A 139891-nucleotide genomic window follows, 5' to 3' on the forward strand; every position below is an offset into this window, starting at 1 on the left:
TGTTCAAACGAACCAGAGGTGTGTGTCCAATTTTCCCCAGGATGTTGGGGAGGATGCTGGGAGGTTTGATGCTGTGAAGCAAAGAAGAGAAAAAATCACCATCAGTAATCTAAGAACACAGTTTTGTTTACATGGTCAGTGATATCTTATGATAGATAAATCAAGCTGGGAGAAAATATGTTATATCTAAGCTGGTTATGATAGCAGAATCATGATAAACAGAGGCCCACACCCATAATTTAAAGCATTCACTCAAAGAGAATGCACATACATGGAAAGTATACCATTTTTTTGGACTCTGCTCTAGTTGTTTGGTTCCTATTATAGCTAAGAGTGAATCTGATGAAGGTGTTAGGATGAGTTTTACTGCATGCTTTCTGTACACTCTACTCCTGCTTTTACTACCCTCTGATTTATTTCCACACATTTCTATTTCTCATTAGTGCATCTCTTACTGTGCTGGGTGGCTGTGAGGTGACTCTGAAACCGCTGCTCCCAGCCTCCAGGTACATCTGCTGGGCAAATCAGGGCGGATCCAGTCCCTCTGATCTGAAGCTCCTTCTGTGTCCTCCAGCTCACTCCCACTTCCAGATAACCTGTGATCACTGGTCACAGTTACAGCATCTCCATCCGCACTGGAAGACTTTTCAACGCGAGTTACATCTGTGGAAACATCTTCCAAGCATGCACTTCCACAACCAGAGGGCATGGCTCACCTGCAGCAAGAAGGGACAGATGCTTCAATCAAACACGTGCTTAAAACCTTCAGACATTAATTATTGAACACCAATATTGTCCTTTGTAATATGAGTTTACTCTGATTATACCAGTATCTTCTAAACATGTAAGGAGATCAGTATATCATGGTGACAATGGTCTAAACCCTCATTTGCAGGCACCAAATAATATTCTCTCCTTGTCTGAAAAAAAATCAGTAAAAAAAAACCCAAATTTCTGAAAATTTGCAAAACCTTCAGGAAGAAAATTACAATAATTCCTTGCAAGTTTCCCTTAAAAGCTTTATTTTCAAAAAATACCCTGTCAAGTAGGGCCTAGTTATTTGAGATCCCAGGAGCAACCACTCCCTAAATAAAAGCTTTAAGCAGACCAATGAAAAGCTAAAATGAGAAACTATATAAGTTAACCACATGATTGTGCTTATGCTTGATGCAACAATGATTTTCATAGGCTGATATATATTCTGAAATGATGATTGCTATAGAATAGAATGATTTAAAATGAGTTATTTGATCATGCTAAGAAAAATGATTTAAAGAAGTGATTCAGCGTAACTAAATGAGTTTTGAATGGAAGTAATCTGTGCTGTTCTGAGCTGTATGCAGGCAGGAAAGAGAAAAGCAGAAGTTGGGGACTGCTACTGTGTGCCTGGCAGAACCCAGGCCTATGGCCAAATATGGTTATAGGAAGCGCATGAAGAATGACTTCACCATTGTGCCTTGAATATGCCTTGAATGTGCCTTGACCAGGCCTTGACAATGTGTGTAGTTGTTGTGAGCCTGATAGTTAAGCAACTGAGCATACAGATAATGTGTGTGTATTAGAGGATGAGACTATAAAAGAGAGAGTCAAAGACACTGAATTCGGAGTTCTCCTCCGGAGGGGGAGATGCTGCTCGCCGGAGCTGCTGGAGAGCATTGCCAAAGTTCTGAAGAGTCGACATCGGACCTTTTGCCCAAGAGACGTGGAGACAACGCAGGACTTAGGCTGCAGAGTTCTTTGAGGACGTCGTTGGAAGCAAAGTTGTTCTAACTTTGTTCAAAAGAAGAAGACCACACTCTGCCAGACGGAGAGTCCTGAGAGGTCTGCAGTTATCCAAAGAGATGAAGAGAAGACAGCACCTATGACATCCAGAGAGGCGAAGGAGGAGGCAGCAGAGGGCTGCTCCTCTCCCTGGGGCTGGAGGACCCAGCGACCCACCGCAGCCTGGTGAGACGGGGGTTTTCCATCACCACCACCCAAGTGAGAAGACAGCTGAGACGCCAGCACTTGTGTTGCAGTTGCTGCTAAAGATAATTGCCAGGCCAACGATTGGCTTTCGGGATCTCTCCACTCCCCCTGCCTAGGAAGAACACCCTCCGCCCACAAAGAAGACTTCGTACCGAGTCTGCTGGTCCACGGAGGAGTTCAACTAGATGCAGGTCAAGACCGGGTGTGACAGCTAGGCCAGGCTGTCCGTCCTCTCTCTCCTAAATTACTAATTAGAGAAGATTCTTAGGTACGCTCAGCTTAGTTTAGTTTAGTTAGAAATAATCTGAAATAATTAAATTGTTAATCATGAATTAATGCTGTGCCCCTGCTAATAACTGCTTAATAAAATGCTATATTGCATTTAAAGAGAAGCCTAATGAAATTATTATGAACCACTGATTCTGCATAGCGGTAAAAAGTTAAGTTGATTGTGTGCATTAAATCTAATGGTTCTTAAAGGTTACTTTAATCCAACTACTTATTTCAACATTACCCCTGAGGTTAGTTTTCCAAACCTCTAAAACGAACCTAGGAATATCACCAAGTGCAACAGTTATAAGAGGAAAGCTGTCGTTAACAAACACGATCGATAAATCAATTCTACTACTTAGGAGGGCTGCTTAGTAAGAGAGTATTTATTGAAATAAGAGGGGTAAGACGTTTGGAGAAGACAGTTAAGACCTAGGCGAGTATTCCTCGACACCAGCTTAATTATTCTACTGAATCCTGTTAGGTAAATTCTAATAGGCAGATAGAATCTGACCCTTTAAACGGAGAGCTGGTCCTGAATTAACCTGAGGAAAGGGTTAAGGAAGGCTCGACTGACTGACAACCCCAAATTTCACAAGAAAATTATTTTAAATAATTTCCAAAAATGAGTTTAAAAAATCCTAAAAAATATCTAAAGTGGTTCCATATATTTCAGTTAAACTTCTAACTTCTCGGTCACTCCAGCGGAAAACGAGCTAAATCACTGAGAACTACCTTAAATCCTTTGAGCTCCAGTTTAAGAACAGCAGACTCACCTGTCCGGATAAGACACGGATAGATCTGTTATTTCACGTTTTCTTCCTCCAGCCAGCACTCACAAACTGATCTGCTTTTGTCCCGCAGTCTGCAGTATGAACACCTCATTAAATGAAATGTCCAGGAATCAGTAAAATCAGTGTGTGGGAAGTTTTCTCTGCTGTAGAAGAATCCACCAATCAGGCCCACACCTGCACAGTCTAATTAGCATAAAGAACAGAACAGACATTCATACCTGCAGCACAACAAGGAAAGAAAAAAAAAACAGGTGGAGTACACAGAACAAAACCTCTGTTGTGAAATGAGTCAGAATGATTAAATGTTTCATCACAGGGCAACAGGTCCAAACAAAACACCAGTGGTTACATTTTTAGGGCGTTTCTAATGTTGAATTCTGTGGTTAAATTAATACAAAAGGAGCAACCGTAACATGAGTCTTGTGATCAGCGGACTGGTTGTGATTTTGATGCAGTGTAAACTTCTAAATTCTGCAGCAAAAGCAATAACAATTCATCTGAACTGAACATCAGCTTTAAACTTAAAGGGGCGCAAAATGTTTGGTGCAGAGAGGATTAGTTCACCTCACAGCAAAACCTTAGCAGACTCAAAGGTGTAGACTAGATATAGAAAATGGATATAGAAACATGGATGCCCACTCATTGGTTTTGGTACTACTGTTTTGAAGCTTAGACTTTTAAATGACCATTTCCAGTTCTCTCCTTTGAAACCAGATGTACCAAGCAAGCCCTGGATCTGACGGAGACACTCATACAGTTTAGCTACCTCAATCAGGCCCGGACTGGCAATCGGGAGAGGCCGGTTTTTTTCCCGACTTTTTCCTTATTGGCCTGCCTGGACAGGCCAGCCACGACTGGCAGGCCAATGAAAAAAAGTTGATCGGCTTTTTGGCAGACAGGCCCATAGATTGAACAAACGCTAGATGTCTCGAGACGGAGTCGGCGGCGGCGTCACTTGGCGGCCATCTTAGGACAGGGGACTGCTCTGGCGCACTGTACTGTAGTCAATGGTAAGGTGGATGATTTCCTCACTTTAACACTCATAACTCGCTCAATTCTTGATTGATTTACAAACGGTTTAGTTTATTACAAACCTTATTAACATGGCTATGACTCAGGCTCAATTCCGAAATCGCAGCTTTTCGTTTTGAAAAATGCGGCATAGTTGTGTGTCTTTTCTGCCTGGCTACTCACATTGAAGATGGTGTTACTCACAATCTGATTTTCAATTATTAGGTTTTCCAGAGACCAACGTTTTTTGAGAACCGAATCTTTAGGTGAAATTACATTCTTTGTGGCTGTGGTTGTATTTATTTGCTTGTTAAGAGACTTTGATTGAGACCTTACACTTATTGTTTGTATACATCTATGCCTGGATTAGTTAGCCTGCAGCCGAAATGCATTGTGGGTAATGTAGGCACCAGGTTCATGAAAAGAAAAGACATCATCTCTTTTTGTTGTGCATTGATTTTGGTTGAGCTTTGCTTTTATCTGTGCATTAGAAAGCTGATAGTAATAAAAAAGTGCAATGCTAAATAATAAAATTACATTTACATCCATTTATGCTGAAAAAAGATGATATCTGTGTTAATTATTATATGAATTCAATGGTTTTAATTATTCTTATGTAAGCAGTAAAACAAGTACATCTCTGACGTTTATAACAAACCAAGCTGTTGTAAAATCGGTTGAAAATTTAGCAATCTACAGTGATTTTAAAATCCATGCTCCATTGACTTCAATGTTTGTTTTTTTTATTGAAAGCGTCAATACAAACATTTTAGGCATATTCTACAAATTAACTATAAAAGGTGTTGAAACAGCTTTAAAAATAGGGAAAAAGAAAGGAACAAAACAACAACAACAACAACAACAAAAAACATAAACCAGTGAGGGATTTTACTCGTGGAGTGAGTAAAGTTCAAGTAGCGAGTAAAGTCTTAGGGCATTATTATTCGACATGAGAAATAAGGATTTCTTGTATAAATACAGTTCATTCTTCCATCCGTTGATGTGGGGTTTGACCTTGAGAAACTTGCATCTGTGAATATAATATTTACCAAGTATAATTAAATTGTTCACCAAGAAGTCCAAGTTTTTTTTCTTTTAGCTGTACTCCGACCTTAATTGACATCCAGTTCAGTTGTTGCAAGGAGATTTGTTTGGTTGACATCCAGTTTCGAAAAGCTATCCAGAATTCCAAAGTACAATCACACTCAAAGAAAACATGTTCAACAGTTTCAATGTCTCCTTCACAAAATCCACATGTATTATTTGACTTTAATGTTATGAGTGATCGAGCAGCACTGTCCCAAGATGGCCGCCATGTGGCGACGTTGCTCCCCATAGGCTGACAGCGCTCATGAGACATCTAGTGTTTGTATCTATGGACAGGCCAAAGACAGCAGCGCTAGAAGCCTTACAGAGTACACGCCCACCCTCCTGTCACTCACACAAAGCAAGTGCTCTGAGCTCTAAATCAGAAGGATAGGGATTGGTCAAAGTGACATTTTTTTTTAGAAGAAACGTGTCATGATTGGTTAGTTGCTTTATGGCCCGCCCCTTCATAGCGACAACGGGGAAGCATGCACTGCAGAGCGGTGATATGAGTGAGGCGAGAGTGGAAGGAGCGAAGATTATGGAGCACCCTTACTTCAAGTAAGTTTACAAACGGTCGGTTCTTCTCACAAATGCATCATCAGACTTCAAAGGCCAAAATATAATAAAAAATGTCTGGCCCAAATAAGCTCCACAGGTGTCAGGTGGGTTGCAGGAAGCCTGAAAACGTTTGAGACCCCCTCTTCAGGTAGGATAGGCAGTTGACTTACAATTTTCAGTTATAAAATGAACATTGGTGTTTGCATATACTATTAGCTATGACCAGCTGACATCTAAATGATTTGCTGACAAAATAATATATATATTTTTTAATTCCACATGTTATATAAATAATAGGAAAAGGAAAACAAAAATCGGTGAGGGTAGTGAAGAGATTACAGAAGAGAAAAGTACTGGCTGTTATGGAGCTGTCGTTATGGTTGTGTTTAATAGACTTACTGTCTGTTTAGTAGTGTTGTAATTGCTATAACATACGGTAACTGTAAAAGGCATATTTTTGGAAGGAAAAAAAACTAAATTTTGGTGCATTATCCCACGACACAACCCTTGCGGTGGCGGAAGTGGCCTGACTGATTGGAAATCTCTCGGCCTGAATTTCTTTCCCAGTCTGGCCCTGACCTCAATCCAAAGGTAGCCCTGGCCAAAAACACATCATGCCTCCATTTTTCTATAAAATGGACCATAATTTACAAAATGAACACCATTCAGCATGGAAAAAGTCTTGAAATTCGCAATTGAGAATGTAAATTCATCAGGAAAATGTTTACAAATGATCATGTTCTCATAGATGTCTATACGACCTGACTGCTTTTATTACAATAAGAGGAGTTTATAGATTGAAGGAAGAATAAATTCATCAAATTAGGAAAGCATGAGCAAAGTTCTAACCTTAAAATGGATAGAAATGAATAAGAACTGTGTCAGAAGTCTCTGTTAGATATCTTTGTAGTAGTTTTGGCACAAACACTGATAATTACAGCAATTATAAATCCAGAAGAGCTGCTTTATAAAGCCGCAAAGTTACTCCTGACTAACAGTAACAGTTTCCAAACACAAGAACATCCTGAAAGAAAAAACTTTATTAACAGTATCAAGTTTTTTTAAATCACAATTAGAAGTGATTTTATGACTGAATCTGATTCATGCCGCCATACATGCTGTTAAGATGATCAATCCTTCATAATCTTTTGTGTTTACCATATTAGTTATTACAGGCTAGCTTAGCACTTCAAAAAAAAAAAGTCTTTCAGCTCTTATACTTATTTGTATTTAATCAGAGCAGAAATCCCTCTTTTCAGCTCTAGGAGATGTAAAGTTTTGCATCACGAGGCGATTTAGATACAAAAGTAAAACAAGCTCTGTCCCTTCAGGGAATGTATTAAAGAAAGTGAGGGCTGGCTGCTCACTATCCATGTTTGATCAATGTAGCTTAACAGTTACAGTAGTCTTATGTATGTTCTGTCTGAAAGCATTGACAGAAATTACTCTGAATCTCATTTGTGTTCTGAAAAGAGCTGAATAACTCAGTATGTGTTTAGGATAAGAGGAATAACCAGTCAGTGTGTGTACATTTTTCAGGTAAAAAGTAAAAAAATAAAGACTCACAAAATCAGTCTCGTTAAGTAAAAAGTTTAAATTTAATGAGGTGAAAGTCATTTCCACAAATCAAGAAAAAACAAGCTGTCACAGCGTCAGAACTGGGTTCCTTTCAGTTAGTCCTAGAACAGATCTTGAATGGTACAAACTTAAAAAAAAAAGATGGTCGTGGATACAGGGAGGAAGGGTAAAGTAGTCATGGCTTGTGGTTCAGAATCGTCCCGAACGCTCTCTGTCTCTGGAGCGGCGTCTCTCGTGGTCACGGCCGCCGCCGCCTCCTCGTCCTCTGTCCCTCGAGCGAGATCGCCTCTCTCTCGACCGAGACCGAGACCTGTGGCGGCTGTGGATGTGAGGGAGGAGTTGTTATGAATTGCTACAAAACCACTACACATTTAGGTGCATCCAAGATCCTGAAAGTGTTGTTTGTACCTCTTCCTACGACGTCCGTAGAGCTCTCTCCTCAGTTCACGTGAAATGGGTTTCAGATGCATGAAGTTGCAGAAGCCACCACGAGTGCACTCCCTGTGGAGACAGCGACTCAAATAAGTCAGAAAAATAGGGCAGCATGGAAGAAGATTCACATCTGAAATGTTATCCTGTCAGGAGCCAACTCTAGTTTCACTGAGGAGCTACAACAATAAAGCTTAAGAAGAGGGAACTGTTGATGCCACTGACTTTGAATAAAAAGCTTTTGGGTAAACTCTAAATCACTGAAGAGATGATAAGAGTCAATCTATAATTGAGGGACTTTTGAAGCCCATGGGATATATCTTGCATACATTTTTATTAAAAGTAAAAAAAAAATTCTTTTTTATGTTCATTATGATCATGTCTTTACAAATTCCATAATTATTTATTATGGAAACAATTACTTAATAAAAAAATGATTGAATATCACTAAAATGTCAACTAAATAACCATCCCAATTTAATAACACCCACCTTCTAATTAGCTAAACAATAATAAAATGAGCTTATTTAAAAATAGTTTTGATTGTGTTCTTTTTATTAAGTTGAGATAATCATGATAGATATTTCTTTTTTTGCAATATATCACATTTTATATGAAAAATAAATAATTAAATCACTTTCAACTAAATTCCCCATTACAAAAACACCTCTCAAGGAAGTGTGTTAATTCCAGATCACATGACCTGCTCCACATGATGTCATTTCCTCCTGAAGAAAAGACTGAAAGACTACAAGGCTTTCTGACTTATTTAATATAAAGTAATCAATGGGTTTACTACAATATCTTTATAAATAACTTTCAATTTTACACAATTATATATGATATTTTAGAAGAATCTTTTTGTAAAAATGCCATGTGGTGTTTGGTTTTAGGCGGTCATGTTGATTTTAGGCTTCAAAACAGCAAAAATGTCAAGGATGTCCCGCAGTTATATATTGACCCACAAAATGTTTCTGAACCAGAGTTTAAACTGGGATTATCTGGGTCGATATACAGATCAAATGGTCTTATTGTGCTTTTCTATGAAGTATGTTCAAAGGGGATACAAAAAGAATACTGTACAAGTGATACAATCTAAGACTATATATCAGAAAAAAAAATACCTTCAGTGCCACCACAGAAATGCCATTTTTTAAGGAAACATCAAATTCGTTACATGAAAAACAGGATGAATAGTTGTATTCTGTCACAGCACTCACCCCATCTCATACTGACGACAGCAGGCTTCTCTAAAGTCTGTGACAGGAGAGAGCTCGGCATGGATGGGCTGTCCATTAAACCACCGGTTATTCAGGTCTATCACGGCCTTCTCAGCATCCTCTTCGTAACGGAACTACGAGAGACAGACGACGTTTAGTTGAACAGAAAATTCTTGGCTGTTAATTCAAATCTAAAAACCAGGGCATTACAGTAAAAGTGACAAATGTGATGCTTAGACCAAACTCTCACCTTCACATACACATTTCCTACTAGGTGGTCCCCGAGGTTGTCACATACGTTCATTTCCTCCACTTCTCCGTACTTTTCTTCCATCTCTGTGAAGACCTCCTGTGAAGAAGGTGGAGAAAATAAGGCATTTTGCTGCGAGTGTTCACTACAACAGGTGTGACACAAAGACTGGAAACCATTCAGAACTCTGCAGAAGAACCATTAATACTTCTCCTTACTGTAAGTGTATGTAAAAGAATGTATTAAACTTCCCAACTATCATGTCCTGTTGTAACTGAATACATCGCAGGAATCTTAAGTTTGTTTTCTTAAAAAGGTACCAGAGGAAAAATGTTGTGGTCACGGTTTGAGTGCTGGGCTGTACTACATTAGATAACGTCCAGAAGGGCAGAAGAAGGACATAAGTTACCTCAAAAAACTCATCATAGTGCTCCTGCATCTCCATGTCACTGATGGCACCTAGTGGTTGAGAGAGAGAATGATTAGCAAAATGTGATATAACCGGTAATTTCTGGAAAAAAAAACATCAGTGTCACACAAACAGACCAACAAACTGGCAGCAATTTAACTGTCAACTGAAATGATATTTAGTGGAGAGACTGAGTCAGATGTGGCTCCTTCTAAGTTACAGTTATTTTGCCTCCCAGTTGTTCAGTTGGATGGATGGATGGATGGATGGATGGATGGATCTAAATCAAATAATTTTCAGCCTGAGCATTTTCACACTGATGAGCAATCCTGATGTTCAACTACTGCCAATTTACAGCAGGACTGATGCAGACAGAGAACAAACGGCGAAAGTGTGATCAGAGAAGTCGACATTTCTCTATCACAGATCGCCATCATTGCTTTATCACTCACAGGTCAGACCGTCAGCAGACTGGGCATTGTTCTGCGGGTTCCGGTAAATGTTCAGGAGGGCAATAGTCTGAAACACAAAAATGTCATTTTTGATCGAGCAGTTCTGATTAGCGGCAACAAAACCAAAATGCGTACTTAGCACACCATTCAGGTATCAAAATTCTTCTACAAAACCATTTAGAGACACTGAAAACATCCTTTGCTATTCTCTGCTGAAGGACCAAAGGACTACTTTAATAATTTCTTAATTACTGATAATATAGTTCTGTCAAGGAGCAATCTTCTAATTTAATCACTACTGTGCTGTAACCGTCTTTGGGATTAAATTCTGTCAATTTGTCCCATTTGAATATAAATCTATCTAAAACTCACCTACAGATATTACTTATTAATTTGCATGCTTCTATTCACAAGCAGCTAACCAAACGCATAAATTAATTACACCCCCACAACATTGTGTGCAGTTTATTAGCTCATTAAAACACAAACCCAGCAAAAGATTTTTGGTGATTTTATCAACATCAAAAGGTGATTCTAAATGCTTGTGCGAACATGCTCTCTTTCTCACTCACGATATGGCAGTTTTACACTGAAAGCTGACTACTTTTGTTAAAGAAAGGATTTGAATAAAAACTGCAGGTATTGGAAAACAAACAGTAGCTCAGTTTAATTAGTCTTGCATATTAACTTAAGCAAGTGCAGAGACATGACGAAATGTGGATAAATTTAACCCTTAGATGCACGAGTGACTGGACCCTACACTCTTCTATAAGTGGGTCAAAAATGATCTATGTCTATAATACAAAATATATCAAGGAAAGGTAAACAGTTCAAACTGGATGTATTGTCAGCATGTCAGCAATTTCCAAGCCGTATGTCCAGACATTAAAATCTATACTGATGACATGTTTCATATACTTAAACTAGAATGTTCAATGATAAATTTGTAAAGCTTGTGTCAAGTACAAGGTTAACAATAATATATGCAATTGCAATCGTAGGACAGTGAGCTTACCTGGCTAAATGTTGGCTTATTGTGTAATCTGGAGCAGCGGTCGCCATGTCGGCAAGCACCGATTTTAAAATAAAAAGAACAGTTGACCCTAGAAAAAAAAAGACAACAATTAAGATGAGGAGAAACAAACGTAGAAATGCTCAGGACTTTTGAAAACACCAAGACCCTTGATGCTTGAGAAACTTGCATGACTTGCACACCCATTTCTCATGCCTATTAATTGCCCAGAGAAACAAAATTTCTCCCATCAATAATTATAAAAAAACTGTGAGCTCCACTGTAATTGAATTGGAGTTTGGAGACTTGGTACTTCAGGCTGTGAACTTTGAAGGGGTAACAACATCCCTGCTTACACGGTTTCCTATTTTGATGTACACTTCTTGATAAATATGAAGCATTTATTAACTATTATTCAATCATAAAACCTCCATTTCCTGTATGTGGATCAATGGATAATCTTTCCAGCAAGGTAAGACCTTAATCCAAGGACATCAAGAAATGTGCAAATATTGTTTACCTCTATGTACATTTATCAGCTTATCAGATTACATACAGATCTAATTTAACTAAACTTGTCAATCGTAAATGTGATTTCACTTCCATGGGATAATCTAAACTTATACTTAGTGTAACATACCCATAAGTTTGTAATTGGAGTTACTTATTCTTAGATTACAATACTCTTGATTTATATAAACCTTAGCAGCCTTACACTTTACTTCAAGACTACATTAATAAAAAAGCATTTGTTTGGTGTCTGGGTTCTCTGGTCAGAAGTCGCAGCTCCACACTTAACCCAAGAAGACAGACTACGACAAGCAGAAGAAGGAATAAAATAACTTTATACAAAAAAGTATGAGAGCAGCTCTCAGTAATGGGTTTAGTTTTCAAAATAGCGACACTAAAGGCCAATCTACCTGCTTACTAAAGGAATGAAGCGGATGCCTGCTGGAGGTCTTTCCGTGTGTTTCCCATTGAAACAAAGACATGTGGGTTTCCGCAAGTAAAGCGTTTGCTACAGCTAGCTCAAAAGCAGGTGTTAGTAGCTCTTATACGCAAGTTTAATTACTAAAGGCGTGATATTTTAATTCAGAAAAACATAATTAGACGTGACTGGTTTCTTCTATCCATCCCAGCTCAGGTGGGCGCCCCGGTGTTACAGAAGCTAACGTAGACTTAGCAGCCGCGGCGCGGTATTTTAGCTAGCATGCTAACGCTAGCAGCTAAAGCCAGTGCAAAGCTAGCAGCTAAATGCTGTAAACACCGCGGTATATGGTGCTGCTAGTCAACGCTAGCTTTCAAAGAAACGCGTGAAAACTGCTTAACTATGAACTAAGTTAACGAAAAGTACTTACTTATCTTTCTCTGTTCCAAAAATGGATGCCAGGTACTCTGCCATCTTAGCTCGACGCTTCAACCGACAGCAGCATCAACGACAGCACTCACCTCCTTCACAATAAAAGCGCCTCAAATATTTGCTGGAAAGAATGTTTTTTGCACAAAACCTGCCAGGGGCGCCCACACACATTTTTCACAGAAGTGAAAAGATGGGTCCACTGAAAATGCTGAGCACACCAACACCCAAAGCCATAACTGAAATTCAGAAATTCTATTATGCTTTGGTAGCAGAAATGCAGGTTGAAAACTATGTCAATATAAAAGATAAGAAATCACATACTGTAATATTTATCTTCCTTTTTTACAGTTAATATTGCTCATCACTTGTGGTTTATTTAGAATTCTAACCGAAAATTGTGTGTGATTAAAATTCATTCAACTATATTCATTTATTGTACAATAAAATGTGTTTTTATCACAGTTTAACGGTTAATTGAATGATTACAGAGGTTTCTTTATTGCATCTATACCCATCAATGTCACTATTTTTGCTTGATATGACTGAAAAAATGTATTACTTCAGTAAACATTTTAGATTTGCACAGCAAAATAGCATTATCCAGCTGTGTAAATAATGAATAAATATATGTAATACACTGTGACTGTGTGTAATGACTCACCTGTCTGGAGTGAAGATAAACAGTGTTGTTAAGTGTTACATCCTGATATATCCTTTCTCCATGTTGGAGATCAGCTATAGTTACAAGTAATTAATGAAGTTACACCCATGTTGTGTTTTGTGGTGTGCATAAATGCATGTGTCTCTCTGGCTTTAGACAAACTCATGAATTCGGCTGCTGTCTGAAGCTGCAAGTATTTCATAAACTCAGAGGAAAGACCCCTGCAAACAGCCGGAGGCAACAAACTGTGTCTTTATCCCTCTCTGTGACATCATGTATGAACCGCACAATCGACCAGCTACTACCAAACCCATAGCTAATGTATACGTGTTAAATTTCCCCAGCATGGGATCAGTAAAATTTATCTTATTTTACAGCTGTCAGTCATTCATGATGCTTTCACTTGCACTGTAGATGCATGTACTGAAAGCCGGACATCAAACATGACCTATTAGATCTGGGGTGGCCACAGGGGAGGCCAATGAAATGTCAGAATCAGAATCAGAAAAGCCTTTATTGCCAAGTGAGTACACACAAGAAATTTGACTTGGTGTCTCGAGAGCAGTACCTAGCAGCAACAACAGTGAGTAAAAGAATTCACACAAAAATTTAAATCGGAAGTATCAGAAGTAATATCTAAAAGTAAGTGTAAACAAAGTACTAAAGACACAAATTTGCTTAAACCATTCACGGTAATAAATTAGTATATTATTTAAATAACAATATTGCACATAAAGGAACTGCACGAGGTTGAATACTGTATAAACCAGGAGTGTGCTATTACCGTCTTATGTCTCTGCTGTTGAGGAAAGACAATAGAACATATTCCTTGTGTATGTACAAACATTTGGGCCAAAAAAATTGGAATTTAATCGATTTAAAATCAGAATCCCAAATTGAAACATGGCGATTAGCAAACTGCAGTTTAGGATATAAATTATTCCATGTTTTACCCATGGTTATTTTATTTATTTTTAAATCAATATTTATGTATTTAACTTGATTGCAGAATGTGCAATACTTTGAAGCTGATCCACCTGTTTTAATGTCAGAGATTACTTACAGAAGGTTCTTATAATATAATTAGATTTTTTAAATCATTATTGCTTCATCTATTGCTTAGACATGCCATTTAAAAATGTGAAGAATACATGTCTGAAACTATTTATATACAGCAGTTCATATTATAATGGTAATTTGTGTGTGTCAACCCATCACATTTTCTACACAATAAATATTGAAATGAACATTTAAGAAATTACAGTATCTGTTTTTTTTTTTTTAAATGCACTTATTTCACCCAAATTCTTCAGGCCCACTGTACAGGCTTATCAATGTATGGCTTGTCAAATACACCTATTAGCATTTGATACCCTCACATTATTACTTAAACTGCAACCTGATATTTTAATAACTATGAAATGCATGCTAATGTATAATATTGACTTTATCAAATTAAACTGTTCACTGTTCAGTTAATCTACAAATTATTCTTTCATGTAAAGACTAGTTCAGCTTTCATTCACCTTTATTTTGAAGGCGAGGCGTTTAAACTGGAAATATTGAACAACATGCTTCATTTATGTGTCGAGCATGATTTTCGAAACAAGAGCTGCTTTCACATTGCACACAGACCAGAAACAGTCTTCATTTGTTGCAGAAGTATATATGTGAACAAAGGCCTATTTGCTTCACTTGAACAGACAATAATGCAACTATTTCAGGATCTAAAAATGCCTTCAAATACACAGCATCTCTGAAACAGCAGATTAAGCCATGCAGGAAATCACTAGTTATCAGTTTGCCTTAACACAAAGAACTATATAAATTGTAGATTGCATAAAAAATATATCTATAGAAAGGTCCTTTTATTCTCACTAGATGAGGAGGTATACTGTCCAAGAGAGTTTACATTGCTAGTTACACCGAATAGTTGAGAAATTCTACTGTTTCCAAGCCATGTCATTTGTCGAATGAGTCCATTTTTTGATTAATCAACATGAATTTATTTTTTTAAACATGAAAATCAAAATCATACTAGAGTTACAAACATGACTGCAAATGATAACAAAACATACAGTTATTTGTCAATAAGATGTTTATTTCCACATTAAACAGAAATGTAACATAACAAATCTACAGATGATTCAATAAGGTGAGACATCAGTAATGCTGTATATTAAGAGAAATTTGGAGCTTTGAGGTTAGCATAAAACGCCTTATCTTTGTAAAGAACACATCACCGAACAGATATTCTTTGCAGGTATCTCTGGCTGTGAAGCTGCACATCTGACTTCCCAAGTGTTCTTCGGTTTTCTATCGGTTATCATTTTCTTTCTTCCCTTCACCCTCACCTCCACTGTGCAAAGCAGATGGCCACCTTTCCTGTGATTGGGTTTACCAGAGGTTTCTTGGCCATAAAGGTGATAGTTTTTTTTTATTCCACTATTGCCAAGTGTCTGCTCACTTACTGGTACGTAAAGAAAATGAATCCCTTTATATAATTCAGCTACGCCTTCACCTTACTACATGAAGTGCCTTGAGATGTCATATGTTATGAATTGGCAATAAACAAACAAAACTGAATCAAATATTGTCTTGTCTCTTCATTGCAAGTCTACAAGAACAAAGTGACCAGCAATATTAATAATAATAATAATGATGATGACACTTATAAAGCCAACCACATAGATGTTATCCAACATATTTAGACACAAAACTCTCAACAAGACCCCACTGATACCCTTTAGAGGCCTAAAGACTTTGTCAAAAGTTAGTTTTAACTCATATAATATGTTACACTGATATGAGGCATATTGCCAAAAGGGAAAAACTGAGTGAGGCTTAATATGTACACACAGCTCATTCTTGCCCCTGGGACTCTTATTAAAATATGCAAAACATCCAAACAGTTACAAATATCCGAACTGGGTCACTTCAAATTGTTGACCCAGTTATACAGATCGTCCTCATATTCACTCATTCACTTTTTAGCAAACATGAGCAATTTCCAAATAAACACAACCTAAGAGAGTGCAAGATGGCACAAAGCATGTTAGTGAATTGGTGGAACATGTGGGAATATTATGCTGAAGTTTAAACAGATGGCCACCGTGACATTTAAGGTTGACAGGTAAACGTGCAGGGCAACTTTATCAATGTGGTGAATGAACATTTGTACACATTTTAAGGTAACTTCAGTTTTGCCAGTTAGTCTCCGCCCCTCCTCACTGAGAGTGTAGTTGGCCAAAAAACTTGCATGATACGATTCGACTGTGTGAATTTTGGCTGCTTATCTACCACAGTTTGACATACTTCAAGATCTCTCAAGGCCTGAGTTTTAAAAGGTACGGATATTTCGGAGATAACTATGTCAACTAAAGGAAAGCGTGCTACATTTGTGGTCCTGTAAAAGCAGCCCGTCCTTCGTGCTCGGAGTGTTCCCGCTATTTTGTAGCTCAGCTAGCACAGCTAACCTAGCTAGCTGTTGTTTACTCCTAGTCAGCTTGCTGGGAAGAGGCCGCCCACCTCAGAGCCACACTGACGGCATTAGCTAGTTTCCATAAACGCTAGGCTGCCACAGAAGGATGTTTCTGGAGTTTTCTTGTTAGCTGGAAAACAGAAATATCGTTACTTGTTGTACCGCTGGAGTGTTAGCCGAGTTGCTAACAGTAAAGCTGTTGAGCGGAGAGGCTGCCGCACTGCTCACCGCTGTCCAAGCCACAAACATACGGTGGGTATCCATTCTGAGGCGATAAAACTGCATTTTGTCAGTCCGTACTTCTCCCTATAGGTGTAGATTGTATTCAGACGAGCGTTATTTCGTTTTTTGGCCAGATTGCTGCCGCTTTGCGCTGCTAGTTTTGCTCTAAAAGTCGTTGTATTGATCAGGGCTGCTCTCGGAAGTCTTGCATCGCTGTAAACCTTAGCCAGGATTTCCGGCTCCTTTCCATTTGCCCTATGCTGTTTTGTTTCCGTTTATTCTATTTCCGTTTTAAAAGTTTTCTACACGCTCGGTTAAAGTGTGATTTGGCGGAGATTTGTTAAAGTTACGACGTGGAAGGCGTTTTTAGGATATTTTCAGCGTTGTTTAGCAGGCGGGGACCGATGGTTGTGTAATGGGCTGCCTCGCCCCGCGCTGCTATATTCTAGCTAACTTGGTCCACTGCAGGCCCGCTTCACTGCAGCCACACGTGTAGCCTGCTGCGTAAATAATAGTTTTGTGTGCTTTTACAACATGCGTTTCAAACGTTTAGTAATGTTTGGCCGCCGTTTTCTGTCACTAATGGCCTACCAGTTGGCCTTTAGACGCCACAGCCTCGCCCTCGAGTTGGCTAACGTTAGCAGTCAGTGAACTGTCCCAGACGGCCAATGAGGAGTCGAGGCTCAGAGGCCTTTATAGTAGAAAACCCCTCACTGCTCTGTCTATTTACATCATGGATACTTGGGACAGTTTAAAATCTATCAAAATATATTCTACTTATTGTAGTTTGTTTGTGGCAGCAGTTTTTATGGACTTTAAAAAAATGTTTTTGTGCTACTAACCCTTCTACTTGTGGAATAATAAATCAAAAAGTCAATGTTGTTTTGAAATTATGCTTTTGAACTCTATTTTTTCTAAAATTCATTTTATTTTTACAGCTACTCTAAAAAGAATAGCCTTCCCACTGTCTCATTTAATTAATTAGATGTTTAACAAAAAAGTATTAAAATATTTTTTCAAGCAAAAATGTCATGTTTACAGGGTGTTGTGTCAGTTTGCTACTTGAATGTATTCTGTTTGAACAAAACAAGAAACAGCATTTAATGATGTCACTTTTGGTTAAAAAAATAAGATCATTTAAATTAAATATTTGTGAAAATTTACACTTGTGCTATTCACCATTGTACTTATAGATAGATACTTTATTAATCCAGAGGGAAATTCAAATCAAAAATTCAAATTAAAAAAAAATCGTTGTTTTGAAATGATGCAGTTAAACTATTTTTTTTAACTTTACTTCATTTTTATGGCCACTTAAAAAAAACAGCCTTCCTGCTGTCTCATTTAATTAATTAGATGTTTTCCAAAAATCTTAAAGTAAAAAAAAAAAAAACGTGAACAGTGAAGTTGATATTTCTTGCTATTTGAGGCAATTAAATATAAAATCAAAGCACCATAATTGAAAAAAGGAAGAGCTTCTGTCAACCATAACGTGGAATTTCATTCAGTTATTGACATACTTTTGCATATATAAATAGATCCTATGTCTGTCTGTGTCACTGTTTTGTTGTCAAATATAAATAAATGAAGTATTATACATACATTTCTTTCTACTTTAACCATATCTTTGGAGGACCCTGTACCTTTACAGTTTAGGGTCACAACCAACAGTTTTAGGTGGAATAATGATCAGTTAATCTGTTGTATTAATGGGTGTTCTTTCTAAACATTTGGGCTCTGAAATTCCAGAAAATAATAAAAACAAAACACCAACCACACATTCCTAGACCCTGAGGTGACTTTATTTTCATTAAGTTTTTCACTAATTTAAATGCTGAAAATTAGTTTGTCTTAGGATGTCTATTTATTATTTGCTTTAGCATTTAAGTCTGCCTTTGGAAAATATATTGTAAAAATGTTTTTATGCGTGTATTATGGCTTTGGGTGCTAACAAAGATATTACCCATAACATTTAATTTTTTGCTTTCTTCTATTCTGTTGATCCCGTTTTTTTGTCTAATATGTAAAATAAAACATCTCTTTCACTACTTTCCTAAAGCTTGGCTGTCAGAACACAGAATGGCTAAAAGTGAGCCAGAAGACATGATCGAGATTGAGATTGATGAACGGGAGAAACAGGCATGCCTGGAGGAAAGGTGAGCATGATGATTACATGAATTAATCCCTCATTTAAACTGCAGACCCATGCATTAGCAACAACTGCAATTCTGCCTCGCATCTTTTTCGACATGCAGTGTGGAGGAGCAGACCATCACTGCATCAGATTTGATTCAACAAGACATCGACATCAATGAGCCAATCGGCAATCTGAAGAAGCTGTTGGAGCCTCGCATTCAAATCCCTTTAGATGCATATGAGATCTGCTTGCAGGACATTCAGGTGACACTTCAGAAATAAATCCTGTCCAGATCTTTTAGTGATTAGATAAATGTGGCTCTCATAGTAATTGCTTAAACTGCAAAGTGTCATCACTGCTAATCCATCTTATCTGTTGTGTTCTTCTTTTTAGCTCCATCCTGATCACAGCCTTTTCGATCAGGGAGTGAAGACAGATGGAACAGTGCAGCTTAGCCTGCAGATCATAGCCAAACCAGGTATCAGTCCACTCAGAAATCATCTGAAGATCTCCACATATCAGTACATAAACAGTAACGTATCACTGTGTGCTTTTAAAAGCCTGCTTTGTTTGCAGACTATTCAAATCTGGATGTCTGACAACTGCCTTCAATTAAATACAAGTAAAGCTGAAGCTCTTATTCTTGCTGCTGATAAATGGATGCCATCCATTAAGCAGCATATTGGGCCATTAAGAGACTGAGTTAAACCGTGCATTAGAAATCTAGCTGTGATTTTTGATCAGTCTCTATCACTTGACAACCATTTCCGCCAGCTTACAGGTTCCTGTTTTTTCCATCTGTGAAAAATAGTTAAGCTAAAATCCATGGTGTCCAAAATGGAAGTGGAGATGATTTTACATGCTTTTATTTCATCCCGTTTAGATTATTGTAATTAGGGCTGCAACAACGAATCGATAATAATCGATTATTAAAATAATTGTTAGTTGCAGCCCTAATTGTAATGCCCTTTTTACCCGTTTCAATCAATCTTCTCCTAACTGTCTTCAAACAGTCCAAAATGCAGCTGCTCGTCTTTTAACAGGAACTATCCGAAGATCCCACTCCGGTCATTTCCTCTCTTCACTGCTCCCCATCAATTCTTGTGTACATTTTAAAATACTGGTGCTAACTTTTAAGGCTTTACGGTATATCTCCGACCTCCTTCACCCGCACGCCCTGAATAGAGCTCTCAGGTCAGACCAACAGAAATTCCTTGCTGTCCCTCGTTCCAGGTATAAAACCTGTGGTGACTGCGCTTTGCAAGCTCTCGCACCAAAACTACGGATTGTTCTTCCTCAGCAGCTGAGATCGGTCGACTCCTGTGAAGCTTTCATGAGGCAGCTGAAAACGTTTTTGTTCCAGCAGGCTTTTGGTTGACCTGTAGCTGCTTTATTTCATTCATTGTTTTGATGCACTTTGTTTTAGCTGCTGCACTCCTGCTTTTATCAATTTATTTCCTGTATCCTTAGTTTAGTTTAATTGTTTTTGTTTCTGTTGTTTTATTGTATCTGTGAAAGGTGCTACATGAATACATTTTACTTACTACTTACTTACTAACCATGTGTTTTGTTCGTTTTCTGTCCAGGAGAGGAGAAGCTGAACATTTTGGAAATTGTGAAGCCGGTAGAAACAGTAGAAGTGGTGATAGACCCAGATGCAGCAGGAGAGGAGGGAGCTCTGGTGGAGGAGGGACAGCTCATTGCCGTAGAACGATCCGCTCTGTCTGATGAAACCTCAGAGCAGGTCACACGATGGGCTGCAGCGCTGGAAGGCTACCGCAAAGAGCAGGTCCGCCTGGGAATACCATACGGTAAGGAGTATTTTCATTAAACACCGACAGTTAAAATGGTGAAAAATAAATGTTCTTGTCAGTAAATGAGGCGACTCTCCTTCTCTTTCTTCAGACCCTATGCAGTGGTCAGCTGATCAGGTGATCCACTGGGCTGTGTGGGTCATGAAGGAGTTTAGCATCGATGAAATGGAAATAGGCAGCATCCACATCCCAGGTCAAGAGCTCTGCGCTTTCAGCCAAGAGGAGTTCCTTCAGAAAGTACACAATGGAGAGATTCTCTGGAGTCACTTGGAACTGCTGCGCAAATGTAAATCACACAGAGGGGTTGTGGGTTTCAGTATGAGCACGCTGTTGATGAATCGCTGCACTTCTAGAAGTCAACAGAAGGAAAAATTAGCACTCAGGTTGCTTGCTGTTTGTCAAACATGACCTTTATACAGAATGTAACTTATTCTTTGTGCTTATTTCAGATGTGTTGGCCAGCCAAGACCAGTCTGGAGGGGATGCTACTGTCACTATTGATCAACGTAAGTGTTTTTGTGAAAACGGCACTCAGAGCTGCAAACCGGATTTGACCAGTCACGAGTTGCTGAGGTTATCTTGTCGGCTGAGACACAACATGATAAACTTACCCGCATGGCAGTGAACAAAGTTACAAATAGCTACGGCGTTGTCCTTTTCTTGCACATGAAAATATCTCTACTTGCAAAACAGTGAACAATGCCCATGCATTTACCAGAAAATTAATGATTATACAATTAAGTAACTGACACCAATGCCCTTGTGGAAAAGGCACAGCAGTGTCTGTACTTTTTAAAGTCACTGAAGAAGCTCAACTGTCCCAAGAGCTGCTGTTGTCCTTGTACAGATGCTCTGTAGAAAACATCCTCACCAACAACATCTTAGTGTGGTACAGGAGCAGCTCTCAGGCCGACAAGAAGGCTCTGAAAAGAGCCAGGAAGTCAGAACAAAACATCATAGGAGCACAGCTGTCCTCTCTGTCAGACATATATAACACCAGATGTCTGCACAGGGCCAGAAACTTTGGATGGTCCACACCCAGGACATGGCCTGTTCTCACTGTTGCCCTCAGGAAAGAGATGTAGATCCATCCAGGCCCACACCTTCAGATCCACCACCACGTTTTACCCAAATGCAATACGAGAACTGAACTCCTCATAGCTGTTACACACCGCCAGAGTTGTCAACAGTTTTGTTAAACATCGCGTGTGTATAAAGACAAAGTATTCTATTCTAAGCCACATCCAAGATACCTGCAGTTTCTCTGTTTGATGTCTAACTTTTGCTTCCGTCTCTTCAGCCGTGCAGATAATACCGGCTCAGGTGAGCTCATCCACAGCTATAAAGGTGTTGAAGCAGAGCCGCGGCCCCAGAATGCCTCGTATTTCAGGAGAAGAACGCAGCTCACCTGGCAACCGCACAGGTAGCACACAGAAAACGTATGAAGTCTGTAAGCCTCTCACATGTGTCTTCAGATGCAGTGTTCAGAGAGCCTCGAAAGCATCAAGGAAGGAGATTTTTGCAATGGATTTTTACGTTTAACGTCTCACTGTAATGTTGATTTTCACACCAGTTAGTCAGGTGTGAAAATAGACAGCACTCCAAGCTGTAAGTTACTTCAATAATCAATTGACAAATGTATAGAAAATTAGTTTTTGTAGTAATTTTTTCTGTCTAAAGCAAATCAAATGTGAGATTTTATTGAAAAAACCACTTGTAATATTTTTTTTTTTTAGAATTTTCTGGTATTTTAGAGACTTCTGGAAATTGTTTGAATATTTGGGTGCATTAATTAAACCTTATTTAGTAATAAAAATAATTGTTTGTGATAGTCTCACTCCTAAAATACACATTCCTCGTCTTATCATCCACTCTGCTCAGACAGCACATTAGTTGTGTGGTGTTTGTTAAACATGAACAACAGCTTAGGAGTTGTCGCTGCTCTGTTTCCTTGGTGCCAGGTAACAACGGTCAGATCCAGTTGTGGCAGTTCCTGCTAGAGCTGCTGACAGACAAGGATGCAAGAGACTGTATATCCTGGGTGGGTGAAGAGGGAGAGTTCAAACTCAACCAGCCTGAGCTGGTGGCACAGAAGTGGGGCCTGCGTAAGAACAAGCCGACGATGAACTACGAGAAGCTCAGTCGAGCCCTCAGGTTTGTCTCTTCTCTTTGTGTTTTTTAAATAGGTACTTAAAAACTGGCTTCTTATTGCACTCCCAAAGTGTCTGAACACTTGAATGAGAGAGATTTTAAAAGGAAGGGTAGAAATCAATGCAGAAGAGGCCATTATATTAAGATATTTAGGCCTGGAAAATTCAACAAACAGGAAAGCAAATGCAAGTGGCTGTTCTAGCTGCTGCACATGGATGACCCTGGTGTCTTTGTAGGCATCGGTGGAGGTGATCCAGCTCAGCCTTCTAGGAAGCTAAGTAAAGCTAAGTTCAGTCAGAGCATTGACGCCCTAGCTGCAGCACTCAGACAGCAGCTTACGTTTCATAAAAATGTTTCAGCTAGCACAATGGAGAACATGATGATGTGAAATCCATGTTCCATTCCTCATCTACGCTAATATCCAAGTTCAAGTCTTCTTTCCTAGCAGGGGTCAGGCTCCCAAAAAACACTGATTCCTACATTTACTGTGAGCCATCATGCCGTTCAGTAGCACCTTTTTTTTTTTTTTTAAGCCTCCCTGTTTGGTAAAGATGCACATATTTATGTCTAAACTCCAGAGGGCTGTACTATGAAATGAGATTAATGGATTGTCAATATCACAAACATTTTGTCCATGCGTCCTTCATACAGTGTCAGATCAAAATGCTTTTCTGAAGTGTCATGTTTCCATATGTGAAATTTAAAGTCAAAGAGCTCTCACATGCAGATGTCTTGTTAGAAATATACTTACAACACAGGTTTTTTGTCTAATAAAAAGTCCAAAGCCCGGTTCAAAATGGTGATAATGATGTCAGAGATTGCTATGACAGTTTTCATGAAAACATGTACTAAATATGTGATTTTGGAAACGGGCTGCAAGACGGCGCGGTGGTTAGCACTGTTGACTCACAGATAGAAGATCCCCGGCATATCCTGGTTAGGGTGCCTGGAATCGCTGCATGGAGTTTGCATGTTCTCCCTGTGCAGCGTGGGTTCTCCAGCTTCCTCCCACAGTCCAAAAACATGCTGAGGTTTATTGGTGATTCTAAATTGTCCGCAGGTGTGAATGTGAGCATGCTTGGTTGTTTGTCTCCATGTGTAGCCCTGTGATAGACTGTTACCTGTCCAAGGTGTCTCCTGCCTTCGCCTTAAGTCAGCTGGGATGGACTCCAGCCCCCCATGACCCTTGTGAGGATTAAGCGGTGTGTAGATAATGGATGGATGGATGGATTTAGGAAACATTACCATTGACTCCACAGTACTCCGTTGTATTTTTAGTTTGGCATGATTGTGAGTTTCATTTTCTCCTTCAGGTATTACTACGACGGGGACATGATAAGCAAGGTGCAGGGCAAGCGCTTCGTCTACAAGTTTGTGTGCGACCTGAGGACTCTGATCGGCTACAGTGCTGCCGAGCTCAACAGCCTAGTGACCGAGTGCGAGCAGAAGAAACTGGCTCGCATGCAGATGCACGGCATCGGGCAGCCCATCACTACAGTGACCCTGGCCACCACAACACTAGACAAGAACAGCTGAAGGAGGAGACATTTCAGAGCCCTCCACCGCTGACTGGAAATCATGTGTCCGTCAGACACAGAAATGCAAGCCTGGTCCCTGATCAGTGTGGATTAACAACTTTATTATTGTCTTTACAGTTCGATTCAAGTTAGACTGAGGCAGGTGAAGTTTTTTTTAGCTTTTCTTTAACGCTAACCAAGAGAAGCGCGTTGAGGATGAGGGAGAACGTCTGATTGTTGTGTGCATGCGATTTGAGCGAATGAGTGCGACTGGCAGCCCAGTTCAGAGCTTTGTGTTGTGTGTTCCTCGTCTGTAGTTTGGGATCATTTCCACTGTATATACCGGTACTTCATGTTTTTGATAGCCACAAGGGCAAGTGTATTTTCATATTTTCCATTTATAGAACCTGTTTTGTATTTTATTTAGTGTTTGCTCCCTAAACTGTTGGACCCTTTTTGTCCACTAGGGGGAATAAAGTGGCAAGCATATTTCTTCACAGCTGTGTGTGGTGTGTAAATACTTGGGTGTTTGAAGGCTGAAAATGACAAACCAGACGGGTACATGTACATTCAAAATTTTATTCATGGTATAGTGAGTGTAGAAAGCTTTTTCTTACTCTAAGCAAATGGTTCATTTAACTACACACAGAGGAAGGTCACTGAATCAATGAGAGAAAAAACATTTTTAATCACTTCAAAGACACCCAGAGTGAGCATCAATACAAATTTTAAACATTCACCTGATTAAGAGCTTCATTTAGTGTCTGTACACGTGTGGGTACAATGCGTAGAGGTGATATGTGTTGTATTTCTACGATAAAAATGCACAATATGCATGTCACATTCATGTCTACTAATAACTTAATTCAGGGAGCGGGAAATGTGTCTCTGTTGGTGCAAGTCGTGGTAACTTGTCACCTCTTTGTGAGGACTTTCATAGATTAGACAACAGATACGCAGGCAAAGAAATAATCACCACAGGACAAAAGGACAAACAGAAGCACTGTACATGTTTACACAGGAGATGTAGAAAAATAGAATGTGTGTGAGATTTGGTGAAGGAATGCGTTTGGAGGAGGAGACTGGAGCATCTGGAAAATGTCTGATCTTTGTAGGCCCGACAAGTCCCGTCTATTTATCACACAGCGACTCTCAAGTGCTGCACTGTACAATATTGCTGACACAACTAGAGCGTGGGGATAAAGATGACGATAAAATGACAATGGGCCAATTAGAGCCAGACATCCAATATATTTACAAACAGTGGAATGATAAATCTGGAATGACGACGCTTTCATAAAAACCTTCTAAAGTTTTGACCTCTATCCTCTTCTTCTAATAAAAACCCAAAGTGCAGCGACAGTTGACGTCAGACGCAACAGCAATAATATTTGGTGGCAATTATCGGACTTCCAAAATGACGGAGTGCATAGAACGCAAACAGTAACACAATCATCTTCCTTTCGGATACTATTACACTTCATATATTACATACGTAGAGAGCGTTTTTGCCCATGCAGCTAACACAACAGTGAAGCATGGAGATGAGCATCAAGAGCCAAGATTCAGTTAAAGCAAGTCTGTGTGACGACAAAGCAGACCAGATTCTGAATACTCTTTTTCTTCTTCATATCACAAGTTCACAAAGGAGACACTAGAAATGTACAATCCTGCTAAAATATCTAAGGAGAGGAGCGCTCCGGAGTTCCTCCACATAAAGTATACTTCATCAGTCATCAATATTGCCATGCACTACATATACTTACAGCTAATCTCTGTCTTAATATATTACATGTTAAAAAAAAAAAAAATCAGAAAACAAAACATTCAATATTTTTCAGCTTTTATATATTTTAATTATGCATTTTTTTCTGCTGTTTTTTTCCTCCTTTTTTGAAAAACAAACCTGAAAGACTTGAATCGTGCGGCGGGTTGCTCTGAGAGCCCTCATCTGTCATCTGAGAGCGGGGCAGCGAGGCGCATGTGGGGCAGTTTGAGGAGCGGGTGACTGAGCGTAGTGCTGCGGTGACTCGTGTAACCAGTCAGCGGGGTTTTTCAGTACAAACACTATGAAGACTGCTGTGATTGGCTGAAATGTGCAGGTGAAACAGGGAACCCTTGTCTAACCGTTTGCCGGGAAATGTAAGCTCGAGTGTTTGTTCTGTACAATCAAGGGATAAGGGATTAACAAGGCTTTGTTCCATGTCAGTTTCCTTTGGTCCAACCCCCCCCTGACCGAGACATACAAAGATTTATGTTAAAAATCAGCCTTTGCGGTAATCCTCACACCCTTCCTCCCCCTAAAAACAGGGTGAAAGGCGTAGGGGCTGAGAGCAAGGGAGCAGAATGGAACAGACCGTAGGAGTGACAGTGAGGGGCTGGGAAACGCCTGCAGGAAATGTTGGCCAGCAGCTCTTTAGTTCTGCATCTGCTCAAAGAATTTGTAGGTGGGGTTCTCGTAGCCGTTCTGCTGCATCTTGGCGAGGTGACGCTCCTCCGGTGTCACCGCTGCATCCACCTGTGAACACATGGAGGGAGTTAGCGAAACACAAAGCTGCATTTCATGCTAACTGCAGCGCCTCCTCAACCAGCTCTTTACCTCAATCACACCGTGATGAATAGAAGTGTACTGCTTCTTCCTCAGCATCACCAAGGTGATGACGATGACGGTTGCTATGACGACCCCTCCAACCATGAGTCCGATAATGGCGCCTTTATTGGACCCCACGTCCTCAGCGAAGAACACCTGCCGTCACAAAACAACGCTATTTATGCGCACAAAGCCCAGACCACTGCAGGAGCAGAATAAATTATTCAGAGATCAGATGCTAAGTTGTGGATCTGAACGGTTTTCATACCAGTTTTTGATGGTAAACTTCATAACCGGTGCTCTGCCTCTCTTCAGTCTCCATCCGTACTTCAGGCATCTCCTCTGGCTTCAGGGCAGATACTGAAGAGAAATGGATTAAAAAGCAAAGCATGACTAAAGAACATTACTGCAAATACACAAAATCACAGTCTGAATAGATTACACAGAGATCAAATTCAAAGTGCTGGATCTGAATGGTTGAAAGAAATGCTCAACTAACTTACTAAAAAACTACAAACCGATTTAAATCACATATACAACAACAGCACCTCAGCCTACTAGTCCTCAATATGAGCAATAAGATTAATTTTACTGTATTCAAACCTGTTAGAATGTTTTTAGTTGCCACAAAAGTTTCTTTTTTTAATCAGAAACTGAAGATACAATTTTATCTGTCCGGTAAGACCTGAACATTTCACTCTTTGTATGGCTTCTTGAATTTCTATTTTACCTATAGCAGATTTTTTTTTTACTTTTATTCTCTTCTCCTGAGTAAAAATCGGCTAAATTAACTGAAAATAGTAGCTTTTTGGTTGCTTTCACACTTTTGTGGAAGAAAAGAAAAAGGTGTAGCGCAGTTTGACTTTTCTCTAAAGAATAGCTCAGGCTGGCTTTGCTGGTATTTGATCATAAATGATTGTTTTACTGCAAATTGTGACCTGATGGTGGCACCAGTCAGTACGACTCATCCTGTAGGCATCCAGAATATCTGTATCTAAAATAACAGCAATCTAGTAGTTGATATTTTTTAGTGTGAAATGGATCGACTTGTTGTACCCCAGTGAGCTAGCGCAGTTATTTCTAATACTTCTTGATATATAATAAATGTAAACAGGAGAACATGTGTAGACATGTTTATTACATCTGTAGTGTGCATATGTACCGGGTCGTGTGGGGAGTCCTCTGTCTGGAATTGGACGAGCATCAACGGGCTCAACTGCAGGAAAAAAGAATAAAATGTCAAATAATAAAAAAAAGATCATATCAGATGTCGTATTCCAACTTATCATTCAGCCAGTGTTTGAAACTGTAATGTTGGTAATAATGTTGCTATTTCTGTGTACTCGACATGTTTAAACTCCACCTATCTCCTTTAATTTCTGGATTTTTAACTGGTAAAACTCTCTCTCTATTAGATAAGGAAAAGCCGTCTGTGTTACCGTGGTTCTCTGTGTTGGGCTGGTTGAAGCTCTCGGGGTGAATGAAGCCCAGCCCATCCAGGCCGGGGTCCATGGGGGCCGAGCTGTAGGCCTGATCAGGCATCAGAGCGTCGTTACCGTAACTCACCCTGCCATCCACCTGCAAACGCAGACGAATGTTAATCAGGACGTGTCGGTGTGGAAGGCCTTCCAATCCTGACGATTATCTGCTATAAAGTCACTCACAGGACTTCTAGATGCAATTACATGTCCAAACATTAAACCTGAGCATTAATCACCTCTACAACTGCAATCTCACAGGCTAAATCTTAGATACTGTATACTACTGGGAGAACAATTATTTTTATTCACTGCCCCTAATTAGAGTCATGGATACTAGTCGTAATCACCTGCCTTCTTCGTTTTTATTTCTGTACTCCTCGTGTAATGAGTCCACCTCACTGTGTCAGCATCTAAGTTTCTGTGTGCGTGGCGACTTTGTTTCACTGGTCTTATCATTCTGTCCAACAGAGGTGATTCTATTTATATGTGTGAGAGATTGCGGTTCATACAGGACACACTCTGTGCATATGAGAGTGGGCTCAACTTCACTCACCCGCCCATCGCTCTGCAGGGAAGAGACTTGCTGAGACAGCTCCGACTGAACTCTCTGCACGATAACCGCTACAGAGAAAGGGCAGAAAGTGAACGTGAGAGAGAAAGAGACGCAGCATGATGATAGATGGGAGGGAGATACGGGGAAAAAGCCTGCCAGGTGAAGTTCACACAGTGTCCCGATTAATGCTGGCAATCTGACTGAAGATGCAGTTTTATCAGCAAACCATTCATCAGTGGACTTCCTGACACAGAAACTAGTTTTTGTCCTCACTCAGCACTACAACAGGTTCTATGCTTACTTAATTAGAGTGGCCTCTGTAGGCTCACTGAGCATTAAAGATGCTACTAGGCAGGATTAATTAGACCCTCTTTCTTAATGAAGAGCAGAATTAGACTGATTAGAGACACTATACTGTACTACACTGCACCACAGGAGCAACAACAGTATAACTGGCAAATATCAAACAATCTATTGCTGCTGCTAGCAGATCCTGGCACATATTTAAAGAAGTGTTATTGGCATTTTTGCCGTCTTCCTGATAAACACAGTGCCAGTCCATTGTGACTCTTAAGCTGGATTTATGCTCATGTTGGATAGCTTTCAAACCCATCCCCAAACCTTTCCGATGTCAAATACAGGGTGTTTGAGTCACCTACTCTTTGTAACGTTGTGAAAGTAAGGATCTGAAATTCACACCCACTTCACACTGTGACTGGCTTTTGGAGGTGAGAGGCTTTTATTTTGGCACTTTTCATGTGTACAACCCACTGCAACATGTCTCCCTGGAAAATGAGCGCAATTTTTCTTGATTTTAAAACAATGTTGCATGTTCCCATCTCTGGCATCCCCCCTATGATGGTCCAGTTTTTAACCAATCAACTACAAACACATTGAAACTACCAATACTTCCAGTCCTTTTATCCCCAGTTAACAACATCACAACTGAAGACTTCTGTACAGATTAAACAAACATGCTATAATGTGTTACTGAGTGAGACTTAAAGGTGCTACTTGGTGGACGGTCAGGGAAACAAAGTAACTTCTACACACCATTTGATACAACTGTCAAAATTGCGACAACTTTTTAAGACACCTATCTGAAAAGAATTTATAGATTTATATCAGTTTCAAAACATCACAAGGCAGCAAAATGAACTTCAGCACAAATTCACCACCAAGAATCCACGGATCACTCCATGACTAACACTAATCAACTCCACAATAAAGTAGCTCTCTCTCTATGCAGTGATTTTGAAAATTGAACTCAGCTGATGATGTACAAAAACCAATCAGGAAATTCTGAAAGGATAGAATGACTCTACTTCTATCAGTTGTAAATATTAGAAGCGCTAAGCACACAGGATTTACTTGACTGAGTTTGTCCAAACAGTGGAATGGTCCTTGAGGAATAAGGTAAAAACAAACACTCACCGACTTGGTTCTGGATCTCATTAGCCACACTGGGCACCTTGTAGAGCAGACCTAAAGACTGATTCATCCTCTCATCAATCACACGGAGGTGGGTCAGAACCTAGATGTCAAAAAGAAGTTGATAAGTTCCAGCACAACTCTCAAATTACTTCTTTTTGTACATTCAAGCGTGTGGTGTGCGAGTACCTGAGGTCGGATCTGAGCGGCCTTCTTGGGATCAACGGTTCGAACGTGCTCGTAATGCTTCAGTGTGTGCTGCCTGTCCTTCTGTTCTGCACGGACGTACTTCTTCAGCAGGCTCAGTACCTGGCGGGGCTGGTGGTGACAGTGTAGTAAGTTGTTACAGGGACTATTTCACTGCATTGAATTGTTTTTAAACATGTATAATGTCTGCCGTTTCATTCTGCGTACACACAGAAGACATTTTCTTGGCTCTAAACTCCTAGTCTTTGAGCATGCACATACCTAGAATTAAAGCAACAGCGCTCCATTGATTGACCAGTGCAGAGGTGTGCGTGCGAACACGTGTGTGTTTACCCGAGGAGGATTGGCCTGCAAGGCGCTGAGGTAATTTTCCAGAGAAAGGCGTCGGCGGCTGTTGAGCAGAGCTTCCACCCGGGCCATGTGGGTTTCCACTAGCTGCTGCCTCTCTCCCGCTGCCTCCTGCTCCAGAGCCTCCACCTTTTCCTGGAAATGCTGCAATTACGTGCAGGAAATCAGTCTGAATATACATGTACGTCTTTATCTTGTCATATCTGAGCAGGCACGCGACAATATGCCAGGAAATACACACTAACTAAAGAGAACGAAGGGGAAAGCTGCCAAGTAATTTTGATAATTTTCACTAAATGATTGAAACTTTAATGCATTTACTCCTAAATATGTCTGACAGATATTCTTCTGATGTAGCACATGTTCTGACAAATCCTGCAATATATGAATGTATTTGTGAGCAGTGAGCTGGTGGAAGAAATCAGATTTGAAGCAGCTTGTCGTCTATTTCATTCAATCACATTCAAGCTATGAGACTAAATATGAAGGATCTGATTTGAATTTCTCCTGCACATAAAGCAGTTGTAGCAAAGTTTCCTTTTTGCCTTTCTTTTTAGCCAATTTATCATTTACCAACCTTAACCTTTGTCTCACTATTGTCATAGTTTTCATTATTTTTACTCTCCGATTAGGGAGTTCCTGTTATCTTCATGAGAACGCTGGAGCTGTAATTTTTGAAGAACAAATGCAACAACAACTTGTATTTTTTTGCACTGTCCATTTTCTCAGTCAGACCTCTGAAGACGAGCCATGTGTATGAGTCAATCTGCATTTCTCTTCTTTCCCACTGTTTAATATGCTTTAATAAAACACAAGAGACAAATACTGTTGCACCTTGATTGCTTCTACTGCAGCACATCCAGATTTCCACAACAGCAGTTACAAAGATGGTTTAATTTCTCTGAAACTTTAAGCTAACTTTCAGCAAGACGGTGGAAACATTTTAATATCAGTTTCTGATATAAAACACCTTTGGCATTTACACAAATCCAGCAAGCACTAAGATGCTCCCTACTTGGATGACTGCTTTCTTGTCAGCGCGAGGAAGGTTCTTGGCTTGTCTCTCCGCCTCTTCCCACTCCCTCATCACCTGGACACCAAGAGAAAAACAAAAGTGACAACTTCTAACTGACAAATTCAAGGTTTGTAACATTAGATTACACATTTGGTCTTCTTAACAGAGAAAGTTGCCACAGAGTAATATTTAAGATGTAAACACACATACCTGGGACATCTTTTCACGGTGTTTGGCCTCAAGGCTTTCTTTGGCCTTCTGGAAGTCGGTGTGCTCGTTGTCGTCGCCAGGAGATTCAAGGTACCGGTCCACGGCGTCTGGAGGACTGGGAGCCATGGTGGGCACTGGCAGAGAACAAAGCAGGAGGAATCAATTACAGAGCAGCAGAAAATAGAGCGAGGAGCACAAGAGAGAATGGCATGGCGTGAAGAAGAGCGGCTTAGAGGGGGACAAAGAGGACGCATGAAAATGAACAGGAAAACACTGATATTCGTCAGTCTGAAACACACAACGCATTCCATAGAGAAAACATCACACAGGGCATCAGTTCTTTGATGAACAAGTGGGTTAATCACTCATGATAGGTTAGACACACAGAAAATAATCTGAAAGTCTACACATGTAAAACAATGAAGACACACAGGTCATCGGGGGACACAGTCTGATGAGTTTCCCAGACTAAATGTGTGCCTACGTCCTGTCTTTGTTTAATGTGGGAGCCTGGAGATAAGATGCAAAGTGCCGAGTCAGGATCAGGGCAGACTGAACCACTGGGGAGTTCGCTGAGTGGAAACAGCAAATCAACATGTTAACCTTTAGGAATCCCCTCCCCCAACTCTCTCACACACACACACACACACACACACACACACACACACACACACACACACACACACACACACACACACACACACACACACACACACACACAGGCTCTGAACACGCTCAGCTGGTTAAGACACATTAATGACATCGTTATAGACTCACAACTGCCGGCTCAGACGACTACAGAGCAGCAGCAGCAGACACAAGACCTCAACACTGCAGACTACAGTGTAAAGCATGCAGGCACATGTGTATAGAAACGCATGCAGACGTGTGCTGACATTCACATCTCAGTGCTCACGCTGCTTCGTCCACATGCTGTAAGAAGTATCAGTTAGTGTGACTAAGAAGTGATTAATTGAGTGATGAAATGATGTGGAGGTGAAGGACCGTGTCATGGCCACTTTCCATCAGGGGCACACTTCATCTGCTGGAATTCACATTATTTATTTCTTGTCATTTTTCTTTTTACTACAGTGCTCAAACATCATCAGCCAAATTCCTGACTAAGTCATGGTAAAATGGCCAGTGAAAGGATTAAGGTGGACTTTCGACCTTTTGTCAACAAATCCCAGAAAAACAGGAACACAATTAATTATTTGTGACCCTTACTGCTGTTCACAGCTCTTATGAACACATAAATGAATCAAGTCTTCTACTAGGGGACAGTTCCCTTCATTAAACATGGGCACTGTAGTTTATTTCAATCCTTCACTCATCATTGTGGTTGTCTTAAACACTAATTAATCAGTTTGTCCACAGTTAATGCTCTATTTAGTTTGACTAACATTTGGCAAAAAAAAAAAAAAACTACAGTGCCTAGCTGTTTCAGGAAATATCTTAGCCCTGAAATTAAATAGTTCAACATTTGGGGCAATCTGTGGTGTAAATTTTCTTAACTTAAGCTAGATAAGACAACTGTACCACTCTTATGCGTCTCTTATGTAAGCAGTCAGGGCAGCTGCTCAGCTGTTTCAGTCCTTGTGCTACGATAAGCTACCTTAATGTTGGCAGCAGCTTCATACTCAGCCAACAGACATAGGAGTGATACTGATCTTCTCATCTGTCAGCAAGAAAACAAATAAACATAATTGCCAGAATTGTCAACAGTTCCTTTAAACACTGTATTTGTGATCTGTTTTTAGAGATATGTGTCCTCAGAAGTAAACAAACAGTTGGTATTTTCATTGGATTTGTTCACAACAAGAAAATAATGTGAACTGCAGGCTTTATAATTTAAACTCGATTTTGATTCATGTTTACAACAACTTCCAACATCTCCTTTCTGCAATAAATAAAATATGTTTTTCTGAGGAGATTGGGGATTTCATGGCTACAATTTTTCTCATGTCTACTTTTTCTAGGGATGTGTCTAAATCTTGATGAGAAAATAATATAAGATTGTAGAAATAGCAACTGAATCCAGCTGCAGTGCTCTGAGTGGTTCGGAGGCATCAGACACGTGGGACAGTGAGAGACAGAGTGAATGAGACAGAGAAACGATCTGCAGCAGTCTGAGGACAGGACTCAGGCATGTTACGTTGACACTTCAGGGTTTCGCTCCAGTCCTGGGACTTACACGAGCTGCTGCAGACAGCTAGGCAGTACTCCTCCGAGTCAAAGTTATTCCTGTTGCCCCCACAGCCCCCAAACAAGAAGGGAGCACAGCGGGCCTGCTCAGGCATGAAGTACCAACGCTCCAGCATGGCATGGCATGGGCCTGACTCAGCCTGAGCCCAACAAACCGCTGAGACAGGTACACACAGGCAAACGCAAATTAAATATCAAAACAAAAATGAATGCAACATGTGAGCTTCTGAATGTAATGAAAAACACAAAAGGTGAATTAAAAAAGCAACACATGATGGAAAAACAACCCCAGACTGAGAAAAACACGTGCATCCACTTCACTTCTCACCTCGAACGACTTCTTCAACGGATTCGGTTGTCGTGGTGGTCGTGGTTGTCATGGCGACGTTGGCATTGCGTTCCTCACTGTACCGTTCGTCTGTCATGTCGATGTCGTCCTCGTCATCTGCATCCCCATCTCCGTTCTCATCCCGTTCAAAGGTGTCCACCTCTTCGTCCTCGTCTTCGTCGTCCTCGGCTGTGGCTGGCTCCGTGTCTGACGGACGCGTCATGCTGCGGACAAAGCGCCGGGTTCAGGCTTTGCATCAACATGCGTGTTCAACCAGGGATGGACGTGTGCGAGCAAAAATACCTGTTATCAGAGTATTCGGTCTCAGCGCCACCCCACCAGACGTCAGACTCCTCTCCGTCAAGTTCCGCGCTGTCTGACTCTCGTTCCACCTCCGCTGGGCAGCACACAAACTCCACGCCTCGGAAGCGGTCAATACCACATGGCAACAGCATCCCATAGTCGTGGAGATTCATGTAGCGATCTCCGCAGGACTAATTTTAATGAAAGACATTAATCATAACTTCCAAAAGACCTCAAGCGGCTGGCACCCAAAATCAAATCACATAGCATTCAATCCTTTCAGCTTATTATGGTGAACCTTGAAGCCTGATCCCGTGGCTTATTTATTATAATAGAGGTTAAATAAGTCAATATATGACAGACAAATGCCTTTGTGAGTGACTGCACAGGAAGGGACAAGGATAAAAGGAACACTAATCAAAAGTGTGTGCTGACAGCAGATTTAAGTTGGAGGGAGGATGAAATCAAGGAGTGCTGAGTCACTCTGGGAGCTACTAGAAAACCAGATGGAACAGGAGGGAGACAAATAGACGATACAATGATAGTGGGAGGATAGCAGGCAGCAGGAGGTTGGTGCTGTGGCAGTGATTGCTGTGTTACTGTCTGTCCTCACCTCTTTGGCTACAGTGTGCCAGTGCAGGTGGCTCTCACACTGGTCCATACGCTCCTGGTGCAGGAACTTGCACTTGTCAGGAACAAGCAGGGCGTCGCTCACAAACTCACCAACTGCAACATGAATCAGCTATTAATGCAAACATGCAGCCTTACACAAACACACCCAGTAGCACACACCTGTACCACTAAAACTGCTTACCCAGGCAGCGGTATGGCAACACGATGTGTGTGTGACTGCGACACTGCTTGCGGCCTTTCTTGCACCAGTTGGGGATGCTGACGGGCTGGTTAGCCTCCACAACATTTGTGATCTGCAACTCTGGGTACACCTGCAGAAACAAGTGAGATTTCAGTGTTCTCACTGCTTCACATTCTGTCTGTTTGCTGCCTCATTGTCTCTGCAGTGCTGTCTCATTCTGTTTAAATACCTCCTGGCAGTACTGCAGGATGCCCTCCTTGGTGCCAGTGCAGCTCTTGGTGCCGGAGGGGTCAGACTCCCATTTGCCACTCTGTACGTTGATGTGCATGTTGAGCTTCCCGCAGAACATGGCCACCTGGGGTTCAGTCAGCAAACCCACAGAGTCATCGGCAGGCACCTGAACAGACAAAGAGAAAGTGAGGACAGTGATGAAGACGGATGGTACCAAACTGGCTTAAGAATAGCTTAACCAAGAATATCTCCATATTTATGCAGCTTACATATATTTAGTCACTTTCAGTTCATTCTACAATGCCGTCTATGTAGACAGTAGTGGGATTAGCAAGTCTCAAGGATAAAAGCCTCTTTAAAGTACTTTATTATATCGCTGCACATTTAAGTTATTATACAAATAAATAAAAGTAACAACTGCTTTAAGTCTAAGCTGGACAAAAAACATGTTTCATCCCCTTGAGCACAAAAACCAGAGAGATCAGCATTACAGCCACAGGGCAGCTCATGTGCCGGTTGTAAGTCAGGCTTTACTCATTTGCTATTTTTGAGAAAGTGAAAGGACAGTGTCAGGAAGACCACCGGAGTTATTAAGAACTAGGTGTGAGCTCATAATACGTGAAAACAATGCATTTCCATGTAAGTGGCTTTTGTTAACAAATTAAAAAACATGCACATAATAGTTTTCCTTCCTTTGTTTTGAAGGAAACAATTGGAGGAAGTCTCAATGTGTTTTGTCTTCTGGGCCCTCGATTCTTCAGAAAGACATCAGAAAAAGCCGATGCTATGAGCTGACAAAACGCCAAACACCAAGCAAGTCCTTAAATGACTTGATGATGTGTCTGCCGGCGTAATATTCGCCCCCTGTGAATCTGGATGGGATAGCCAATTGTTTTTCTCTGCAGAAATTGCTCTGTTCTGACCTACTTAGCCCATCGCATAATGTTATCCATCATTTGCTTTGATGTGCAATTTAATTTTTGTTAATCCAAGGGCATCATACGGCACATCCAGCTTGTTCTTTCTGCTTAAACCACAACAGAAACAGACATCCTTGTAGCTGTAAGATGTAAACACATTCGCCACAGCTCACAGGGAATGATATAAAAATGTGTACTACAGGTTACAGAATATTAATTAAATATTCTGTAGAGTATGTGATAGGTGACACCAACTGAGAATAATATTCCTAGCACCTGCCAACATGTATATCAGCCCTTGAATAGCTCCTCAATTGCAAATCTGTATCATAAATTCAAGCTTTTCAAGTAGCATTCCTTGCAAAAAGAATTTGTCCCACAAGGTGCAATTATATTCATCCATGTCATGCACCACCAGGACATTATTCCAGGTCTTATTGATCGAGGATTACGCTGAGGTGACTTGGCATACCTTCTCAGAAAACAAAAAACAGGATGGAAAACTCCTGCATGACTAGGGAGGTGTCAAACAACCCTTAGTGAATAAAGTTATCGCATTTATGTGCTGTGGCTGCAGGCCTTGTAATTCTATGACTCAGCCTGATGCCTGAACAACACACAGCAGATAATGTGAAAGCAGTGCAACACAATGGATTTAATTGGATTAAATGGGTAGAGAATAAACCAAATTTCCCCAGGCTTATCGTATGAACCTTTGGGGAGAATTGCAGTGTGACCGATAAAACAAATAGTACAGGAACACCACAGCAAACAAAGACCCAAAAAAGCAGTGTTGAGTCCCACCAAAAATAGTACAGCTGTAGTGTCACGACAATCACAGGTATGGCATAATTTTGCTGTGTGGAGACATTTTTCACTGCAGCACAGAGTGGTTTGGCTGGAGGTTCAGCAGCAGACGAGAATGCAATATAGAAACACTCGTCCCATACATTATATGGTTCCTACATGCACCACTAAGCATGCAATGATCATACAGCGTTGTGGGTCCCTTTCATGCTGTTTCCAGCTGCTTCTGGGCTGCATATTTCTCTGTGATCCAGCACAGCAGCAGCAGGCGCCATCTTCTCGTGTGAAACTAATAAGGCTGCATCCTTTTTCCGTTCTCCTCAGCAGTTTCACCACCCTGCTGCCGCTGGACCGAGCCAACACCGAACAACACCACGCATTAGCAATGCTAAAAAAACGAAAAAAATAAACCTCCGACGGTGTCAGTTGCCACAGCTGGATCATTCACGTCAAAACTGAGCTGTTTTCTTGATATATAAACAGAATTCCAGCTGGATAAAGTGACGAATTTACCGCTATATTAGCAAATCTCAGCTCACATACCAGTCTGTGTGATCCTCTGGAAAAAGCTAGCCAACGTTAGCTCGTACGCTAGTTAGCTAACTGACTTATATCAGCTACTTTAATAATAATAACAATAATAAAGCTAATTGTGACTAACTGGTGGAACAGAATTAAACATAGCTGTGTGTAAAAATACCCCAAGACAAACAAAAACATCCAACATGGCAGGGCCAAGCTGTCAATCACTGACATCTAACGGTAGGCCTCGGTAGCATTGCTGGCATTACTGCTTTGCCAGTTTATTCTACGCAGTAAATCTGTGTACATTATTAGCCTGGAAAATGACACGGATTCATATAGAAAAAAAAGAAAGAAATAAAACTACTGGCTAAAACTGGAGCATAGGCCGTAAGCTCCGTAATCACGTTATCTCTGGCTGCATCTGCGGGTTTCTCCGCCGTACTCACCTCGGATGAAAGCGTCAAGGTCGCCGCAAGTAACAGCACAAACGCCGTGAGCTCCCCCATACCGTCCTCCCGGTATCCAGCACCGCCGTTATGTTCACGGTTTTCCCGTTTGAAGAGAGAGAAACGTTGAAACAGGCGTTGATAAGCGTCGACGCAGCAGGGGCAGAGAGGCGTTCAGGTCCCGGTGATCCCAGCGTTTTGCAGCTCCTCCCAGGTGGTGGCGGTGTGAGGCTGCAGGATGTTTGGATTGGAGCTAGTGATGTGTCATGCGCAAATAAAACAAGACTTTTATTTTGAAAGGAACACTTTAAAAACACTTCATATTTCAGTGTGAGAGGAAACAAGCTGGATATTTACATTGATATGGACTGGATAATGTGTTAGGAATGAAAAGATGCCACATTGTTTGATGGAAATGAAAATTATCAACGCACGAGGGTCAATTAAATCCCTCACTCATCATTCCGATTAGCTAAAACACTAATTAGTTTGTGCACAGTTGATGGTCTATTTTGTCCTGTTTGACTTACATTTGCTGAAAAACTACAGTGCCTAACCGTTTCAGGAAATATCTTAGCCTTGAAATTAAATGAATAGTTCAACATTTGGGGGAATTTGTTTTGTATATTTTCTTAACTAAGCTAGATGGGGTAATTGTACCACTCTTAGTTGTTTCCCGAAAATGTGGACATCAGAAGTTTCACTGTGGAACCCCCCCCCCCCCACACACACACACACACACACACACACATACACATTTTTAAATTTTAAAACGGGTCACTTTTGTACAGAGTAAAATCTAATACAGAAAACATAAAACCGGACTGAAGGGTAAACTAACCCAAACCTGTATGCAGGAACAGAAAAGAATCTTTAAAGAGAAAGAGAAAGAGAGAGAGAGAGAGAGAGAGAAACTGAGTCTATATGGGAATCAGAATCTATGGTATGGAAGGGAGTGTGATTGTGAACAGGTGAGTTGAGTGAGCTGATTGCCATACCTGACATCCATCCTGTAATCAGCGGTGCAGGCAGAGAGAGACAGACAGATGCAGAAAGAGGGATCCAGAGGGACAAGGAGAGAGAGAGACAGGAAGAAGGAAGGAGAAGAACTGGGAACAGGGAAATTATGAAGCTCCTCACAAAAACACTGAATCCAAAAGGGGTTATCAATACATAAATCATTCATATTTGCCAGGTTAGGCTACAAAAAATACCACATTAAGAGCCGTTTGGGAGCCTGCCAAAAGAACTTGTCTGTGTGGAAAATTGAAATTCCTTCATTACATGTAGTGGGAGGGTGCTTCGTGAACAATTTCCATGTTTGGCGATTTCCGGCTCGTTTAATAGCCACTTTCACTTCTTTTCTGCGTGCAGTAGTGTGATGACTGCTGGAGAGATCACGTCGGATTTCTAAAAAAAATGTAAATAGAATAACAACACGACAGGATCAGATTCAAAGTATATTCTTAGAGATGTCTACCTTCAGAGGAAATATTCGCACTTTGGTGGGACTGTTTATCATGGTGCAAATGGTCTCAGGTACGTCTTTAAGTCATTCAGATCACTCATGTTTTTAACACTGAAATTTTAATGTAAATACTTACATTGGAGCAGCGTAACAGCGTGAAAGTACTCATTGCAGTTTCCTTCTTCCTGAAATAGCCCTATGATTAAAGCCCGATCATGAGCACACAAGTTATTATTTTTCAAAGATAATAACTTCGGATATAGATCAGAAGCTGTATCTTATTAGATTAGTACGTGACTATTTGAACCAAGCAGTCTTTATCTAAACTGCAATAAATTCAAGCCTTTTTACTGCGTACAATTCCATCACAAGTGTTTTGCAAGCAAGTTTATTCAGTGTAATGATTCATCAAATCAGAGCCAAAGTTTGATTGAAAAAAACTTTGGCGGTCTCATATTTCAGTTCTTGTAGATTTCAGATGGGGTTGATTACAAAATAGTCGCTGCCAAAGTAAAATATTTATGAAAAAGTGTATTAGATTTCACAACATATTTGAACACTAACACCCTAAAAATGCAGCGTCTTTGTTTAACTGTGGATGATTTCTGCAGCTTGGAATTGCTGAATTTAATGTGTTACATGTGTTAGACCCACATTTATTTCAGCTATGTCAAATGTAAATACAGGAAACATTCAAAATGATAAAGCCTAATATTTGATGCAGTGACAAAAGCTCATGGAAATCTGCAGAGATACGATTTATGAACATTCTTTGTCCTCAGTGACACTACTAGTATCAGTTAGAAGGTAAATCTTAACTGAAGATGCTTATTTGTACATACAGAGCCAAACGCATTCACATTGTGATGACCTGTAGAAAATCAAAGCAGATCTTTGTTTGTGTTTTACTTCATTGCAAACTTTCTTCAAACCAAACTATTTCATTTGTTACACATCAGCAGGACTAGAGAAACATTCAAGTCAAAACTGTGACTGTGTTTACATATTCTGAATAACTAACGTGTCTTCTTTTTTGTTTCTTTCTTCTTTTTCATCTACCTTGAAATGCAATCAAAGCAAGAGTGGCCGTGTGTTTGTTTAAACAGCAAAACCAAAATGGGGAAAGTTCTATTTTAACCGAATCAGTGAAATCTGGACAGGAATAATATCTAATAAAATTTCAACTGATTTTCATTTATGCAGAAACAAGAGAGGGGAAGATTAACAGCAAATATCTGTTGAAGTTTTATGATCTTTTATGCAAGATATGTTGTTCTGATGTGAAGACAACAAGATAATCCTTTATTGCTCACCACGCCTGGGAAAATTCCCCTTTTATTTAAGTAATTGTATACAAGAAAAACCACATCACATGCCAAAACGCACTGATGGTAAAAGACAATGACAATGAAAGCAAATGAAAGTGTCTGAGGAATGATGTTGGCAGCTCAGGGATTGATTATTTGTGAGTAATGAAAGATGAGTGTCGATACAAAGCAGAGACAGTGGAGTACACTGCAGAATGCTAAACAGGAAGTAAGTGAAAACAGGTACAACAGGAATAAGTATCGAGTTAACACAGAAGAGAAACCGAGACCTTTAAACAAGACATCAATGCCAAAGGAAACATTTACACCATTAAATTTTATATTTTATTTATGCTCAACTTCAGCTGCTCAACATCCTGTGTGTCTCACCCACTTCAATGAAAGAAAAAATATATCAATATACAGATGAAGAAAATCTCTGTTTCTACTGAAGTTTTATAAATAAATCATGTTCGTTGATTCCACTTAAATGCTCTAGTTTACATTTTAAAACCTCTTCAGAAATAAGTAACTCTGACGTCAAGACTTTTGATTTAAATTACGTAAAATAATGAACTGACAAGAGTTCACCCAACTTTCTGCGGAAGCGTAAAGAAGATAGTAGCAGACGACTCTGCATGCACTATTTGAGAGCTAGAACTTTTCAGAGATGGCTTTTACTTCTAGTTTAAAGAAAGCTTACTTGATGGAAACTCACCGTCCGTCTTTACCACACAATAAGTGAAGTTGTGGTTGATTCTCGTCATTGAGATCTCATCTAAAAAAAAAAATCATTACCAGACAAACAAGCAGCCATTGCAATGAAAGCAAACTCATCAGTAAATCATTAGCACAAGTTATAAAACGATATTAAATCTTAAAATTGGAAGAAAAAAAAACATGGACCGTGATGAGTTGGCTGTTTAATACATTCAAAGCTCAAAGGACATAAAAGCACCTGTGAGCTCTGTTGGTGCATAAGGAACATCCGTGTTCAAGCTGTTGATGAGTCGTGTTTGGTAGAGACAAGATTTAGCTGTTGAATGAGATATAAGGTAGTTTGGAAGCTGTACCAGCAGCTTGATGGAAATAATCATCCAATTCTGAGTAAATCTAACAGAGTCACTGGGGCAGCTCCATGAAAAGTCTGTGTGGAAGTGACCCCCCCTACAGTAGAGGAGGCAGCTGTGAAGCCCAAAAGTGCTGCTTCCAACTCAGAATGTGATTTACCAATTTACCTGGAATATTTGCCAGTTTGACTCTAAGATTAAACTCAATCACTCAGGTTTATTGAACTTTTCCCCTCCAATTTATTGAACTTACATCAGCTGGTTTTCTATTTCTGATTCAAGTTTAGGTCAGTTAACTCACATTTAGAATGAATCAGGGGAACTTCCATTATGTGCTCAGAAATGTCAGTTAAAATGAATGTTTTCAGAAGATTCTGTGAACTACACTAATAACTGCTCCCCTTTTTTCTGTAGGTGATGATATCATTTATGGCTTTGTTGGAGAAGATGTCCTTTTGCCGTGCACCTGCTTGAATAGAGATTCGGCTGAGGAGTTTAGGTGGCAGACGGAAGGCAAAAAACCTAAAGTTGTTGTTAAACACACTTGGGAAACTTCAAACTTTACTGACGGCTACACAGGCAGAGCCCAGCTATTTCTGTCAGAGAACAGCAATGACTGCTCCCTTCTCCTTAACAACATCAGCCGGGATGACGAGAGGGAATACAAATGTAGTTTTAAGCATGGAGGAGGTCTGCACCACTACTCTAAAGTGAATCTTACTGTTTTTGGTGAGTCATTCATTTATTCATCGTGGGCATCAACATTTGAGCACTAATGAATTTCCAGTAGAATCTGTTATAATTTTTACTCATGTCTTCTCTCACCAGAGAGGAATACTGGTCCCGTGGATGGCCTCATTGGTAAGTAGGTATTTTTAATGTTTGTTTCAGAGAAGATTACAAGCAGCCTATATAGATAACCATATTAAAGCAATATGATGTTTAAAATAAATGCAGAAACAGCCACAATACAACACTGTAAAAACAGTTTAAAACTACAGGTCTTGTTTAATATTTTAAATGTGATATTTGTGAAATTAAACCATTTAGTAAATCATTTTGTTGCTAACTGTTTGATATTTATTGCAATTTTACTCAGCTCCTACAGAACTTCCATCTCCAAACAGTATCCGGATCTTCATGCCCATTGCGTTGGTGGTGGTGGTGTTGGCAGTGGCGGTACTTTCCCTGTTCTTGTTACACAAAAGGAGAGTTTCGGGGTGAGTGTCGTAATCCCACATCTGTTTTACTGCGTTTGAGAGTTACTGGCCCAACCAGAGTTGCCCAATACTTCTAAACAGCCACTGTGTTTGCTATTCTTCTTTCACATATATCATTCTTGATGTGTCTCTCTTTATCTTTTTGTTTTTGACAGGTGGCTGAATGCAGGCCAAGAGGAGACACTCAAGAATGACAATGTGAAACCACTTTGTGTGTGAAGAGGCGGTTGATTGTGGACTTGGCATCATGCCCTTCTTAATTTGTTTGCCTGCAGGTTGCATCCTGTATTTCTACTAAAGGAATGTGCTTTTGAAAAGGGACGGCAGTTGTTTATTTTCCATCCTTAAAGTCAAACAATACGCAGTGTGTTTAATGTGATATGTTTGTTGTAGATTCTGCAGCAGGTGATGAACACTCCAATTATTCGTGAAAAAATTACATCTGAACAAAAATTTCTTGCTGACACTAAAATGTCAACAAGACAAAATTTTTAAAGCATTAAAGAGTTAGCACGGATTCACATATGCATAAAGCAGGGCTGGACTACCCTGAGGAAAGTTACTGCATTTTATACACAATAAGATCTTTTTTTCAGTCTCCAGGTTTCATTACTTAACAACTGACCTTTTTACCATATACTGTATGTGCCATAATTTACATGATGTTAATATAGATGAATTTACTACAGCCAGTTTATCAAGCTTAACCTATTATTGCATCACTTACAATTGCAACAATCATGAAGATGTGTGAAATGGAAGCATCTCTGGATGTGTTTTTCTTGTAAGCTCGCTCTTTTCTTATATCACATTGCGTTAAAATGTAATGACTCTTCTGTAACTGCTTCTGGGATAGACTGGTTAAGGTGAAGGTGGAAGCTTTACCAGATTTGTTTTTCTTTGTAAATAAGCATGTTAAGATTAGCATTGTATAGCTATGTAATACACTTTATAGTTCTTCAAGGTTTAAAGTAAAACTTGTACCATTTTTATGAGGGTTGTGAAGCACTGCCATTCCCTGTAAATAATCCTTCCCCGGACACCAAAGCGTCATCAAAAACCGTTTTCATCTTCTTAAGTCTGAAAAGATGAAAGATGGCATTGCTTCTGTGAATGCAGACACGAGGTTGTCTAACATCTGAAGGGACGTTGAAATGTGAATATTCGGCCTTTTTCAGAGTTTAACAAAGGTTTGAGATGAAAACTACTGTGAAAATACTGGTGTTGGGGGAATTATTTATCACTTGGGTCTTTTTATACCACTAACTTGTGATTTTGTATTGCTGACGTTTTGCATCCTGGAGTCATTGTGACTGAGCTTTTCTGTTTGTGAGCAGCTTTTAATGTGTCGAGGCCGCGCTGAAATCTGGTCAGCACTTACATATGTTTGTCAAGAGGGTTCTGACGTAGATTTTAGAAGTAACGTCTGTCATAAAGTTTGGTTTTGGGAAAAGCAGAATGAGTAACTGATCTTATTTCCTTTCACGGTATTTCGTTTCCCTTTTCTTCTGGATTGAATCGCACCAAAGAACATGCTGTGGTACAACACTCTGATCCTTTAAGTACAAATAGTGAACTTTCAGAATTCTCCAATAATGCAGCACAGATTAAAAGCCCTTGTTCTGCAGTTATTGTCCCCTGTAACCGATGTGTTTTTTTTCATGTGGCATTATTTGATTGTTTGTATTAATGGATCCATTTGTGCAGCTGCTCCTCATCAGTGTATTGCATTGCACGGTCTTATATGATTTTATGTAAACAGCTCCAAAACCCTATTATAAAGAGCAGAGTCTAAAATGTAACCAGAAGGTCAAAAAAAGGTGAAAAGAAAATACTGAGTAGCATAAAATAGAAATACTCAAGGAACATATCTTGAATTTCTAGCTTAGCAGAGTCATTTAGTACATGGTTATAGTTCACTGCACACATACAACCCAACACATACAGACATTCACATTTTTATATAAAGAATATCTGCCTCTGGTCTAGCTCCTTTACGACTGGATGACCTACCGGCTTTACGAGCCAGTCACAGTTTGGTTCAGTTTCCAAGAAGAAACTGAGGAACCAATGGTTGACAGGCTAAAAAAGTTCATAATCCTGCACCACATGAGCCATTCTAAATGATTTATTTTCTACTGCTGCTTCTGCTAACTATGAAATCAAGTTCAAGTTTAGTTTATTGTCATATACATTAGTGTACAAAGTACCATAAGCAATGAAAAATGGGAACTATAAAGCTGAGGCAGTGAGAGGTGGTGGAAACTGAATAAGCGATTTGAAACCAGAACTGTATGGGTCGCAATTCAGATTCAAATTCAAAATTTGTCCCCAGGGGGCAATTTAAAAGGCGCGTAGAGCAGGCAGTGCAACAATGACGTAATAAAGAAATAGGCATTAATATATATATACAAATCTAGAGCAAGAAAATTTTGAAAAAGAGAGAAAAAAGACAAAAACACAACTTGCTAACATACTAGCGCAAATACTAATGAAAAGCAGGTGCAATATGGCAATGAGGTAGACACAAGAATATGCAACGTTTACGTGTCACTAGGACTTAAATCCAGGAGCGATACGACCATAGTGAAATTCACCAATTTTACACTATTTTCAGCTTTAAAAGCCGACGCCCTCTTAAAAATAATTACCTAAGTCATTTTTTCAGGTATTTCAGGAAGCACAAAAACTGAACCACACCACATTGAATCTTGACCTAGGCCATTATACTACAAGGGTGGAATCAAATGATCTGTTCAGCTGAGGATGTAGGCAGTTTTATCAGAGGTGGCCAGCGTCGTGAGGAGATGATTTAGGCAACAACAACAAAAAAAAGTTCTGTCAAAAATTTACTTAGATCAAATCCTATCCTTGGGATGTGAGCACAACATGGAGCCTTTTAATTCTCTCCAAAAAGCTCTTTATATTGAAGGAAAACTAACAAAACAGTGGAACTTACTGACTCGGTGTATTTTACAATTAAATATAAAGGTCTCATGTTACGTTCAATATTTAAGCACAGTTTTAAGCAGCTACTCAAACTACCAACCACACAGCCATACGCCAGCTGCACGTCGTCATAGCGCATGCGTACAAACACCAGGAAGTGAAAGACAGGGCTAAGGCTAACGAGGAGACATGAAGCTGCAGCTAAAAAGTGTTTTTGTGTGTTTTACAAGCTGCCACGACATTGACGTTTTGTCCACGGTAAGACAAACTGTACAATGGAAACGGTTCGGATAAACAGTTAAATGTAAGCGGAGTTTATGAGCTTAAAGCTGATGTATAATGAAGGGGGAAACGCGAGAGAGAGCATAAATGTAGCTTCCGTGAGATAACGTGTTTACATCAAAACAGTCTATGATGGGTGTAAATCCTCGTACGTGTCGATGCAGTAATAGTTTACTAATGGGAATTTGACTCATAAACACAAATGACGGCTGTTTTATTGGTTATGAAGAGATCTGAACTGTAAACTCTGATAGTACATAGTTCCTTAGCTGAAGAGTATCTGTAATCTTTATGCTGCAATAACTTAAATTGCTTTGTTTGATTCTTTACTCAGGCTTCACACTCCCACGTGTGTTAAGTGTGCTAATACTTAACCCATTTTACACAAACCTAATGTAGGAGGTCCGCGCTTTCCGCTGAAATATTCACTCTGAATTTCTCTACTTTGTTATTCCTCATTATACTGTAATAAACATCCAAAAGACAAATATTTCTTCATATTGATTTTGACATACTGGCTCATCCAGGTTTACATAATAATAAGCAGGTAAGAAAAATATGTAAATCTCCACAAGTCTGACAGTTCGAGATGAATTTAGAAGGAAAATACAACATTTAAGGAGCAATTCTTAGTGTTTTTTGTTGCTGAAGTACTTCCAAAAGTTGGTGATTATTCTGCTGTTGTTATCACTGAATTTATTTAGATCTATATTAACTGATGTCAGCTTATTTTTTCAGCACTGATCGAGTGCAGAGCAGTATACGGGTGCTACAATGGGCCAACGAAAGAGAGTGGCAGCTGTGAATAACCCTTCATCTCAGAGACACTCCGGGGTTGCTGCAGAGGCTCCCAGAGTCTGCAACAGAAAGCACAACATCTGCATGGTGTCGGACTTTTTCTATCCAAACATGGGCGGAGTAGAAAGTCACATTTACCAGCTATCCCAGTGTCTGATTGAAAAGGGACACAAGGTGGTAATTGCCACCCACGCCTATGGCAGGAGGAAGGGTGTCCGGTACCTGACCAATGGACTGAAGGTTTACTACTTGCCCCTGCAGGTGATGTACAACCAGTCAACTGCCACCACCTGCTTTCACAGCCTCCCACTGCTGCGCTGTGTGTTTGTCAGGGAGCAAATCACTGTGGTGCACGCACACAGCTCGTTCTCTGCTATGGCCCATGATGCACTGTTCCACGCCAAGACCATGGGTCTGAACACTGTAAGTGACCCAGAGTAGTTTGATGTGTTTGTATCATTTTGCCACACATAATTAGCTTAATGTGAATATAACTACACGAGTTCCCAAATAAGGCCACGATTCATACTGATGTCCACTTCTTAATTTAATTCCATTCCTTCGACGACATATATTCCTCATACAGACACCGTGGACACATAAAAGTATGGACACCGTGAAAACTGGAAAAGAATTCAAACAAAGGTTCTCTCAGTGCGACATAAATAAAGTAACAGAACTTAAATACCATCAAAACAACCAAATCTTTACATAAAACAAAATAATTTACCGTGTGCGCCTCTGGAACTGTTGTGTAGCTTGTCATGGTAGCTCTGACCTTGCTCTGAGAGCGCGGTTACCCACAATTCCTGACAACGCCAGGTACTCTTTCAAAATAAATATCCGCATGTTCACAAATTTCAAATTAAATTAAATCGTAAACAACAACAAACCTTTCAACATTGGAATATGAGTTAATTCCTTTTCAATGTGGAACTTCAACAGTTACACTCCCACCAAATTGCTACAATTTATGATTTCTTTTAACCATAAATAAATTTAGCAATTTCATGAACAACACAAAAAATTGATATGAGAGAAGAATCTCTCAACAATGTTTCCTCTAACTCTCAACACAAGTACATGTTACATGTTTTTGTGGATGTGAATACAAACATTTAATTACTTTCCACTAAAACAACAAGTTTATGAACTGGACGTTCAATGACAGATGGATTAGTGAGCCTTTGACCTTCCTTTCCTAATTTCTTGTTACCTATTTGTATGGTGGCTTTACGCACCAGACCATCACCATCTGTACAGACATTCAAAACTTTCCCCAGTCTCCATTCATTGCGAGGACATCCCTCTTCTCTGAGAATGACAACATCTCCAATCTTAACATTACGTCGTGGAGAATGCCACTTTTGCCTTAGAGTAATGTTTGTCAAGTATTCTTTCTTCCATCTACACCAGAATTGTTCAGACAAATACTGCACTCTGCGCCACCTTTTCTTGGCGTACAGATCTTCTGCCACAAACTTTCCCGGGGGAGGAAGAGGAACAGAGGTTTTCATGGTGAGCAAATGGTTTGCTGTAAGCGGCTCTTCACCTTTAGGATCACTGATGCTGTCAGTGGTGAGCGGGCGGCTATTTATTATTGACATGGCTTCGTAGAAAAATGTTCTCAAGGATGCATCATCCAACCTCCCAGCACTCTTTGAGAGAGTCCAAGTCATAACACTCCTCACCGTCCTAATCTGCCGTTCCCATACGCCTCCCATGTGACTGGCATCAGGTACATTCATAACAAGGTCACACTGTTTCTCTGCTAAATAAGCAGCCAATCTGTCTTTGTCCATTTCCTTTAGTGTCTTTGAAAACTCATTTTTTGCTCCGACAAAATTTGTTCCCTGATCAGATCTGATCTCTCTTACAGGTCCTCTGATGGCGATAAAACACCGTAATGCATTAATGAAGGCATCTGTTGTTAGATCTTCAAGCATTTCTATGTGAATGGCTCTTGATGATAAGCAAGTGAATATCAGACCGTATCTCTTGCTCTCTTTCCGACCCTGTTTAGCTGAAAAGGGTCCAAAACAATCCATCCCGCAAAATGAGAATGGTGGTGAGGGGTCAGTACGGTTCACAGGCAGATCAGCCATTTTTTGTATTTCTGTAGGCCTGCGAGCTCTTCTGCATGGGACACATTGTTTGATTTGATTTGCTACAACCTTGCTGCCACCAACAATCCAGTAGCCATTTGCTCTCAGTTCATTGAGGGTCTGACCTCTGCCTTGATGCTGCGTTTTCTCATGACAGTGATTCAGGATCAGGCGTGTGACAACACTATCTTTTGGCAAGATGGCAGGATGTTTCAGGTCATGAGGTAAGGAAGCTGCTTTTAATCTCCCTCCCACCCTGAGGACACCCTCCTGCAGTACTGGATCAAGCTGAAACAACTTATTATTATGTGGCAATTTTGCCCGCTTAAGCTTCTGTATTTCCTCTTTGAAGGCATCTCTCTGTGCTAACCTCACAAGCACTAAACTTGCTTTTCTCCTTTCCTCAACTGTTATGAGATCTTGTGATCTGTTCCTTTGCGATAGCCGTAGGATCCGAGCTACTACATTCAATGCAGTGTGCCATTTAGAAAATCGTTTGAATCTGTCCATGAAATTCTCTTCCTGAACTCCACTGATTTGCAGCGCTTGTGTTGTTTTTATCTCAGGATCTCCTACTATAAGCTCTGGAGTTGCTTTAGGTGAGGAAATTTCTCTCTCCCAGAGAAATTTTGGTCCAGTAAACCAGTTGGAAGTGATCAAGTCTGCCACCCTGAGGCCTCTGGAGGCATGATCAGCCGGATTTTGATCAGTTTCAATGTAATCCCACTGAGCTACATCTGTCATATCTCTGATTCTCTGAACTCTGTTGGCTACAAAAACGTGAAATCTACGGGCTTCATTAGCGATGTAGCCTAGAACTACTTTTGAATCAGTCCAAAAGTATTCCTGGTCGATCTTGAGTTCCAGCTCTTCTTTCAACATGCTGCTGACTGCTGCTGACACCACAGCGGCTGTTAGCTCAAGCCTTGGTATGGTTACAACTTTTGTGGGAGCGACTCTGGCCTTGCCGATGATTAATGAGCAATGAACTTTATCTTCACTCACCACTCGTATGTATGAACATTGACCGTATCCATAACTACTTGCATCTGAAAAATGATGCAACTCAACTCTTTGAGCTTTAGTTAGAGCTTCAGGAGCAAAGCATCTTGGGATTTGGAGTTTTTGCAGACTCTTTAGATCATTCAGCCAATTCTTCCACTGTGGGTGTAAGTCTTGGGGCAGCGGGTCGTCCCATGCTATGCCCTTTTGACACATTCCTTGTAGCACTTTCTTTCCTAGGAGAAGAAATGGAGCAAGGAAGCCGAGGGGGTCAAACACAGATGCAACGGTTGAAAGGATTCCTCTCCGAGTTGCTGGTTTTTCCTCGAGGGATCCACTGAAACAGAAAATGTCGCTGCTCACATTCCACTTTACTCCCAACACAGTCTGCACAGGTAGATCGCCATGGCTGAGATTTACATCATGAACTCCACTTGCTCGTTCGCAGTCAGGAATGAACTCTAGGATTTCTCTGTTGTTGGAGATAAACTTGTGGAGATGCAGTTTCCCCTTTGCACACACAGTTTGTGTCTCTTTCACTAGTTTTTTGGCTTCATCTGCTGACTCTACACTGATGAGGCCATCATCAACATAAAAACTTTTCTTAATGAAGTTGGCTGCAGATGGATACTCTTTCTCATTCTCACTTGCTAAGAACTTCATACCATAGTTCGCGCACCCAGGGGACGATGCTGCCCCGAAAAGGTGAACCTTCATGCGATATTCCTTTGGCTCTGAATTGGTATCGCCCTGTTCCCACCAAAGAAAGCGCAAATAGTTTCTGTCCTCTCTGCTTACATGAAATCTATGAAACATTTTCTCCACATCACAGATAACTGCTACTGGATGTTTGCGAAATCTACAGAGAACCCCTGTCAGACTATTGGTGAGATCAGGTCCTGTCAGTAAGTGGTCGTTTAGAGCGGTGCCTTCATATTTGGCAGAACAATCAAACACAACTCTAATTTTTTCAGGCTTTCTCGGGTGATAAACCCCTTGATGTGGAATATACCACACATTTCCATCTTGTGGCACATCTTCAGCTCTCTCTGCTTCTCCACCTTCAATGACGCCTGCCATGAACTTAACATAGTCCTCTTTAAACTTTGGATTTCTCTCCAATTTCCTTTTCAGGTGCTTCAGTCGCACTAGAGCAAGTTGCTTATTTTCTGGTAGGTGTGGACGTGTTTTAAAAGGAAGTGGCATTTCTAGATGGCCATCTGAGTTCTGGTGTATTGTCTGGTTCAGGATTTGCATGAAGTGAATATCATCTTGTGATATAGTCTTTTCCCCATAATTTGTGTCTCTAAAGTCCGATTCGAGGACTCTGATGACAACAGCTGGTGTTAACGATGGAAGCTCTTTGACAGACACACGATGGCAGAGACCTGTCACTTCTGTTGACTTAACAATCTTTGGTGAGCTACCAACAATGCTCCATCCTAAGTCAGTCCTAATGGCATATGGCTCTTCATCACCACCAGTAATAACTTGTCGTGGCGCTAATGCTCTGCTACAGTCATAGCCTATTAAGAGTCCGACTTCACATTCTAACAACTCTGGTATCTCTTGTGCTATAACATTCAGATGTTTCCATCTCTGTGCTGTTGCAGCTGTGGGAATGTGTGAGCGTTCAAGTGGGATGAATTCTCTGGTGTATGCAGGTGGCAAGTTAACTAAGCTATGTGAGGAAAACCCTCTGACTCTAAGACCACTAACTCTGTCACTCTGAACGATGGAATCCTTTCCCATCAAAGTGGTAAGCTTTAACTTGACCGGCTCTAATCCTGCTCCCATCTTCTCACACACACCACTGTCTACAAAGGTAGTGCTACTCTGCGTATCTAACAAAGCGTATACTAATGTCTCCATTTCAGGGCTTGTGACCGATGAGAGCCACACAGGCACTATCATGGATGTGCTCCCACCATCACCTTTGTCTACAGAGCAAGAGAGTGAAGTTGACATTTCTGCTGTCTGCACAACAGCACGAGGAGATGTCTCTGGAGCTGTGTTGCGATTCTCATGCATCGGTGTTGGATGGCGTTTCTTGCATATGTTACAGGTTGCTTTGTTTCTGCAGTCCTTTGAATTGTGTCCTTTCTTAAGACAGCCAAAACACAGATTTTTCTCCAGAATGAATCTTTTCTTTTCCTCTGATGTCTTAGTAGCGAATGTCTGGCATTTGTGGATGGAATGACTTTCACTACAGTACATGCATTTAACTGGGCTTGAAGAGGAATTAAATGGCATGTTAAACCTCTTTGATTCAATTGTATCTCTCATGCTGTTCACCACAACAGCTTGAGTTTTCATTACTGTGTTAGGTTTTTCAGATTCTTTTGTGTCTGTGACCAACACATTGGCTTTTGCCCGTTTCATGTCTCTGGAAGGCCTTTCTTCAGACAACTTCAAGGCACAAAGGGATGTTACAGGGTTGCAGGCCACATCTGCTTCATGAGCCAGAAACTTGGCAAACTCTTTGAAATTAGGATATTTCTGTGTGTCCTGCAGTTGCTTTGTTACATGACGGTTCCATCGAGAAGTCACCCAGTCTGGGAGTTTTTGGAGCATCCTCTGATTTTCTTCACAATCATTTAATATGTGAAGACCTTTAACGTGTGACATGGCATTGCTGCAAGCAGTCAGGAAATCGCTGTATTGTCGAAGTTTAACAGAATCTCGTGAACTAATCTTTGGCCAGTTATTCAGTTTTTCTCTGTATGCACGCTGGATCACAAAGGGATGACCGTAACGAGCATTCAGTGCTTCCCACGCTTGGCTGTAAGCTTCTTCATCCTTCCTGTAGAAGCTTCCTTCAAGCACTGACCGTGCTTCACCGCTGATGTACTTCTGAAGGTAAAACAGTCTGTCTGCTGGATTTGTACATTTTCGTTCTATGAGTGCTTTGAAACTAGCGCTCCACTCTATGAACTTCAGTGGGTCTCCTAAGAAGACCGAGGGCTCAGGCGCTGGGAGTCTGGTGAGTGCCATTGTGTCATGTAATACTTGTACTAAAGAAACTTCCTTTGTAGCATTGTCTGATTGTACATTATCATAGTTTGTAGTGTAATGTAACTGTTCATCTTTTATCTCTTTGTTATTAATCACAGGGGGACAACTCACTTCATCTATTCCAGGGATCTCACCTGAGCCTGCTTCAGAATAAGCTTTCATCCTAGCAGCGATCACTTGGAGATCTCGCTGATCTTCCAGTCTTTTGAGCTCTTGTTTTTGTGCAGCAATTGCCGACTCCATTTCCATTTCTGCTCTTTTTGCGGCCAGTTGTGCAACGCAGTCTATTCTTTTTGCTGTGATGCTTTGCTGTTCTGATGGACATTTTGACTGCTGACTACCAACAGATTTGGGGATTGAGCCACTAAATATTGACTGGGCATATTCTTTGTCAAGCATCATGTGCAATCTTGCATTTTCTGCCTTTGTATCAAAGTCATCTTGTCCCACTTCGCTCATGCGCACTTTAAGCAGTCCCATCACATCTGCAGTTACTGCTGAGCAGGAATCCATCTTACGTCTAATATCAGTAGAAGGTGCAGACTGTGCTCGAATATTTTCATATGCCTCTTTCACGTGGGCTTCTGACTCTTCAACATTGTCCATCAAGCAACACAAGTCCTTGTCAGAGCAATCGTTTCTGAGTGAGCGGCGTACTGCTCTAACCTGTTCCTTCCATTTGTCGTACAACATAACGAACTTCTTCTCCTTTTGAGAGACCTCTTGCTGTTTCAGCTCCAGCATTTTGGGAGTTAACTTTCTCTCTCGTGACGATTTACGAGGTTCAACTTTGGAGGAAGGCTGTGTTATTGATACCTTTTGAACGTTTATTTTTGCATGGATATCATCAATAAGTGACTCTAGTCTCTCTATTTCAGCTTCCTCAATCTGAGATTTTAACCTCTCATTTAGTCTAACCAACTCTGCCTGGAGTGACCCAACAGGTTCGCTAGGACCACCACACTGTGATTCTTCACTATGGATTGACATGGCAATGAAAGAAAAATGCTACTGCATTTAAACAAAATTACTGCTAGCATATGTTTGTAGCAACAGTTACTCTTATAAACCCTTTAGGTGCACTTCTAAAAATGCATTTATACTCTTAAGTCAAAAACCATAGAACATTCAAACTAAGGCGAACCGTAAACATTTGTGATTTCACACAAGATGCTCAAAACTTATCTCTTACAACCTTTACAAATGTTCATACAGTTGTAGGTTGATACTCTCAAATTAAATGATTATTGTAGAGTTGCTCTTATCTGCCAGAAGGCTGAAAACCATGCTAGTTGGAGCCAGGTAAGGATATATGAAGAGTTGTAGCATTCGCTGGACAGCCTGCTTTCTGCTGGCGAAGTTGCGGTAGTTCGCGAGCGACGTTGCCGTCCTCTCTCGCAGCAGCAAGCCGGGGTGAAGTCGCGGTGCTCCGGTAGCTGATGCCGCCGTGCTCTCTGTTTTTTCCAGCAGGTCGTGATGACAGTCAGGCTGTTTCTCTTTCTCTAGCCAGCCATGGTGAAGTCGCGATGATTCGGTGGTTGACGCCGCCGCTCTCTCTCTCTCTGTAGCAAGCCGTGATGAAGTCGGGTGCTCCGGTGGTTAGCGCCGCCGTCCTCTCTCTCTCTGTAGCCGGCGGTCGTGATGACACCAACGCCGTCTCTCTTTCGCCAGCAAGCCGTGATGAAGTCAAGGTGCTCCGATGCTGAGCGCCTCCGTCTTCTCTCTCTCTAGTCGGCTCCTGGACGTTCCGGGCACGTGTAGTTTTAGCCGGCTTGCTCTAGCTTGCTAGCTTAGCAGTCTCCGAACATACGCAGCTCTCTCGTCGCTTAACACTTGGCCATGTTAGCGTCACGTTTTCACTATAACTACACGAGTTCCCAAATAAGGCCACGATTCATACTGATGTCCACTTCTTAATTTAATTCCATTCCTTCGACGACATATATTCCTCATACAGACACCGTGGACACATAAAAGTATGGACACCGTGAAAACTGGAAAAGAATTCAAACAAAGGTTCTCTCAGTGCGACATAAATAAAGTAACAGAACTTAAATACCATCAAAACAACCAAATCTTTACATAAAACAAAATAATTTACCGTGTGCGCCTCTGGAACTGTTGTGTAGCTTGTCATGGTAGCTCTGACCTTGCTCTGAGAGCGCGGTTACCCACAATTCCTGACAACGCCAGGTACTCTTTCAAAATAAATATCCGCATGTTCACAAATTTCAAATTAAATTAAATCGTAAACAACAACAAACCTTTCAACATTGGAATATGAGTTAATTCCTTTTCAATGTGGAACTTCAACAGTTACAGTGAATTTAAAGAGCGCTGTCGTTTGCAGGTGTTCACTGACCACTCGCTCTTCGGCTTTGCTGACGTCAGCTCCGTGCTGACCAACAAGCTTCTGACCGTGTCGCTGTGTGACACCAACCACATCGTGTGTGTGTCGTACACCAGCAAAGAGAACACAGTTCTCCGAGCAGCACTCAACCCAGAGATTGTGTCTGTTATTCCCAACGCCGTTGACCCGACAGACTTCACCCCCGATCCCTCCCAGCGCCAAGACGACAGGATCACAGTTGTTGTGATCAGCCGTCTCGTCTACCGCAAAGGTACAGAGAGGTTGTGGTGTCAGACGTTGTATGAGATAAGTTTTCCAGAGTTCTGCCAGTCACTGTTTGCTGTACTCATAGCAGAAGGGTGCAGTGGAGAATAGGACAGTGGAAGTCAGTCACACTCCAGTTGCATAAATATCTTTCATTAAATTAGAGGTTGACAGACAAATTGGGATAACTTGTCGTCCCATTTTTATTTTTAGAAATGTGTAACTATCAGCTTACATGTTGGCTCATAAGTACAGTACTGTGAAATGACAACACAAAATTGTATAACGAAACTATTAACAGGGCCAATTTTACATAGTTGTGTACAAGAGAGAACCTACAAGATTATTTTTTAAGTGGAAAATTTCACATGCGACCATAAACACAAAAATATTCAGTTATGTTACATCTTGACCACTGACTACATCCACTTCAGTTTCTATATACATATCAGCCTTAAAACTTCAACCTTCACTAAGGCCTAATAAAGAATTCCTTTGCTTTAACTGTGAAATAAAGTGTTCACATTCTTATCTTCTGCTCAGGAATTGACCTTCTTGGTGGGATCATCCCAGAACTTTGCCTCAAACATCCTGATCTACATTTCCTGATCGGTGGAGAGGGACCAAAGAGAATTGTGTTGGAGGAAGTGAGAGAGAAATACCAACTACATGACCGGTACTGCTGGACGCTCTTTATTTCCTGAGATTATTTTATAGGGAGGCAACTCTCTGAACTCTTTCAGGACAAAAGCAACTACTTGCCATGACGTGACTACGCACTCACAAAGTCCTCCAAAGTTTGTTTTTAATTGTATCCATCAATGTTGTGGCAGGGTGACAGCTATGATTACACCACATCTGAGGATAACTGTCAGACGGCCGTTATGTGTTTGGAAGTACAGCGAAGTTACTGCTGTAACTGCGTCACCAGGATTTATCACATGGCAGCAGTCTGACAGTGATTGGCAAACAAGTGGGTTTGTGTGAACAGGTGCAGGTGTTGTTCATGGTGGTAACGTCTGTAATTGGAATTGTGCAGGGTGCGTCTGCTGGGGGCTCTGGAGCATAAAGACGTCCGTGGCGTTTTGGTGCAGGGTCACATCTTCCTCAACACGTCTCTGACCGAAGCGTTCTGTATGGCCATCGTGGAGGGAGCCAGCTGTGGGCTGCAGGTTTGTTGTCATTTATCTTGTAGGGCATCAGCTCTGAAAAAGAGAAGTAAATAAAGGCTTCAGGTTACTTACTGATTCTTTAGAAGGAAAGAAATGCCTGTGCAGTCTTGCCTTTAGAAGGTGAAGTACTTCTCACGGTATTATTAAGTAATGATTGTGCAATCTGCTTTTCTTTTGGTTATAGTGGCTTCTAAAAGTCATGTTAACACATGAATAGACAATTTCTTTTCCCCTTTTCCATTCTAAACATTTAGCTTCATTAATTCAACTTCATAATCTTTTGTCTTTATCGCTAATAGCTATAACCACAGAAACTAGTGTAAGTGTTTATCATCTTCCCTCTATTTGACCCCATCAAACCAGCAGAACTGGCACAACAAAGCTGAATCCTGTCGCAGATTTGCTGTGGGTGTATGCTCGTAGGTGGCTGCCCTGCTCTTCTCATAGCACTGCCTAAAAATAACTCGCCAGGTAATGGAAAATGGAGGAGATCCAAGAAAGCCTTTTCCGTGAACAGTGTTTGACACAAAATGAAACTTAACGAACAAGAAGCCCACATAGTTGTACATGGCCGACAGCAGCTAGCCGTCACGCAGACGCTCCCATTTGATGGTGCAGTCTGTGTATCTGGAGGAAGAGAAAACAGCCTTATCAGCGGCTGTAAATATCTGTAAAGTTTAGACTTGAAAGCTACACACAGAACAGAAACCAGTAAACCGTGAGAAATGATGAGGGTCATCCTTCACAGCAGCTGGATGTTTACTTCAAATACTTGCTGGGCAGATAAGAAAAGGCTTTATCTTGTCATTAGTTTTTGAGCGTCTTCCACTAGATTATCTTTGTACAGGAACTAGGAACTGATTTAGAAATTCAGGGGGATCCACTACAGTGACCAGGGCCTAAATTCATTAGAGCTACAACTGTTGAGCTCAGATTTGATTTCAGAAACCATTTCCTCCATACATATAGTTTGCTTTTGGGTCGTTGTGTTTTGACGCATGAGCATGGAGCCGCAGAAGGAAGTATACAACCAATGAACTGACAATAGAGTATAGTGGTGTTTAATGCAAAAACAGTTGCTGCTTTTCGTACGTCACCAGAATGAAGCTCTTCTCATTCGTTTGTGCCACCTGATGTCTTACAGTGCCGTGAAAAGTATTTGCCCACTTCTCAAATTCTTATTTTTTTGAAGATTTCAGCCACTGAAATATTTAAGACCATCAAACGAAATTAAATATTAGACAAAGACAACCAAAGTGAACACAATATGATGATTTAATGTGCTAAGGGAAGAAAGCTCTCCAAACCTGCCTGGCGCTCACTCAGTCATAACACGTCTCACTCTTCATTTTATTGAAGCCTCCACTTTTGTGTCACTTTTTAGATTTCACATAAAAATACTTGACATCCATGCATTGTTGTGACATTATTCTGAGATCTGAATTGCATACAAGTGAATGTGTTTTGTAATTTGCCTTGAGCACTGTTGCTCTCGTCTGACAGGGATCATGAAATACGGCCGTGGGCTATAAATAAATTTGACTAGATGATGTAACTTTAATTACAGTTAATGTTTCTTTATACAGTGACGCTGTGGAATACGTGATGTGTCAGCTCCTCTCCCTTCGTGTTTCTGCCTCAGCTCCTCCAGTTGTATCTGAGGTGGGAGGAAGGAGAGGAATTGATTATTAGCAAATTGAGAAACGAGAAGAGGTTTCCACAGACTGTCGTGATGAAACAAACCACAAGTCTGAACAAAGCTTTTTACTTCCTTGAAATACATCCATCGGGACTAGAAGTTCTCAGATCTTAGATCTCGATGCACTTTTGGAAACAAGAATTTGCAGCACTTTGTATAAATTTGAGTGGAGTTTATGTGAAAAGCTGCAGGGTGCTTGTGCTCCTTAATCCCATATATTTGTTTTGCAAGACCCAAATCTTAACCCTTTGATGCATAACATGGGTCAAAAGTGACTCATATTCAATGGAATATGGGTATCTTTCAACCTATGTTGTATAAAGCATCTATTTTTTTGTCTTTTTTCTAAAGGTGGTCAGCACTCGTGTTGGGGGCATTCCTGAGGTGTTACCTGAGGACTTGATAACCCTGTGTGAACCCACTGTACGGTCTTTGTGTGCTGGTCTGGAAGCAGTCATCGCCAGGCAGCGCTCAGGCTCCGTCCCTTCCCCTGCCTCCGTACATGGACGTGTGCAAAATCTTTACACGTGGAGAAATGTTGCGGAGAGAACTGAAAAAGTAGGTTCACCAAAGCCCACCTTTTGCCCCAGTTAGTCTCTGTCATGTTGATGAAATTTCACTCTTAGTCCTTCGAAATTTGCTGTAGTGGAGTGTTTTATTGGTGTTCTGGCTTACCAGCACACAGCAGGAGTCTGTGAAGGTAATTCGACTCGGAGCACATGGAGAGGACACCATTTATAGGGATAAGAGGGTAGCGCGGGAGGCTGTATGTAAATAAAAGGGTGAATAGTGGTTAATTTGTGTATGGTTGCTATTCAGTGACAGAGTATTGTTTGAGCTTTTATGTTTTCACCAATGAAAGCTGCCTGCAGAAGCTTTAGTGTGGAGTTTTAAAGGGTAAGTAATAGGTACTGTCCTCATGTTCTTACATAATTATCATCATAGACTGTCAATGGTGAACTTTGACCAGACATTTCGTAATCACAATGTTAATTATTAAGACTCAGACGGAAAAGTACAGACTGAGTTACAGATCATTTTTGAAGGAACAAAATCATTGAGTTTTACTTTCGGAACCAGACCACTAGAAATTTCCATCTCACTTTGCATTCCTCTTGCAATATGTTGCTACACATGCATGGTTTCATTTCAAAACGTGTCCTATCGAGGCACCAAGAGCCCTCACAAGGTGAAAAGGTCTGCTCTGAAAGCAAGGTGCAGGACAGGGCCTCTGATCTGAACACCGGCACGAAGAATATGTTTGTGTCACAATCCTACTTATTAAGTAAACTTAAGTGAACAAAAACTGAATTCTTGTGCACATAGATCACAGGACCAGTGAACACTTCCTCTAACCCTCTGCTAAACTTGCTTCCACACTTCCTCTAAGCACAAAATCCGCTCTAAGAAACCTTAAATGGAATCTTACTTTTGCCCTCTATTGACTTTCCTACTTCCTTCAATCATCATACTACTTAGAATGTACAAGCTATTCCCTGGTGGAAGGAGTCAGATCCTCATGAGAGCAACAGTAATTCTAAGTATTGGGGAGAGTGAATCATATCCCTACTTCTTACCTATTCTTACTCTTTTGTTTGAGGCCTATTCTTTTCTTATTTTCCTTCAAAATACAACAAAACAAAAGCTACACAAACAAACACACTGATATTTAACCTCCCCATGTTCACAACCATTTACAGCAAACTTCAAAATATGGATGGCGTCAGCTTCTTTGGGACTTCAGTTCCACGGACCTCCAACAACACACAGTGACAATAATTGGGGTTTTCAAAAGGATCCCTTTTCTTCAGTAGAATTTGGAATGATGAGCCACTGGTGTGTCCTCGGTCTGGGAAAAGAGTCTCCTCTGAAGTATGTTGCCATTCGGTTCACGGCACCATATTGTTGAAGAAATTTCACTCGTAATCCTTCGAAGTTTGCTGTATTGGGGTGTTTTATTGGTATTCCAGCATCGTGAATAGTGTTTAATGTGCGTGTGGTTGCTAATCAGTATCAGAGGGTGATACCCGCCGGCCAGCAGGCAGATGGGTCCCTCCGTATGAAGAGCCGAGTTCTGCTCAAGGTTTCTTCCCGTTAAAAGAGAGTTTTTCCTTGCCACTGTCGCCTTAGAGCTGCTCTGGAGGTTCAGGCATATGGGTTCTGTGAAGCATCTTGAGATGATTTGACCTGTAATTGGCGCTACATAAATAAAATTGCATTGAATTGAAAGTTGAACACAACAAAGGACAAAAGGTAGTTGAATCAAGAAAATTGGCAAATAACAAGAGTGTGACAACAAAAGGTAAGAGGGGGTCCAACAGACAGTAACAAACAGCAAAAGATAAAAGAATTGTAGATAACCGTGGGAAGTGGAATGGAGGGCTGACACTAGAAGGTATCTGGAACAAAAGCTGTGCTGTTTTCTTCATCACAGATCTACCACCCAGGTTACTGCAGCATGTCTATAAACATGTTTTCCCGGATAACCTCATTTTTCAGAGAATTCAATTTGCACTAGGAGTTCTCAGAGCTGCAGCTGTGGTGGATGGTGGAGTGACTGAAGCCACTTGCCTCTGTGTGTTTCCCTCTCAGGTGTATGACAGAGTGGCTGGAGAGGAGGTCCTCCCTCTGGACAGAAGGTTACGGAGGCTGAGGGCTCACTGCGGCCCCGTGGCTGGCTCCATCTTCGCCTTCTTCGCCGTGTTAGACTTTCTCTTCCTGCTGCTGATGCAGTGGTTGGTGCCGGATCGGGTCATGGACGTCGCTGTGGACGCTACCGGCCCTCAGGGACTGTGGAGGCGGGAAACGGGCAGCAGAAATGAAGCTTATTCCAAACGTGCCATGAAGCGATTAGCAGAAAGAGAAACTTCATGACGGTGGTACCTCCATGCCTCTGCCTCACTTCAAGCTGTTTACATGGTGGTGTATGTATTTTGGACTTTTTTTTTTACAGAGATAGTGGAGAGAGAGGAAATGTGGGTAAGGAGAATAGGGGAATGCAGATACTCCAGCTGTGCACCTGGACCACTCCACTATGCGATCAGCTCTTTATGTTGCCGACATTCATTTTAAACTTGACAACTGAAAGCTGAATGTGCTTTTGTTGATCTCAAACATTGTTTACATTTACTTATCAGAAAGATAGCCTGTGTGAGGGAATTTTATCTCAAACATAGAATGAGCTTTTATATTAAAACACTAAAATCTATGGCACTGCTGAAGAATTTAAGCACTTTTTTTTATTTGCGATATAAAGTAAAGGCATTGCACTGAACAGACGGACTAAAAGGGCTGTGGAAACCGTTTGATTTGCAAATAAAAGTCAATGTTTTTGTGAAGCTGTATATCGGAACACGTTGTTTTAATTCAGGTTTTACAGACGCCACTCATTTGTTTATTCGTCTCACATGATGTTTATATGAAACCTTTGTTTCCCCCCCCCCCAGACAACTCAAACTGGAAAATAAAACATCCTTGCAAATCTGTTCCAACATGTCATTTTATTTACAGTGCTTTATCTCCCAGAGACCGTTGCAGAAGACAGGAGGCATTAGACATCCAAATTCTGAGAATTACTTACACAGAAGAGATTTCTTTGTGCGGTCAAGTGTCAGATAAAACACAGAGTACCTATGAAACAAGAAGTGAGAGGTGAACAGCTTTCAAAACTGGCAATGGGAATTTGCATAACATTGCGGTTTGAGGCTTGAGGATCATATCCTGCCTGCCAAAAACATGTTATGTGTTCATTTAAGGAGAGCCGAAACCGAAAATCTTATTTCAACTTTTAAAGAGATGTGCTTATATTTAAACTGTTTGCAGTAGACAAACATCTTTCAGAATACTAAATATGTTTTAGTGCATTTTATTGTTGAGATCACAATATTTCCATAACACAAGTGAGTGCTCTTGTATCTACAGTGTGAGGAACTTGTCCATATCTGTTTGTATGAACTGTTTTTTTTCCTCCACAGTCTGTTATCTCAGAACCATTCCAACAACCACTGTGATGCACATGATGTCATTTGTATCTGTGGACTGGTACGATGCAGGTTGGTGGGAGATGGTAGAGTGACAGAGTTTAGGTTTGTGTATCTCAGTCTCCTGTAGTTTCAGTTGCATCATTGCTGTTCGTACTGCGGTTTTCCTGTGGTGCTCACAACCTCAGCAGAGTCCTTTTTATTTCCTCTAGGGGGCTGAAATGAAATTTGATGACGCTTGGTTGGTTTACTCTGGTTTTTTTTTTTTTTGGTTGTGTTGTGACAGAACTTAAGAGACAAGCTAAATTATATTTGTTATTCCATCACCATTACAATCCAACCTCTAGGGTCAGCTGGATGAAACAAACAAAAAAAAAATCACCAGATGTTATTGGTTCGAGTAAAGCAATTTATTGCTCAGTAGCAAATTTGACAGAACAGTGATCAAACAAAGAAAACAAGACTGATGGGTGGTGCCAAATCAAAGAACAAAATAAAAAACAAACAAAGGCTAACTGGATAGCTTATCAAGCTGACCACAAACAAAGCAACTATACTCCTTAGCCAAACTAAACCTCAGTAGCAACACCCACCCCAAACAATAAAAACTAACACAAATGAGTGAAACGTGCACAGAACTAGCTAAATAAAACTGGCTCCTCTAAACACTCACATTTAATACACAATATGCAAACTGAAGTTGGCTGACTGGTTACAGGGGCCACAGTCTCTCTTAAGACTCCTGGCTCCACATCAAATTAGCAGCCAGCAACAGAAGCTCTAAACCTCTGTAGACACCCCTCAGTGAGCCAACCAACCAAACCAGAACACACACAAATCAAAGAGAAGCAGAAGTTTTGGTTGTAGATCTGCTCATGTGTGGTTATTGCTGGGGTCTTCTGGGAAGAGGAGTTGTGGTTGAAGACCAATCCAGCAGGTCTGGAGGACCAGCTAATCAGCTAATCAGTCCTCATGAGTGCTAGGTGTGATCTGGAGCTCAGTCTTCAGCCAGGTGTAGTCAATCCTCTCTCCACGAGCCTTCCAGACACAGAGGCTGTACAAAGTCCGTTTCACAACACATAGCCACCAGAGGCTGTACCAATCACCAAATGACCAAAGTTTCCAGTACCAGTAGTAGTGTATGATTCGGTGATCATCTCTCCTTCAACACACTGGTTAATCTGTTTGCTTAAGTAAAACCCTGTAAGCACATGTGAACAAAAGAGGACACATCATACCAGCAGGGAAGTGTTCATTCGGCCAATAAGCCTTTACTTTCCAAGCACCAAATGGCTATAATATACTTGTGCTGATTCCAAAGCCTGAGAGAGTGGAGTGGAAAAGATAAAGTGAAAGTATCACACCTCTGCAGCGCAATCCTAAATCTTGCTAGATTAGTCACTGTCGCGTTCCCACGTCTTTCACCGGATTACTGGTGATCAGGTTATATGGTGAGTAATGAAGGCTGCAGGGTTTTACAAGAGAGAATGAGACATGTTTGATCCAGTTTCATTTTTTACTGCTTGACAGTTCGACTGAACTGCAATTATTAATCTGTGATGCAACATTTTCCCAGCTCAAAATTTTTTTCAAGAAAGTTTAAAATTTATTGAAGAAACATGAAGTCAGCACACCAGATGCTATGGTCAATGTTTTCATCGTGTGTTTGGATGTTTATGCATGTCGGTGCCATATGTGCTTGTGAGAACTGACCCTGATAAATGAATGAATGAATGGATGAATGAATGAATGAATGAAGAAAAGCTATTCACAGCTCACTGGTGATACCATATTTCTTCACGAATCTCTCCCCAGGCAGAGGCAGCAGCGACAGATGGCGCTACACGTCTTTTCAACTCTTGAAGCAGCGGCAGAGCTGCTCGTGTCGGGCTCATCCATATCCAGCTGGCATCACCCACCCATGAGGCTGCAAAGAAGGTCTGTGTGTGCAAAAACGTCTGAGTGTAAAGGTGTGATGTGCCTCAATGCAGATTCAGATGTAGCTTAGCGTCTTCACCAGATCACAGATTGTGTCTGAAGCTGCTGGGTCAATCTATAATCGAGGGACTTCTGAAGTCCATGGGATATATCTTACATACATTTTTATTAAAAGTAAAAAAAAAGAGAAAAGTTTTTTATGTTCATTATGATCATGTCTGTACAAATTCCAGAATTATTTATTATGGAAACAATCATTTATTCATAAAAAATGACTTTATCCCTAAAGTGTCAACTAAATAGCCGTCCCAATTTATTTTGGATTAACTGCTTCACTTGATGATACCAGTGTAAAGTGTGTTACAGAAGTCAAATCTGATAGAACGGAAAGCATGAATGACCTTTACTGAGTCTGCAGCAGAGATTTAGTAAAGCAGGACTGCACCACTTGAGCACCAAAGGCAACTCTGAATCAAAAATAACGCCCAGGATGAGGAGATTTTGTTCGTGCTGCCGAGGCTGAGGCCAGGGATGGAAATAATGATCGCTTCAAATTTGTACTCCAAACATCTAGTTATTCATTAAAGGCAGGACATGATAAGATGAGATCCTGTGCATTTTCTACGATTTTAGGGACAAAAAGAGAATTAATTGACTGAAAAAAGATTAATCAGTAATGAAAGAAACTATGGATTGCAGCATAACCTGGGAATAGCAGTGAGTGTTGCACTTGTTCCCACCACTATTTTTAGCTGATTACCATCTCATTCATCCCTATTAGTTTTCTGCTCCCCACCTTCACTTTCCATTGAAGCATGAAGCAGTCTTTCACAATCCTCAGCAGCATGACAACATCGTATGATTTCCTGGATAGACTAGTCGGTCTAATCAGCAGAACTTCCAGATGTGACTCAAAATCATTCTGTTGTTATTCATACAATATGAATGCATGGTTGTATTGTTGTACTTCGTGTCAAGTGTTGAATCATGTCTGTTCGAATGGGAAATGTGGGAGCAGATGTTAAAAAGGATGCGGGCAGGACAGTTTGCACACGCAGTGACCTGGGAAAATATTTGTTTTCCAGACAGACAAAATTAGAAAGAAATGGTTTGAAATCCTCAAGGGGTAAAATTTCAGTGCCCAGATGTGCAAGCCTGATTGAGACCAATCCATACAGACTCAATACTGTTTTTACAGCCAAGAGTATATCTAATAAACTGCATAACTGACTTGAAAGAGGTGAGTACTTATGCAATCAACACCTCATTTACATTTATAGTTTTCAATCGATTGGCATTACTTTGAAAAGAAACCTTGATGTCCTTTTTTTGGTACATTCTCGTCAAAGAAAACAGTTGAATAATGAACATGATTCAGCGTTGAAAAGCAATGAAACTCACTCCAGTCAGCATCAGTTCAGCCCTGAAGAGTCTGAAATTGAGAAAATAAAACAAATATTCTTGGTTGGCGGAGTCATAAACAAGATCATCAGATCTCCTTAGCTCATTGCTCCTCTCTCATAGAGGCCTGCTACTTTATGAACACATTATGCTACATGAACCTGCAACTCCACTGTTAGAGGCTGAGTTGCATAATGGGTAATGTAGATACCAGGTTTTACAAAAAGAAACACGACTTCCTATAAAGATGGTATCTTGACTGTTGTAACATCTGACCTCAAACGTGCCACAGCTAAGCTTTATCATTCTTAATCTATTGCAAAGCGAAAAAAGAAAGTAACATGTTATTTAATCAGCTTCGGTGATTTTTAAGTCAAGAGTCATCAATGGTTTGTGAATGAGGAAACAGGAAAGTAAATCTGAAAAAGGTTTCTGTGAATGAAGCACAGTCTTTGTCGTTGATGGATATGAATAGAAAATGAACAGCATTGGCGGTATTGTTTAAACTTACGGCCATGACTCAGAATAATGGTCTTATATTAAGTAGAGAAAAGAAAAGTCAGTGAGTGGAAGTGGAACAACATCAAGGGTAAAAGATATGAGGAACTGAGTGACAGACTGTGTTTTGTGGCTGGTGTTGCTCAAGGGGAAATACTTTCCTGTATGCCACACTGAAAGGTCACGTCAGCTGAGACCTTAAGGATCTTCTCTGAGCAGATTAAAGTTGACGTTTCTTTACCTAAACGGCTAAAAAATAAAACTCCAGCCTTTAGCCAAAGTTCAGAAAAACCAAATATGTGCTGTGATTTAGGGCAAAATGTAGAATGTGACGGCAGATAATGACTTTATCTGTAAATCCAGAGCTCAAAGTGAGTCCAGGTTCCAGGCTCATTCACTGAAATAGCATTATTATATAGAATAGAGCCTGATTTATACATTAATTCTGAGCTCCATTCTGCTGTGCTGCTCTGTGGGAAAAGGTCAGATAAACAGATTAGTGGAAGTCTTTCCTCTGAGGTACAAGTCAATTCAGCTAAAAGTTTTACATTTTTTCTCACTGAGGGGCCAAGGTTTGATCATTGAAAAACTTTCTCATAAAAAGGACTTCTGGAGGGAGAAAAATGTGTTGCGTAAAGTACACAAACATCCTGATATCAACATAGTTTGACTGAAAATAAAAGACAAGTTCACTTCACTGTTATGTCGTTTTCACTTGATATACAGTCGTATTGTCCTACATTGTGACCACATGATTGCACAAAATGTCATTGGAAAGTCCACCGAGCTTTTGCTGAACCATCAGTCTTGACCAAAATAGTGCACAAATGCACAATTAATATTGAAGTTTTTTATTTTTGCACTCTTGGTCAAACAAAAGCAGACACTTCAATTTTTTTTCCATTTTTTAGACTCAGCAATTAATGAAATATTCATGACAAAAATCAACAGATGAATCAAAACACTGAGTAACAGTTGCATTTTAAACGCTCAAAACATGAAAGAATAATTCCCTCGTTTTTTTTAATCCAACGCATTTTTTTCCTAAAAATAGAATTCACAGTTTTTCCACGCTGTAATGCTTCCTCCAGCACACTGAGCTACGTTAGTTCACTTCAACCTTGCATGTTATGCATCAAATTGAATCAAGACATTTAGAGGGCTATATATTACTTGTTAAATACTTAATAAAGAATGAACAAAGAGCCTAACAAAAGAAGCATTAATGCATCTAATAGCACTTCTTTCCATCACTACGAACATAAAACGTGATATTGGACTGTAGCATCATAACAGTTTACAACTTTATGACCAATAAACCTTGCATATAAACTTTTCCGGTAAACAGATGAGCAGAATTTACTGCCTTCAGTTTGACTATTTGAAATGTCAGAACAAACTTCTGCTCCGCTGTCGTTTTCCTTTTTTTAAATAGCCTTTTTATCAGCAACAGTCATAGCTGGAGGCATTGCGTTCAGGTTTCCAGTCGACCTTCCAGTCTGTTTCACTAAACTAGATATCTCAGGACATTTCTTCTTCTTCCTCTTGCACAAAAACCCCCTCAATGATGAACTGACTGATCAAAGGTCAAAGATCCCTGTAATCTTAGAGAGCGTTTTGGTCAAAAAGTCACAATTCACTCTGTGATTCTGGAAACATTTCACACAAAGGTCCAATGGGAAAAAATGATAAAGTTGTTCAATTTTCTGTCTAAAGAAGCCAAAGGTCAGCTTCATTTGACAACGCAATGTCCGGCAAAACACTTTTGTAGCCGTTATTCAGCACCATAACTCAGGAACAGAAGGGCAGATCGTGACCGTCTGTCACAACTGAGCTGACACAGAATTAGTGACCTTAATCTTCAGCAGAATTCACAGCTACATCCACCGTCAGTCAGTCACATAAACATAATACGGTTTATTATCGTCTTTCAAAATCTTCACTGCATATATTCTATGAGTCTAATACTGCAGTTTCACAGGTTGATGGAGATGTTCTAGTTCAATAATGGTAAACTGCAGATAAATCTATACAGAGACAAGCAATCATCTGGTTGTTTAATGGTTTACTGCACATACGACACCTGAGCACATCTAATTTTCATTTAAAACCATAAATGATGCACGAGCATAATCATTTTACATCTAAATAGTTGTTTTTTTCCACCAGCACACACTTAGAATACAGAGAAACCATCTATCAGGACCTTTTTCAATATTATGTCTTAGCTGTCAGGGAACATGCACAAAGAAAGACTCATCTCAGGTAAACAGAAAAGATACGCCTTTCTGGATTTGCAACAAGCAGCTTTAGATCTGAAGGAGCTGAATTTGTCTTTTGAGCAACCTTTTGTTTTAAATAGCACCTCTTATTTTCTTGGTTTTGACAGCTAAAATATTTTTAAACATCTTATCACTATGCTCCCTGAAACTGAATGTGACTTGACTCCTGATAAAGCACAAATGTTAACATCACCAAAAGACAGACTCCCTCAGACGGTGGTGATGTTTGTTCTCCCGCTGCTCTGGCTGTGCAGGCGTCTCGGGGAGGTGCAGCACTGCAGCTGCTTGTTGAAGTGTTTGCTGAAGCTTTTGCTCATCAGGTACAAAGCAAACGGGTTCACGCAGGAGTTGGTGAAGGCCAGGATGCGAGCGCTCACACTGGCGATGAAGTGGCCCAGCGACGTGTCCGCCTGGCCGTAGTGGTAGGAACGGTACAGGTAGATCACATGGTTGGGCAGCCAGCAGACCGCAAACAAACCAACAAACACCAGCACGGTTTTGGCCAAACGCTTCCTGGACTTGATCTGACCAGAGAGAAGAGAGAAGAAATGAATTACTGCATCTTCTGTCAACAGATTGACATATTAGTTCAGCCATTTGTGATCAAACATCTGCTCACTCAGTTGACAGTCCTGTCAGATTTAGCTGCTCTTTGTGTTACTCGATTTCACTGATTGACAAGAAAAGCATCCATGGCTCATGATGCATACGAGCTGTTAACCTTTTGATGCACAACATGGGTCAAAAATACCCATTTACCATTGAATATGGGTCACTTTTGACTTATCTTATGCATCAAAGGGTTAAAGGCTGGTCCGTGTGGTCCACAGAGGATCTCCTGTAGCACAGATTGCAGAAAATCTTAATCCTGGCAATAGAAGGCTGTCAGAAAACACAGTAGTTCAGTGCAGAAAGCATTAACAAAGGGCATTTGAGCATCAGATCTGGACCATGAAGCAATGGAAGAAGAAGATCTGGTCAGATGTGGACATTTTGGTGTGTGAGCGTTGCTTGCTAGGGAACAGATGATGAAGAGTTCAAGATGCTGACTTCGACTTCAAATTTCCAAGATTTCACAGATCAAGTATCTCTAAGATATGCTGGAAAAACAAACCCAATCCTTAGATACCATAGGAGGTCTTCAGAGGTCTGTGGAGTCCACCTCTCGACAGCTCAGACTTGTTTTAGTGGCACAAGTGGACCTACATAATATTAGATGAGTGCTTTTAATGTGGAAGATCTGTGTGTATTCAGATTTTTTCTCTTGTTTTCCCTTGTAGCAAAAAGCAGAGATCATAGGAAAGTTATTTTTTTAAAAGAGTATAATTTGGAGAAGTGGAAATTTGTTACACATGCTTGTAGGAGAAATGGTGAACAAGAGAAGTTGGTATTGAACTTTTCATCCTCCCAGATAAAATGCTTTGCATGTTCATTCACGGCCCCACTCACACAAAGATGGTGATAAGCTCCACTTAAAGTCCATTTAGTTGTTGTTCTGTGACTTTGATCATTTAATGCAAACTTCATCATCACATAAGCTTCCCAGTTGTCAGAGGATTGTAGTTTTTTAATCCACTTTTTAATTTTTTCTACTTCATAAGAACTAGACAAACTCAATCAGCTGATGAACATTGTGATGATCAAAAGTCTCACAACTATTAATGAAGCAACCTTGGCGAGAGACAGTTTTGTCAAAAGGCAAGGATCCAGCTTTGAAACTATTTTTTCTTAATTATCTTTTGATTTGTGTTGCAACCTCTTGTGCAAAATTCAATTAAAAATATTTGAAATGTTCTCGTTAAAGGGCAGTTTGATATTTGTTTCCCTCAAAACTTGTAGCCTGAAAGCAAAATTAATACTACTTTTGGCTCTTTATCGTCCTTAGTTTAGTGCATAAAGATTAGAAACAGAGAGCCTGGCTCTGTCCAGTCAATCAAAACGACAAATTTTGTTTGTTTAATCTGTACAAAAACAGAACTGTGGACTATAATTTGCAGTTGCACTTGCTGGGAGAAGCTAACAGGCACCCAACAATCAGAAATCCTTGACATGGTGTTATTAGCCATCATCATAGAGGTGTTCTCAGGCTGCAACCAACAATTATTTTCATCAGAACTGCATCTTAGAGTTATTTCCATGAATTATTGTTTGGTTTTGCATTGTGTGAAGTGTCAGAACACAGTGAAAGATGTCCAAAATTTGAAGCCCAGCCACATAAATTCAAAGCGATGTTTGTGTCTCAGAAACGGCCACAATGCCAAAGCTGCATAGCAACTACTCACACTTTAGAAGCTGGTGTGAGAAAAGTTTTGGCCTTTGTACTCAAAATTGTAATTTGTGCGGCCTCACAGTTAAGGTAACACATAATCACAATTCCCACAGTTTAGGGCCAAGGGGGATCTTTGGTATATGCTCAGTTTTTCTCCTGTCTCAGCTACCTTCAAAATAAAGGCAAAATAGCAATGGATTTGATCATTTTTATCAATTGGCAAACCTCCTGGTCATTTTAGCTCTCAATCGCTGGTTTGTTTCAGAATGTCTCAGGAAATAATGACCCAACACATACAGTCAGGGGTCATTAGGGGCGGGGCAACAATTTGGTGGCATCTCAGGGGGCGACTTAAAGGCATTAGAGGAAATTTAATTTCCTACGACTTTGAACATAGCATGCACATGCGCACATACAACCTCTCCCTCACCCCCCTCTAACCTCCCCCCTCTTAACATTTACGAAGAAACGCCCCCCTCCAGAAACTTGCGTAGCACTCGTGAAGTTGTCTTTTACGGCTGGGTCCCCCTGGATCTTTATCTGCCATTATGTAAAAAAAGATGAGCAAAACAAGTCGCCAGCTAACTACGAAGCTATACCAAAGCAACACATACAGAAAACACATAAGTCCAAGGCGTACGTAATCTACGTAACTAGGCCTGAGCCGGAAGATTTTTGATTGACAGGAAAGGGAGCAAACCAAACACCTCGGTCCGAGCGCTTTGATTGGCTGATGTTTTTCGGGTCCTGCCATGTCCACAGTTTTTTTTTTTTTTTTAATTTTTTATTCTTTTAGAGACCATACATACAAGTCCACTAAAGGTCAGTATATTCATTTTATGTGAGTCAGATAAATTAAACAAAAAAAAACATCCTCCATAATGCCTTTAATAGGTGATATTTACTCCATTGAATAGGGCCAGGCTGGCTGCTATGTCCACTAAGCTGTGTGTGTGGCCTCAAGGAAGAAAGTAAGGTCTTTGCTATATTCTGACCTGTCTCTGGAGGTGCAGGTGTCCCTCAGCAGGGATGTCCGCTGAGCTCCTGACCAGACTGCGAGCGATGAAGCAGTAGTAGACGGATATGATGAAGAGTGGGACGATGTAGAAGATGAGGAAGGAGGCGGTGGAGTGGATCTTGGGATGGAGCTGTCCGGTCTCGGGGTAGGGAGCACAGGTCGTGAATGTCTCGTTGGTGTGGCTGGTTGTGAAGGTGTGCAGGTCGGAGAAGACGGCTTCGGGAATGGCCAGAGTCCCAGAGAGCAGCCAGATCGCCCCGACTCGTAATCTGAAACTGATCGTAGTGCTGGACCTGTGGATGTCCAGAGGTTTCACGATGGCTTTGTACCTGAAGGAAGAAGAAGCCATTTATTGGGGCAGGTTAGTTTCTTCATTAGGCAACTGCAGAAACATATTTGATAGTCTGATAACTGATTTAAATTCAATTTCTTTTTCTAATCAAAGAAATATAACCTCTTAAAGCTCACCAGAGGAAATTAATAATGATATTTTAATTATTTAAATCAACATTATGGAGATCCGGTGGGAGTTAGTTCCAGAGCGGGTGAATGCTCTGCTCCCCATGATGCTGTGAGGTTGATGGAGGAAGAGGATCTGAGAGAGTGAGTGGAGGAGGCGATGTGAAGGAGATCAGATGGACAGAGAGGGGTGAGGTTTTGGATGGCCTTAAATGCATACAGGAGGATTTTGAATTCAATTTTGGATTTTACAGGGAGCCAGTGGAGTTGCTGCAGGACGGGGGTGATGTGATGAAATGAGGAGGATGAAGATGATACGAGCAGCTGACCAGTTGAAGCTTATGGAGGGATTTGTGAGGGAGACAAAAGAGGAGAGAGTGGCAAAAATCGATGAGAGAAATGACGAGGCTGTGGACAAGAATAGAGGTGGTATTGGGGGTGAAGGAGTGGCGGAGAGGATTGATTTGGAGGAGGTGGAAATATGCAGGCTGGGTGATGTTATTGATGTGGGATTGGAAGGAAAGTGAGGAAACGAGGATGACACTTAGACTCTTAACCTGAGGGGAGGGAGAAACTGGGGAGCTGTCAATAAAGATCAAGCAACTGTCCATTTTGGATAGTGTAGATTTTATGCCAATGAGAAGAATCTCTGTTTTGTCACTGTTTGGTTTTAGGAGGTTTGAGGTGAACCAGGATTTTATTTTAGATAGGCTGTTACTACCACAGGTATCTGTGTGCCCTCTGGTTTTTGGGTAGTTTTCTGCTAGGCGTTTTGTGGGGAGATTGCATGTGTGGGTTCATCTCTGGCTGTTTCTCAGTTTCTCCAGCACCCCAGCTGCCAGCCGTTCCAGCCAAAGACTCTGGAGTTAACGACCTACATTGCAACCCTGTTCTCCCCACCTACCGACCTTCCTGATTGGGTGACCCTCCAGCTCCCCTCCACCTCTGACCAACCAGACACACCTACTGCCACACCTGCAGGCTATATACCTGCAACCATGCTGTATTTGTGACCAGTCCGCTCTGGTGCCTCTTTGCATGTGATCATTTGTTTGTATTTTGATGAGTTTTGGTCTGTAGGTACGTGTGGTCGGGTTGGTGGGTACCACAGACTTAGTGAGTGCTCCAAACACTTTCGGGCTTAGTGAAGAAGCCATTCAAATTTTGAGTCTTCGTTACCTGTGTGGTCAGTGTGTGTGAATGTGAGGCACCAGTTTTGTTTAGTTCGTTTTGGTACTTTGTATTAGTTTTTGTTACTGGTGGTGGGTGTTGCTGTTGTATTTATGTTTAGCCAGGGAGTTCAGTTGCTTTGTTTTGGGTTTAGATAGGTTTGTGAACGCTGTTATCCTTCATTTTGTTATATTCTGTTCTTTGATTTAGCAACACTCGCCAGTCTTGTGTTCATTTTTGTCACTTTTATGTTCCTTTGCCACTAAGCAATAAATCCCTTCACCTAAACCAATAACATTCTGGTTATTTTTGTTACATCCGGTCCTCCCCTAGAGGTTGGATTGTAACATAGGCAGTTGTTGAGGGAGGAGGCTGGGAGTGTGGAGTTGGGTTTACTGGACAGGCAGAGCTGGGTGTCATCCGCATAACAATGAAAATGAATGCTGTATTTACAGAAGTTATTTCCGAGGGAAAGGAGGTAGGTGATGAAGAGAAGGGGCCCCAGGACAGAGCCCTGGGGGACACCTGAAGAGATTAGGGAGGTCTGCGAACAGAAGGGCTTGAGTTGGATGAGAATTATCGTAGGCTCTGAGTTAAAGGAAACAGCAGATGATGTTGGCATGTTGTGAAAGCCAAATGAAATGGATGGTAATAAATGACATCAAAAGGTGTGCTCAACTTGTCATGATAAACATAAAAGGCAGTGAAAAAGCATTAAAAAGCTTGGATGGTTACGCAGCTCGACTTGATTAACCTTCAGAGAGTCCCTGTTTCTTTGGTGAGCTGCAAAAGGTCAAAAATGCTGAAAATACTAACAGCTCCTGACACAGTTGTGTGCATTTATTTCTATTAGAAGCTGCATGTTTAAGCTTTCTGTCCGTCAAATTGATATTTTCCTCCCAGAGCAGCGTGATAACTGGGGAAAACATCGGATGTCTGTACTTCATCAGATCGTCTCTTCACTGTGTTCTCAGTTGCCTCCAAATAAAAGAAGATTGTTGAGAGCAATTTAAATACAGTTCGCTGTATTAAGAAATATCTTCTAATTCTTGTGAAAGGAGGAAGCAAAGATTAAAGGAAAATCTGGCAGATTTAGAAATGTAGATTTAATGTTTTGCTTTTATCATGTGACATTTGAGATATCTGAGAATGTAGGGGTTTAATTAAACGGTCTGAGGGCACAGTGGAGTCAGTAGCAGATGTTTTTGTCTACCTTAAATCAGAATATCAAAAAGTTGATCTATTGATGGGGGTCAAACGGTGCAGAATCAACAAGTATAGCATGTATGCAGTCCTCAAAGGGGAGTTTACAATCAGCCTGCACACAAATGTGATTATTTGTGCCATTTTAATTTATTTATTCAGAAAGTTAGAAGGTTTTGGGGCAACAAAGACTCTAATGCAATTAGAGAAAAAGTTACAGAAACTAAAATATGAAAAAAAATCTTTTTTTTTGTTGATTAGATTGTAAGGTTCTGCTGTGATAAATGTCATATATGTCAATGCCTTGATGTCAGGATGTTCTATATGTCTGTAATAGTTTTTTCCCCTGGAATTTTCTGTTACAGCAACATGAGACCCACTTTTATGGACATCTTCAGCAATTAATTAACTCGTTAGTTGTCAGCTATTAAATTAATAGATATTTTGATAATTGAGTAATCAGGTTCAGTATTTTTTTAAGAGCAAAAAGTCAAAAGTCTCTCATTCAAGCCTTTAAAAATTTAGCAATTTCTTTTCTCTTTACTCCTGTTAGAGGACAAGCAAATAAATATATAATTCCTGGCCAAAAAAACAACAAAACAAAAACAAAACATGCATGCCAGTCCCCTATTTGTTCATGAAATCATACAGTGAATGTGTCAAGACATTTCCACACCTCATCTTTGGCTTTTAGATGCACAAACTGGCATTTGTCATATTTTGTAGACCAAACAACTAAATGATTATTTGAAAAACTAATTCATAGAATAATCACAATTGAAATAATCATTATGTGCAGCCACATTTTATATAAAATCACAGGAAATATTCTCTAATCATTCAGTATTTAAAATGTAACTTGTCAAACAGAAAAGGGTCTTTAATAGAAATATAATTTCTGAATTATTTTCTTAATAATTTACTTCAAAATCACAGAGAAAAGATGAATAATACAATAGCAAAGCTGTCACAGATTTCAAGAGGAATTTCCTTGAAAGAATGTTCAATTTAAATTAAATTTGCACAAAACACAACTCAGGCTTTTGTTCCATGTTTTAATTATGTGTGTAGGATTTCTAAAATGTGTTGCAAAGCTGCAGAAATGCATCCATTAAATAGACTTTTCTCCTTCTAAGCATCCTGCAATGGATTTATTGAATCTCGTGGATCTTTGGTAAATAAATCTAGAAGCTGGGAAGTTAAAGCAGTTTTAGAAGCAGCTCAAACAGGCTGGATGTCCGGTACCTGTCCGCAGAGAGCGCGGTGAGTGTGAACACGGAGACTCCCACCGAGGTGAGCTGGATGAAGGCGATCAGTTTGCAGCCCACTCGGCCGAACAGCCACCGGTCCACCAGGTACTTGCTGGCGTCCACCGGGGCGCAGGTGACCAGCAGCAACAGGTCCCCCAGAGCCAGGCTGGACAGGAACAGGTTGGGCACCGTGCGCATGGACCTCACCTGCAGACACGTCTTCATCAGGGTGACATTTCCAACCAGACCTACGATGATGATGAGACCATAAACGGCGGCGATCCCGATGCCCGGGAGCCAGATGTTGTACCGCTGCTGCTCTTCTGCTGAGTCCCGAAACGCTCCGGAGACATTTGGGGGGAAAGTGCTGCTGTCCTCGGTGGTCAGGATGAGCGGATCCTCCAGAGACATAGCAGCTGAGGACAGATGTGTCCAGTGTCATCTCTGCTCAGCCTTTCTGGCCGCTTTATAAACTACATTCCCTCCTGCTGGTTCGTGCGTCACTCCAGCACTGATGGAGGTAATATCTACAGGCTGATCAGAACACATACAGCCCCTATAGAATATCTACAACCCATGAAACAGTCATTTTTACGACTGTCTAACATTCAGTTATAGCTATTTTTATTTCGGCTTTAATTTAAAAAAAAAAAACAATTAACCAAAAAAAGTGAAACTACATTTCTACAAAGAGTGCCGATTAACTCAAAAAATTAAATGTAAATTAACTGATTGCAAGTATTTGATTCAGGAGCAAAACTGTAACTTTAAATGAAAAGAAAAAATCTCAGAGGAAGCTTTCTTCTGTGAAATACCTGAAAACAAAAAAGGATCAAATGCTAAAATAGAAATTCTCTGAAGTTAAAGATTAAACATTAAAGTTGAGCCAACTTAGAAAATAAGTAGGAATAAAAAAGAGACTAGTGAAGGAGGCCACCAAGACACCTATGATGCCACTGAAGGAGCTATAAGCTTCAGTGGCTCAGATGGAAGAAACTGTGTATACAAGAAATTTTTCTTCACCAGTGAAAGCTTTATAGAAAAGTGGCAAAGAAACTGTTGAATAAAGCTCATATTAAATCTAGAGTTCACCAGAAGGCATGTGGGAGATTCTGAAGTCAACTGGAAGATGGGTCTTTGGCCTGATGAGACCAAAAGTGAGCTTTTTTGGCCACCAGACTATAGGCCTTCATCGTAAACATACCAGCCCCACTGTGAAGCACGGTGGTGGCAGCATCATAATGTGCAGATGCTTCTTGGCAGCAGGAACTGGAAGGCTTGTAAAGGTAGAGGATAAAATGAATGCAGTCAAGTATAAGGAAACCTTGGAGGACAATGGACAACATAATACATTCTGCATGAAAACTGCAACTTGAGAGAGGATTAGTTCTCCAGCAACACATTAACCCGAGGCATACAGCCACATAGAAATGGTTGTTCACTCTGGATCCTTGTGCAATCTGACAGAGTGAGTAGTTTTGTAAGAAGCATGTGGTTTAAATTGGAGTGACATGATGTACAAGGCTGAGACATAATCACAAACACAGGTTAGTGCTGTCATTTTGGCCCGAAGTGCATCTACTGAATTCTAACCTAAAGAGGTGAATGCGTATGCAAGTAGTTATTATGCGTTTTATTTATTATTTAATTTCTGTTGCTTTGTAGAAATTGCCTTTACTTTGACACAAAAGAGTCTCTTTTTGCTTGTCAGAAAGCCCCATTGAATGATCATGATTCAGTGTTGCGAAGGAATAAAAGGGTAACATTTGCCAGGGTGGAAATGTTCTCTAGGTACTGCAGTTCTTTGAGGCTGTCAGAATCACCTTGTTTCCTACTGAGAGGCTGAGGAGCTCCTTGCTGTGTTAGATATAATTTAGTAGGTATTGAGAAATGTTCACAGATTTCCTGACCCCTTCAGTGTATAATAGCAGCAAATATGGATAGCACATAAAATAAACTCCAATTTATGCAAAAGAAAATCTCTAAATTTCTTCTAAAGAGGCCCCATTGCTGGAAAATTTGTATCAAACGGTGTTAATCTAAGGTCCATTTTTATCTTCTAGGTCTCCAAACAAGGATGAAGTCTCCTTCCTCTATTACACACAAATACATTCATCCTAAACTGCCTCCTGGAGGTGAAATACTGGATCGCAAAAGACCATCTTCATCTGAATGACAATGAGTTGAAAGTGATTGTTTTTGGTTGTCCCCAACAAAAATACAGCCATCAGCAGCCTCTTAATCCCATGAACAGAAAAGCTCTTCCCATGTCAGGAATGCTGGGGTTGTTTCTTGTTCAGCACTGAAATCTTACAAACAGATTAACTCCGTGGTAAATGGGTGCTAATTTCAACTGAGGAACACTGCAAAAGTGAAATCCATCCTCTGTCTAAATGACATGAAGACTGTGAACACTGCATTTATCCCATCAAGGCTAGATTACTCTTTATCTCGTCTGCAGCTGCTGACTTTAACCGGCAGCATCCCTGCACAGACTACCTATAAAATATTAATATAAGTAAGTAAAGTAATAATATTTTATTTGTTTGTAGAGCCATGCATGGGTTGGCACCTGGATACATTTCTGACCTTCTCTTCCTCCTACTCTACTTCCATGTGTCTTAGATCCTCAAAACTGTTCTTTTTAACTTTTCTACAATGAAGGTTGGTGGGAGATCAGATTGTATTAAATCATGCTTTATGCTGTAATTAAACATGACTTAACTGAAAAGCTGCAACTCAACAGATATATGAAAAATCAAGCCATTCATAGTGGTTTTGTATATGTATTCTTCATCTGGTCCAACTTTTAACTGAAGCTTATGCTTACACTGAGACAGATATTTAATAAAAAAAAATAAGAAGTGAAAGAAATGTTATGTCCTGAATAGAATTTCAATAACATTTCTTCCAATTTCAGATAAGAAACTGGGAGTTTCTCAGTTTGTTTAGGCAAATCATTAATTTGCAAATTTACTAGTGGTGTACCTCAAGGCTCCACTCTAGGTCCAATCTTCTTTTCATTATACATGCTGCCACATTTAAGAAAACTGGCATTCCTTTTCCTGTACATCATCTGTTTTGCAGATGATGTACAGCTCTATCTATCAAAGCTCTTTCTATCTATCACAGCTCTCTATCTATCAAAGCTCTCTCTATCTCCCAGCTCTATCTCCCAAAGAAAGGTAAAAGCAAAGACTCAGTGCACACTTTGTTGGACTGCGTAAAAGACATCTTTTTGCAGCCGTTTCTTGTCTTTTTGGAGTCAGTTTGTGGTCAGTTTGTCATCTTTTGTGATTACTTCCTGTCTTCTTCATGTCTTGTGCATTCTTTTACAGCCTGTGATTGTCTTTTTGAGGTCAGCTTGTTTTTCGCTGTGGTCATTTCATATGTGTTTATGGTCATTGGGCATCTCTTTGCATTTAAGATGGTTGTTTTGTGTCTCTTTGTGATTGTTTGAATTTCGTCAGTCATGTCAAACTACTTCTCTGACTAAAGGGACCATGTGGCCTGTTTGTCTTCTGTTGAAGCTTATGTTTACACTACAGACAACTATTTTTAAAAATTCAGAACTGAAGCAGATTACATGTCCTGGACCTGGATATAACATTTCTTTCAGTTGTAGATAAGAAATTAGGAGCTTCTCAGGCCGCTTGGGCAAATTATTAATTTGCAAATTTACTTCTGGTATACCTTAAGGCTCTATTCTAGGCCCAATCTTAACCTTAATCTGTTTGTCTCTCCGTGTGCAATATTACACAACAACTGATTTGGATGATATTTTCAGGGAAGGTCAGAAACGACACAGGGACCACCTCATTAGATTCTGGCAGTGATGTGGCTTACAGTTGTTGAGGATTTCTGTATCATTGCAAGATAGTGTCACAACATCACTATCACTATGACAACAAGTGAAAGCTACAGCTGACGATCACATGATTGTGATCCTACTACAAATCCACTGCTGCAGACTTACTGGAAATGATACAAGGAACAATTGATTAAATTGTGGGGGTGTTTCTGAGTCCCATCAATTCTTGCCGCCCGCTACATATTTAGGTCACGCGATTCGTTATCCATACAAAATGTACACATGCATAACACACACCTGTGCTAAGTGCAAGGTAATTTTGTTTGTGGGTACATCTATACTAAATGGCCACATTCTGTGTTGCATGGTTTCTGATCATCAATAACTCATATAAACAAATGCTGCATTTCTACAAAAACATTCTGTATTTGTAACAATGCCATATGGGGGAATGAACAGCCTTGGTGGAGTACTGTGCCCTCTGTGTGCTTTTCTTGTTATTTTTCACTTGGAAGTCTCATATACATACAAGCCTGACAGTAACTCTATCTGATACTAACTGATTTTGATGAAGACAGATTTCTCAAATCTCATTTTTATGCAGAAGAAACATGTTACATTGGGACTACATTCAAAAAGTGAACCACAGAAACAAATCACTCTATAAATGTGTGCTGTTTTTGAGAGAAACATTGAAAAAAAAGTAAAGTTGTCCTTTAAATGCAAGCTTGTTCTCAGTTGTTTACCCTGTAAGTACAATACCAGCTGTGAACGTCCTCATTTTTTACTCTGGTTTGACGTGTAAATGTTGGTAAAGAGGTCAAATTACATTTAATGGTGTTTAATTAAAAAGCAACTCCTAACTTTTCAGCTGCTACACATAGAATCTGTTGCTTTATGACGGCTCAGTGAAGGAGGAGGGCAGCTTTTATCAGCCCTCGGCGAGGTGTCCTTGGCATTCTCCTTCTTTTCTTCGCCGTGTAAGTTAAGGTTAGACTTTTCAAACTTTTCTGTTTGCAGTTAGTCACCAGCAAACTTTTCACCTACACATCCTCTGAGGTCCCTGGATCTCATGCTGGAGTCATATAGAGGCATTAGTCTCTGGAGCATCAGATGGGTCCAGCTGAGTCCCCAATTATTTTCTAATATAAATGCAAATTGAGTTTTGTTGTATCAGTGCAGCAGAAAAGACAGATGAAAATGGACCTCTTGGAGTTGGACTTCAACCATTCTAATTTTCCAGACTCTTCTGTCGTTGAAATCCGAGAACTTCACTCCAAATTGCCAAACGAGTTTTCAAAGAACAGAGCGGATGCAGCTCTGGTAATTCTCAAGAGCTTTTACCCTTCAAATGTGTATAATTTTTCTGCTAAGACTTGGGGAAAATGGACATCAAAGAAAAACAGCTATTTGCACTTGAGCCCGGCTTTGATCTGAACTCACAAACAGGAACCATCTCCAGAAGCTCATAGTGGTTTCCTGTACTAGCTAGTTGGGGCAAATGTGGGTCTCAGAGCTCTGAGTGCAACTGCAGCCACTTATAGTCTCTGTTGATGCTGAAGTCAAGACTTTTTCATATGTCTTTCTCTGAAAATTAATAACAGAATGCTTTTGCTTCTGTTCAGTTGTCTTTTGATTTGCTTTGTCTTGTTTCTGCAGAAAAACAAGTGGACTGAGTGCTCCGACATTTAATTAGCTCTGCACTCATGAGATGATCTTTGCTTCCATATTCACATCCTCATGGCATTAATCATCTTTTTTTTAAATCTCTCTCATTCCAAGTTTCAAATGAAAATGTTCAAAGCTTCACAGTCACAATCCCAGCTCAGATAACCACTTAGATCATCTTGGATATGGCACACAGTGTGATACAGCTGATACATATCACCTGTAATAACTGATTATTTAATGTGTTTCTTGGTTCAACTCTAGCAGTGTCGCTTTAATCTAGAGCATTATTGCGTGTTTCAGTTAAAATTGTCTGTAAAACTGTCTGGAATGTGTGAGTGAACATCCCTAACATATCCCTGTGCGTTTCTTAAAATATTTTTTGTGCTTGTGGGTTGTCTTTTTGAAGGTCATTTTTGCATCTTTTGTGGTTATGTTGCATATTTTTGCAGCTTTTTCTTGTCTTTTGGGGTCAGTTTGTAGATTGATTTGTGTCTTTTTGTGCAGTCTTGTGGTAATTTGTCATCTTTTGTGATCACTTTACATCTTCTTCGGGCCTTGTGCAACTTTTTACAGCCTGTGATTGTCTTTTTGAGGTCAGTTTGCTTCTTGCTGGGGTGATTTCATATGTGTTAGTGGTCATTGGACATCTCTTTGCATTCAAGATGGTTGTTTTGTGTCTCTGTGATTATTTGAATGAATTTCTTCAATCATGTCAAACTACTTCTCTGATTAAAGGGACCACATGGCCTGTTGTCTTCTGATGAATTCAGCACCTCGGACAGCAGCCGGCTGAGCTGCAGCTTTTTGTCGCCACCCAGTGGTGAAGACGATGAACTGACAGAACAAAGGAGAATTAGTTGAGACTTTAATGAATTTCAGAATATTTGAGGAAGTGGTGCAAGTGGGAAACATGCAAAAACCAACAACAACAACCACATTTACACAATGATAATGAGAGTCATGCTGATATTTGTTGGAATTTTCTAGTTTGAGTTGAACACTGTGTTGCTATGGCAACCATAGTGACACAGTTTCACAGCACATTGCTATTAAAGATCACAATATTGCGCTTTTTTTTCCACTTATCTCTTCTTAAATGCTTGTGTAGAAGCCATCATCCCATAAGAACCATTTTATTATCTTGGCAAAGTCAAATAGCTGACGATGTTTTTTTCCCCCTGAGAGGCAAATGATTGCACAGCGGGCAGTAGCCACATGATCCAAACTATTACAACAAAAACAAAATTAATGCAATATTTTAAAAGTAATATTGAATTATATACTTTCGCCTTGCTTATACAAAATCCCCGGTTTACTTCCCAGCCTTTCTGGTGTAATAGGTATAAAGTGCCCCGGTCAGAGTATGCCCCGGGGTATGCTCTGACCTAGGGCACTTTATACCTGTTGACACATAAAGATTAAGCATTTTAAACTCTTAACTGACAAGTTACTTAGGGTTTTTGTTACAAAGAGGTATGCTCAGGAGGCATTATGAAAGAACATAATTAAGCCAATTACAATGAAAATAGTTCAAATAAAAGGAAAAACTGGATTAAAAACAAAGAAAAATGTAAGCAAAACATTATAAAAGAACATTCACATTGGTTAGTGTTGCTTTCAATTGTTTCCGTATAACAGATTTCAGTATCACTTTGTATTTTCTTTGATTTGTTCTTAAACTAAGACTGACTTGATCTGTGTGTAACAGACCAAAGTATACTTTACTTAGCTCAATTTATACCCGAGGGCTGAAATAGCCTAGCCCAGAATATACTCTTCCTGGCTAAAATACATCCCATGTAATATGGGATTACATCAATCAGATTAATTGTATCTTAATTTAAGTACCAGTCAATGCAATTAAATCAAGCATTTTAGGCAAAATAGGGCTGTGCAGTGACTCAGTGGTTAACACTGTTGCCTTGCAGCTACATCCAGCAACACACCAAGACAAAACCAACACACTGAGCAGCGTTGGATATGCAGCACCATGCAGCGAGGAGTGCACAGGCTGTGTATTTATAGACACTAAACTCAACAACTTAACACGAAACTCAGTAGTCCACCTGCATCTAAAGGATGAAGGAGGCTTATTTGGATGTTCACATTCTGGACTGAGCAGACAGATGTTTAAAGAGGGGGAGTTCAGGAATCCTTCAATGTTAAATGGACCAGATATCTTTAACTCAATATATACTCACGTTTGAAGAGAATCCTCAGAATTGATGCTGGCAGTGCTCACATCACCGTGCTGCTCATTGTATCACTTCTCCTGATATCAGTAAACTTTATTCTCAGAATAAACCGTCTGAGTCTGCAGAGAGTCTCTGAATCTGCCTACTCGTTTGTCGCAGAATTTCCCTAACAAGGCCTATTTCCAGCAACCATCACTCCTATGTTCCAATACTGCATTGTGTTAGCTAATAGTGTTGAAAGCATAATAGATGATTAGAAAACCGTTGTGCAGTTATGTTAGCACATGAATAAAAGTGGGGGTTTCATGGAGAACATGAAATTATCTGTGTGACCACAAACGTTTGAGCGGTGGTATAGCTGAGATAAGACAAGCCTTTATTAACCCCACAGTGGGGAAATTTGCAGCATTACATAAGCCAAAGAAGGTGCAAACATTTAGGAAATGTCAAAGTTATTTTGTGCATTTAAGATTTCAAAACACATGAATCAACTACAACAAAAAAGTAGAGATAAGATAACATCGAATTAAAAACCTGAGTCAGACTCTCCTGCAGGTTATTCAAGGTTGAAAGTTGAACAACTGGGTTTAGTTCACAAACAGCCGGTACTATAATCCAGTCGTTTGAGTGTATATGATAAGAGACCACAATAAAGACAGCAATTAAGTTATACCATTAAGGAGGTAAAAAAAACAAAACAAAGAGAGCTAAATAAACAAATAAAACCAAGTGTTTGTCACGGCTCACAGGAAGTTGAGTGTGATAATTATGTCCTGGAACAAACTTTATCTGCAGTGATAAATAGTGCAGAGTTGACAGTCACTATAATCCAACATTCTGTCACTGGGGTTGTGGTAATCTTAAGAGTTTAAGGGGAATGCCTGACTGAGATTACGGTCCAATATGGAGACGACTTGTCTGCTCCGTAATGTCAGACTAAACCATATCTAATCATAACCAAGTTGTGTTTTTATTACAGCATTTGTCTTTGCAGCATCAGGGTCATATTAGGGACAGAGAGGGCCTGAATGAGCTCCCAGCCTCATTTTGGGAGAAGTAAACAGGAACAGGGGTAAAAGGTGATAACCTGTAGGACAATCTAAGCTGGTCTATAGGTTCTACTACTTGACTTAGCCCACGTGTTGTCCTACACGTCAAAAGTGACCCGATTTAAAGTTTGAAAATGTGGGAAAAAAGTATATTTTCACAGTGAAACTTCTGATGTCCACATTTTCAGCATTTTTGGGAAATCTTTGAACATTTTTTTGGTGGAAATAAAGAAATGCTAAAAGTGTTTCTTAAAAACATTCGCATATTTTAAAACAATTTTTCTGTGAATGTTCTTAAAGAAAATATCAGAAGTTTTACGGATAATATGTAATCACTTTAGACGTGTTTAGGATTTTTTTGGAAGATTTTCACTCATTTTATGAAAATATTTACAAGAATTTTCTGGCCAAAGTGGAGGGATTTTTTAAAAAATAAAACTTTTAAGGAATTATTGGAATTTTCTTCCTGAAGGTTTTGCAAATTTCCAGAAATTTGGGGATTTTTTTTGCAGAATTTTATTTTTTTAATTCATTTTTTTTTTAAGTGAAGACAACAAGGGGGCTAAGGTGGCTGGAGTTGATAGATGCAACCTGCATGATATTCTGGGATGTCTTCAGCTAACAGCTACGAGGAAATACCTCAATAAGGAGAAAGAGAGTCATTTTTCCTTCACGTTCCTCTGTACCCCTATGTAGATATTCCATTAAAAATCAGCTGTTTCCAGCTAGAACAGTCAATTACCACATTAACAATGTCTACACTGGATTTATCATTCATTTAATGTGATCTCGATTGAAAAAAAATGCTTTTCTTCAAAAAAAAAAGGACATTTCTAAGTGACCCCAAACTTTTGAGCGGTCATGAGATAAGATAAGCCTCTATTAATCCCACAGTGGAAATTTGCAATGTTACAGCAGCAGAAGTAGGTGCAAACATTTAGGAAATGTTGTACAAAAATAAACCAAAATGTACACGTGTACTCACTATAACAACAGTATCTTGTAAATGATTCTGCTGATTCTGCTGCAAACCAAATAAATCCTCCAATGAGTGTGTTTTAAGGTGATTTTTTTTTTAATGAATTGTGAGCCTGTACCTGTAGAGTGTGAGGTAACAGGATGTGGAAGCTGTGTTTTGTTTTTTCTACAGACATCAGGGCTGACAGGCTGCAGGTCCCATCAGCCAACATGAGGCTGAACCATCACTGCTCGCATCCAATCAGCTGACAGGATGGGATTGGATGAGCAATCAAAGTGTTGCTCCTCTCCCATCCTTGGCTACCTTGAGCATCGAGCTCAGACCTGCGTTATCTAGTGGCGGACCCCGACGTTTCTGCTCCGTGTCTGCATCGGTGATGGAAAACACCCGCTGCTTTGCCAACCGCTTCTCCGACTACAAAGGTGCGCTGCTTCCGGGCCAGGGAGGAGAGGCCGCGGTGCCCGCCGTCGTCGCCACCGTGGACAAAATCCTCAAAAAGGTCCCCACCGACATCAGCGACTGCGACGGAGGGCTGTACGACGGGCCGGCCGGGGTGGCTTACATGCTGTACCACGTCAGCGAGTGCCCGCTGTTCTCCGAGCACCGGGAGGTCTACCTGAAGACGGCCAAGCAGATCATCGACGTGTCGGTCCGGTACGTGGACGCGGAGCCGGACAAGAACATGCGCGCCGCCTTCCTGCTCGGCGGGGCGGGCATCTACGCGGTGGCCGCTCTCATCTACAAATCCCTGGGCTTGGCTGATTTCGTTAAGCCGCTGACCAAATTTCGTAACCTGTGGGAGGTGTGTGCGCCCATCAATTTCCTGGAGTGCGGCTCGGACGAGCTGTTCGTGGGGCGGGCTGGGTACCTGTGCGCAGCGCTGGTCCTCAAGCAGAAGCTGGGGATAGAGGTGAGCTGAGAGAAAGGTTAGAGCAGTTAGAAATCATTCCCAGAGAGTCTAAAGTAGTCAGCATTGGGCCAACACAAGACATCAGCAAGGTTTGTTTACATCTGTGTCGCTTGTAAACAACCGAACATGAGTTATGCAAGACATACTGTAAAAAATGTACAAGTTGAGAACAATTTACTGTTATTTGGAAGCTTTTCCACGTTTTGTTAGATTACAGATCATAGCTAGTAATATCACTGAGAAAAAAAGAAATAATCTACATGTTATCCAATGGAAAAATGCAATTATTTGAACATAAAGTTATATATTTCAACAATGGAGAAACGCAGATCTTTGTTTATCATTTATTTAACCAGGTTAGTCCCACTGAGGTCAGAGATCTCCTTTACAAGGGAAACCTGACCAAGTTGGCAGCAGCACTGTCACATGTCAATTGTTTGTTTGTTTGCTTTAGAATGTTCAGCATGAAATTGAATAATAATTATAATGTTATTATTTTACAAATTTTCCCTGTTTTGTTAAATGACAGATTACATCTAGTAAAATCACAGAAAAAAATATTAATTTACATGTTGACAAAATAAATCAATCAAATAAAAAAATTCCTTTTACAAAATTTGACCTGAATTTACATGAGTTTTTTTTTAGCTTTTTTTTTTTTTTTTTTACTATAGAATATGTTTATTCAAGATTGAGAAATTGTAAATAACTTTCAAAACAGTTTTCTTAAATTCTAGGTAATATTTGTTATGATGACAAAGTGAAAGTTTAACTAAAGGATGTACAATTTATGGACAACCACCTAAACTTTTCTTATTTATTTCAAAGACTTTTCAAAATAAAGACGGCCAGTGAAGTTCCCACCAATGTTTTTTTGCATTCTTGTTTCCAGTAGTCTGTCCCTGGTCATAAAATGGGGAAATAACTGAATAATTTGACATTGTGACCAATTTTTCAGACACAAATATCATCTAGTCTGAACCTGACAGACTGTACACACTCATATCACACTCAGATTTTAGATGATTTTAGTTATTGTAGCCGAACGGACTGCAGGGGTGACAGCTTTCTCCATTTAGCTTTGTAAGACAAGAAAATTATAGCCTTTCCATTCTTAATATGGACCCTTAGTGGACATTGTGGTGACTTCACACAATAGACCTTTTTCACAGCGGAATTTTGAATCATCTCGGCAGGAAAAGGTGGAACTAACAGCTCTGATGATGAATGTATGTTCCTTTCTGTTTCTCAGGAAACCTCTGCAGAAACCCAAACCCTGGACTGAGCTCCTCTAGATAAAAACAGCCATCATTAAGCTTTATTTATACCTTGGCTTCCTGTGAAAAAGATCAATTTGCTGCACATCTCCACAGACCTTCAATCTGGGCAGAGGTCCAATCAATAAGTGAAAGAACCTGCACTGCCTTTAATGGACCCGTTCATTTACTTCTAGTAACTGCATCAGTGCTGTTGTTATTTTTATTTGTGACTGCCCTGCCGGTAACTGTAATATGTCCTCTGCTCTGCAGATTCTGAGCAAAGATCAAATCAAATCCATTTGCCAGGCCATCATTGAGTCAGGAAAGCAGTACGCCAGGAGGAAGAGAAAGCCTTTCCCTCTCATGTATTCATACTACGGAACAGAGTACCTTGGTAAGAACTCCAGCTTTGTGCAAAGATAGATCCTTCTGTACGTCTTTAATGTCTTTGTAAGTTAGAGTGTGAGTTCAAGATTTCAGTGTAAATCTCACTTTCAGAGCCACAGGACTGCAGGAGGATCTTCTTTTATAGCAGGATTTGTGTGTTAATATGTGTAAAGCTAACTGTCCTTTCCTTGATTGCATCAGATGAAGAGACCTATGAGGGTTGGAGATGCTCAGTAACTTTCAGACCATCACAGAGTTCATAGTAAGCAAAGCCCCGCTGGTCACTTCTGCATGGATGCAACGCCTACTCTGAGGCTGATACTGAGGGAGTCAAATAAATGAGTCTGTTTAGAGTATCTGGATGTTTAATGAACACACCTGTCTAAGGTGCTGCATGTGTTACGGTTTGCCTGTCCTGAAAGATTTTCTCATCAAGGAGTTTTGATTTGTTTGACATCAGTCGTCTTCAGATCTGAAGGGATTCACAGGCGCCGGCCTTCCTGCCTCAGAGAGCTGTGTTTCCCTGCATGTGTTCAGCGTCACTTTGGGAAGACTTGATCCAGGATTCAACTGAATTACATCCATATTTGATGATTCTGTACCTTGTGATTTACATCCAATGCCAATGCAGGAAAGTGTCCTTTACATAGAGCAGGTTGAGGTGGTGGATCTGTCTGTCGCACATTTAACTTTCACGTAGGAGGCTGGAGTTTGTGTCCCGTCACTGACCTTTGATTAATGTTGCCTGTTTTATTTAGCACAATTAACATCTCTTTCCACTGTCAAATGTTTAATTTGCCTGTCCCTAACTATACTTTAGCCATAGTTTATTTTCACAGGCTTTCCAAAACCTTAAACTTGTAATGACACCCTTTGCGGACCCCTGAAGGGGGACGAAACATATCATTAAACGAAGATAACATAAAGTTGATATCAGGGTTCTAATTTTTGGCCCCACAGCAACACATGCTAATTAAGGTTGCGTTTACTCAAGCACAATACTCATTTTAGTGGATCAAATGGTCATAAATACCTGGAAATGCAGAGAATTCTGACACATAAAGTAATGAAGACTTCCTGCCTTTACAGTATGTAAACCCTCTGTCATATGTAGTCACCTCCATAAAGTCCATTCTGAGCCATAAAAGACTCTGGATATACCAACTTGTGAACAAAATGTTGACTATTTATGCATGTAGCCATCAAAAAGCAGCATCATCATTCATTTGTAGTCTTGTTTCTCGCAACCTGATAAATCTACGTCCAGTATTGCATCTCTTTTGGCTTTGAGTGTGGTCTGAAATATCTGCTCCAGCTGGTATCATTTCTCTGTGTTCATCAGCTAGTTGCTAACTTGGCAGGCCAGTTACAGAGTTGTTGTTTCTTTCCTACTGAAAGCAGTTGCCTGCTGTAACTAAAAATAACACGATGAAACTGAACCAAAACAGTGAAGCTGTGGCCTGTTAAACCAACTCTAAAGATGCTCTAAAGCAATAGTTTCATGTATATATGAGACAATCCTTCCCTACAAACCACACCTCTCACATTGTTTTCACATCATTATGAAAGGGTATTTGCACAAAAGCCTCGAGTGGAGCTGCTTTGAGCTTTTTGTAGCTGCCAAATGCAGATATTGTAGAATGTGAGACTTTTGAAAACATTGGCATTGGATGTGTGCCTTGACTGTAATCCATAATTTCGCAGAATCGTCCAATATTGAATCTCTTGTGTGGAGATGTGGTTGCAAGGCTACAAAGGGCCTCACTGCTGTCTCATCCTTACCTGTTATTTTCCGATAAAAGCATGTGTTTGTTCTTAATCACTCCAAGGAACCAGATCAATATCTTAGCCCTCTAAACCCCAAGCAGTTCCTGGGCTTTTTTTTATCCCGTGAGCTCATTTTGACTGCAGTAGAAAGTCCTTACCTCCATGGAAACAGCACCACCGTGAATAGAAGTAGGCAGAACTGTGTTTTATGCAACAATGCTATGTGATGCTATAAATCAAAAAAGAAAAGAAAAAAGTTCTACAAGAGAACAGAAAGTCCGAGATGATTAGTTGAAAATCTAGGGGCTCGTTCCCTTTTTGTAGTTTCTGGCTCTACTAAATGGTGCAATTTTGCAAATTTTTGAAAAGAAAATACACTTTTATAGCCGCTAATGTGTTTTGGGGTTCAGAGGGTTAAAATGTTCAGCCAGAGAGACCTCAAGATAACTGCACTGAAGCATGATTCCAAATACTCCGGAGTTTATTATTGTTTTAAGGAATTAGCCTACAGCTCACAGTCTTAGTTCAGCATGAAAATTCAGGTCATCTTTATATCCTGACTCACTGTTTTGGGGTCTTTAAATGTTCTTCGGTGAGAGGAAGCGAGGACTTCCTCATTGTCTGAAAACAAGACTGTCAAGTTTGTTTAGTGAGCTACGGGTTCAAATGTAAAAAGCCAAAAGAAAACAAGTCTCATAGTAATCCCTTGTAAATGTTAATGCTTGGGTTGTGTCTCTCTGCGTGTCTGGCATCATGTTTCTGCATGTCTGGTCCTCGGCCTCCGTCCTGTCAGGTGCAGCCCACGGCCTGTCGTCAGTGCTGCAGATGCTGCTGAGCTACCAGGACATGCTCAGCGGGGCAGAGAAGGACCTGGTGTGGCAGAGCGTCGACTTCCTCATGAATCAGGAGCAGAACTGTAACTGGCCTGCAGAGCTGGGAGCCATCATCGAGAGAGAGAACGAGCTGGTGCACTGGTGCCACGGAGCCCCCGGTACGCTCAGTATTGTTCATCATCAGCCCTGTTAGTGTTCTATGATTGTGTCTCCCAGTTAGATTCTTGTCTCCTCTCCTGCAGGTGTGGCTTATCTTTTCGCAAAAGCCTATCTGATCAATAAGAAGCCTCAGTATCTGGACACATGCATCCGCAGCGGGGAGCTCGTGTGGCAGAAAGGGCTGCTGAAGAAAGGACCGGGGATTTGTCACGGAGTTGCTGGTAGCGCTTACGTCTTCCTCCTGCTTTATCGGCTCACAGGGAACTCCAAATACATCTACCGTGCTCAAAGGCAAGAGATTCCTCTTACTGGTTTCCACAGAGTTGGGTCAATATGTAATTGTGGGACTTTTTGTATCATAGTTGACATTTTTGCTGTTTTCAGGCCTAAAATCAATGTGGTTGCCTATAACCAAACACCACATGGCATTTTTACAGAAAGATTCTTCTAAATATTACATAGAATTGAGTAGAATTGAAATTGAAAGTTATTTAGGAAGATATTGTAGTAAACCTGTTGACTACTTTATATTGAATAACTCAGAAATCCTTCGAGTCTTTCAGTCTTTTCTTCAGGAGGAAATGACATCATGTGGAGCAGGTCATGTGATCTGGAATTAACACACTTCCTTGAGAGGTGTTTTTGTAATGGGGAACTTAGTTGAAAGTGATTTAATTTGTCATTTTCCACATAAAATTTGATATACTGCCAAAAAGAAATATCAGTCATGATGACCTCAACTTAATAAAAAGAACACAATCCAAACTATTTCTGAATGAGCTCATTTTATTGTTGTTTAGCTAATTAGAAGGTGGGTGTTATTAAATTGGGGCAGTTTTTTAGTTGATATTTTAGTGATATCCAGTCCGAATAATTAAATGATTGTTTCCATAATAAATCATTATTGAATTAGTAAAGACGTGATCATAATGAACATAAAAAACATTAGGTTTTTTTTTTACTTTTAATAGAAATATAAGCAAGATATATCCCATGGACTTCAAAAATCCTTCAATTATACATTGACCCAGTTGTAGTCTGTCAACTGTAAATCCTCCCCAAGTTTATGATTTCATATCTGACCTTTAAATTACAGCCTCTGTAAGTTTTGTCTCGGTACATGATCATCCAAATTGTTTTCCAAGGCTTCTCCACATGCCATGAAGATAGTACCACTATAAAACTATTAAATTGCTTTTTGGGTAATTACTTTTTGTTAAATTTATGCTTTTTACATGTAAATTAGTCTTTAAGAAGATCAGAATCAGCCTTAAAAACACTATCCTGTGAAACTGGCATGTATTTATGATGCATAGTTTTATTCACATCACGTGCCGCTCCTCTTGATTGCTGCTCGCAAACAGCAGCAATCAAGAGGACTTTAAACCACACATGTATTATTCATCTTGTGGCAGTGGTTGAGAGTGGTCACCACACCCTTTCATGCACCAATATGCTGATAAGCACTATGATGACATGCAGAGTCACCCATCCAACCTGATAAACAATTCACTAAAAGAACACTATAAGAGTCATTCAAAAGGAGATAGATATCAAGCAGTGAGAGTTTACAGTGAGAGGCAGTAACACATCCATCTGTCCATCCATCCATTATCTATATACCACTTAATCCTCATTAGGGTCGTGGAGCGCTGGAGTGTATCCCAGCTGAAGGCACTGGACATGCTGGACTGGTCACCATAGAGACAGACAATCACACTCACATTCACACCTGCGGACGTTTAGAGTTACCAATTAACCTCAGCATGTTTTGGGGCTGTGAGAAAAAGCCGGAGTACCTAAAAGAAACCCAGGCATGGACAGATAGAACATGCAAACTCCATGTATAAAGATCCCAGGCCTGGACGTGAACTGGGGATATTCTGTATAGAATGCTGGAAAAGGAAAAGCTCACAAAAATGCAACAACTCTTTCTTTTGGGAGTCACGCGCCTCCGTCTTCTTAAAAATATACTTCACATGTGACTTTAGTGCCATCAGCTCTGCCTTCACATCAGCTGTAATCCATTAATTTTCATCACTCGAGTCCATTCATGTCTCTCTGTTCTCCTTTTCTCCCCCTCAGGTTTGCAGAGTTCCTCTTCACAGAGGAATTTAAAGCAGGCTCACACTCAGTCACCAGCGTCTACAGTCTGTTTGAAGGCCTGTCGGGGACTGTTTGTTTCCTGGTCGACCTCCTGCAGCCGGACCAGTCAGAGTTCCCTCTGTTCAGTGTCTTTGTGTGAATGGAGCGCTGGATTACTGCTGTTCACCGACCCCAACAGACATCACTGCTTCCCTCCTTCTGAATCCCCTCAAAAACTGGATGGATAGAAACTTTAAAACCAGGACGCACATTGTGATGAATTGCAGTAGAAAACTGGTCTTGTTTTGTACATATGCTAAAGTGGATGGATTCTTTGCACTTACTGTAATATCGCCCCTTTCAATTTAAATGGTATGCACTAAAGCAGAGGTCTTTAAATCGCGTTAAAAGGCAGACTGAACATAGAAACATAGTTTTTGCGATGTTCATTGTGAGTAAACTTGCAGAAAAATAGACACTTCTTGTAATTCTAGAAACTTATCTGAAAATCATCAAGTTTGCTTCAGTATCAAAGTAATGCAGCAATAGAGATACGGCTCAAACAAGAACCGCTGATAGCTACTTTGGCGCTTGTAGGCTAACAAAAGATCAAGTCGCAAGCCACAGCTAGCTCACTGGCTACACTGACACTGTACTTCTTGTTTACACCCCTCACAGACCCCAAATGTTAAGAAGTGTTGGTGCAGATTTTGTCGGAGTAAGGCCCACATTTTCAGACTTTGAAAACCCTGCACCAAAGCACTGGGAGTTTTGCAGCATTTTCACCCAAGATGCTAGCCTAGCCACGCTATACCCATGTTTCTGACGGCACAAGGGTCTAGGGAAGCTCGACAGGGAGGGAGACGGGCTAAAAGGTTGTCTATCAAATCCCTCTGCAGCAATTGGGTAGGTATACAACCAATCAACACAACGAATAGGCTGACGTAGTTCCGAGAGCACCGGCGGATTGTGGCTAAGTCCCATTAGCTTCCCAACCAGCGGAGCCAACTGGTATATTAAGGATTTGCCATATCCCATCGGCATAAGTCCAAATACGTCTTTCTTCTCAATGAAAGACTTAAGTGCCGTCCTTTGTTTATCTTTCAAGTTGAATTTTAGCTTCAAATCTTTAAGGGCTGTGGCCAAAGCCGAGTCGAAAGAGAACTGTTTATTGTGCGCCGGTTGTTTCTGTCAGAATCGTCGCGCCTCTGTCGTCACTTCGTTACGCCCGCCTTCTGACTCTACACTTCATGGTGATTGGTCCGGCCAGTTTTAGGAGAATCCAGCCTCGAGCCTTATAGAGGGTAACTAGACCCACCCTGGCAGAGAATTAAATTCGTTGCCGTGGGTTGTCTAGCGCGGCTAGGCTACCAAGATGCTGCTCTCAGGTCAGAAATACACGAGCACGTAAACGGTAATAACACCCAAGTCACATACAAAAAACAAAAAAGAGAAAAAACCTGTGTCACATAATGCCTTTGAAATTTTTCTACCACTTCACCAGCTCGTACCGCAGACCTTTGAGTTTATGTCTTTAGGGTACATGATCTCTCACATTGCTGTTGTCACAACCTTTAGTGATGAATATAGTGGAAGGATTTTGATACCGAACTCTCAAAATAGTCCAAGCAGGGTAGGGAGTAACAGCCGGTAAATTCTGATGGAGTTATTTGTTGTTTCTTGTCCTGTTATCAGTCTCACTTTGTTTGCGCTGTGCAATATTCTGACCCCCCTGCCTGGACTGAGGTTACACTGTGTAGCAGTGCGACAGCTGTTTGTGTCTATCGATGTTTCAAACCGTGTTATCTGCTCCGTGGGGACTTTCAAAGTGCTCAATATGTTGTGATTTGTTCTGACTTTTACCCTGTGTAAAAAGAATCTGTTAGGCTGTAGCTTCGTGATGGAGACAGAGATGAACAGAGCAAAATGTGTTTTCAGTGTGAGAATCAAATTTTTCCTCCAATTTAGTCTATTCAAGAGGCGACTTATTTCCAGCTCGGTCATGTGGACTTAGAGTCAGTGATTCCTTTACACAAATGTGACAATGAGGCCTTACAAACAAATTTCTAGTATCGTGGATATAATCGCATCTCTCGGAGTTAAGAGAAAGGACAACATTTGAAACTAAATAAAATGCTTTGGGCAGCGTTTCTGAACATGTGGCATAGTTGGTGGAAAGGCCTGTGAACAACAGCAAACCAAAGCAGTTTCCTAATGCTAACTGTGCCTGTTGTGGAACATTTATAAGCTGTACGTGTGTGTGTGTGTGTGCTGTTTTTGCAATCCAAGCTATTCAAAATAACATCGACAGGATTATTGTTACTAATAAAGTGTCCAGATGGAAAAATAAAAATACGGTTGTTTTACTTTAATCCTAAAAGCCTCGCAGACACTTCCAACACCCTGACATAATGACACGCTTAGTTCATACACCGATCAGTCACAGCACTAAAACCACATTTAGATCGAGTGAAAACATTCCGTTACAATGCAATGGAGGTTCAGGAAACAGCATAATTTCTGGATTAGAAATTGAATCTCAAAGTCACGTGTACCAGCAGTAACACTGCCATCAACCTGCAGTTGTTTTTATTTCTATCTTTGTGGTTATCAGGAGGTCATATAATTACATCGACACACCTAATAATGTTCCCAGGGAGCAGTATCAGTGCAGACTCGGTCCTGTAGGTTTGGAAATATGACTGTGCAGGAAGCAAAAATACTTGATTACAGAAAAGCCGCACAGATTGTTCTCAAATGTGTCACAGTAACTGAAACACTGCAGTCATATTAAATCACATGCAACATTTAAGCAAGAAAAATGAAGTGAGCTCAGAGACAAAGTGGGAAGCTAGCACCTGTAAACAAGTTATTGTTCTTAACTTCAGTGGCTGACATCTATTGATTGCTTGTTGACAGCACTCAGCCAAAGACATCCATCCATCCATCATCTACACACCGCTTAATCCTCATCAGACCACAACCCTAATGAGGATTTGATTTTGATTTTATTTATTTTGCACAACTATAACATACACAAAAATAAACAATAACAAATTATATGAAGTGCAGGGGGAGGCAAAAAGCCCAAAGGGCTTATTTGAAGTCTCCACCTATAGAATAGTAAAATTACATAATATATGAACATTTAAAATACAAAAAGAAAAAACAAACAAACAAAATACAGGATACTCAAAAGTTATGACATACTGATAACAAAATACATACTAAACACATTATTTAAAAGAAGAAAAATGGAAAGATCAAATAGAAAATGTGGAAAATGAGGACTAAGCGGTGTGTAGATAATGGATGGACGGATTCCTTAGCTGCCATCAAAACATGTCTTAGATTGCATAAAAATGTCACTAATTCACACACACAATAACAGCAGCACAAAATACGATGCAGGTGGTTTTAATGTTGTGGCTGATAGGAAAAGATTATCTTTAAACCATAAAAGTGAAGCATCTCCAACAATATCAGACTAAAAATGACTTTTTGATGCTGCAGAAGAACCGATTACCTTTCTCGTCATCACACCATTTGTTGGGATAAAAACACATATTTTATTACATTCACTAAAAAGGAAACACACCATTAGGAATTAGATAAGTTAAGGCCAGTACAAGACATGATGTGTAAGTTTGTGTGTGTGTGTGTGTGTGTGTGTGTGTGTGTGTGTGTTTGGGGAAAGTGTGTTCAGGCGAGGTGAGCAAGCCGTTTAGCATGAATGCAGTTCTGTTCAGTCCATTTGTGAGGAGTGTGGGTGTGATGGGCCGAGGAAGGCACCAGCGTAGGAGTCATACTGCACGTTAACCTGAGGGAAGAGAGGAGGAGAAAGGGAGGTAAAAGGAAAAGAAAGATGCAGACATTTACCATTTTCTGAGCAGGTCAAAGAGGCCGTTCAACCAGAATTATCCAACCAGCTCACTGTCTGTATCGCCCAGAAAAATCCAGAGCATCCAGCTGGTTAATGGAAGAAAATGGAGTATTGATGCTTTTACTAGAAATCAACTGTTAACTTCTCATCAGGGTTCTGTAGAATGGAAGATCTGAAATAAGTAAAGGTGATATTTCAGATGTGGATGGTAGAAATCAGCTCAAGAAACATTGAAGTCAGAAGCTAGAAATGATGGAAAAGGTCAATCAGTGGATTCAGACCACCTCGCTGCAGGAAAAAGGCATGCCACTCTTTTTTAACCGCCAAAATGTCCACAAACTGGACTTAAGTTCCAAATATCTCCTCTAGTTTCACCTCTTCCTTATTCTATTCTATTTGCCTTTCTTCTTTCCCTGTCCAGGTAGAAAAACAAAAACAATTCTGTACATTTTTTTTGCCTGCATGATCAAACCTCACCAACAGCAGGAAATGATATAAATTACACATCAAATTAAACCTTTTCAAACATACTATTATCCTTTTCACATAACTGGATAAAAGGACACAGTTTTCCTGTAAAATCTAACGAGAAAAAATAGAATGAAAAATCCTTTTGCTCCAATTTAACCTGCTGCAATTCTGGCTTTTCATGTGCTAACATGATTGCACAAGGGTTTTCTAATCAGTAATTAGTCTTTCAACACGGCGTTTCCAGCCAGAACAGTAATTTACTACATTAACAATGTCTAATAATGACTGTATTTATCATTCATTTAATGTTATCTTCATTGAAAAAAATGCTTTTCTTGTGACCCCAAAGTGACCTCAGCTTTTGAATGGTAGAGTACATATAAAAATCCAGCTACTTTGAGGAAAATTTGCTTATTTGATCAGACACAAACAACACCAGCGCATCTGCTTGTTCTTTTAAGTTTCCTCTCAAACTGCTGCATCACTGGAGTGTTGTAGTTCTGCATGTAGAATAACAAAAGAAGAACCAAACCCTCAATAAAGAAAAATTTGAAAGGCTTAATTATCATACTTAACTTTCTGTGAAGGCTTGGTGCAATTTACAAATTCAGCTCCTCATGTCACGTGCGCTTAACAGCATGTCATGAGTACGAGCGCCTGACTCAGCAGGTATGAGGCTATTTACAGGATCATGAGCATATGAGACACCAGCAGAGGTGACACTCTGGGAATGGTCCAGATTTTGACAAAAATGTTGCATATGGCTCTTTTGGATCTTCTTTAAAGACATGGAACAGTTTGAAGGATGATATGAGAGAGTCTGCAACAAAGTAAAGTGATGAATGTTAAAAAAAAAAAAGTTGATTATAATTAGAATAACTAGATTTTTATGTCATAGTTTTACCTCAGTATGTAGCAGAGGCATAGTTGTTGTTATCATTTGCGAGGGCCCATGTGTGTATTGTTAAGGTGGATTTGAGCTGCTAAAAGGCAACATGACGTCATTTTTTGAGAAGCTTTAATACAAATAAATCCTGGAAGCTGTCTCCAGCAGCAGATCTACTAGATGTGTGGAGTAACACAGGACATAATCAGATTCTGTGTTAATGAAGTTACTGCTACTGAGCCATAAATGCTCACATCGGTCTCAGTTTAAATAAGCGCTCATCGTTCCTGCTGCTGTGTGATGCTGCAGGTATTTATTAAATGCAAAGACAAGAAAGAATCCGACACACAACCGGCTGTGGGCAGCAAACAGGACATCAGTAGGTGTATTAATGGTTCTGCAAAGTCCTGAATTACATTCTGTGACTGAAAAATGTTTTTTATAAGATTCAGACGTTATCTAACAGGTTTCTGATCCACCTGAGCTACATTTATAGCTGAGTTTTGACAGACATTTCAGTATGTTATGCAACAGATACAAGTGGGTGGTGATGAATTACCTGGACACAAACCAGATCTTATATATACACCGATCAGGCATAACATTATGACCACCTGCCACCGGCCTGGACCAGAGGACCTCTCTGGGTGTCCTATGAGGTCTGGACCAGGACTGGACAGTGGATCCTTTGGGTGCTCTGGGTTGTGCAGTGAGGCGTCTGGGAATCAGACTTGCTCCACTGCATCCTGCTGATGTTTGATCAGAATCAGAATGGAGTTTAGAAAGGTTGGAGGTCAAATCAACTTCTTGGATGATTGTTATGATCCTCAAGCTGTTGAGGTGGGGTGCGTTTTCCTGCAGGTGTAGATCAGTGACATTTGGGATTGTTGTTTGCATGAAGGAGTGTGCTTGTTCTGGCTGGGACTATGTTTATTTTGGTGCCTAAGCCTCATCAACACAGCAGAACACCACATGGTACCAATACGATCGATGTTTTTCACTTCGCCTGTCAGTGGTCCTACTGTTGGCTGATATTTGTGGAAAAGTGTTTTTCATCTTTCAAAAGGCGCGGCTGCAGTAGACAGACACATATACAATGAACTTTTTTTGTTTATTGTTTACAAGAAAACTCACAAATCTAAACTCTTGACAGTTTCAGTTTGTCAGTTCTCAACATTGTCGGTATCAAAGTCAACAAACAACAGAGAATGTGTTCAAAACTGAACAAAAAATAAATCAACCATCACATCATCAAATTAATCTTTCATAGTCCTGCCATTAGCACACAGTAGAGCTCTAATCCTGGCTGCCATGTTCCCCACGAGCCTTTCACACTGTTGAGGGCTAATCTGGTCCCGTTCTTCTTGAATTACTGCTTTTAATTCTTCTAAATTCTTTGGTTTCAATGGCGCTCATGTCTGGGGATTGAGCTGGCCACTCTAAGGCCTGGATACTGAGCTCCTGCAGTCAAGTTCTACTCACGCTGGATGTGTGGCAAGGGGTATTATCTTACTGAAACATCCAGTTTTGACCTTGACGGAACAGAGCACGTGCAGAAGGGAGCATGTGGGTTTAGAGAAAGGACTGCATCTGTACTTCTGTCTGGCTGCAGCTAAACCCTTCCTGGCTGAGAATCTGTATCTTCAGGTGTGTTTCCTGCATTTCGGTTCCTAATTTCAGCCCTTTTTGTCTCTGAAGAACTTTCAAATGTTCTGACTTTATATAGACACAAAGCACGGCACCATAAATTGTGCCTTTTAATATTAGTGGATCACTGGTACCAAAATGACCCAACACTTTTTATGGAACCAATCAATTTTCTGTTTTTTTTGGCTTCTTTAGGATTTCTTTAGTATTTTGGCTGACTGTATTAAAAGAAATTTAAAAAATACACACAGAGAGAGATAGATTGTTTTTTTTTTGTACAAGTATTCTGAGAAAATTCTGCAGATGTTTCCAGCTGGAAGTTTTTTTTTCTTGTTCCTTGAATGTTCTTCTTTAAGGCAGGAAAAAGGCCCCCAAAGACATCCTAAAGAGATTAATCTTAAACTACATCCTGCCTTTGTTATGATGCAACTTCATTGGAATGTTTTATGGAAGGATGTTCTGTAATGTGTTTCCCAGGCGTGAACTAACCGTGACGTCACCCGTTGGTTTCAACGCCGAGAAAATGAAGCCCGGATTTTGCTACTTCCTTGGTCGCCATTTTGGATCTTTTGGAGCAAGTGACATAAAAAGCGTCATCAAACAGGCTGGACCGCAGAGCAACTAGGGGCAGGGCCAGTCTATGGGTGGGCCAGACTGAAGCCAGACTGCTGAAAGCCTCGCCCTAAAGGATCTGTCAATCATTCCAGACAAGACTGTCTATCAAGTATAGCCACGCCCCCTGGCTCCGCCAACTTTAATGATTAATTTAAAATTCAATATTGATTTATTTTAAGATCGGCCACCTGATCTCTCATTTTGACCATGAACACTAACAGAAAAAAATCCTGAGCTGTAGAAAATCAGTCTATCAAATTTTATTTTTCCGGTGATGAATTGGGGTCTATGGAGCAAATGCTTTTTGGAGCATAGACTGTATATAAAGATGGACGTAGCATCTGGCTCCATATTTGAAGCCCACCCGGAAGTGTCAAAAACTTGCAATATCCCGCCGTCTGCTAGGGTTGGCTCCAAAAAGCTTTTGCTCCATAGACCCCAATTCATCACTGGAAAAAATAAAAAAATAATTCACACATTCACACTAAAAAATTTGGTGGACGCTCCCAGCAGCATCCACCAAATGACTCCAGGAAACATCACTGATGAGGCGTTCAGGTGCATCAAGAAGATTAATAGGAACGATGAACAAGTAAAACAAGCAAAAGACATAAAGTTGATTTGAGATGTTGCTGAGGTCTAACGGCACATAGACTAAGGCCTTTGACCTCTGCTTGAACAATATCTGTAAAATGTCACGCTAAAAAGAAGATTACTGTCATGCCTCGACTGTATCTTCTAATGAGTACCAACATAAGCTTTTGGGGAAAAACATCCATGGTGGATGCCAGGACCAACCACAAGTTACTAGTTCAAACTGACAGTATCACATTAACACAGTGTCCCTCTAATTTCCTCCACACTGCTGCCCTCTTGTCTGTGGGCGTCATCTTCCAACCACCAGACAATTCAGTGCGCACCAGAGAGCGCAGCGCCTCTTGCGCCCCCAGCAGTCTCTCCTCGGGATGACACCCTTCTGAAAAACCGTCCTGCCTGCCTCCAATCGCGAATGAACTGCTGCTGCTGCGGCGGCGTCCCGTCCAGCTCGGTTCGGCTCGGCGCCTGAACGGATGCTTTGCGTTATGGACGTGCGCACCAAGAGCGAAGCAGCGCGCCGCGTCCCCCAGATGGCGGAGTGAAGTGAGGATGCGACTCCCCAGTTCCATCTTTGTGTCGGTGTCTCTGTTCACGGCCGAGACCACGGCAGCTCTGTACCTCAGCTCCACGTATCGCTCCGCGGGAGACCAGATCTGGCAGGGACTCACGCTGCTCTTCACCCTCGTACCGTCCGTCCTGGTGCAGCTGACCCTCACGTTCATCCACCGGGACCTGAGCAGAGACAGACCGCTCATCCTGCTGCTGCACATCCTGCAGCTCGGTCCCATCGTCAGGTCGGTGTTTATCCCCACTAATGGTTGCCTCATGCAGATTCCTCCGTATCTCCAGTGCCATAGAGCACCTACAGGTGTGGTGGTGATGGCTTTTCTCCTAAAAAACGTCCCTCCTGCCTGCTATAAGCTGCTTAAGGCTTGTTTTGGTGAATTCGTGGCACACATGCTGTTGTTTTCCTGTTTTCTGTCCTTTTGTCTCTGCCTGGCTGCATGCATGGTGGTGCAGCAGCCATATGTGTTTGTGTGGTTTAGTTGGGAAGTGCAGGGCTGATCAATACAACCACAGCTCATCGATATGTTCCATATAGCTGCCCACACAGCTGCACTGCCAGCCAGAGAAGAGACTGCCAGCCAGGCTTTTTCTCACATCTTCTCCCAGTTTGATCCCCTTCACTGGTGGCCAAACGGATTTCTTCATGAACGCAGTGCCTGAAAGGACCATAAACACCAGGAGCCCAGCTGGAGCTCACCAAGAAGCTGGATGCTGCTCACTGAGGAACCTTTAACCCCAGCAGGCCTGGTCCCCTCTCTCCTTAAGCCTGGTCTGGTTGGACCATCTGCCTCAGCTGTAGCAATCTGAGCCTAATCCTGCATCTAGAGAGCCTCCCTGCTGTACACACAGACATGGGACTGTCATCAAATACACAAACAGCGGGAGGTCAGACTCTGGAAAACCCATTAAAACCCTCTCATCCCTTAAAACATGGGCTGCAGTTGATGCAGATGGTTGATTAATCGATTTGTAGATGGACAGAAAGGCAATCTGCAGCTGTAGCTACGATCATCCATGAATCATTGCAGCTTTTCAAAAGTAAGAATTTGCTGCTTTTGTTTGTTTTACATTCTAGTGAACTGAATCAATTTGAGTGTTGGGGTTGTTAGTTGGACTTGGTGTTTTTCCTTGTTTTCTTCAGTTTGATTAAACCAAAGGATGAACAGATTAATAGGGAAAATGAAAAAAACACTCGCTTTTTAAAAAATGCACACTCTAAAAAACAATGCAGGAGATTTATTCCCACTATTTAAATGATGTCACTGAAGTATAAGAATTATAATTTACTGGTTCAGTTGAACCTTTTAACTTCATTCTGGTTGACTGAGTTGATGTAATAATGCTGGTAATTGCATCAGCTTAATATTTTGTGTAATTTGTTATGGACTTGGAAAGTTCACAGCCTGGCTCTCAGATCAGCTCAATCTGCTGCACCTGTGAGGTTGAGCTCAGCTGTTGCCAATCAGCTGGACGGGGATATAAGGAAGGATCTCCCAGCTGCTCAGGTGGCTGTGGGTAGGTGACCAGGAAGGTTTGACGCCATCAGTCGGCCTTCTTATGGAAACCTAAGTGTCTCGTGTTGTATCAGTGCATAGAACCCAGCACTTCCTTGCTTTTGTTTTTGGGAATCAATACGTCATTGTGGGGAATGGTTTTCGTTTGGTCTACCACCTTGGTAGATTTAGTGGGGCACGTTCAAGCACATACTATCCTCTTTTACACCACAGAACCGCGTTTTCTGTCTGTTTGTGTGTTTTTTGTTAGTTTCACCCGATAACAACCTTGGTTCATTTAGTTTTGTCTGAGAAAAGAGGGGAGTGAAACGTAACAAATTTAAACTAAAATTTCAGAATTAGTTTTATTCAAAACTAGTTCAAGTTGATGTAACTTGACAAAATTTGCTTGATAAGTATTTTATTATTATTTTTGAGGCCAAAATTAAAAGTTCAGGTTTACCACTGGAGTAGCTTTTTTTTTTTTAAATTTACAAGCTTGAAAACTGATATCTATATTTATTATGATTAAGTTCAAAACACGGAAAAATTATTTCAAAATGGTGTGTAAAAACTATTTGGAACAACTTAACTTGGAGTGATCAACTTAAACTTCTTGTAAATAAAAATACCATTGATTGCAGTGAAAAAGCCCCAAACTCAATGTAGTTTGTTAGTTTAAGATAATTTCATTAGAAGTTGTAACTCAAAAAGATTAATTCTAATGTTCCGTTGTTTAATTATATTAAAGTTTTTGTTGTTGTCAGAGCATTATTTTTTACTCTGCTGTATATCCAGAAAGGTGCAGAAGTTTCCGTTTTACAAAAAATACAGCTTCAGGGGCCACTCCAGAGATTTTACTCTTAAAGTTCAGTTCACTTGTCAAGAAGAAAGTAAAAAATCAAACCTATAATGTCGTCTGTTGCTCTGGAAGAAGCTTTCTCAAGTCTGACAGATGATAAATGTCCAAATATATCAACTTCTGCAGCTTATTTTAACTTTTTTCTTGATCCAGTTTTGTAATTCAGTACAAATGCAGCTCTAAATAGCTGCTGCTTTAATCAACTGACAAAGACTCATAAGATGCTGTCTTTAATAATCACTTGACGTCGAGCTTGAACTGGTGTCTAACTGGATGTATGGGGCAACTTATTGGACAAAACGAGCTACTTTGAGTAAACCTGAGCTTTTTTCAATCGTTCTCTGACATTTTACAGACCGATACAACACTAGATTATTCAGTGAAATAATGGACTGATCTATTGTATGTTTTTTGTTTTCATAAATTGAGCTTTTTTTTTTTTGGTTTAAACTATTGTTGAGACATTTTTGAGATGTCGTTTTGGGCACTCTTTCTCAGTTTTCTCACTTAAACAGAACAAAACATTACCCGATAAACCCCTGATAACAAAATAACCCTTATCTCCAGCCGCACACACGCAGTAATTTCGACTTTTATGATTCTGCCTGCGAACAAAGTCTCAGTGAGTTAATTCTTTGACCGAGTCGGTTATATTTACGACTCAATGACGTCCATACTTTTGTTTTTCTCTCCCAGCAGCGTCCTCTGAAACTCTGACCTGCTTGGCCTGCCTCCCCTCCAGTGTGCATTCGAATGTTTAGCGTTCAGACTTCTACTTGTCTCCTCAGTGAAGAGCCGATCTAAGAATAGCACATGTCGCTGCCGGCTCCTTATCTCTGACAACACAAGCTGAGAGGGGAAAGTCTGTTTTATGCAGGCAGCGCAGCGGCACTTCCTCCTCTCGTTGCCCAAAACACTTTATCAGTTTGTGTTACAGCAGCAGTGACACGGCAGGCTGTTGCGGGGAAATCGCTCGTCTTGTTCATTTTTTTTTTTTTTTTTTGCATTCTGGCGTCATCTCTCATCTACTGTAGTTCCTCGTGAGTCTACACTGATCAGTTCTTCTTCGACTCAGAATCTGTTCAGCATCAAAGTTCTGGAGAATAGTTTGATAGTTTGACGTCCACTTCCAACATTTTTCCGACAGCTTTAAACTCTTTAAAGTTATGTGAAAGTCAACTTTCTTGAAATGCAGCTTAAACAAGTGTGACGTGGCTATTGAAATACTTTTTTGTATTTCATGATGACCTGACAAGAGGCCCCAGCCGGAAGAAAGATAACAAATAAGCAATACGTATACAAAAAAGGATGTTTAAACAGATTAAAAACAGCCTAGATTATTACTTGTGCAGCGGTCAGCTAGGATCTGCTGCAACTTCTGCTTGAACATGTAAAGGGATGGAAGAGATGACAGTTTCAGAGATTTATGGAGGGAATTCCAATCAACTGCTGCAGCAAAGTGGAAGGAATTCCGGCCAAAGACAGTGCGAACCTTGGGAATAGTGTGTGTCATGAAATCACTGGACCTCAGGTGTTAGTTGTCATGGGAGGGTTGTAGGAGGTTGGAGAGGTATTGAGGTGTCTTTCCTGACAGGGTCTTGTAGATGAAGAGAAGCCGGTGTTGGAGTCGTCTGGTGTAAAAGGAAGGACAACCTTCTAGTTTGTAAAGGTCACGATGGTGGGTGGAGGGAGGAAGGTGCACTGGTAGCAGCCTGCCTGAGTGGTAAAGGACATCAAGCCTGTTAACCCTCATCAGTACATGTGGCAAAACCTACTTCATCCGTACACTTGGAGTCCAGCTGGACCCCAGTAGTATTTCATCTGTTTCATATTTCTGTACCTGTCCATATCCTCTTAATGTATATTTTCCTAAAACCTGTGCCATCTAAATATCCAAATATAAAAGAAACAATGAAAATACTATGGATGATTATAAACGTGTATTGCTTACAGTATTAGTGTAAGAACTCCTGAATTGAAATGAAACACAATGCAACTGAAGCAGTCATCACAAGAGCAACACGACACAAACATACATAAATAAAAGATGCACAGTCTGGCTGGGGTTCCCCTGGACCTCAGATATACAAACACTACAAACCTAGAACTCGTTCAACTGGTTTGCCTGATGCAGGTCGTTAGTGGAGTGGGGAGACAATGGCTTGAAGAGAAAAAGTATGCACAAAATACATCTTTAACTTGCAGTAATACATTATTTTTATACATTTAAAACTTGATGGTAAGCAGGATCTAGGTCCACATGTAAATGCAGCTGATGATGCAGGATAGATACTAAAGCAATGAACTGAAAGATGCTTAAAAAAGCTCAGCTCTTAAATTTCCTCTATGGATTAATGAGGAAAGCACTTTCACACACATGCAGCCAGTCTAATGCAATTATAGCAGCTTTAAATCAGTATTTATAGTTACCAATGTGACAATGACAATGTGAAAGGCATCGCTCCTATCTGAGGAATTCTCCTACAACCACTTACAGAACTTTGCATCTGCTTTGCATCATTCAGATTGCCGGCCTGCACTTTTATCATGCTAGTTCATACTTTCACTTGCAATGTCGTTTTTGGCTGCAGCAGTTTTTCCCCTCTGTTTGTAGACGCCAAACACGGTGCCTCTATAGAGTCAATATTGGACTCAAACACACCAAGGGCCAGAAATGCATTTCCAAATAAATATAATTTTAGCAGCAGAAGTGTTGTGTGAACTGTAATGGTGAGGATGTGGGCAAAAAATCAGTTATTGCAGGTTTAAGTCAAGCCTGCTAACAGCACTTAACCCTTCAGTAAGAGGAACAAACGCAAACCCAGCAAGCGTTTAATGAGAAACACCACACTAATGCTGGGTGGAGCCTCGCTCTGCTGTCAAAACAGCCTCAGTCTATTGTGTCACGAATTCCACAAGATGTTGCAAACATCGCTTTGAGGCTCGGCTCCCTGGTGACACGATTGCATCACATGATCAGTTCTGTACACTTGCCAGCTGCTCATTCATGCTGGATTCCGATGTGGTGGCTGGGGAGCAAAAATGAAAAATGAAACCAGCTGGAGGAGACTTTTGCTTCGTGACAGGGAGCCTCATCCTGCTGGAAATGACCGGGTTGATGTGTAATTGAGGGACTTTTGAAGTTCATGGGATATATCTTACATACATTTTTATTAAAAATAAAAAATACTAATGTTTTTTTATGTTCATTGAGGTCATGTCTTTACAAATTCCAGAATTATTTATTATGGAAACAAGTACTTATAATATAATTTAAAAAATGACTGGCTATCACTAAAATGTCAACTAAATAACCATCCCAATTTAATAACAACCACCTTCTAATTAGCAAAAATGTCAACTATGATACCGGCCAACTATGTTATAAGAAGTCCTGCAATTATATATTGACCCAACCGTTGGAAGATGGTAAACTGTAAACATGTTTATCATCAATATCCAGAAAGGCTGTGGTATTTAAACTGTGCTTTATGAGTTTTAAATCTCTCAACCCCACGCAGTTTCTGGCCATTTTTTTGGGTCCTGTCACATTTTTAACTAAGCTCATCTTTGACTGCAATATAAATCCTGCACCTCTATGGAAACAGTACAGCCATGACTAGAAATAGAAAGAATTCAACAATGTCTACTATGCGGCATAACAGCAAAAAACAAACACTGGAATCAACATCCACAAGTCCACATGTATTAATAATAATGGAAAAAAAAACTGTGGCTGTCCAATCTATGGGTATTTTATTGATGCAGTTTTTAATTTGTGTTCGTACCTGTGTCCTATCTGCTTTCTGAACACATCCTGCTGTTCTGCTGGAAAGTCCCAGAAATTTTGTTATCTAACTGATGCCCACAGTTTAGTCAGTACTGGCTTCATGGTTGCACGAAGGAATGCAGCGTTCTTTGTTTTTGCATCACCTCGTTCGAGCAAATGCATAGAATAAAGTGGCTTTCTTCAAATTTACTGATTTTAAGCTGAGATTTGCTTCTTATTTTTTATTTGCGGGAATAAAAGTCACACATGATTACTTTAAGTAATGTTGGAAAAGTGAAAATCCAATTCTTCCTGGTTTTAAAGTTTCTTCTAATAATAAATAGTGTAATTTTGGCAATAGAAAAAAAAACCCAGAATGCATTTCAATGTTGTCAATAACCATACTGGAAGAGAAAAGATTATTTTAGTATCTACATTTTTAATGCTTTGATGCACAACATGGAGCAAGAGATACCCATTTTCACTTCTGACCTCTGTTGTGAATCAAAGGGTTAATTTGTTTCCATGCTTCTTTCCCATCTGCTCTGTTTAACAGTCTGCAGGTCAGCTGGAAAGTCCCTGAGTTTTTGTCACGCGAGTTTCGGTTTCACAATTACACTCAGACGATGCACTTTTTTTCCTGCAGCACCTGGTTGGAGCATATGGTTTCTCTTTAGGGAATGTTTAAACAATACATGGATAAGGTGATTTTGATATGAGAATTTTAAGCTTAGATTTGGTTAATTTTCCTGATGAGACCACACACAGTTGGTCCATGGACTGCCATAAGGTGACAATCTAATAATTCTGCTCAAATAAATGCTGTCATTTTGGTGGTTTTTGTAAAAAGCTTCAAACCTTCCAGGGATGGTTGCGGTGTTTAGGAAGTCAAAGGCCCCAAAATGTTTCAAGAAAACATTCCTTCCATCGCTACTGTCAGGAAAATTCTTCAGTGGAGTCCTGACTTCTCCAAATTCACTCTCAGTCGTCTCTCAAGTCAAAGCGAATGTTTTACTTGCACAAGGAATCACATGAACATGACACAGTCTGGACAAGTGACTGACAATATAAAGAAACAGTTTGCCGGCACATAAACAAGTTACATTACCATGAGTTACAGGACATTTGTTTGTGGTATTGTCAGTTTCTGAGCAGTCAGTTTCAGCCGGCTACTTGCAAAACCAACTTGTTACATTTTCAAGGTCAAAGTTAATCATGGAAACTTACTGAGTACATTGAGTTATAGGAGTCCACAGTCACACAGTTATACAGTAGTTTGAAATCATAAAGACCATTTAATCATACTATTATTGTAATTTATAACAGCTACACCACCAGCAGCAGCCTGGACTCGACACAACCCGTGTTGGGTGCATGAATTTTAGCCGTTGATGCAAAAATTTGACCCTTTCAGCAGCATCGTCAGCAGAAATCAATATTCTTCGAACTGAGCTATAATTTCTCCGTCTTAAGCTGTCCAGTTTTGGTCATCCTCGACCCACTGCAGCCTCAGGTCCTGTTCCTGGCTGACAAGATCTTCTGCTGTTTGAATCTCATCCACCTAAAGGTTGGATGTGTTTCTCAGTCTGACATGCCTTTCTGCTTGGTACAGTTGCAAACGTTGTCGATTAATCGGTTGTTTGGGGGTTCGGTGGGTGGGGAGTGGGCGGGCAGGGTGGTGGGGGGGTTCTGGTGGTTGCTGGGGTGGGCGGGGTTGGAGCTTGGGTGACGGGTTCTGGTGTGCTGGGGGTGTCGGTAGCTGCTCCCTCTTGTCTTCGGGGTCCGTGTGGTACACGGTGGCCCCGGTTGCTCTCTGGGGGTGCCGCCCTGTGGCTCCTGCTGGGGGGGGGCACCCTGTTGGCTTGACCCTGCATTGCCATGATAGCTGTTCTGGGCTTCGGGGTCCTTCACTCTTGCATGTTTATTCAGGTCTCACCAGCTCCCGTCAAGTTCCACTGTTGAGCAGTGATGGGACCCGCCAGAATGTGCTCAGACTCTCCAGAGTCTAAACTCACACTGAACTCATTCTCTCTTTGTTTAGTATCTTCGTCTGGCCTATTCTACTCTATACTGTCAAGACATCCACAACTATGGTGTTCAATACTGTTTGTTTGTTTATTTTTGTTTTGTTTTGTTTGTTTGTTTTTAATGGATTTTGTTTGTTTGTTTGTTTTTATTGATGGGTAATTAATAGTCGGGAATAACACAGCACCTGATATTCTTCAGCTGTAATAGCACCGGTTGCTAGTTCCTGTCCCTGTCCGTCCTGTTTCGTCCTGTCCACCCTCTGTTCCCCCTTCACATCACTGACGTGTAGCACTGCCCTCCCTGGCTCTTAACAGGAAATTCTAATAAAGAATGTCAGCTTAGCTTTCAGGGAGGGCTGGTGATGGTCACACGCAAGCACTAAATAAGAAAATATTTGGCTGCAAGACTAAAATACGCATTAATCTCATAAAATGTTGACACCCCTTCTGTGGAGTTAAACAATGAGAATAAATGCAGACCAAAAAAACAAACTAATTCATTAACTGTTGCGGGTCTAGCTGTAAACACTGATTATCTGTGCTTCTGTCGCCGTTCTGTCAGCTCCAGTCAGGCTGCTGCTCACTGAATGTTTTCTGAATAAACTCTAGAGACTGGTTTGAAAATCCAAGAGCTCAGCAGTTTCAGAAAAACTCCAAACCAGCCCATCTGCCACCAACAATCAGGCTAAAGTCACTGAGTTCACATTATTCCCCACATCCTGAATTCTGATGTTTGATTCCCTGGATGTGCTGCAGGACTTCCTGTCTGGATGATGACCGCCTGATGTGATACCTGGTGGTCGGCTCCTCCTAATAAACAGAGTAATGACTCCCGCACTGAGCTCTGCAGAGACGGGCCTTTATCACTTCAGCCGTCAATGAGATTCTGGGTATTTCTTTCTTTCTGCTAAGTCAGTGATGCATTCACTGTGTGTGTCACTGCAGCGTAATTCATGCTGATAAACTGTCAGCACCCGTGTGGCTTAAATCCCGCTGCCTTGCTGTTTTATTGGCTGCGTCTCAGCGCTGCCTCGACCTCTGGCCCTTCGCCCGAGCTCTGCACTTCACTCGCACTGACAAATAACCGACTGTGACTCCCTCAGAACCAAATGCTGGCTTTTACGTATGAACAGATGCTGATGCTGTTGGTGAAATTAGCAGCAGCTTGTTGCAGTGAATTTGTTCCCAGACGGTTAGTTTATGATTAATTGACAAGTTTTCACGTGTTTTTATTGAAGCTTTGCTACTGCTTAAAGCTATCAGACTAATTAGTGGTAACATTTTAAAGGGAATACATTGATGAAACAGGGCTTACGAACTGCTTTACAGACATTAAAACGGACTAGGAGTACATCAGTTAGTCAACTGAGTCATTTATCAAATCAAAGAATACAATTTTCTTTCTGTAAACTTAATATCCTCTAGATTTAGACACAAAACAAGACATTTTTTTACATTACTTCCAGACTAAGCCACTAACTGATTAATCAAAAGACAATAATCGATAATGAAAGTATTCAGTTTCACCTCTAAATAGCTCCTATTTCCTGTAAAGTAAAACCAGTGCAAAAGAAAGCAAAACTTGGCAAAGTCCCAAGTCGATAGAAACTATATAGTTAAGTCCATCAATAAAAGAAGAAGCTTGTAATAGAATATAAAAGCACAGCTCTGCTATTAAAACAACCTCCCTAAAGGGCCGTCTAAGCCGTTAACGAGGAACGACATGTTCAGAACATTCTTTAAAGTCAAAGAACACGTGTTGTGTTTCTAATTATGTAAAATACTCAGAATCAGATCTGCTGTTGACCAACATATTGCCCTCAGTAACATTACCTTCATGATGATGTGACTTTTACTTTTTAAATGATGTATTAATACATTAGTATATTTTGAGGTGTTTGTAGCGAGCTTAGCTCAAAAATCTTATCACAATTTTCAAATTATTTTGGCTTCAAATCGATGTAAGATGTGCGACACTGTGCGTAGGCTGCCTTCACAACATGAGCTCTAAATAAAGAAAAACCGTCTGAGTCTCATTCAGCTTTGTTAGAATTTAGATTTTTAGCAGCAAGAGTAAAACCCAACGACAAAATAAGAGCTTTGGAGACGAAGCAGTCTGATTCTAGACTATCTGTTGCCAACACTTTTTTTCTGTTTTGAAAAATGATCAACTCTGGTCTCATGAATTCTCCTGTTATCAATGTATGACAGGAGCCACTTTTATGTATCTTACTTATCTCTGTCTGTCAAACTGCTGCTCTCCTGTCGGTCTCTTCTCCTCTTTTGTCTCCAAATCTGTCTTTTTTCCATATACACATTATTTGTCCATTTTTTTAAGACACCAACCAACATATATGATATATTATTTTAGGAAATGCAGATGAATTGAACCAGGGGATGTTGGAAAAAATAATACAATTGTGTTTTATTTGAGATCCAGAGTTGCTTCAAACTTTTAGCCTGAAGACCCCAATGAGAAAGTCTGTCACATATAAAGCAAAGCTAACAAATCTCAACACTTATTGAAATGATGGCCATTCCCAGTGGATAGATCCTACTAACTTTAATTGTTTTGTTTTTTTTCTGTTGCCATCTGTTGAATTTTTTGGCTTTTAGGAAGAAATATTTCATCAGCTGTTCGACAGGTTGCAATGAAATTTGGTGCTGGATCTCTTAGGTTTTATTTCAAATGATCCCTAAGGTCAAAATGCTGATCTGTTCAGCCTCAGTTGCCTCTTTATGTTTAACGCTGGTAAGCAGATGTTGACGTTAACACACATAAGATAAGATTAGATCAACTTTTTTGATCTCCCACTGGGGAAATCCACAATTTACAGCCACTAGATACAAAGGAAGCCAAGCATGAAACAAGAGAAAGAACACAAATTGACAATAAGGATAAAAATAAAGACTGTGCACACTTTGTAACATACATCAGTGTGTAATTGAAGGTATGGGTGTGTTCATGTTGTCCACCAGGCCTGCTGTCGTCATGGCAGCTCGTGTTTGAGAAAAGGCCTTTGTTAGGATCAGTGGTGTTTGTTTGTAGAGAAAAAGAAGTCTGTTGGGGTTCACTGCATCTGTCAGTTTCAGAAGAAAACTTCATTATTTATGTTCTGACTTGTAAATGTGTTTTTATCTTTTATCCATTAAGCAGAAATTGCTCCAGTGGTAACCGTTTTTTAATGTATGTTGTCAAATGAAAGCACAATTTGTGTTTCCATGGAAGACCCTTTTTATTATATTTTAACTGCATTAATTTTACTGCAAAGCTACTTTAGATTGTTTCATTTGCTGCCGACATCGGTTCCACAGGTGACGCTCATGTCAGTAAATCAATCAGCTTCAACTGGAATCCTCTTCAAACAAAATTGTGCCATTTAAGGTGTAAAATATACTGTTTGTGATTTTGACATGGAAGCTTAAAATCCCTAAATTTGTCTTTAGTTCCCCGTTTATGCTGGACAACTCAGCTTTAGAATTAAATCATATACTGTTTGGTCCATTTATGAGCATTAAAATAAAACAGATGTTACACCTGCTGAACATCTGCATGTCGCTGTGCTGTGGTGTGTGTGTGTTTTTGTGGCCTCTGGGTGGAACAAACTAGCAAATGAGCGGATCCCAGTAAACTAAATGAAACTGTGAAGAACAATTAAGCGGTAATGAAAAGCTATCTGCCTCTAAATGACACCGGAGGAGCGTGTGCAGTTCTTTCATGCTCTCCTTCTGTTTCCAGGTGTCTGGAGGCGTTCTGCATCTACGGCAGCGTGGGCCGCGTGGAGGAGCCTTATGTCAGCATCACCAGGAAGAAGCAGATGCCCCGCGGGGGGCAGTCTGAGGAGGTGGAGCGGCAGGTGGGGCAGGCGGAGGGCAAGCTGTTTACACACCGAGCAGCCTTCGCCCGCACCTCCGTCATTCAGGCCTTCCTGGGTTCGGCCCCCCAGCTCACCCTGCAGCTCTACATCTGCGTCCTGCAGCAGGGGGTGTCCATCGGGAGAGGTGAGGCGAGGCGGGGGACGGGCTCTTTGATTTTTACCGTCAATCCGTCCGAGTCTGTCACCGCCGGCCGCACAATAACGTGGGCTGATCAGCTAAGTGCCATATTGGAAATAAGAGGATGGTGTTTTCATGAGTCAAAGTGGTGTTATGTAAGCGCCTCTGTGATACTGAGGATGGAAAGCGGTGATTCTCGCTGCCAGTTGGTGCAGATCTGGGCTCAGGCTGCAACTCTGTGTGAGTGTTTGTGTGCGTGTGGGGGTGTTAGTGTGTCTATTCCTCAGAGAGATTTAGTAAAAAGGTTCACACAGAGTCAAACTGGGACATCTGCTCTTCAAATTAGGGTGAAACAAAAGTTGTTATAAATATATTATTTCCTGTGCGGCTGCTTGTCTGACACATGAGCTTCGTGATCTTAATTGAAACTTCAGAATCAGACCGGTTTGTCCTCAGTTAGTAAGGACATTAAGACATCATTTCTCCACTTCATGTCTGCTATTTAAAGATCCCATCATTCAGTGCTGTTAGTGGACAAAATCCAGAGTCCTACTTCTGTGCAAAAATAAGCCCGAAGTTAATCAAATCAACTGGTTCTGATCTAGATTCCCTGTTTGCGTGACTGTTGAGAGCTCATAACAACTTCAGATAATCTTTTTTTTTGCACAGAATCTGGATTTTTGTCCTGCGTCACCTACACAGAATGAACAGGAGAAAAAAACTACTTCAGTGTGCAAATGAGCATTTTATTTTAAGCCTCGGGAGTCTGATTATTCAGCTGTGAACACACGAGATGTGCTTTATTTATCCTAACTTTATTTAAATATGGTGCAGAGATGAGCTGAGAATTCAGCTGAAGGTGGTTCTGTGTGAAAGAATGCCTGTAAATATTTTTTGAAAGAAAACTTTGAAACTTGATTATTACAGATACAGAAACAGTTTTGTAATGATTATTTTAAGCTGCAATGACTGAAAATTATGACATATTTATAGATGTCAGATGTTGGGCTTTGGACTAAGGTCATCCTGTGCATGTCTTTCTATCTCCAGTAGCTGCGATGAGAATCTTTCTGACAGAATCGGTTTGTTTTTAGTGATTTGATGAAATGATTTTAGGCTCAGTTTTGGTTTGGTTTCCTCATGATGTTATAAATCGGATGGTTCTTCTGTTTTCTGGATTTTGCTTAAAAATGAAGCAAACTCCAGCTGGACTCCAGAGGATAGATTAGAAGACATAAATCTGCTCTTTAACTGATATTTCTGTGTCTGTGTGTCCATCCAGGCACTCTGATGGTGATCTCCCTGCTGTCCATCGTGTACGGAGCTCTGCGCTGCAACATCTTGGCCATTAAGATCAAATACGACGACTACGAGGTGGACGTCCGGCCGATGGCTTATCTGTGCATCTTCCTGTGGAGGAGCTTTGAGATCGCCACCCGCGTCGTTGTTCTGGTTCTGTTCAGCTCTGTGCTACAGCTCTGGGTCCTGCCTGTGGTTCTGCTGAACTTCCTGGTGTTCTTCCTCTACCCCTGGATCCTGTTCTGGCAGAGCCACTCGCCGTTCCCCGAGAACATCGAAAAGACTCTGACCCGGGTGGGGACCACCATCGTGCTCTGCCTGCTCACCTTCCTGTACGCAGGAATCAACATGTTCTGCTGGTCGGCCGTGCAGGTGAAGCTCAACGACCCGGACCTCATCAATAAGTCCCAGAACTGGTACCGCATGGCCGTGTACTACATGCTGCGCTTTGTGGAGAATGCCTCGCTGCTCCTTCTGTGGTACATCTACAAAACGGACTTCTACAACTTCATCTGCGCCCCGCTGCTGGTGCTACAGTTGCTGGTCGCGTACGCCATCGCCATCTTCTTCATGCTGGTCTTCTACCAGTTCTGCCATCCGTGTCGGAGGCTCTTCTCCTCCAGCATGACCCAGGGCCTCTGGAACTGCTCCTCCCTACTCTGCCTGATGTGCACCTCTGCTTCCCCGCAGAGCCGGCCGATGGGAAAGACTGTCCTGGAGCCTCCGAGCCCTTCGACGCACAAAGAGCCTCCCAACGAACGTGCCCACGACTCGGCCAGCAACTCCACAGACGACATGCCTAACGACACGACGTACGACATGCTCAATGACACGGTCTACGACATTCCTACTGAGACAGACAATACAGGAGGTGGAATCAATGGTGACGTTAGCCACAATGTATCCTGCAACGCTTAAAGCATGACAGCGGTTTGTGACGTGCCATTCAGAGAGTTATCATAACCTTTTAAGTGCCACATGGATCCCTCTGTGAGTTGAGTTTACGCTCCCTTCGGTCTCATCTCAACTCTTACATGAAGCAAATGTGTCCTTAACTCGAGACTTCTCCTGGTTGCAGATGTGATTCACATGCAGAGGTGGTGCTCATCCGTCTTACCGGCTAACATACTAACCTTTCATTCTGCAGCTTTTAATACCAATAACAGCCCCCCCATATGGACGCAAACATTACTTCTTCATTTTTGGAGCCTGTCCACTTATATGCTGCATTACTGATCACAAGGAGCCATGCATTTTGCAGTGATTGTATTTCTCTTAGGCGTAGAGGTTTGCATGTACGGAGCCTCACATGAGGTGTAACTGTTTCTCCTTAAGAGGGGTCTTGAGTCCATTTGGTACATTTATTTTTTTGTTCTCTCAACCCTCTCGCTCGTTTTATGGCTGCCAGCAATCAGCTTTTTTACTCCTCGATAAGAGCTTTACAAAAACCACGCGCTGCTTCTGTGATGTGCTTGTGCTTGATGAAGAGATGATGCACTCTACACATTTTTGATCACCAAACACATTACTGTAAAGCACGGAAATTTCCAAGTGTGTTGTGTTTTTTTGCACGTTTAAAAAAAAGGATTTAAGTGGCTTCGGTTGAACCGTCGAGCAGCAGCAGCTGTCGTGATGTGAAATGCTTTGTATGTCTGTATACTTGCGTTTCTGATTCACGCCTGTCTGTCGGCTCTGTCTGTACGTCTCATTAGTTAGAATATTTACACTGACTGCACACAATTGAATATATCCAACTGAAAATGCATCAATGTTTGAAATTGTAACAAGTATTTTTGCTTATGTTCAACCTTTAATGTATAAATTGTCCGTGTGGGTGACTGTGTGTGAGAGAGAAAGTGAGATTATGAATGTAGATGTTTTTGCACTAACTCCTTTTTGCAATGTAATCTGCAGAGGGATGATGACCTCGGGAATCACATGAATGCTCCTAATATTTGTATATAAATAACACAAGCAAAATCTGAAGCAAAAAATAGAATATTACAATGATGACCTATTAGACACAAACATTCTCATATACAAAATAAGAAGCATTTAAAAGATGAAATCCTCCCTAAAAATCTAAATAAATTTATATTTATATGTGAAAACTGTCTGGATTGTCTTATTTTCATGCAACCAATCACATATTAGCCTGTGCTGCCCTCTAGTGGAGGGTGACACAAACTGCAAATTAATAAGAATACCCTCATCAGTGCTCACAAAAACTGTAGATTGTGGAATTAATTTTCAAACTGCATTGGAAAAGTTTTAACAAATTAATTTATTGAACAGCTTTAAACAGTTTAACAAACAAATTCAAAGATTTAGAAGTCTGACAAGCCTGCACAGACAAATAAATTAGTAAAATATCAACACTGACTAGTAGAAACACTTCACACAAGTAGACATGTAACTCTACCACTAAATAAAACAAAATGACTTTTCTTAAACACTTATTACTACTGTAACAGTTCAGTCTGTTTTATTTGGAAATGTCCTGAAGGAAACAAAGCTGCAGCGACGCTATCAACACTGAAGGACTGAGCTTTGAGATAAATGCTGAGATTATTGTGCTAACACTCATTTTATATTTATAATGCCAAGTACCACAGAGACTGATGAGAAGGTCAGTAGGTTTATAGGTATTTGGTCATCAATTAAAATTACAATTTTGACTTGATGACGGCGCAACCTGAGATGTTAAAAACTCAGCTAAAACTGTGTACAATTAAGGAAAAGATATTCATCAAATACATTTTTAGATATTTCACTCAACACCGCAAATATGAACATCCTGGACTGACAAACCAACGATACCATTACTGCTGTCGTGGCTAAAAACGAGTCCGTTTCACCTTTTTTGAAATGTTACAGTAACTCTGGAAGATTTACAAATATTTAATGTTCACTTTGCAACCAAACAACATGTTGATATGTGATTATTTTTTTCAGTAAGTTAATCCATCAGGCTCACTCTCTGTGAAAGTGAACACTTAGTCTCTCGCACATTTGCTGCCAACTCATGAATAATTGTTTTTCCAGCCTGCGGGGAGAAAAAAGCTACTTGTACATCAGCTTCTACCAGAGGGGATCATCAGAGGATCTTCGTGGCTTCTTGGTCAGGGTGCGACTTCCAGCTTTTCTTCAGACATCACGGCGTTTGGAAGCAGAGCGTTGTGCGGCTCTGTGCTGCCGTCACAGCGCCACAGCTACAGCAAACACACTGACCACACAGTACATGGTGCGATTCTCCCACCGGACAGTGCAGCTTCCTGAAACATGCAAACACACACACCAACAATCACACCTAATTCTGTGTTACACTTACTTTTGTATGATGAAATTTGCAGTGATTTTGTTTAATTTGGCTGGAAAAAAACTGCCTTTTGAAGACATAATTTTCAAAAACTGCGATAAGCAGTTGATTCCCACTGATACCAGGCCAGATAATAAACGTAATAAATTGTCTCTCACCGTCAGTAGCAGTGTCCCAGTAGCAGGAGTTGGCTGTGTGGAGTCCAGCACCGCTTTTCTGCATGATCGTACAGTTCACTGAAACACATCGGAGCCTCGTGTCAGACCCGTTAAACATACAAGCAACATGCAAACACGTGATGCTTGTAACACGGCGACTGGCTCACCTATGTATTTGAATGGCCGTCCTTGTTTCACCAGGTGAGTCAGTGAATGCTCCACGACGCTGGCCGTCCACTGGTTCACTTTGCTCTGGTTGTAGTCCGTTCCACCGATCACACCTTCGATGCACTGACACAAAGCAACAAACAGGAAGTCATGCACACCGATTACTTTCAAATGCAGTTCATTCACTTTTCTGGGGATTAAAACGTACCTCTTTAACTGAGATACTGGCCTCATCTGCGTTGAAGAGGACCTGGAGGATCATTTTAAAAAGAAAAACACAAGGTATTAGCAGTAGGAAAGTGATTTATTCGACATGATAGTCAAATGCAGCATTAATAAGTGTCAACCCTCCTGTTGTCTTCATTTATGGGCACCAAAAAATATTGTTTTCTTGTCTGAAAAAAATCCAAAAATTCAGGGAAAAAAATCCCCAAATTTCTGAAACTTTGCAAAACCTTCAGGAAGAAAATTCAAATAATTCCTTAAAAGTTCCCCTAAAAGTTTTATTTTTAAAAAAATCCCCCAAATTTGACAAGAAAATTCTTGCAATCCTAAAAATATCTAAAGTGATTACATATATATCAGTAATTAAAATGCTGCAGTGTTATATTATACATAAAGTATACAATTAGCCTGAAATAGTAAAGACAGTAATTGTTGATTATGTTAACGTCAGACTCAAACAGTAAAATAAATAACAAAGCCCTAAAGGGATCATTCTCTACATGTACAAGTACATTGTTATGAAATTTGTAGTTCTTCTTCAGCAAAACTTTGAATGAACGTCCTTATAGTCACTTTATCTGTCAAACCATGAAAAATATTTTGAAGAACTGCAATAATGATGCAGGTTTGATGAATGCTCTAACAGTAAAATATTTGTCAAGGCATTCGTTAGCCCATTTAGTCAGTCGATTACTGGTTGACACAAACATGACACCACAGTATCTTTAACTGCCACAGTTAGAAGTTTTAATGCCCTAGTTAGTAAAATAACAATATTAAAATGGTTAAATGTGACGACTGTCTGGAACCACACCCCGGTGGAGATGCTCGGCTAACCGGCTAAGCTAACGGTCAGCTAACTGCTAACTGAACAACTTTGAAGTCTTGACCGCGACAGTTTCGATAAATGCTATTAAATAATTTCACCTCGTCTCCAGAGTTGTACTCCTCCATCGTCACCGTCGCAGAAAACCGTCTGTTCTTTGTGTTAACCGGCACCTGGTGCTGTTATTGTTCCTGTTCACCACCTTCACAGTCAACGAGCGCAGAAAAGACTTTTCCACACACAGATTGTTTTAAGTGTGGCGCCTCCTAGTGGTGGGCGTCTATAGAATCACTGGAGAGCCACAATAAAATATAAATCTTTAAAAAATAAAATGTGTAAATATAAATAAATCTGTTAAAAAAATAAGGAAATAAAGTGTAAATACAAAGAGGAATAAATAAATAGAGAAATAAATTAAATAGAGAAATAAAAAATAAAGGTAAATTTTGTCTTTGCTTTCCCTTTTTGCCTTTTATTTTTCCATTTTGTCATTGTCTTTTCTGTTTTGCCTTTGCATTTTCTTGATGAACTGAACTGTCAATCAAATGGCTATGGGCGGGGCTTTCTGTCCAGGTTGAGCAGTCTGTAACTGATCATAGGATTCCTGTCCGACGACAGACAATGTCTGAAAACACTCCTGCCAGCAGGACTTCGGTCATTGTGGTGTAAAAAAATCCAGGCAACCTGTATGACCCTTGTGTGTTCAAGAGTTCCTCACTCACTGCCTCTATGTGGCAGTATCATGCTAGTTTTCACCAAGACCTGTGCAGCACCATTTTTATATTGTAATATGTATTAATCACATTAAAAATCTTAATAGAAACCAAGAGAAAAGCTCAAGAAACAATTAAAATCTTTATTTTTACGATAAAGAAATGACTCTCCAAGAATTTACAAACAATTCTCTGGGTTCAGCGTCTTCAGAAAGGCTAAACACATAATTAACTTTCATTTATCTCACTGTCAGTAGGGATGCCAAAGAAATGCTGGAACATTAACAGCAGCTTCCTGTATTTTCAGACAGCTCAGCAGACACAAAACAACAGGAAGTCCTGTGTAACATCTGCCTGAGAAAACAACACAAAACTCACATTGAGGTGCAGCTTCTATGCATCTGGGCTGTTTGTGCAGCTCATACCAAGCTGCACTTCCGACTTGCTTATTATTAAAATATATATATAAAAATAAGCAATTCATCATTGGTCGAGGAAAATTTGGAAATAAAAATAATTAGATTCAAGTATTGCAGGTTTAAAGCTACAAAGCAAGACCCTAACTGAGTACTAGTGCACGACTAACCCTTTTATAGAAATTAAAATGATATGCAACACTTTGGAGACATCTCACTAAAAGATGCAAAGCTGCACGTTTAAACTAGCGATGAATAAATGACTTGATGCAGTGGGTCTGGAGAAGGTGTGAAGCTACAGGGAACTATCAGCCACCTTCTCTCTCTCTTTTTTTTTTTTTTTTTTTTTTAGACTTTTGGTCTTCTGGCCCACCAACTCAGCTCTCACCAAATCTGTTTCTTGTCTCAGCAGGAAGCTCTTTTCTGTCCAAAAGATATGAACTATTGTTGGAAGATATGAACTATTTGCAAACATGAGGAAGCCAGAAGTATTTTTCAGAGGGTGGTGGAGACCAAAACAGAGCAAAAACAAACACTGCACTTTGATATGGGATCTTTTTTTCTAACTACTTCTGTAATTTCTATGGTAATAACACACCGATGTAACATTTCAGCTTGCTTTGTTGCCCTCAAAGTGGCCAAAAATAAAATAATGTAATTAATGCAGCATTAAATTAAAATATTCTGTTGCCCTGCAGTTGAGTTTAAAGAATCCAAAGCAAAAGACTCAGCGATTAAGTTTACAAGAACCTTTTGTGTCTTTCAAGACACCAAACTGTCGTATCAGTTTGGCTCATCCTGACAATGCTTCATTTCTGTTATGACAGATCTGTGCCTCTAATCTGAAACTAATTCAGACTTTAACACCTTTAAACTGTCAGCTAATATCTGATCTAAGGCACGACTAAAGTTAAGCTGAAATGCAGACGGCGGTGGTTTAAGACGACAGACTGACAGGCAGAAACATCCATCTTCATTCTGCCACTCGCATGTCCTTGGTCAGTTCAACCACCCAGTGAGATCATTAGATAGTTTCCCCGACACCAACATCACGTCTGAACTAAGGCGTCTCTTTGCACACAAAAAGCAACAAACGGGACATAAAAATTTGACGTTTTGTCGGCAGAGAAGCAACACGTTAATATCTCTGAGCAGAATTGTGGATATGTAGAGAAGACAGTCCCATTGTTTAGGCTCCTTTGCAGAAAATCCACTGATGTTCAGTCGCTTTCACTGCCGGACTCACTCAGCTGGAGGTCACTCTCTGCAGCACAAGCAGATGGAAAAAACAGACTTTTAAAGACTTCTGTTAGACTAACGGACTGTAGACTTTTGCTCCTTTGGTTCATGTGTTTACAAACCAAAAGTCTTCTGGTAGAATTATCAAATTGAAGTTGGATGAGTTGAAGACGGGGACACTTTAACCCAAAGATGATATTGATGCAGGAATGCAAGTTTGTTGTTTGTTATCAGGAAAAACAAACATCTAGTTTTTATTACTATAATGTTTTTGGCCCTTTTTAGGCTTTATTGGACCCAGAGAGACGGGAAACAGGGAGAGAAGAATGGTAGAGTCTTACTATTATTGTTATTCTTATTCTTACTATTTTCATTTAACCAGGTTTGTTTAATTGAGATTACACACATCAGTAAAACCTCAACCAGAATCAACCAAAATTCGCTGGATTTTAGTTGCTTCAGCTGATTTTGGATTTTTATGTTCTTAAGAAACATTTTTAAGGTTTCTTTTTTTCCACCAAAAAAGTTCAATTCATTTCCCAAAAAGGTTGAAAATGTGGACATCAGAAGTTTCACTGTGAAAAATTTTTTTCCCACATTTTTAAACTTTAAAACGGGTAAATTTTGACCTGCAGGACGACATGACGGTTAAAACATTTGCCCTCCAGAAGCCTGGATTTGACGGGATTGATCATAGCCTTAAATGTATTCAAAGATACCAGACTTTGGAGTTTGAGCTCTGACTACAAAAAGCATTCTTCCCCATTTCTGTTCTGACTTTTGGAACATTTAAATGCAGAAAGTCCTGCAAGCAGAGGCTGTAGGACAGATTACTCCTGATTAAAAGTGATGATAAATAAGATGGGATTCTCTCAAGAACAGTCTTACAAATCAAGGCATATCAGTGGAGATAGGACCTGCAGCAAAGAGCCACGGTCTGGATTCAAACCGCTGCATCGGGACAATAGTCCTGTTTATGGGTCGCCCGCTCAACCAACCGGGGAATCCTACTTTCATCATTCTGAACATATCTTCTGTGACTTTTTAGAAAGGTGCACTTTTAGCCCAACGTAATGCACAAAGATTGAACAAAACATTGTTGTTTATTTGGCCCGGTAGGAGATTACAGTGATGTGTTCCAGTGAAACTATAAAACAGTGCTGCTGTCCTCTAAATTGCAATATTGACTTAAATTTCATTAACTGCTCAGACATAATTTAAAGCCTGAAAAGCAGCACAATTAAGGGAAAAAAGATTAAATAAACCAAAAATTGTGAATGAAAACCACTCCTCAGGATCAGCTGCATTGTTCTTAATTAAGGTCGGGCCTTTAATGTTGCAATAATCTCTTTCTGAGGGATTCTTCCACAACCTAATGCATAAAGAGCTGACCAAACATTGTTGTTTCTAAATAAAAAAGTGTTGAGTAATAGAGAAACAATTCTTGGTGCTTTCCTGCCAACATCTCTGACCTAGCAGTAAACATGTGTAACACAAATAAAAATACTTTATGAATCATAAAGGGGAAAATCTGTCGTTACAGTAGCAAGCACAAAGAGTAAAGTGACCACTATCACAACAGAAAATCTAAAATCAAGCAAGTAGTGCAACTGTATAAATCATGCAAAAAAAAATACAAGTAATACAATAAAACGACAATAAAACACAAAATAATGCAACCAGTTGGCATCAATTTCTTTGTAAAAAAAATACTGAAATATGGAGCGTTCAAACAGATAAATGAATGTTCTACTCACTGAGGGTGTTCATGAGTCCTCCAGCCTCCTGGTGGCTGGTGGTGATGATGGGCATGCTGGGGTTGATCGGTGCAGATGGAGGAGCAGGAGTCTGCTCGTCTTCTGAATCGCTGCTGGAGCTGTCACTGCTGGAGGACGACGAGCTGTTGGAGTCTGAGGAGCTGTCGCCGCTGCTCATCTGGTCCATGACCCGGGCCTCGGCCATCAACTCTGGAACACAAACACGGGAAGAAGAAGTGGTCAACAACTGTCCAACATTTAAGGAGAAAGTGTGCAGCAATTGTCTAAAATGTAAGGAGGAACTGTGAGACAGCTGTCCAAAATATGAGGAAGTGTGTGACAATGGTCCAAAATTTAACAAAGAAGTGTGCAGAGTCCATTCAGATTCAAATGCTGAAAGTTCAATAAAAATGAGTGGTGGGATGTGATTAAAAAAAGTTTAATCAATCTAAATGTGATTAATCGCATTTTTGTTCAATAGCAATCTATATAATCACAATATAGAAAGTTATTTCATTCAAATAAATGTTGGTTGAGACTGAATGGATGAATAGACATACATGTGAACATAAACAACAAAAACATTTGCTTCATTTCTATTTATCTGCTTTTTTCATCTGTCTGCTACATTCACAAATTACTGCAAAGACAAAGTGCAATTATAGCGATTATATTCAACATTTTCAGACTTTTTGTAAACTCAGATACTTTCAGTGTCTTCTAAAGCGGTATATTATGGGATGGCTACACTGTTAGCCGGTACCAGGCCTCAATTTATTGCATCCCATTGATTGTCCATGTTTAAAACTGCGCTGTGTCGCCACAAAGCTCATTTGCATAAAGTACTTTATTTCTATTTTATGCAAATGAGGGGCTGAGAGCGCATCGTGAAACTTTCATCAAATGTCTAAATCAGCCGTTGCTGAACTAAAATGAGGACAGATTCACTGCAGTTCGTCTGGTGCATCTTCTTCATGACTGGAGAATAGATTTGAGGCTCATTAGCGCCACCTACTGGGCTGGACTGTTCAGAGAGTGAAAGGTACAACTAAATGCCTTATTTTTAATCCATAACTAATTAGTTGAAATTAAGGCGTTAAAGTCCTGCTAAAAACATGATGTTGATGCTCATTAAAGCCGACATAATTGAAAACATTTTGCTTCACACGGCGTTACCTCTCTCTATGTCGTCCATGGGGGATACTGGGGAGGTTTTCTCCTTGGGAGGGGAGCTCTTGGAGCTGGTGGAGGTCTTGCTACTGCCGCCGCTGCTGGTCCTCATCTGCTGGCTCAGGCGACTGGTCTGCTGCTCCAGGCGAGAATAAATCTTACTGCTGCCCTCGGCTCTGGAAAAGCACACGAACAAGACAGGCAACGACGTGGAATTTTTCTTTCATTATGCTGCACAGGTTTAAAAGCACCTTCTTCTTGTTAAATGTGATATGTTTCTTTAAACTCCCTTTATCACTGCCGTTCTTATCTTTTTTGAATTATTGATTTCTCCACCTCACTCAGGTTTTAAAAACATGTCCGTAGCTGCAATTTTTTAACTTATGGCATCTCCACTCAGCTTTATATGGCAAAACTATCCATTAAATCAAATGTACTTATGTTGACATGGTATGGACAGTCAGGAATGTAAATGTTAAATTTCCACCCACCTGGTTTTCTTCACAGCTATATTGCTGTTGAGCTTTTCCAGTCTGTACTCTCCAGTATCATGGTTCACGATGAGGATGCACTCCTTCATGTAAGGCCTCTTGGATCCCTTGAAGACGGTGACTGGAGCACTGGAACCCTATGAAGAAATAAAAGGAAACACAGACAGAGCTGTAGACAGTATTTCAATATATTCTGAGTCCTTTTCCTTCCAGATTTTTTGACTGTTTGGCTTCTCATCTCAGGTACAAAGTTTTGGTTTTCTTACTTTACAGAATGACGAAACAACTCCGAGAAAATATTTAATGGCAATTTTTCTGACAGATATTACAATTCAAAGTTTAAAGTAAAGCTTCCTTTTAATATGCACTGTTGTAAATTTAAAACACGTGACAGAATCTCACTTCATCAGACCTTTAAAGACCTGTCACAAAGATGAAAGGGAAAGGTGTGAATATCTAAAACCACTAATAAAACAGTTCAAACCTTGGATTTATACGTGCTGCAAAATGCACAAGGCGTGGTCAGAACTGATGACACAGGACTGAATTTAGAGTTAAGTTCGTCTGTTAGACAATAGTTAGAAATTAGTCATTAGACAATGCTTGACTGAACTACTCGGTTTATACTGACAACTGGGAAACATATAAAAACACTCAATCTGTTTTAAATAAACAAAATTACATTATTTAACAACCACACCTCCTCTATCCTCATGTCATCCTTGCTTCAAATAGCAAATATAGTTTTAAATCTACTCATTATTCAGCCCTAAAATACAGCCCGAAAAGTTGATGAAATATAAATATTTAAAGTTCTAAAAAAAAGTTTTCTAATTAAAACCACCAATCAGGATCAAAACATGACTTCAGTGTGAAACTGAGGCTTTGAACACAAATATGGCTTTAAAATACTCTTTATTGACGTTTGTAAACACATATTTGGAAGTTCTGCACCAGCAAACACTAACCTCTAAATTGGGTAAAGTAATCGTAACTTGCTCTCCTTTGCCCACTTCAAGCTCCCCTTCACAGCTCGTATCAATGGATGCTGGTTTGAAATCATCTGTGGCAAAAGAAAGCAAGAAAATGAAGCACTTACACACATGATATATAGCCTCTTCTAAATCACATGGCTGTCCCGTAGTGCTGCAGTTTTTCACCGGCACCAGCAGGTGGGGATAGTGCGCAGGCTAACTCAGTGCTAACAGATGCTAACATTTTCATAGCTTCTAGCATCAATTGCTCACAACTGTAGAAAGTTAACTAACTTATAAACATAAAAACTGAAATTTTACTAAAACGTGGCAGCAATAGAGGCGCACAAAAGAACTGCCGAGGTGGATGAAGAAGCCACCGGACATGTCAAACCTCCTGAGTTTGAGCTAACAAGCTAACTAGCATGCTACTGTTAGCTGCCAAACGTAACCAAATGATTAAAAACTTACATCGCACTGTGTGGTAGGCACTTTTGGGGTGTTTCTCAAACGTCTCCCCCAGCTTCAGTACATGTTCTTGGTTGTCAAAGTTGGAGTATGCTGTCCCGTTCATTCTGGTCTTTCATGAGGTTTAAACTTTACTTTCTGCTCTTTTTTTAATCCCAGAACCAAGTAAGGCAGAGTTCCCCTAAGTCCCGCCCCCTTGTAACTCATCTTTGTTGTGATTGGTCAATCGGACAGTATCGCTTTCTGATTGACTTAAAGCCTGTCAATCAACAAGTTGTAATGACAGGGCAGCTTCAGAGCAAATGTTACATGGTTTCTTTCTTTAACCATAAAATCCTTGGTGATAACCAACATTTTGAGCCCAGTGATGTATGTTGGTCAGTTTCTATACTGATACGAAGGAAATTTAACTTATTGTGTAATTATTTAGTCCAAAGAAAAAAGAAATATATTGAATATTCACACACAAAGGCGTTAGGATCTGGAAACACTGGGGATTTTTACACCATTTCCAAGCAAAATTAGTATAAAACCTGAGACACTGGCAAAGAAAGGTCAGCCCACTTTCTTTCTGTGTGTAGTCCATGTCCTGCATTGACATAACGAGTGCAGGAGAGCCAGACCAGTGGTTCTTAAACTGTGCACCTTAGAATTAGTCATATTTATTATCATTTACAGAGATATAATCTTATATCAAGGAGTGCCTTGGAATTATTTGTTTTCCTAAACATTTTTCCATGTGATAAACATGTTTGAAAACCACCAGGCTCGATCAGATAAATATATCTCATACCTTACTAATTAGGAAAAAGCTTAATTTAGGAAATAGTTCCCCCCTTGAATTCCAAAACACAGTACTCCAAATCCATAAAAAAAATACGATTAAATTATATCTGTGTTTAGGTTAATGAATTACACCGATGTACAATAAGACAATATTGTTTATTTTCATAGATACCAGGCCTTCTGTGTGCAAGTTAAAGATTAGAGAGGATGTGTTTTATAAGTAAATATGGAATGCAGATTTGAGATGACTGAAAATAGTTTGACTTTAGCAAACAGTTTGAATTTTTATAGTGAAATTAAAACATCTTGACAGAGCTCAGAGCTAATCTGAGATAAACTACTATATAATAAATGATTTAAATGCAGCTTTAAATGTGACTCTCGCATAAACTGTGACTCTGTGTTTGACCGCTCATTTATCTGAAGTGAAATAAAAGTTCACAACATGATGATCAGGAGTTATTTGGTCAGAACCTGAAAATGGGTTCCAAGGAGATTACGTTACCTACACTTCATCTGGCTTTGCATAGTATTCTTGTAAGTATTTTTATTTTTGAAAAAAAGTCCTAATAACACCACTACTCATACAGCTTGTTGCACAGTGAAGACAAAAGGACAGACACCGTAAACAAGTAGTATTATTTCCGATTTACATGTGATGCACTAAAAGTACAGCAAGATATCAATTTTTAAAAGGCAAATCTATGCTAAGCAGAAGTCTGACATATTTTAAATGGGGGGGGGGGGGTATGAAAATACATATTCATAATATATCATCATCTTCATCTCTGACAGTCAACTGAATGAATTTGGGTTGTGGACGTGTGAGGACGTCATCCCAGATCATTTTCTTACATTTTATACGACAAAAACTAATCAATTATTCGAAAAAATAATCAACAGATTAATCGGAAGTGAAAATAATCATTTGTTGCAGTCTTGCTTGGTGAGTTTTTCAAAAACTACCATAAATATATGTTTTTATTGTGGCATTATTTATTGGTTCATGTTGCTGTCTTGTGAATTCCAGTCTTCTATGTGGGGTAGAAATCAAGGTTTTGCTGTTTTAGGCTGTTTTGGGGTCGATATTTAGCATCTAGTGCTCATTTCTTTATTGTGTTTTAGTGTATGTTTTCATTTCAGATGTTTCATTGGATGTTTTACTTGTATTTAATCATAATTTCACTTGGATGGCTGCTTTCATTGTTGCTCATTTTTTCCCTCTTGGCCACTGATCAAATTCCTTTCCAAAAACGCAAACCGAATACTCTCCAAATTAATATCGGTGTCCACAGCAAATATTAGAATTTCAACTCACAGCTTCCAACACTGACACTAATTAGAAGCATGACTGGGCTGAGCTGTAAACCTAATTACTGAATTAGCCAGAATAGCTGAGATCCTGAAGGTCTGGCTAATGAAGTGGTGCGGTAACACTTAGTGACTGCAGTTTCACGCTCGGCAGGCTGCAGGCCTCTGAGCTCTGCTGACCCTTGTTGTTGCAGTGAAAATAATCTCTTTTCTTTTCTTTAAACTGTTAATGATTCCTAAGCCTTAAATTCCTGCCCTGCCTGCACTTTGCTGGGCCATATGCTCCACTGCCTTCAAACATTAGAGGATCAACATCTGACACAAATGGAACGTCCAGATTACACGAATGCGTTATCACCAAATGGTCCCAGCAGAGTTGCCTAGTGTGGAGGTGGAGGGTGGCTGGCTGGTTTGGAGAACCAACAACAGAGAACCAGAAACAGTACTGAACAGACAGAAGGATCTAGACTAACCTCTGACCTCTGGCTTGTTGTGGAAAGATAATAATGAGATAATTTAGAGTATAAAGATATAATAGTAAACCAAAATACCAAATAGCATCAGAGGGGGGACAGAAATAAGGATAGAACGATTGTCAGCCTGGTCAATTATCTTGACTGATATTTGAAGTTCTATCGATTATCGTATTGGAAAATATCGACAGATTAATGATAAATTAAATACTTCAGGTCTGAAGCAGCCTCCTCTCTCTGTTTGCATCATTCTGTGGTCTCAGAAATGTCTCCAAGCAGCAAAAACTAAACAAGAAACACAAACCAGGAAATGAGCTCCACTCACAGAGGCTAAGGCTACGCTAACGACTAAGCTAGAAGGCAGCCACGGATGAAACTGAGTCTGGAAAACAATTATTATTAATAATGATTTAAGATCTGGACCTTAGTGGACAATAAAAGTGACAGAACAGCGAATAATTAATAAAAACAGGAGAACAGCAGGTGCAGCTGCAGGAAACAAACTGATTAAGCGCAGTCATACACAGAGGAGAGTTTCCTAATTTAATCGCTCCTATTTCTATTCAACAAATTCAGTTATAGTCATTTTTATTAATGAAGAATCCTAATTATGAAAGGCAGGTTTTGTGCTCTCACATGCTGTTAAAACACCAATAATCAGCATTGATATCAGCCCTGGAAAAACCCATGTCAGACAGAAACAGCATTTTTTTTTTTTGCAATATTCATGATTCAAATTGATTTTTTTCCCCCTCATTTTGTTACTTCTTTAAACTTGGCAGGACTCTGAAAAACAACCAAGATGGATTCTGAAAGGAGAGGAATCCTGTTTCCCATGTGAACAGAAGCCAGCATGGGTCTGTTTCCATGGCTGGAGGCAAACAGAGGCTGTCCTCTGGTGGTATCGATTACTGCGAGGGTTGCCCCCAGACTGTGGGAGGTGAGTTTTACTGTTTCCAAGCAACTATCCACAACACAGAGTTCCCGGGTTTCCAGAGGTGGCGCTGAAAGAACTGACAGCGGAAGTCTGCAGGGAGAGTACATGTTCAGCCTTTAGACTGTAAACAGCCTGCAAGGATTATTGTTATGATTATTACGGTTAAATGCTGTCCCAGCTACAGGCCGACAGAATAATAAAATAAATGAAGGAAGCTTTTGTTATTGTTTTATGCTTGTAGACACAACCCAGTCAGAGGTTTAAGGCACATTTGAAGCAAAAATTGTGCAGAAATAAAGAAAAATCTATTTGAGTAACTTTTACAATCACATTTTTAGGCTTCAACAAAATACATAAATCAATGATAAACCACAAACTACAGAAATTAGACTTAATATTAAATAAATCATCAGTCTTTTGAGAGGAAAAAGAGCAGCTATTCTAATGTTTGATGACTTGTACACCAAAATATTTTAGATTTTCGTTCATTTTATAAAATATTGGTAATATAAAATCATCTCCTTATGCAGAAAAGAATCAGATTCATGTATTCTCAAACCACAAAGCTAACAGTTTGTTTTCTTCCTAATTATTTCTGAATCAGCAGAAGAAGAGCATCAGATGTGCAACCAAAATGTAGCTTTTAATTAAAACATTTAATATGTAAATATGTCCTAAAAGCATCTTTTAAAGCGTTTTTTTCTTCAAGCAAATAAAAATAAATTAGCATCACAACATAAATGATTGCATATCTCTTCTTTATATATGCATAATATGGTTTATAGTTCATAGGTATGTTTCAGGAAGATAATACTTGTGGTGAAAGTTGTAAAGCTTTTATTTTGTGTGGATATATTCTATGCAATTTTGTCGTGTTTCACAGTTTTCTGAGTCATTTATGTTGCATAGATTATTGTGACAAATGCCTTAATGCTGCCTTCTTTGTAGATGTCTCTTGATAATGCGATTTTAATCTCTGTAAGATGTTTACCTCATTAAATAAATAAGTTAAAGAAAGGAATTACAGTCTTTCATGATTGCACATAAAGTACCTGAGCAAAACCCTTGATATGCAAGTATATTTTCTGAAAGACACACACGATAAAATGCTTTTAAAGACAACAATCGTCACCCAGATCTGTCGCTTTTAGCACAACAGTGATTCTGAAATCCTAGAGGATAAATCACTAGTCTTTGTATTTCAGCAAGTAAGTCAGTTAAATCCTCATGTGAGCACTGAAAGATAAAAGTCTCCTTTATTCTGACTGTTCTGGGATTTAGAGTTTATACTTTGTTCTCCTTATTTTGACTCCAGTCCAACTTGAGTAAAAGTCTCAAATCGACAGTCTTTGGTGTGGAGTTCAGAGTTCAAGACTGTGTTTTGTGCTGAATCTGACTCATTTTTCTAATGCTATGTTTGTAGCATTTAAATATACGCAGGACATAAAAATACCAACATATCTGATAATGTAATGCAGCTCAATGCAGGAGAACGTTTGAGTTTGTTGTGTAGAATCAGCTCTTTCTGCAAATAATCTGTTTAGGATTAGAGACTCCTAAATTAAATTCAGTTATCTTCCAAATATTATAAATATATGCTTCGGTACTCTCTAAAAATAATGTTCAGGCTCAACAGGAAAAATTAACAAAACAGTTTGCATTATTGCTTTAGACCTATAATAACATTTAATGATAATATGTTCAACCAACAAACTACACTGAGTTATAAGAATGTTTTTTTTTTCTCTACAGTCAGAGATAGTTTTTATTTATTTTATAATTAGTAGGGAAAACACACATTTTTAAATCTGGTTACTCATGAAAATGAAGTTAGCCCAAACAGCACTCCCACGTTATTTAAGTAACATTTTTTAATGTCATGAATTTCATTACCATAATTACGAAATGAGACCTTTCTTAGGGTGGCAAACGTTTGGTTTTCTCCTGTAGAGGATCCAGCAGCTGGCAGAGCAGTGACACATCAGGTCAGAACCAGGATCTGGGATCTCTGCCTCCTCAGGGGGGATACAGAGGGACATATGGGCTGAGGGGGGGCAGCTTTTATCATCTGGACCAATCAGAGGTAGAGACAGGGGGCTGTCTTATGGCTAGTGCTGCCTTCACTGGCAGTAGGAAATATCGATGTCTAAGAAAATCCTAGATAGATAGATAGATAGATAGATAGTACGACAGTAATGCTACAAACAATGAAGAACAACAAACAGTACTGCATAAAAGAAAACTGACTGAAAAATAGACAATAAATAGGGATATATATGTGAATTCCTGACCATCACCCTCTGACCCAATTTCACAATTCACTGAAACCCATCAGCATTGTCAGTTCTGTTTGCATTTTAATGTTTTTTTATACACTCGCACACCATTTTACAATAAAATAGAAAACAGTAACACGGCAGCTGCAATTTCCTTTATTTTTGGGCCTAAAAATGTTGATTTCAGGAATAGTTGTTACGATCCTGCTCCAGCCCCTGCCCCTCTTTCCCCTTTCTTCCTCCTTTTCCTCCTTTCTCCTTTGGTTCCTGATCTCTTTCTGTTTTGTCCTGTCTTTTTGGCTCCCTCTGTCTGTCACCTCTCCCTCATGTCTCTTTCTCACCCTGCTTCACCTGCCTGCTAATTACTGTAATGAGTGTCAGCTGCAGTAATCAGCTAACTCAGTTCACCTCCATCTATTTAAGCTCTCACTCATCTGCTTCAGCCCCTTGGACTTTCCACCAGGATGGAGGAAGCACATCCCGGTTTTCCCCCCACTTGGACTCTGTTTTGCTCTGACCTGTTTGTGGATATTCCCCAACTTTGTCTGCCAGTTTTGTTCCCTACTAACTCCTGGATTTCCAGAGCCCTGCTGTTTTGTCCCCTTAGTTCTGTTTCCCCTGGTTTTGTAAGTACATTGTTTTGTTGTGTGGTTTATCCCTGTTTGGTTTTGTAGTTGAGCTGTGGGGTTTTTTTTTTTTTTTTTTTTGTAGGTCTAGTCTGTAGTTTGTTTTAGTTTAGATTTGCTTTAGTTTATCTCCTGGTTTGTTCTCCCCTTTCTTTTGTTCAAATAAAGACCTGTTTCTGTTGCCACCTGTCTGTCATATGTGTCTGTGCCTGTGTTCTCCAACTCCCCCTGCAGCATATATTTTTTTTTATACACCTACATTATTTTACAAAAAAAAACAAAAAACAGTAACATGACCGATGCAATTTCCTTCATTTTTAGGTCTAAAAATATTGATTTCAGGAATAATATTCTGATCTATTCTATAATGTTGTTCCTTTACATTGTAAAGATTTTAAATGCATAAAATCTCTTACAATCCTGAATCATAAGCTACAAAAAATTCCAAGAAATTTGATGTAGTTGCAAACTGGGAACATGTATTTGGTTTTTGTTAAAGTCAATTATGTACTTTTGCTTTTAAACATTAGACGGTCTATCATCTCTGTAGGGCCTACTCATAGTTTCCTAGTGTTTTAATTTTAAGAATAAAAAGACAGTGCACATGTCAGAGCCACAATTATCAGTTTTGTTCTGTTTTTTTAAGTCATGCTGGATTAGATGTTTCCTGGGTGAATATGCATCTATTGTTGAAGTGGGTTGCCAAAAAGTAAAGAATGACTAATCTTAAGCCCCCCAAAACATCTTTTTAACATAATTTTCCGCATTTTTTGCTATTTAAGTTGTATCACTGTCCTCCTGAGGTGAAGAAAGAAGTCAGCTGATCCACGTTTCAGAATGGGAGACTCAGTTTTACGAGCAGCACCTGAAGGCAGCACAGTTCCCAAGGAGAAACCAAAGGAACGAGGTCGTGAATCCGGGATCCTCCGTTAAAAAAAATAAAAAACCAAAACAGCACGAGGGGAGGAAGGAGGATAAAAAAGACGGGGCGGAGCGGGTCGGTGTCGGTGCGGTGACCGAGCAGCGTGCACGGATCCCGGGGTAGCGGTCTGCAGGAGCTCTGACGGTCCGGATCCACCGAGAAGCGGGGCATGTTCTGCGTGATGTGATGGAGGAGAAAGCGCCCTAAAGTAACTTTGAGTGAGTAGATTTTATATTTAGTGTTTTGTGATTAAAGCAGCAGCAGCAGTTTGTTGAACCAATCAATGATGGATTCACCTGAAGCAGTGATTTCTGTGTTTGTGGTCCTCGGATGTTATTTTAAGCTGATTTCTTCCTGTTACTAAAGCAGTATTTCTACCCAGATTGCACAGCAGCTCAATTCATTGCACGTTTATTGCCATTTTTAACATTCCCACTCAGATTTGAAGGATATTTTTGCCCTTTATCACTCCCGATCCTGTTATACTTTCTGCAAATATGATTATAGAGTAATTTATTCCTAATTTCTTCATAGGCAAAGCTCCTAGTCGCAATTTGAGGGTATTATAAATTATACTGACATTAAATCTGAATATTTTATGGAAGTATGGCTCAGAAGGCAGCATTAAAGCTTTGCTGCAAAAATATGTGCAACTCAAATGACAGAAATAAGTAAATTAACCTGCCACACCCCGCAAATAAATTAAAGAAATACAGGAAATGTAACCAATTTGACCCAGACTGATTTCATATTGACCGTCCTGCATTCTATTTCTATACCTTGTAATCTAAATGAATATTGCAAAAATAAAACAACTTGCATATATATGTACGTGTGTTAAATTCACGTTTTATTTTAACTAAAAGGTAAAGTCTTGACACGTATTTCAGCTCTGATTGACCTTGCTGTTGTTTTGAGGCTCAGTAATGAAGCCTCAGCTGTAAATGTTTTGGCCTAAGTGTTCCACAATCAACTATACAATCCTCAAAGTGCTCATAAAAATGGAGATTTGAACCTTCGCAATTCATTCTCCATTTTTTAAAAATCACTGAAAGCTTCAGAGCAGCAGCTAAGTGGAACGAAGACATTACATGTGGAGTGCTATCAAAAAAGCAGCATGTTTAAATGGGGGAATTTTGGATATTTTAGCCTTTAAATGACATAAACTACCAACTGCTTGAAATTATAAATGGAGCAGCCGTCTGTGTTAGGGTTGGGGTTAGTAGTAGTTTGGTTTCTGCTTTGCAAAGCTCAGGTTGGACCCAAACACTGAAGAACTTAACGTCTTTACCTGCATGGAAGCAGAGAAACCGCTGCCAGGTTGAACTTTATTCACCTCAGAACATCATCCAACAGCCTGAATACTGTCCTCAACTTCCAACAGTCATGGAAGATTTTACCTGTGCTGTCTGTAGGATTTTACCTGCTGTTTGTTGGGTTTTTACCTGCTGTTTGGAGACTGTCCCCTGTGCTGTTTGCAGGATTTTACTTGTTTCTTGGTTTAATAGAAAACTCTGATAAAAACAGCTGAGGAGCTTCATCTGGATGATTTGCACCCTGGATGGGAGACCGTGAAGCTTCATTTTCTGCAGTCTTTTTGTGATGCCATTTAGTAAATGAAATAATAATGCACTCACTCCTTATTTCCCTATTGGGAGTCGGTGAAGTCTCTGGGATTCTCCTGGGACTCCTTCAGAACAACATTTTTCAGCGTGGTTGGGCTGCAGCAGCAGGCAGGTGACTGGAAACGCCTCCAGGGCTGATGGGAACGCTGGCCGACTTCCAGCCTGCAATCAGATAATGATAACGACTAAAACTGTTGTTTGCTCTCTAGCAGCATTTTCAGTGTTTTCTAGGAATGTAAAATCCTGTATAATGGAGCTTCAGGCCTGCTGTGCATAAATATTTGATGAAAACTGACTTTTTTTTTTTTCCTGAGGATGAGTTGCGTGACTAGAAAAGCATCTGAACTGTCAAAGGCGTTTCCCCGTAAATTGCTGCACCTCGCTGCTCTTCCTGCTCAGCATTTGGCACATTTTAACCACAAACGATCAACTCGTTAGCAGGAATCAAACGCTTGACTAATGGATTGGTTCTGCTCAAACAATAACAGTGACTGGCTCTTCTGAGGAATTTAAGTGATAAGCTGCTGTTTTAAATGAACACAGTTTACTGGAATTTACTGATGGATTCACGGAGATGCAGTTTTAAGGATGGTGCATTGTAGTCTTGTTTATTTCACGGCTTTAACAACTTGGATTTGGTTGCAGCAGCTTTTCAGGAACCCATTTTTGTGAATTGTAAAGGTTAATATTTCTATTTTTACGTGCACTTTGAGGATTTCTTGTCTTGCACACATGAGCAGAACTTAATTTCTGTAACTTCCTACATCATTAATATTGCACATACTTTTGCTTATACCTTTTTTAAACTGTTTTTATATATTCATATTTGCCTCCTTGGTGTGTATTGGTAGATGTGGGGATGAATATATTCTGTAAATGGGTTAATCAGAGACACAAACTAAGATTGAATCCTTGCACTTGCTGCTTTTCTTTTATAGCCTTTGAATTAATAAGTTTGCGTGTACTGGCGACAAAAGTTCTATTATTTTGTATTTTTTTGCATGAGTGATTAGCAGAAAGCATTCTAGGTTAAGTGAATCCGTCTGTTGATCTTTGAATGTGTGGCTGGCCGTGCTGCCTGTGCAGAAAAAATAATCCAAATCAGCACTCTTCACCATTTCCAGCCAGTATTTGTTGTTTTTAGGTCAAATCGCCTCTTTTCTATGGTTTCACCAAAATGTAAGATCATTCGCTCAGCCAAGTAGAATAATGACGGTAATCACCTTGTCCTGGTTGTGGCAGCAGGGAGAGGAAACGAAGACGTTTGTCGAGGAAAAAGCAACATTTATTTTCATAAAAATGTTAATCATGAATGATTGATTTATTTAATCTGTAGTTGTCTAAATGTTTATTTTCCGGTTTCGACTTGGAGACACGCTGGTTTGATCTGAATATTTGATGCTTCATTTGGTTTTGTTCTGACCACAGCAGGCTGTTTGAGCTGCTTTCCTGTAGTATGAGAGGTTCAAATGCAGCTCGTTGGTTTGTTTTATAGTGGTGTCAGTAAATGCAGTTAATGATGGAACTTTATATCAGAGTCTGTGATGAAATCTGAAAACACACCGCTGGTCAGTGTGTCATCATTTTATAGTATCTGTTATTTGTTAGTTTGGTAGCTGAGCTTACTAAATGCAATAGTTTGGACCTGTTATCATTTAGTTAGTTACTAAATGTAGTAGTTTGGGGGGATTTTAATGAATTAGTTAAACTTCATTAGTATTCCTCCCTTCATGCAGCCGATGACTGATAAACTAGTTTTAACACGGATCATTTAGTGAAATAAAGCTTGATTAAAACAGAAACTTCAATATTAGGTTTTATTGTACTTTGTTCTAACAATTTAAAATAAAACTGACAAAATGAAATTATGAAAGAAGTTTATCTGAGTGTTATCTTTGTATTTGCAAACATGGGCAAATATTTTTTCAGTTTATTTTAATTCACAAACATGTAGAAAAATGTGAGGAAAATGTCAAAGTTGTTCTCTTTAAATATTTTTTGTAACTATAGAAACATTTTCTAGATTAATTGGAGGCTTTCACTCATGAACTCTGGATTTCCAGAATCGTCTCCCCAGCCCTGATTGAGAATCTCAGTAGCAGGAAAGTCTTCACATTTAAACTTGCCATGCTCTCAGAGTTGTTTTCTTTGCACTCGATGGACTAATGTTCACCTCGCTGAGACACTTCACACTGCAGAGCGTCATGGATTTTCCTCCATGGAGCTGCTTTGTTGCTCCTTATCTGATCTCTGCATGGACTCAGTCTGGGCGGTGATGTGATAAAAGGTCAAGCGGTGGATCTGCGCGCGCACACACACACCCTCAGCCAGCTACACAGGAGTCAGTTACAGCAGATTTAATGAGACAGGTCTCTGTCAGGCTAAGCCAGCAGTGTGTGTTTCAGGTATCCTAACGGCCCCGAGGCCCCTCATGCTAATGTGGACGCTAGCGACAGACGTTTAATGGACTGGTTGTGTTTTGGAGACTGGACAGAGTGTAATTACCTTCTATTAACTCTCTGAGATCAGGTGCTGTTTTTATTTACTCCACTCACTCCAATTACTGTGATCCTAAGTTAGTCATTAAAAGATTAAGGCTGGATTTTATAAGCTGCTTTTTTTGAACAGCATACAAATGAGTAGAAAATGACAGCAGTTTATCTCAGTGTTGTGTTGACTGACGTGTTCCTGTTAGTATAAATTTCTCTGAATACTTGTACAGCTATATACGATGGTTTCAGTACCCAGTCTGTCCATCAAACTGGCTTAAAACGCAGATTAAAAAGCTGCACTCAAACACAGTCTGGTTTTGTATATTTGTATTTTTA

The 139891-nt window shown here is 40.2% G+C and overlaps 13 protein-coding genes and 2 long non-coding RNA genes across 21 annotated transcripts in view; 6 read left to right on the forward strand and 9 right to left on the reverse strand.

Moving 5' to 3' along the window:
- cbsb (cystathionine beta-synthase b) overlaps nt 1–3200 on the reverse strand; it is a 16079-nt gene extending 12879 nt beyond the window's left edge. The window contains exons 1-3 of the mRNA XM_022195832.2: nt 3015–3200; nt 456–716; nt 1–71 (exon numbers count right to left, since the gene is read on the reverse strand). The exon at nt 1–71 is cut by the window's left edge and continues 36 nt beyond it. Of these exons, the coding sequence (XP_022051524.1) occupies nt 1–71; nt 456–709 (325 nt within the window). The 5' untranslated portion in view covers nt 710–716; nt 3015–3200. The remainder of the gene's footprint in view (nt 72–455; nt 717–3014) is intronic.
- A 4069-nt stretch (nt 3201–7269) lies between these two features.
- u2af1 (U2 small nuclear RNA auxiliary factor 1) lies at nt 7270–12532 on the reverse strand. Its single transcript, XM_022195846.2, has 8 exons — nt 12399–12532; nt 11044–11131; nt 10029–10095; nt 9577–9626; nt 9168–9266; nt 8918–9051; nt 7677–7769; nt 7270–7587 (listed from the first exon to the last, which is right to left on the reverse strand). Exons 1-8 carry the CDS (start codon nt 12440–12442, stop codon nt 7458–7460), a joined length of 705 nt encoding a protein of 234 aa, XP_022051538.1. The 5' UTR covers nt 12443–12532; the 3' UTR covers nt 7270–7457.
- A 2609-nt stretch (nt 12533–15141) lies between these two features.
- Nucleotides 15142–17142, reverse strand: LOC110952344 (uncharacterized). The gene is made up of 2 exons (XR_002595800.2): nt 16771–17142; nt 15142–16672 (listed from the first exon to the last, which is right to left on the reverse strand). It is a non-coding gene; the product is annotated as an uncharacterized LOC110952344 (long non-coding RNA).
- Nucleotides 16284–24882, forward strand: gabpa (GA binding protein transcription factor subunit alpha). 2 transcript variants are annotated; one of them, XM_022195850.2, is made up of 10 exons: nt 16284–16408; nt 18824–18920; nt 19020–19164; nt 19295–19379; nt 20488–20712; nt 20807–21001; nt 21165–21221; nt 22016–22138; nt 22677–22869; nt 24180–24882. In XM_022195850.2, exons 2-10 carry the CDS (start codon nt 18844–18846, stop codon nt 24400–24402), a joined length of 1323 nt encoding a protein of 440 aa, XP_022051542.1. In that variant the 5' UTR covers nt 16284–16408; nt 18824–18843; the 3' UTR covers nt 24403–24882. The 2 variants fall into 2 exon arrangements, with proteins under 2 accessions (XP_022051542.1, XP_022051543.1); XM_022195851.2 differs by lacking the exon at nt 16284–16408 and adding an exon at nt 16647–16794.
- A 66-nt stretch (nt 24883–24948) lies between these two features.
- Nucleotides 24949–39032, reverse strand: LOC110952342 (amyloid-beta A4 protein-like). Of its 2 annotated transcripts, XM_022195847.2 has the most exons (18): nt 38798–39032; nt 36098–36265; nt 35869–35998; nt 35668–35780; nt 35055–35245; nt 34752–34975; nt 34413–34580; nt 32219–32352; nt 32009–32083; nt 30979–31137; nt 30628–30756; nt 30442–30541; nt 29008–29075; nt 28413–28551; nt 28136–28189; nt 27242–27333; nt 26983–27129; nt 24949–26901 (listed from the first exon to the last, which is right to left on the reverse strand). In XM_022195847.2, exons 1-18 carry the CDS (start codon nt 38855–38857, stop codon nt 26800–26802), a joined length of 2253 nt encoding a protein of 750 aa, XP_022051539.2. In that variant the 5' UTR covers nt 38858–39032; the 3' UTR covers nt 24949–26799. The 2 variants fall into 2 exon arrangements, with proteins under 2 accessions (XP_022051539.2, XP_022051540.2); XM_022195848.2 differs by lacking the exon at nt 34413–34580 and having other exon boundaries at nt 38798–39030.
- A 1147-nt stretch (nt 39033–40179) lies between these two features.
- Nucleotides 40180–45489, forward strand: si:dkey-192g7.3 (nectin-1). Of its 2 annotated transcripts, none has more exons than XR_007946803.1 (5): nt 40180–40336; nt 43057–43371; nt 43471–43503; nt 43751–43862; nt 44018–45489. XR_007946803.1 is itself a non-coding variant. In XM_022195854.2 (5 exons), exons 1-5 carry the CDS (start codon nt 40270–40272, stop codon nt 44079–44081), a joined length of 600 nt encoding a protein of 199 aa, XP_022051546.1. In that variant the 5' UTR covers nt 40180–40269; the 3' UTR covers nt 44082–45489. The 2 variants fall into 2 exon arrangements, 1 of the variants encoding a protein (XP_022051546.1); XM_022195854.2 differs by having other exon boundaries at nt 43742–43862.
- Nucleotides 45490–46932: 1443 nt separating this feature from the next.
- piga (phosphatidylinositol glycan anchor biosynthesis, class A) lies at nt 46933–62983 on the forward strand. The gene is made up of 7 exons (XM_022195856.2): nt 46933–47069; nt 47832–48314; nt 56364–56634; nt 57171–57303; nt 57667–57799; nt 59850–60056; nt 62091–62983. The coding sequence occupies exons 2-7, from the start codon at nt 47868–47870 to the stop codon at nt 62370–62372; spliced, it is 1473 nt and encodes a 490-aa protein (XP_022051548.2). The 5' UTR covers nt 46933–47069; nt 47832–47867; the 3' UTR covers nt 62373–62983.
- On the reverse strand, nt 48426–48829 carry LOC127537183 (uncharacterized). Its single transcript, XR_007946804.1, has 2 exons — nt 48622–48829; nt 48426–48514 (listed from the first exon to the last, which is right to left on the reverse strand). It is a non-coding gene; the product is annotated as an uncharacterized LOC127537183 (long non-coding RNA).
- On the reverse strand, nt 48848–56354 carry LOC127537181 (uncharacterized). The gene is made up of 2 exons (XM_051959120.1): nt 56115–56354; nt 48848–56007 (listed from the first exon to the last, which is right to left on the reverse strand). The coding sequence occupies exon 2, from the start codon at nt 55001–55003 to the stop codon at nt 49010–49012; it is 5994 nt and encodes a 1997-aa protein (XP_051815080.1). The 5' UTR covers nt 55004–56007; nt 56115–56354; the 3' UTR covers nt 48848–49009.
- Nucleotides 62984–68150: 5167 nt separating the features above from the next.
- On the reverse strand, nt 68151–77476 carry LOC110952348 (gastrin-releasing peptide receptor-like). Its single transcript, XM_022195857.2, has 3 exons — nt 76962–77476; nt 72862–73213; nt 68151–70121 (listed from the first exon to the last, which is right to left on the reverse strand). Exons 1-3 carry the CDS (start codon nt 77375–77377, stop codon nt 69807–69809), a joined length of 1083 nt encoding a protein of 360 aa, XP_022051549.1. The 5' UTR covers nt 77378–77476; the 3' UTR covers nt 68151–69806.
- A 9370-nt stretch (nt 77477–86846) lies between these two features.
- Nucleotides 86847–96424, forward strand: LOC110952349 (lanC-like protein 3). Its single transcript, XM_022195858.2, has 5 exons — nt 86847–87581; nt 89111–89234; nt 91788–91985; nt 92070–92277; nt 94072–96424. Exons 1-5 carry the CDS (start codon nt 86934–86936, stop codon nt 94229–94231), a joined length of 1338 nt encoding a protein of 445 aa, XP_022051550.1. The 5' UTR covers nt 86847–86933; the 3' UTR covers nt 94232–96424.
- Nucleotides 96425–102508: 6084 nt separating this feature from the next.
- xk (X-linked Kx blood group (McLeod syndrome)) lies at nt 102509–118294 on the forward strand. Its single transcript, XM_022195859.2, has 3 exons — nt 102509–102964; nt 114628–114890; nt 116167–118294. Exons 1-3 carry the CDS (start codon nt 102720–102722, stop codon nt 117099–117101), a joined length of 1443 nt encoding a protein of 480 aa, XP_022051551.1. The 5' UTR covers nt 102509–102719; the 3' UTR covers nt 117102–118294.
- A 154-nt stretch (nt 118295–118448) lies between these two features.
- dynlt3 (dynein light chain Tctex-type 3) lies at nt 118449–121133 on the reverse strand. Its single transcript, XM_022195833.2, has 5 exons — nt 120981–121133; nt 120037–120078; nt 119828–119951; nt 119661–119738; nt 118449–119458 (listed from the first exon to the last, which is right to left on the reverse strand). The coding sequence occupies exons 1-5, from the start codon at nt 121005–121007 to the stop codon at nt 119382–119384; spliced, it is 348 nt and encodes a 115-aa protein (XP_022051525.1). The 5' UTR covers nt 121008–121133; the 3' UTR covers nt 118449–119381.
- Nucleotides 121134–121715: 582 nt separating this feature from the next.
- On the reverse strand, nt 121716–128754 carry eaf2 (ELL associated factor 2). Its single transcript, XM_022195860.2, has 6 exons — nt 128111–128754; nt 127634–127728; nt 126666–126802; nt 126181–126350; nt 125005–125214; nt 121716–123272 (listed from the first exon to the last, which is right to left on the reverse strand). Exons 1-6 carry the CDS (start codon nt 128211–128213, stop codon nt 123229–123231), a joined length of 759 nt encoding a protein of 252 aa, XP_022051552.1. The 5' UTR covers nt 128214–128754; the 3' UTR covers nt 121716–123228.
- Nucleotides 128755–135394: 6640 nt separating this feature from the next.
- The window catches only part of si:dkey-91i10.2 (uncharacterized protein LOC555224 homolog), a 69581-nt gene continuing 65084 nt past the window's right edge, over nt 135395–139891 (forward strand). For all 4 annotated transcript variants that reach the window (XM_051959123.1, XM_051959122.1, XM_022195864.2 and 1 more), the window contains exon 1: nt 135395–135656. The gene's annotated coding sequence lies outside the window, so the exon portion shown is untranslated. The remainder of the gene's footprint in view (nt 135657–139891) is intronic.

This window comes from Acanthochromis polyacanthus, chromosome 14, assembly GCF_021347895.1.
Source record: "Acanthochromis polyacanthus isolate Apoly-LR-REF ecotype Palm Island chromosome 14, KAUST_Apoly_ChrSc, whole genome shotgun sequence".
In the NCBI taxonomy this organism is placed as follows: domain Eukaryota; kingdom Metazoa; phylum Chordata; class Actinopteri; family Pomacentridae; genus Acanthochromis; species Acanthochromis polyacanthus.

What these genes read in the sequence shown, in the direction of transcription:
- u2af1 (XM_022195846.2), bottom strand. Translation starts at nt 12,442, where the DNA reads ATGGCAGAGTACCTGGCATCCATTTTTGGAACAGAGAAAGATAA. An exon ending in TTTGGAACAGAGAAAGATAA is followed by an intron (nt 11,132 to 12,398) that starts GTAAGTACTTTT and finishes TTTTTTTTCTAG; the next exon opens with GGTCAACTGTTCTTTTTATT. An exon ending in TGTCGTCAGTATGAGATGGG is followed by an intron (nt 7,770 to 8,917) that starts GTGAGTGCTGTG and finishes CTGTCTCCACAG; the next exon opens with GGAGTGCACTCGTGGTGGCT.
- gabpa (XM_022195850.2), top strand. Translation starts at nt 18,844, where the DNA reads ATGGCTAAAAGTGAGCCAGAAGACATGATCGAGATTGAGATTGATGAA. An exon ending in GCAGATCATAGCCAAACCAG is followed by an intron (nt 19,380 to 20,487) that starts GTATCAGTCCAC and finishes TTTTCTGTCCAG; the next exon opens with GAGAGGAGAAGCTGAACATT. An exon ending in TACTGTCACTATTGATCAAC is followed by an intron (nt 21,222 to 22,015) that starts GTAAGTGTTTTT and finishes CCGTCTCTTCAG; the next exon opens with CCGTGCAGATAATACCGGCT.
- LOC110952342 (XM_022195847.2), bottom strand. Translation starts at nt 38,857, where the DNA reads ATGGGGGAGCTCACGGCGTTTGTGCTGTTACTTGCGGCGACCTTGACG. An exon ending in TGAGATCCAGAACCAAGTCG is followed by an intron (nt 29,076 to 30,441) that starts GTGAGTGTTTGT and finishes CTTTCTCTGTAG; the next exon opens with CGGTTATCGTGCAGAGAGTT. An exon ending in AAGTTTACCATCAAAAACTG is followed by an intron (nt 27,130 to 27,241) that starts GTATGAAAACCG and finishes TTGTGACGGCAG; the next exon opens with GTGTTCTTCGCTGAGGACGT.
- si:dkey-192g7.3 (XM_022195854.2), top strand. Translation starts at nt 40,270, where the DNA reads ATGTCTACCTTCAGAGGAAATATTCGCACTTTGGTGGGACTGTTTATC. An exon ending in TCCCGTGGATGGCCTCATTG is followed by an intron (nt 43,504 to 43,741) that starts GTAAGTAGGTAT and finishes AATTTTACTCAG; the next exon opens with CTCCTACAGAACTTCCATCT. An exon ending in CACAAAAGGAGAGTTTCGGG is followed by an intron (nt 43,863 to 44,017) that starts GTGAGTGTCGTA and finishes TGTTTTTGACAG; the next exon opens with GTGGCTGAATGCAGGCCAAG.
- piga (XM_022195856.2), top strand. Translation starts at nt 47,868, where the DNA reads ATGGGCCAACGAAAGAGAGTGGCAGCTGTGAATAACCCTTCATCTCAG. An exon ending in AGACCATGGGTCTGAACACT is followed by an intron (nt 48,315 to 56,363) that starts GTAAGTGACCCA and finishes TGTCGTTTGCAG; the next exon opens with GTGTTCACTGACCACTCGCT. An exon ending in CCGTCTCGTCTACCGCAAAG is followed by an intron (nt 56,635 to 57,170) that starts GTACAGAGAGGT and finishes TCTTCTGCTCAG; the next exon opens with GAATTGACCTTCTTGGTGGG.
- LOC127537181 (XM_051959120.1), bottom strand. Translation starts at nt 55,003, where the DNA reads ATGTCAATCCATAGTGAAGAATCACAGTGTGGTGGTCCTAGCGAACCT.
- LOC110952348 (XM_022195857.2), bottom strand. Translation starts at nt 77,377, where the DNA reads ATGTCTCTGGAGGATCCGCTCATCCTGACCACCGAGGACAGCAGCACT. An exon ending in ACCGCGCTCTCTGCGGACAG is followed by an intron (nt 73,214 to 76,961) that starts GTACCGGACATC and finishes TTCTTCCTTCAG; the next exon opens with GTACAAAGCCATCGTGAAAC. An exon ending in ACCTGCACCTCCAGAGACAG is followed by an intron (nt 70,122 to 72,861) that starts GTCAGAATATAG and finishes CTCTCTGGTCAG; the next exon opens with ATCAAGTCCAGGAAGCGTTT.
- LOC110952349 (XM_022195858.2), top strand. Translation starts at nt 86,934, where the DNA reads ATGAGCAATCAAAGTGTTGCTCCTCTCCCATCCTTGGCTACCTTGAGC. An exon ending in CTACGGAACAGAGTACCTTG is followed by an intron (nt 89,235 to 91,787) that starts GTAAGAACTCCA and finishes CCGTCCTGTCAG; the next exon opens with GTGCAGCCCACGGCCTGTCG. An exon ending in CTGGTGCCACGGAGCCCCCG is followed by an intron (nt 91,986 to 92,069) that starts GTACGCTCAGTA and finishes CCTCTCCTGCAG; the next exon opens with GTGTGGCTTATCTTTTCGCA.
- xk (XM_022195859.2), top strand. Translation starts at nt 102,720, where the DNA reads ATGCGACTCCCCAGTTCCATCTTTGTGTCGGTGTCTCTGTTCACGGCC. An exon ending in CAGCTCGGTCCCATCGTCAG is followed by an intron (nt 102,965 to 114,627) that starts GTCGGTGTTTAT and finishes TTCTGTTTCCAG; the next exon opens with GTGTCTGGAGGCGTTCTGCA. An exon ending in GGGGGTGTCCATCGGGAGAG is followed by an intron (nt 114,891 to 116,166) that starts GTGAGGCGAGGC and finishes GTGTCCATCCAG; the next exon opens with GCACTCTGATGGTGATCTCC.
- dynlt3 (XM_022195833.2), bottom strand. Translation starts at nt 121,007, where the DNA reads ATGGAGGAGTACAACTCTGGAGACGAG. An exon ending in CCAGTATCTCAGTTAAAGAG is followed by an intron (nt 119,952 to 120,036) that starts GTACGTTTTAAT and finishes GCTTTGTGTCAG; the next exon opens with TGCATCGAAGGTGTGATCGG. An exon ending in ACGGCCATTCAAATACATAG is followed by an intron (nt 119,739 to 119,827) that starts GTGAGCCAGTCG and finishes GATGTGTTTCAG; the next exon opens with TGAACTGTACGATCATGCAG.
- eaf2 (XM_022195860.2), bottom strand. Translation starts at nt 128,213, where the DNA reads ATGAACGGGACAGCATACTCCAACTTTGACAACCAAGAACATGTACTG. An exon ending in TTACTTTACCCAATTTAGAG is followed by an intron (nt 126,803 to 127,633) that starts GTTAGTGTTTGC and finishes ATTTCTTCATAG; the next exon opens with GGTTCCAGTGCTCCAGTCAC. An exon ending in CATGGACGACATAGAGAGAG is followed by an intron (nt 125,215 to 126,180) that starts GTAACGCCGTGT and finishes TTTGTGTTCCAG; the next exon opens with AGTTGATGGCCGAGGCCCGG.